The 141,753-nt window shown below is 39.7% G+C and overlaps 8 protein-coding genes across 12 annotated transcripts; 5 read left to right on the forward strand and 3 right to left on the reverse strand.

Moving 5' to 3' along the window:
- The first annotated feature begins 3,055 nt into the window (after positions 1 to 3,055).
- scrn2 (secernin 2) lies at positions 3,056 to 14,548 on the forward strand. Of its 2 annotated transcripts, none has more exons than XM_026169757.2 (9): positions 3,056 to 3,293; positions 4,404 to 4,566; positions 5,733 to 5,914; positions 6,313 to 6,512; positions 8,615 to 8,830; positions 8,923 to 9,088; positions 10,169 to 10,349; positions 12,467 to 12,623; positions 14,158 to 14,548. In XM_026169757.2, the coding sequence occupies exons 2-8, from the start codon at positions 4,405 to 4,407 to the stop codon at positions 12,617 to 12,619; spliced, it is 1,260 nt and encodes a 419-aa protein (XP_026025542.1). In that variant the 5' UTR covers positions 3,056 to 3,293; position 4,404; the 3' UTR covers positions 12,620 to 12,623; positions 14,158 to 14,548. The 2 variants fall into 2 exon arrangements, with proteins under 2 accessions (XP_026025542.1, XP_080158441.1); XM_080302315.1 differs by having other exon boundaries at positions 3,267 to 3,728.
- A 2,872-nt stretch (positions 14,549 to 17,420) lies between these two features.
- LOC113023597 (uncharacterized) lies at positions 17,421 to 22,619 on the forward strand. Of its 3 annotated transcripts, none has more exons than XM_026169761.2 (4): positions 17,421 to 17,567; positions 18,597 to 19,225; positions 19,356 to 19,463; positions 20,523 to 22,619. In XM_026169761.2, the coding sequence occupies exons 1-4, from the start codon at positions 17,540 to 17,542 to the stop codon at positions 21,726 to 21,728; spliced, it is 1,971 nt and encodes a 656-aa protein (XP_026025546.2). In that variant the 5' UTR covers positions 17,421 to 17,539; the 3' UTR covers positions 21,729 to 22,619. The 3 variants fall into 3 exon arrangements, with proteins under 3 accessions (XP_026025546.2, XP_026025547.2, XP_026025548.2); XM_026169762.2 differs by having other exon boundaries at positions 17,566 to 17,734; XM_026169763.2 differs by lacking the exon at positions 17,421 to 17,567 and adding an exon at positions 17,791 to 17,928.
- An 817-nt stretch (positions 22,620 to 23,436) lies between these two features.
- On the forward strand, positions 23,437 to 31,513 carry LOC113023598 (uncharacterized). Its single transcript, XM_026169765.2, has 7 exons — positions 23,437 to 24,092; positions 24,438 to 24,925; positions 25,285 to 25,422; positions 26,488 to 26,640; positions 26,822 to 29,401; positions 30,447 to 30,547; positions 31,178 to 31,513. The coding sequence occupies exons 2-6, from the start codon at positions 24,458 to 24,460 to the stop codon at positions 30,540 to 30,542; spliced, it is 3,435 nt and encodes a 1,144-aa protein (XP_026025550.2). The 5' UTR covers positions 23,437 to 24,092; positions 24,438 to 24,457; the 3' UTR covers positions 30,543 to 30,547; positions 31,178 to 31,513.
- Positions 31,514 to 32,938: 1,425 nt separating this feature from the next.
- On the reverse strand, positions 32,939 to 37,692 carry LOC113023601 (group XIIB secretory phospholipase A2-like protein). The gene is made up of 4 exons (XM_026169777.2): positions 37,267 to 37,692; positions 35,192 to 35,280; positions 33,769 to 33,934; positions 32,939 to 33,634 (listed from the first exon to the last, which is right to left on the reverse strand). Exons 1-4 carry the CDS (start codon positions 37,532 to 37,534, stop codon positions 33,516 to 33,518), a joined length of 642 nt encoding a protein of 213 aa, XP_026025562.2. The 5' UTR covers positions 37,535 to 37,692; the 3' UTR covers positions 32,939 to 33,515.
- LOC113023599 (uncharacterized) lies at positions 37,469 to 45,705 on the forward strand. 2 transcript variants are annotated; one of them, XM_080302316.1, is made up of 11 exons: positions 37,469 to 37,599; positions 39,247 to 39,313; positions 39,944 to 40,234; positions 40,464 to 40,574; positions 40,672 to 40,786; positions 40,889 to 40,998; positions 41,101 to 41,237; positions 41,537 to 43,059; positions 43,139 to 43,231; positions 43,342 to 43,415; positions 44,783 to 45,705. In XM_080302316.1, exons 3-11 carry the CDS (start codon positions 40,022 to 40,024, stop codon positions 45,101 to 45,103), a joined length of 2,697 nt encoding a protein of 898 aa, XP_080158442.1. In that variant the 5' UTR covers positions 37,469 to 37,599; positions 39,247 to 39,313; positions 39,944 to 40,021; the 3' UTR covers positions 45,104 to 45,705. The 2 variants fall into 2 exon arrangements, with proteins under 2 accessions (XP_080158442.1, XP_026025551.2); XM_026169766.2 differs by lacking the exon at positions 37,469 to 37,599 and adding an exon at positions 38,587 to 39,169.
- A 503-nt stretch (positions 45,706 to 46,208) lies between these two features.
- LOC113023600 (integrin alpha-L-like) lies at positions 46,209 to 65,458 on the reverse strand. Its single transcript, XM_026169772.2, has 23 exons — positions 65,264 to 65,458; positions 63,099 to 63,181; positions 62,906 to 63,002; positions 62,438 to 62,562; positions 62,195 to 62,337; positions 61,918 to 62,068; positions 61,502 to 61,637; positions 61,342 to 61,394; positions 60,329 to 60,434; positions 60,124 to 60,254; positions 59,887 to 60,029; positions 59,610 to 59,760; positions 59,194 to 59,329; positions 59,034 to 59,086; positions 56,123 to 56,207; positions 55,831 to 55,970; positions 55,480 to 55,626; positions 55,170 to 55,367; positions 53,607 to 53,731; positions 53,379 to 53,518; positions 53,151 to 53,281; positions 47,266 to 47,382; positions 46,209 to 47,080 (listed from the first exon to the last, which is right to left on the reverse strand). The coding sequence occupies exons 2-23, from the start codon at positions 63,162 to 63,164 to the stop codon at positions 47,069 to 47,071; spliced, it is 2,586 nt and encodes an 861-aa protein (XP_026025557.2). The 5' UTR covers positions 63,165 to 63,181; positions 65,264 to 65,458; the 3' UTR covers positions 46,209 to 47,068.
- A 3,917-nt stretch (positions 65,459 to 69,375) lies between these two features.
- On the reverse strand, positions 69,376 to 102,983 carry dnah6 (dynein, axonemal, heavy chain 6). The gene is made up of 52 exons (XM_026169780.2): positions 102,843 to 102,983; positions 102,333 to 102,470; positions 101,446 to 101,613; positions 101,167 to 101,315; positions 100,322 to 100,429; positions 99,868 to 99,994; positions 99,521 to 99,733; positions 99,208 to 99,429; positions 98,882 to 99,004; positions 98,099 to 98,281; positions 97,638 to 97,781; positions 96,955 to 97,176; positions 96,022 to 96,169; positions 95,421 to 95,578; positions 94,235 to 94,366; positions 93,727 to 93,898; positions 91,811 to 91,957; positions 91,616 to 91,689; positions 91,356 to 91,510; positions 90,171 to 90,402; positions 89,933 to 90,085; positions 88,518 to 88,658; positions 87,824 to 88,066; positions 87,445 to 87,612; positions 87,082 to 87,317; positions 86,482 to 86,626; positions 86,178 to 86,294; positions 85,034 to 85,157; positions 84,701 to 84,897; positions 84,152 to 84,355; positions 83,714 to 83,839; positions 83,287 to 83,451; positions 82,722 to 82,789; positions 81,024 to 81,204; positions 80,705 to 80,884; positions 80,326 to 80,559; positions 79,151 to 79,286; positions 78,774 to 78,940; positions 78,348 to 78,538; positions 77,480 to 77,640; positions 76,700 to 76,788; positions 76,110 to 76,256; positions 75,844 to 75,982; positions 73,914 to 74,033; positions 73,649 to 73,770; positions 73,192 to 73,321; positions 72,915 to 73,042; positions 72,420 to 72,605; positions 71,478 to 71,550; positions 71,091 to 71,242; positions 69,787 to 70,009; positions 69,376 to 69,561 (listed from the first exon to the last, which is right to left on the reverse strand). Exons 1-52 carry the CDS (start codon positions 102,981 to 102,983, stop codon positions 69,458 to 69,460), a joined length of 8,106 nt encoding a protein of 2,701 aa, XP_026025565.2. The 3' UTR covers positions 69,376 to 69,457.
- Positions 102,984 to 103,374: 391 nt separating this feature from the next.
- LOC113009296 (uncharacterized) lies at positions 103,375 to 105,501 on the forward strand. Its single transcript, XM_026147509.2, has 4 exons — positions 103,375 to 103,839; positions 103,986 to 104,237; positions 104,711 to 104,800; positions 104,972 to 105,501. Exons 1-4 carry the CDS (start codon positions 103,710 to 103,712, stop codon positions 105,229 to 105,231), a joined length of 732 nt encoding a protein of 243 aa, XP_026003294.1. The 5' UTR covers positions 103,375 to 103,709; the 3' UTR covers positions 105,232 to 105,501.
- The last annotated feature ends 36,252 nt before the right edge of the window (positions 105,502 to 141,753 follow it).

The following is a 141,753-nucleotide window of genomic DNA, read 5'->3' on the forward strand; positions in this document are numbered from 1 at the left end:
AAAAGAGTGCACTGATTTGTCATTTCTTCTAGATTAGACAGATAGACATATGACATAGTGAGGGCCTTATATTGTGAGAAAAACCAAAGAAAAATAATTAATAAAAATGAGGTTAACTTAAAAAAGACTAAAAAATAATACTGATCTGCATTAATCTCTTGCTCAAACTAAGAAAGTAATACAAATTGCATTCTTATCTTATGCCAGACAGGTGTGTTCACCTGTCACAGAAATATGAGTTATTGTACACTCTCACAGGCAACGGCAGGAATGATTTCCTGAAGCGTTGTTTAGTCTGAGAACTAAAGGAATAAAACAGGTGATATATATATAAGTTCAATGAATGAGGCTTGAAAATGGATTTCACTATTCAGTGATGACATCACGGTGGCTCCTGTATCTTTATATGGTTGGAAGGTTAATTTAATTTATTTTGTACCTATTTTCTGTGCCTAACTTTCTATCTCTGGTACTTGAAGGCAACATTATGAGTTTTCCAGCCTGACATGTGGGCCCAGAAGCAAAAAGCACAATAATGGATGTATTTTAACAGCTTCAAAACAAATATAAGGGAGGTTTAGGACTCACTGGGAAGCTTTGATACAGAACTTGTCTCCTGCCGTCAGTGCAGAGGGTTTTTTTCTGCTGATGAAACAAGAAAACCGACAGAGAGAAATGGGTCATCAATCAATGCTTTGCAAACAGCAGGTGGAAGCTGGTGGGGAGTGAGTTTGTCTCCGACGACTGAGACAGGGAGTGTCAGAGACATAATTCAATGAAACACCAGTGATGGGAGACACCCACTCTATAAACCACTGACACACATGAATTCGCCCAACTTTAATTACACTGATTAGCCAACATGTGAGCCAGAGTGCTGCTAAAAAGCAGTGGCGTACACAGCGTTGGTGTCACAGCGCCAAAGAAGGTGACTTGTTAAACTGCGAAATAAACACAAATGTCTTTACACATCTTATTTTTTCACCCACTGCTCAAATGTAGTAAACAGCAATTCTGATTCCATTTCACTGTTGACCTTATGTTTCCACTGCATTTAGTAGAGAAACACTGTAAAAAGTCCTGTGATGGACTGTCCATGATGCACCCGGTCCTTCTGTACAGAGATATTAAACAAGAGGATTTTCAGGATTATTATTTAAAGTTGTGGTGGCAACTGGAAGCCAATAACCAGTGAGGTGGGGAAATAAATATAAGATTAACACAGGCTGTTGTGCAGCTTGATGTCCTAATATAACTCTAAATATAGACTTATACTCATATAAACTCCAAAGTCTTTGTCAGTTAAATTATCTTATTAGCTTTGTGGCTTGCTGGCTCGTCCATTTTTCTACTTACCTGTGTTTAAGATGAGCCTCAGCTTTTTAGCTATGACTTTGCAGGTTATAAAAAAGTCACCATTTATATTACTTGGAAGTTAATATTAACCTACCTTTCCATGTTAGAAACATGCTAATCTAAAGGACTAATTCTAGTTACTATGATGTCGCCCTTTTGTTTCTAAACTCTACATTCTAAAGCCTCACTATTAGCATTTTTACTGAAGTGGAAGTGGCTGTATTTAAACAATAGGCTGGAATGCAAAAATCATCAGCTAACAGTAATAAGCTTTGTTAGGAAGCTGCATATATGACGTTTACAAGTGCATCACAATGGCACAAACAGATGCTAATTAGTGCTAAGTGCTAAGTGCTAATAAATACTAGAAATCAGCCACCAAAAACTGAAGCATGAAGTTCTTGGATGCACTTTTACGTCACAGCAAGTCAAATTATTTGTCAGATATTTCCATTAAAGGTCTGACAGACAGGTCCAGTTCAGTGACTCTAGTTAGTGGAGGTAAAGGTAGTGCTGTGTGATACTTCAAATATTTGTCTGATACACTCTGGTTGGGATTCAGCCTCAAGTGCTCATTACAGAAACCCAAATTTTTAGTCTTAATTCATTTCGGTCTCATAGGTTGGGGTTACAAACTGTATATAAAAGATGGTGTTCTAAGAAACCGTCCTACTTTGGCAAATCGTCCTACCTGTATTATAATTTGACCGTGACTTCTGACTAATCCAAACCATAACCATAAGAAATATTTACAATGGGTTAAAAAATGAAGTTAATTTGGGTTTTGTGTTGTGCATATGCGCAGCGTATGTGCAGAAATGATTTGTGAGGTAGGATGGATTCCCAGAACAGATGGACGTAACGTAACATCACCCATTAGTTAGCCGAATGTTTTCAGCCATCACCATCTTGGAGTTTTGAAAAGCAAGGGGTGAGTTTGACTGGGAAAACAAAGTCGCCACACTGATTGGCTGACAACCTGTGACCAACAAATCCATGGTTTATAAAGTATCCATCACTGAGACTTTAAAACTAGGAACTGAGATCTCACTGAGGTCACACAGAGAGGGAGCTGGGGGCTGTTTTCCCCATTTATTAACCAGAAGTTGTTTTGCAACCAGAGCAGTCGCCCCCTGCTGGTCAGTCTGTAATTACCACTTTTATGTAGTCTGTAGTTAGTACTTGATGTGTGCTTGGATATGCTGTATATATGACATATTTCGTAAAACAGCCCTCAAAATCAAAACACCACAGGCTGCGATATCCTGGGTTTAAAACAGTAGATCCTACATTTCCCACGATGCCACTGATGTCATCATAGGGCTTATATGTTTTTTGTTTTGTTTTGTTTTTTTTCAGGCTTGTGAAAGTTTCGTGTAAAGCAAACAGTTTTTACTGACCTGTGATTCTTATGAAAACGTTAACTTGTTTACTTTAGTGAGTGCAAGCTAAGAGGTTTGTCCGGCTCATCCTTTAAGTCACACAGACATGAGGTCATAAGTGTAGCTCAGAAGCATTTTGCATTTAATTATACTTGTTTACAGTCTTTGTTTGTATCTGAGCGAATAAATAAAAAACAAACAAACAGACTTGATTTGTTGCTTCCACGGTGGAAACAGCGGATTGTAAAAACTTGCAGTGTTTGCAGGGATTTCCTCGAAGGTGGATGTAATTATGATCGTGTTGACTGCGGGTTTGCAGATAAACAGGCGAAGGGGAGGCAGACTCATGATGAAGAGCTACCTCATCGCTCAGGCCTGCTGTGCAGCTTTGCACAGGTGTGGACTGGACTCTGTGAGACGGTGAGCTGTGCTTGTGGCCAGACGAGACGAGACCTTTAAGTACAGACCTTTGGATTTCTTCGTCACGTGACTGCTCTGTATCTACAACCTGCCTTCTCCCAGCCGGCCGTGCGCGCTCACCATTGAAAAACAAAGGTAAACATTTTCTCCAGCACCACCCGCCGCTGCCTAGCTCTACTTTACGCACTATTATCCCCGAAATTGAGCCCCATTCTCACCCCCCAGATTAAAAGCGAAAGGACACGAAGAGACAGGCGCGTTGCTACTCCGGAGAGAGGGACGGGGAGTTGATAGTGTGGGCCTTATCTCTGAAATAAACACTGATCGCAAAGCGAGCTCCGTCACAGGCTACAGCTGCGATTAGCCGGGGCACTTTGGGTGACATTGTTTCCGGAATGTGAGCGATTCGTGGTCGCAAACGAGAGAAAAGGAGCGACAATAGAGCAACGTGGCGGCCGGATTTGTGAAGATTACAGTCAATAAAGTGCTCTGCACAAGACTGCCTCCTAATCCCTGTGTGAAAGGGATGGGCAGTGCACCGGCTGGATCTGACTTTCTGCAGAAAGCTGGGTGGGGAATGGAGAGAGCTGTTCCTCTCTGATCCACACATGCACATTATGGTTACAGCAGGGTGTAGTGCTGCAGATCCAACACAACGTCAGACTCTTATGATTAGTTTCAAATCAGCTTGTTTACATGAGGCCGTGAAATCAGTGCTGCTTCTTTAGTTCACTCCCCACCAGGGGCGTTTACGGGTTTTTTAGGGGTGTCACGAAGGAACGACAGGAAATCACAATACTTGGATCAGATGAAAGTAGAGCGTATTGAAAATATGGTGGATCCTCGTGCTCTTAATCAGATGGTATTTGGTGAAAAGTGGCTGCACGAGACTTTATACACAATTTTGTGTTCAATAACTGTTCAGAAAAGTGGTGAAACAGTACAGAAATATGCTTAAAATACCAAAAAGGTTAATCACTGGGTTATAATGAATGATTCATTAATGTGTGAATCACTTTAACGTTAAAGTTGGAGGTGATTTTAATAACTGCTTGAGCAGCTTTATCGCTGATTCTGTCATGTCACTTGGCATTGTGAGATTAACAGTACCAAGTCGGGTTTCTGGATACCACTACTCTTAAGTGCGTGTTTGGGTAGGGCAGGGGGGTGGGGGTCAATCACGCCGCTGTTCCCCACAGCCATCCACACTTCCTTTTTTTTTTTGTTTCTGTGTCTTTGTTGCAGGATGGCAGAGCCCCCCATGTCATGTGACTGTTTTGTTTCCTTGCCCCCTGGCTCTCGTGATGACCATGTGATTTTTGGAAAGAACTCAGACCGTCCTCGAGATGAGGTGCAAGAGGTGGTCCACTACCCTGCAGCCTCCCACCCTCCAGGCTCCATGCTGGAGGTAAAGCAGCGCAGGAAAAGCCGCAGCTGCTGCTGTGTTTTAAATACACCGTCTGACTAATACATTTCATATCTGTTGGGTTCAAAACAACCTTTTTCAAGGCTGAAGTCTGAAGCAGGGATGTTGAATATTTACACACGGACTTCATGTGGAAACCTTTCCTGTTAATAATTAAAGAGAAGCAACTGTGATGAAATACTTTATCCTGTTAGCTCAGCTAGGTCAGCGCAGCCAAGCTTCACATTAATGCAGTTTGTTTTTAATAGGAACCAGGGTCGATACTTGTGGTTGCAAAAACATTTACAGTCCTACAGAAGTCAGTAACAACTTTCCTGCTGGGTTTCTGAGCTCAGCCACTAATTTCAGGTCATACAGAGTAAAACAAATAGATTTTAGTTAAGTAGATGTTGTATATTTTGTTAATTTAAGGGGATATCTTGGGTTTATTCGTTGGTCAACAACTTGTGATCGATAACAGCCGATTAGTGTTTGGTTTCACAGGCATTATCGTCCCTCGGTTTTCACATCCCCTTTGAAACCACAGCGAAAAAACGCTCATCACTGGGTTTCAAAACTGGTCTTCAGATACCAGTGGGTAATGGCGCACTGGCTTTATCCGTCTTGTATAGTGTCTGTGCTCTGAATACATTGTTTATAGCTGTTTTCAGCTCATGAAGCAAAGTATGCATCACAGTGATCTGATGGTGCTGTGGGGTCTAATGATGTCCTTATGATAAGTTGTTGAATGCATTACTGGAAAGTAAAACATTATAAAAAAAAGTCCAGGTTTCTGAGAGTGTATTGCAATCCTGGTGACCCTAATGTTAAATTAGCCTTAGGATAATTTAACATGCAGGTAGAATACAAATCTTTTACCTTTTCATTGTATCCTGACAATTGCTGGATATTTAAGAGCCTGACTAAATGAGTGATGATGTAAGTGAACTGTATCTAACACTGGATCGTGTGCTTGTACTGCTTTTTGTCATCGTTGATCTGAATGACCCGAAACATCTGTTTGGGATTTTGGTACTAAGATATCTTTTTCCTTTTCTTCCACTGTTATACATCAATATGTGCACATTTGTAAGAAAATGTTGTTCATGCTCCACTGTTCATACCTGAAGCCACAATCCTTTTTTTTTCTTCTTCTTTGCAATCTGCAGTGCACGTACATCCAGATCCCTCAGGTGGAGCAGACCAACGCGGTGGTCCTCAGCAAACCTGCATGGATGTGGGGAGCTGAAATGGGCGCCAGTGACAAAGGGGTCTGTATTGGGAATGAGGCAGTCTGGACCCGAGAGCCCGTCGCACCGGGAGAGGCTCTGCTGGGCATGGACCTTGTCCGGTGAGCTGCTGAAAACTTTTGATATTTCTCAGAAATTTGTATGGATTAAGAACAGGATATCAATAAAGGGAAAATAATCCAACTGCTGACTGCACCTTATTAAAGTTGGATTGCATGTATTCAGTAGAAGTACTAAGTTAATCCTCTGAGGCTTTGATCAGAAGGGTGTGTAGATTGTCACTAGCATGTTATGGCAGGTGTAGAGATGACTGTTGAAGTTATTCTGTGTAAAAATACTCAAGCAGCAAAGAGAGACTCTTTAACTGATCAGCTGTTCTCCAATGCACACTTCAGAGCAGTTAAAGTGAATTCATGGTGTGTGAAACTGATCAAACACTAGATAAACAAATAGACGAAACCTGGCACACACATAACCTAGCATGGGTTCTGATCATCAGACTGGGGCTGGAGCGTGGTGACAGTGCCCGGGCAGCACTGACGGTGATCACCAGCCTCCTGGAAGAGCATGGCCAGGGCGGGCAGTGCAGGGAGGCTCCCGAACCCTTCAGCTACCACAACACCTTCCTCCTTGTGGACCGCAGTGAGGCTTGGGTGCTGGAGACAGCCGGGAGGCTTTGGGTGGCACAGAAAGTCTCAGGTAAGGACCAAGGGTTGAAAAGACTAAAGAAGTAACAACTGTGAGCCAAAAGTTCAGGCCTCACGTTGCTCTGGCTTAAAGGGGGAGGTGCTAAAAGAGTTTGTTTCTGTGCACTCACTGCAGTATAGTATGGCAGCCAAAAGTTACCTTATATGGATCAAAGGGATCATCCCGCTAATTTATCAGCTAATGCTAGTCAGTGTGATTAGTAAGCTACATTCACAGACTGTATGGGTCCAATGTAAGGAGACACCTATCGGGTAATTAGTGCAGTAACATACTAATAAGAACAAGAATGTTCACCAGAACTGAAGTACAAATGTCTTGGAGGTCTGTACCACACAGTTGTTGCCATACTGTTGGTCAGATAATCCATTCAGGTCTCTATCAGGGCACCTGTTCATCAATCCAACCACGTCCCCAATATAGGTCCAAGTAGATGAGTTAAAAAAAAAATTTCCACCCCACTCAGTGTTGATATGAAGGGGTGATCATCCATAGAGCTCAAAATTACTGAATGTGCTTCATTTATAACCACATCCAGCTTTTTTCTCCGGTTGTTATAATTGAAGCAAAGATTTTGTGTTTGAAAGCAGGTGCGATTCCTTAGTAACAGTCGTAACAAGGACGAGGATGTCTTTAAAAGTTCATGGTGTGCATGCACCAACATCTCCTTAGTGAAATTTTTATAAAGCCTCTTATTGCATGCTTGCTTAAAGGATTTTATTTTAGAGGGGGGAGGGGAACAATCCTGAAACCTGTTCTCGAACAGAGATATTGAACAACAGTTTCATCCTCTGAGGATGATGAATATCTATGCGTACGTCTGTCTCGACTGATTATCAGTCTGTCCTTGCCGTGCTGCTAACATGGCAGAAGCGTCTACAGGAGAGGTTAAACTCTGTGTGGTCTGTAGATTGCTTAGAGACCACACAGAGGAGCAGAGCTTAAACACTTAAACACTTGGAGGGAAAAGGGTCTCATGCTAGACTTCCTGTTTTTTTCCTCTGCTTTTAACTTTTTAACCTTATATTTTAACAGTTTGCTTTTAAAACTTGTGGGCACAGAAATTTAGTTTAAATGGAGTTCTCAGGTTTGCTCCTCTGCTGGTTTCCACAGGGATGTGTGTGCTCTGTTATTTATCCTCTGCACAGATGTGTTACAGAGTATGATGATAACAGGACCATGTTAAAGTACGCAGATGGGATTGTTCTTGTCAGTCAGCTCCAGGACAATGAGACCAGCGTTGGTCTACTACTCTACTTCACTGTGCTCACAAACATGAAGCGTCATCCAGTTTGAGTCAGGAAGAAGAAGATGTATTGACTCAAAGCTAAAACCTTTAGGAATGCCACTGCCTAATTGCTTTCGATTGGCTATTTATTAGTTCACATGAATTTATCTGCATTTGTAAACCGTAACCGGTGGGCAGAAAAGTAAATCCTGATTTTTGATATCCCCTCAATGCACCAGAAAGCAGACTGAGCAGAAATCGGTGTGAAAAACAGGACGTCAGCTTTAGTTTTTTTGGGCAAACTGCTTTTAGAAAGACGAAATCATGAGCTTTTAATAAGTCTGTCTTTGTGGGGTTTTTGTCTCTGATGTTTTTTTCTCTGGTTTCAGTGTCTATCTTTAATGAATAGAAAGAAAGTGTTTAGCTGATAGATGTGCTACACATCTGCAGTGACTCCAGGTGATCCCACCCCAGAGCTTTAGATCCACTTTGTTAATCTAGCTTTCTTCTGATTGGCTGCCCCTCAGCTCTGTATCACATCACACAGAGCCAAGTGTAAAAAAAACTGTTTGTGACTGTGTGTTTGCAGCGGTCTGTGTGTTTAACAAACTCAAATAAAAAAAGTAAACTAGGTCCATTCTTGTGATAAGACTGGCCTCCTGGCTGAAATCAGGTTCTAGCAGCTGAGAATGCATGTATGGGAATGCATGTATGGGAATGCATGTATGGGAATCCTCATGGAGTGATTTTTATCAGCTGCAATCAATCTGCTTTGTGTGAAACATACACACAAACAGAGCTTTTCTGGCTAAATAGGATTTCAGTTGATCTGGTATCTCAAAGACTGACATCTACCTGCTTCTTCCAGAGGGTGTTAAGAACATCTCCAACCAGCTCACCATTGGCAGCGAGATCTCCACAGAGCACCCGGACCTGCGGAGCGTGGCCAAGGCTCAGGGCTGGTGGGACGGTGAGGGAGAATTTAACTTCTCGCATGTGTTTAGTCCCGAGAACCCGCCGGCCAGGATGGAGCTGGCCAAGCAGCGCTACAGGGGAGGCACGGAGCTGCTCCAGCAACACGATGGTAGGTACAGAGCTCGGCGGAGCGTAGAGCTGCCGAACATGACGATAACTTCTCTACAGAGACACTCAGCTCTCTGTCTGTCCTGCTTTCAGGATCAGTGACGGCAGAGGTGATGATGTCCATTCTGAGGGACAAACCCAGCGGCATCTGCATGGACTCTGGAGGTTTCTGCACCACAGGCAGCATGGTTTCCATCCTGCCCAGAGACACCGCTCTGCCCTGCATCCACTTCTTCACTGCCACCCCAGACCCATCCAGGTTTGCCACTCACTAAACTAAGAATTCCTCCACTTAATGCTACTTGAATAACCTGTTTTATCCACTATATGTTCATGGAACGATTATAATATTGTGAGATTAAAGGTCTGGAATTCCTCATAATTGTTTATACAACTTTAGTATTAAGTAAGTTTTAGAAAATTAAATGTAACAACCAGTTAATGTTTAAAAAGCATAAAATATGAATATGTGCTGACCATTAAAAAAGACATCTAAATTCCCCAAACGTCCCTCAAGGTGGTCACTTTGTGCACCTGTGGATTAATTCCAGAAGCCTCTGTGGAAGTCTAATTCTGACCATCTGTGATCTCAAACTTCCAGAGAGCAAACATCAAGTTTACTTAAACGGAGGAGTTTTTACGTAGATTTTATGCTGATTTTCGCTCAACTTTTGGTTGGTCTGCTCCACGAAGCACGCTGTAATAATATTAATTAAATGAAGACGGTCCCTGAGAGTTGCCACAGTGGACGAATCTTCATGTTTGATTTGGTGCAGGTTTTATACAAGATGCCCTTCCTCACGCAACCCTCACGCTTACCCAGACTTACAACCCTCGGAGGCTGGGTTTATGTTTTCTCCTGGTCTTAAAGTAGGCCACTAATAATATTAAGTTCATTAAAGCGCACTTTTTGGATTCTGTATATTTGGACATTTTTACATGGGAGTCTGTTGAGATTGGGGACAGAATCAAGTGGCCATTAGAGGACTGCAGTTTTTGCCGTTTGCATGTTCACTTTTCATTTCTCAGAGCCTGACGTTGCCCCTCACGTGTATCACAGATAGGCAAGTGGTGTGAGTGGGACTTGTAGTGGGCAATAAAATAGCAGAAGAGCTGGAAACAGTTTAGAGGATTATCTTGAAAGGGAGACTGAACAAATTGAAATCTTAAGCGACAGAACTTTATGAGCTCCTCTGATATGAAAGTGTGAAAAGTGTTTTCTTTCCTTTCTAATCTTTAATTTTCTATCCTCTGTATCTTCTTTGGGTTGATGGGAATTTCTGAGTCTCCTCTTTCTCTTTCCTCTTTCTCTCCCTGTCTAATCCTACCACCCTGCTAGGTCTGTATTCAAGCCTTTTATCTTCTCGGACTGTCCCACCCCAGTGCCGAGGGTGGTCTCCCCACAGTTTGGCCCGGACGACCCTGCGAGGAAGCAGCCTCGCTTTCAGAGCCAGGTGGACCGCAGACACGACCTCTACAAGGCCCATCAGGTGGCACTCAACACCATGGAGACCAACCCGGTGGGCACTGATGGATGACCTAGGTCAATGATAGTCCTGCACAGATAATGGCAGTGCATGAAGTTCCGGTTCACTGAGTAAACATTCACAGCAGGATCGCTTTTTATTTATTTTCGTTAAAGAGTCGATCCGGATGAGTTGCTGCTGATAAATTACAGGCGAGTTGCACAACCCAGAGTAGACACTCCCAGTGCAGAGCCAAACACAACAGCACCTCACAGATGGTGCAGACAAGACACATGGCATCAGTGCAGACTAAACATAAACACACTACAAGTGCACATTCAAAGCCAAAGAGCAGGGTTTCAAACTGACACCAGAGAACTTCCAAACAGTTTTTCCATTTAGACATTTTAGCTGATTTCCTGTCTGGCATTATGTGCGTGATTACAAGCTGAACCTGAAGTCAGAGGAAGGTCAGCGCCCTGTTTGGGCTGGAATTTTGGCTCGGCACAAAATGAGCATACAAAATGTTTTTGTAGCTTTGCTAATGTTAGCTATCGAAAGCTGCTCATTACACCAAATAAGTGTTGTTTCCTTTTTTTACTCATGACTTCAACTTTTCTTTTGTAGTTTGAGGAAACAGTTTTTTCTCTTTAAAAAGTGACAAAGCCCGCCTTTAAAATTGGTCTGTTCCAATGCGGAAACGTTAGGACAAAGATCCAGAAGATGAAGAATTAAATGGGAAATTATTCAGCGTGGATCTATTTAGTATTCGCATATATTCTGTTATATTTAATATTAAAAATGGCCAAAGTTTCAAATTATTATCTCAGCATGTGCACAAGTAATCCTATTCTATCTCTCTCTCTTTTTTAAACTCTTGTCTCTGTATGATGTCATAGAGAGTGGATATCCCTTATATCAGCGCTCCCCAACCCCCGGGCCACAGACCGGTACCAGTCTGTGAGCTGTTTGGTACTTAGCCGCAAAAGTTGAGGCTCGGCTGGGCTTAAAATAGTTTTTATTATTAACTCTGTTTCTCTGGGTCTTTTCCTGTGTGAATGAATAAGTTTTCTTTTCTTTTTTTGGTTTTATCTTGTTGTATTTATCCGCAGCACCATAAAGGCCGGTCCGTAAAAATATTGTCGGACATAAACTGGTCCGTGGTGCAAAAAAGGTTGAGCACTTATATGGCCATCGGCTCTGGCTGTGCATTTTAGTTTAGTTTTTATTTATATCTTGCTAAAATTTTCCTAACTTCTGTTATTCTGCAAACTCTGTTGCTACCATAGTTTGGTACTTTCTACATTTTCGTCAAGTGCAGTTTTTATGAAAACTAAACAGTTGTGTCGACGTCTCAGGAAACATGTTTTTTCATACTTGTGTTAGTTTTTTCTTTCCTGTTAGTTAACTAAAGTATATTCAAACTTTTGTTTGGAAGGTAAAGCCAATCAGGAAAGTTTGGTTTAAAGGGAGGTCACCTTAATGGGGGTGGAGCTAAAATATCTTTGTTTAGCTTGTCTAAAGCCTGTTCCAGTATACGGCCCAGTATACTCTACTCTACTAGAGTCCAACAATGAAACGGAGCACAGTTGTAAGGCTCCTTTTAACCAAACAGACTCTCCTTGGAGTTTATTCGCTGACCTCTCACTGGACTCCACACAGTATTCATCAGCAGTGCACCTTCCTCCACTGACTCAGAGACTCAGTTCTCTTATAATTCATTGAATATAACTTTTCTGTCACTCTTTCAATCATTGTTTGATGGTTGATTGGATGTTGGTGTAAATATTTTATCATTTCACATTTGTACAGAGCGCTGATTTATTATTTTGTTATTTTAAAATATAAATACGCCACGAGAGTGAATACAAAGTGCATTTTGTACACCACAGTGGGATTTGGGTAAAGAAAAGCAGGTCTGTAGTTGCGGTTATTCAGACTGCATCTCCCACCATAGACGTGGGGTTGTACTGGATTCAGGACTGTTTTCAGCAGGATCTGACTCCTTTTTAAAATCTGACTGAAGCTTATGATGATGAAAGACGCATCAATTTAGGAGGAGAAAGTAGGGTGTCACATCAAATCAGGTTTCACAGCTTTGTATGATCTAACCTGGGTGTTACTGTTATTCTCATGGCATCTCTGTGGGTTTTCTCTCTGTTCTGTCTCAGGATGAAGGTCTAGCTGTCTACAACATTTTAAGGGACCTGGAGTCTCAGTGTCTGAGCGAGATCGCAGCCATGCTCAGCGGAGAGATACCCGGAGAGGAACTGGGGGACTTATTTTTTGATTGCGTGGACACTGAGATTAAGTTCTACCAGTGAGGAGGTGGGAGGCTGCAGGGATGTATTAGTGTTGTATGATGTGCACGAATGAGCTTTAGGCTGGGATTATTGTCTCTTATGAATGCATACTGTCTTAATATATTCTTTTTAAACCAAATTTAACATGTATATGCAGGATGTTTTTTAAACATGCAAGACCTGCTACAAAAGGTGATTTCTTTCATGTCTGCAGACAGTTAGGTCCATAAGTACTCGGATAATGCCACAACCTTTGGGAATTTATCATGAAATAAGAAGAGAACAGGCTTCACTTACCATCAAATTTGCCTGTTATTCAATTGCCAGTTACTTTTGTACCCCTGAAAATGGCGGGCTAAAAATAGCAATAGTTTTGTTAAACATGTTGAATTAAAGATAAAATTCCACACATCTCGTTTATTTGATTTGAATGAGCATTTTTGCCTTCACATATCATATATTATATTGTAATGCTCTCCTTTCTGAGCTACCAAAGAAAAGTTTTAGAGGTTTACAGATGGTGCAAAATGCAGCTGTTTGCGTTTTGACTAAAACTGGAAAATCTGAGCACATTACCCCTGTACTGAAATCCCTTCATTGGCTACCTTGTCAGGTTTAAGCAGATTTTAAGGTCCTGCTGCTCACCTACAAGGCTTTAAATGGTTTGGCACCTTCATACCTCTCTGATCTTTTGCACCTTTATGTTCGATCCCATGCTCTCCGATCTCAGGACTCTGGCCTTTTAAAAGTTCCTAGAGCCAGAACAAAGACTGTTGGAGAGCGTGCTTTTTCTCTTCATGCCCAATTTTTGTGGAACAACCTCCCTCAAGATATCAGGCAGGCATGCTCTGTGGAGGTTTTTAAAGACCCGCTTGTTCACCCTGTCCTACATGTCTTAATTCTATGCCTTTTAGTTTGTTTTTGTTTTTTCTACATTTTTATCGTTTTTAACTTTTGTTATGTTTTTAACTCGTTATTGCGTTTTTAACTTGTATTGCTATGCATCACTTTTATTTATGTATCTCTTTATAGCTGTACAGCACTTTGTCTGAAAGCGCTTTATAAATAAAGTTATTATTATTATTATGTCCAAAGAAAAACTTGGAATGACCTTCAGATTACAAATAATTATCACTGAAGACTATTTACAAGAAATTCTGGCTCCTTGAAAGTAAAACATAAAGACATGAAGAGTGGCTCAGGACTTTTGCACAGTACCACATATTCAAGTTGAGAATTTTGCAATAGTTTTAATGGTAAAGTGGACACATCTTACCGTAATCATATAGTCTGCAGTGGTTAAAATGTAATTTAAGGTATTGAGATGATCATTTTTAAATCCCTTTTTTGATGAAAGATAAATTCTTTGACAGTGTCGTGAAGGTCAAACACGAACACAAAGCCTTTCATTTAGGAGGAGATATAAACGGTCAGAGAACTCAGAGGTTGTGATTCCTACTTATTGAAATATCCTCCTGTTAAAGTGGGATTTGCTGCTTTGCTCACAGCAAAGCTAATTAAGCTCCTAACTTGCTGTGTTTCATGGTTCTCTGTTACAGCGCCCTCAGGTGGATACTCTTTGTGCTCACAGAGTGGCAGGAGAAGGCCCTGGGACTGTTGCAGACTCCAGCGTTTCTCGTGTTGGCTTCCGCCTCACTTCTGCACCGCACATCTCTGTCCCCATTCCATCCTTAACACAGAATGTCTTAACAGCACATGTGATTGGAGCATATTTATCATCCGTGTCGCCCAGGGAACAATGACTGCACCTCATTAGTGAGAAATATGATGTAGACTACACAGGCGCCTATGTAGAGCTGTGTGACGTTGCACAAATACTGTGAGTACGGCATTCGTTTAACTTTTTGTTTCATGTTGCAAATGAACGGGTTGTCATTCGTTTGGTGGCTCCCTGTAGGGAAGGATATAATAAAGTTAATAAAGTCCTGAGTGTGTTGTGAGCTTTTTGTTCACATTTGCACTAATGGTGGGTCTGCCTGGACGGTCAGCAGGGGCTGAGCTGAAGGAGGGTTTGGTTGCACAATAAAAACTGTGTCAGCAAAGCTGCATTGACTCATAGTGAAGTGAAAACAAAGATTAAAATATAAATTTGTGTAAAAAAAGAAAAAAAAGAAAAGAAAACCCAAACAAATCTGCAATTATAGTATGGTGATCTATCTATAATGTACTTCTCATTAAAACAAAAATGTATCGCTTTGTTCTAGCAAAAATATTGGGATGTTGGATGCTGCATGAAATATTTTAGATATTGCAATTTAATTCAATGTTCTATTGTGAATATGTAAATTCAGTGTGTGTGTGTGTGTGTGTGTGTGTGTGCGCGTGCAACAGTGTTTGCCACCATCTAGTGGTTGATTGGATTTACTGCAATTAAGTTCACTCCACCTTTGACAAAATAAGAGCTTGGTAACCTTGACCACCCAAAAAATATGGTAAATGGCCTGTATTTGTATAGCGCTTTTACTAGTCCCCCCCTAGGGACCCCAAAGCGCTTTACACACCCAGTCATCCACCCATTCACTCTCACATTCACACACTGGTGGAGGCAAGCTACAGTTGTAGCCATAGCTGCCCTGAGGCAGACTGACAGAAGCGAGGCTGCCATATCGCGCCATCGGCCCTTCTGGCCATCACTAGTAGGCGGTAGGTGAAGTGTCTTGCCCAAGGACACAACAACCGAGACTGTCCGAGCCGGGGCTCGAACCAAGAACCTTCAGATTATAAGGCGAACTCCCAACTCTTGAGCCACGATTGCCCCAAATCATAATTAAGTGTTATAATGAGGGTGACGTTATAAAGAGCATTAGTATAAATGAGCCTATCAGCATTATGGGTGTAAATATTTAAAGCGTTTAACCACATCTGACTGCCTTCCAATGGTCTATTTATGCATGACAGTAACCCCATGTTTTGGTACGTTTATGAATTAATAAAACTAAAACAACCACAATGAAATTGAATAATTAAATTAAAAGATATTTTGCTTCTTTTAAAAACTGCTTTTATTACTAACAAAACTGAAAAGCTGATACAGTTTATTTCTAGGAGGACCCTATCACTGTGGAGGGGTTTGTAGGCCTCTGTTCAGCGTTGCAGTTCTGGGAGAAGAGAAGAGAGAAGTTCCCTAATAACAGTGGTATATATGACTTTCTCTGGGATGGAGTTACCGAGGGTCCCACCCTGCAGCAAGGCCTGGATAAGGGACTCTAAAAATAACACCTTTTGGCTGAAGGGCTCAGTTGAGGTAAGTCTGAATGAGCACAGGGGCCAGAGTTCCTGGAGAATGTGTCCTGACTACCTGGCCTTCTTGGACGGGGTGGTGGTAGGTGCCCCATCTGGGAACTCCTAAACGTGCAGTCTACTCAGTCTGTATCCTGCTTTGCTATCGGACTTCTTTGACAGGTTTCCTGTAACGAATACCATGTTCAAGCATAAGGGTATCCCTAAGTGCGCTTGACAACAGGACCCCCAGGTTGTGAGTTGACATATATATTTTGAGGGTGCACCGTCTGTCAGAGACCTCAGTCAGGGAGATCTTCTCCAGAAGAACTCTGACAGCAGGATGGCTGTAGACAATAAGTGAAAATAGTAAAAAATACTAAATGTTCCACACGTCTGCTGAGGCGACTGGAGCAGCAACTGTAGAGTTTGCTTATTCACTTTTGTGTGCCAACTTCCAGTTCAGCCCACTTTTGATGTGGATGCTTTGGTTTTGTCCTTTGGGGCAACTATGGCTCAGGAGCTAGAGTGGGAAGTATACTAATTGGAAGGTCAAGGATTCAGTCTCCTCCAGGCTGCATGTCAAAGTACCCTTGGAATGTTGAGTTAACCCCAGTATTGTAAGTGTGCATGAATTTTAGATAAGACAATATTAGATAAATGCTAGATAGAATAAAGTGTGTGATTGGGTGAACGAGGCTTGAGGCTTTGAGTGCTCAGTTAAAGTAGAAAAGCACTTTATATGGCTTAATGTAGCTGTCCTCTTCCCTGCATATGAAGTTAATCACCATCTCTCCAATCTTATCCACATTCAGAACATTCCAGACTAAAATCATCCTCTGCTCTGTCTTCCTCCTCTTCCTGCGCATTACTAGAATCAGAATCAGAATCAGAATACTTTATTGATCCCTGGGGGAAATTATTTTTTGTTACAGTGCTCCTAACAGTACTAACACATCTGTGTTAGTACAGTACTAACACATCTAACCACTGTAGAACTTTCATCAGAGTATTTCTGATGATGGCATGACGAGAAGTTGTTCTGAAGCTGTGTAAGGTAAAAAGAAATGGAGACAGCACAGTGCCCTGTGGAGTTCCTGTACTGCAGATCAGCGCCCAGTCTCACATGTTGGAAAAGCCTCCTGTCCTTGTGGCTGCAGAGCTGAATCAGGAAATCAGAGGATTGTTTTTGCCTGATGTGTTGGCTGACCAGTCACCTTGATCTCACAACAAAAAGGAATGACTTAAAGGTCCTCTCAGAAACCATACATCATCCTCTTCTACATACTGTGCTTTCACAGTATGCCAGTACGTACCCCACAATTATGTACTTATGTATACAGTGCCTCTCTGTGCCTCTGTTGTCTTGTATTTTCTGTGTAACTGAAGAAAATAAAGAAAAACATTTTTTAAAAAGACAATTAAATGTGAATTTTCTTACTTTTTGACGATAATTTCTTGTGTTTAAATGTTATCAATAAAGTTGCGTTAAAAAGTAGCCGAACCCACTTCTTCATCCCCGGGGGGAGATTAGAAAAACAAACCTCCTGGAATTCAGTCAGTGCCTGTTTTTTAAAATGCTGTCCGACTGTATTTAACATTTTGTGAATGTTTTTAGGAAACGTACTTACTGCTAAACATATTTTGAGCAGTTTTCCCTGGTTTAATTTACCCAAGGGAGTGTGTGTTTCCTGATTTGCAATGAAAGTGGAGTCATCCAGCGGAAATGGTAATTTTACGTTAGCTCGTTAGCCCACCGCGAATGCTGCTAAGTAGGTTAATCAAAAGCAGGGGCAAAGCTTTAATTCCTGCTGATTTAACTGCACTTTAGGACGAGAAAGTTTTCACAGACGCAGCGATTTTAGCTGGAAACACTATCCCGTCGATGATACAGTTGTAAGTTTGATATTTCTCCTTTTGCTAAAGCCAACTGAAGCTATTCCGTGGCCTGCTAACAGGCAGCTGCTGCAGCGAACGCTAACGTTCAACGCTGTTAACGTTAGCTCGGTCACGGCATACCGAAAGCTCCATTAAGCCAACTATCTAAGCTCTGGGATGCCTGAGCGTCCTTTCAGAGAATTCTACAGCAGGTGCTTTTACACGTAGTTTCTATTTAAAGACACACCCGCGCCTATACTGTTGGTTTGTGACTCCTGCTGTTTGTTCATATTTTAAAAAATTTTTATTTTATGTTTTGCTGGATATTTTTGTAGACGCATTGTGACCTACATTTGCTTGTTTCTTTCAATCCTGTTGTGATTATCAAGCATTTATGATCTAGGGGGGAATGTTTGTCAGTGTGATCTCTGAATGTAAACCGTAGTAGCATTGAACAGTGAGCTGGCCTGTTTTACCACCTCATAGGCCAGCTCTGCAGGCAGCATATGAGGCTATCTTCAGTTTAACCCCGACTTAGAAGAATTGCGAGGGTAGTTATTACCAGAACGCTATTAATGGTTTAGCATGAATGTGGCTTTCTTCTAACCTGACTCGATCACCATGGTAACTGATGCTAAACATTTAACCTGAGGAGCATACATGCGTCTGTCACATAACTGGCACAGAGACACACAGTTTAGAATCACAAATTTTTGGAGCCAATTTCTTTGGAGTACCGCCACAGGCACAGAACAACTGTAGAAATCCTGACATATTCCAAGTGGAGAGCACTTTGTTTGCCTTGTTAATACAAGATAAGTGGTTGTGTTTATTTGAAGTCGGACATTATTCAAGTTTATCCTCTTTTTGTATCATTCAGGTCTGAGGATGTACTCAAACAGATCTGAACACAGTTCCAGGCGGCAGTACAGCGAGAGAAGTTCACGGCAACGGGATGAATATGACAACAGATGGGAGAAAAGGCGTGACCCTCCCAGAGACATGCCACGGGAGTCGTATCATAAATATGGTGGGGATGGACGCAGCAGCACAGAGAGGAAAAGAAGTAGGGAGTACAGTGAGTCTCCGAAGAGGCTGTACAGCAAAGATACACTGAACAGGGACCGGAGCAGGAAGAGCCCGGCGAGGAGACGCATGTCTTCACCAGTGCGGGACCCCTCTGACAACAAAAAGCAGAGGTTTGCAGATGACGACGAGCGGGATTACAGGTACAGGCGTGAGGCTCAGGAGAAAACGTACAGGCCTTCACCGGACAGTTTTTCACGGTCGCATCTAACCAGGAATGTTGAAGATGCGTCACCACAAAATGAGGATTTCAAGTACAGGAAAACACCTCAGGACTCCAGGCACAGGCCTCTGCATGAGGAGTTCCCATACAGGCAGCTAAATGAGTTAACATACAGACGACTGTCGGGGTCTTACAAAGATGGAGATGAATATGAGAGGGGCCGGGATCCATCACAAGAGAGGGCACGATCACAGGAGAGGGTAAGTTTACATGATTGCTTAATGAGGGTTGGACAGGTTTCAATTGTGTGTTTGCATCAGTTTGAATAGCGTTTTAATTCCAAGTAATCATTTTGTGGTTTGATTAAAAATATTTATCCATGTCAAACAGAGTTATGTCAATCCCAGAGAGAGGACGGACAGTCCTCTCACTTCTGTATATGATGAGGATTATCGCCAAGCTGGAACAAGATATCCATTGAATGGTTCGAGCCGACAGGTGGGTTTGACGTTACACATGTTGATAAATCTTTATCACTTCAGACATTATGCCTTGTAATTCCACTTGTCTCTGGCCGCCAGATCAGAGCTTTACTGGCCCCTTGTGTGGTTTTACTGATTTGTAATAAAAGAAGCAAATATTCATTACATCATACGCTGCTGGGTAGCCGAATAACAACAACAATAATAATTAATACATGCATAATAAGACAGGTTTTATTACTGCAGTGTGGTAAATGCTGAGTGTATTTACCACACTGCATTCACTCCTGCATGTATCTGAGGGAGGAGGAGGAGGACCGGTGCTCCTCAGCCTGCAGTTTGGCTAATTGCAGAGAGTGTTTATTGTATTCTTGCATTATCCCAAATACTTCTTGAATATTTCTTGAATACTTCTACTGCATGAAACGTTACACTCATGCTGTAGCCACCTTGCTGTAGATTGGCACCTTCTCAGAAGTGTAACTCGAGTTGATAGGCCTATTTATTAGTAATAGCTTGGCACTTCACTTCAGCACACGTGTATTTCTTATTCTTTATGAACTTGTGAAATTTCTGACATGATGCAGAAATAGAAGTCTACCGAGCCAAACGCTTTTAACATTTTAATTTTGTCTGCATTTACAACATCTACAACACATGCAGCACAAAACACACAGTAAAAACACCACCATGAATATCAGTATATCTGGGCTCTGATCCCATAGCCCTGTTCACCTGTAACCTGACATAAATGAAATGACCACTCTAACGGTTTATCAATATGAGTGTGACAACAAAACGGGATGCACATCAAAACTGGCCTCAAAGCAGACAGAATATCGATTAACACAATAAACGGCTACAAGAAGAAAACAAGGTGTAATAGGCTGTAATTGTATTTCACTTGCTCATTATTCTGCAGTAGCTTTACAAATCCGCTCTCAGATGTCACGTACACTGCTGTTTCGTGTTTGATTTGCTTTCAGAAGTGTCTCAGAAAATTGTGTGAAAATGTTTAACTTTCCAGAGATTTGTTTGACTCTTATACCTGTGACGTTTGTGTGCTTCCCATCAGTCTTTTGAGAGTGATGCACCCAGTCGAAGTGCAGCTGTTTCTGAGCAGAAGTCAACCAAAGGCTTCCAGCGTTTCCTCGACGTGCTAAACAAGGGCGTGAATGTCGACGTTCTCACTAAGATTGTGACTCAGACCTCGGATGACGACGATCAACCCGTTTCTCAAACCTTATTACCGAGCCCTGCTGATCATCTGTGGTCTCCAACTCACAATGCTGGGAGGAATCAAGGAAGCCACCAGGATAACAGCTACTGGAGTGAAAGCGAAAGGTCCCGCAGACCAGTTTCCCCGCAGACTCATCGAAGGTCCATCAGCCCAAAACGGTGCCCACTCTCTGATGAAAAGCCCCTTCAGGGGAATGATGGCAGGGAAGCCTACTTCCGCAGCAGATCCAGGTCCCCCTTGGTGGTGGAAAGGGTGCCGCTGCCACCTGAGGATGAACACAAGCGTAGGCAAATGCAGGATGTGCTGCAGGCCATTGGCATGGATTTGGGATTTGAAGAGCTTGGCCAAATGTCTCATAGAATCCAGGAGCGGCTGTATGGGAAGAAGGATGGTGATTTGGCTCGTAAAGTTGTGAGGGAGAAGGGCACGGGGCGACCGATTTCCCCGAGACGTCAAAGTAGAGCATCATCATCATCAAGCAGATCTAGTTTTAGCCCCTTAAATCAGAATTATTACAGTAAAAAAGACTCGTACAGTGCAGAGAGGGATGTAACAGATGTGCATCAAGTATACAAATCTGCTGAGTATGACCAGAAGACGAGCAGCAGCACAGTACAGGACAGTAAGAACTGCGAAGGGAAATCTCAGGAGAGCGCTGCTGCATTACAACCATTTTCTCCTAATTCCTCATACCCTTCATCCAAACCTCCATCTGCTCCGGTGGTGCCGACGTACCCTCCGGTCAACTGCTCACCGATGCCATACCCACCTCCTGTGCCTCCACCAATGCCCCATGTTGGGCCGGGGGTTATTATGCCACCCTTCGTCCCGTACCCCGGCATCCCGCCTATGAACATGTATCCAACCATGCTCCCGCAAGCGAGCCACATGTTCCCGCATCACGTTAATCATCCACAGCCGCCGTATTTCAGCCAATCAAATGTAAGTGCAGTTCAGCCAGTGAACACAACGCAAAAGTCCAAACCACTGACAAGGCCCCGCTGTTTGCAGGTTATTCAAACCAAAAAAAAGCCTAGATAAACGAGGCTGCGCAGGGTGGAAGTGAGACTTTGAAACTGACTGATGGAAACAGCTGGGCCTTCAGGGAGTCTCTTTTTAACCACAAAACACGCATTTGAAGCATCAGAGAACATCACAGTGAACATTTGCAAGCAATCAGTCCAGCAGCAACTAAGAGAACAACACAATGACATTATCAGCTACTGTATCGTGAGTTTGATGACAAACTGTAGGTGGTGCTGCAGCTCTTCTTGATTCTCGGTCTGCTCTCATACCCATCACACATTCACTAGTCTGCCACAACATTAAAACTGCCGACAGTGGAAGTAGCAACAGCTCGGGTCCTTGAATTCACACGGATGCTATTTTGACATTGTTACAGCTTTGATGCAGACCAGGCATTGGGCTGATGGCAGCAGCCTCCTCTTGTATGGCAGTGCAGCCCGTTATACTACAACAAGTTATTAAGCCAGCCTACGAAGCTGGACCACTGTAATTCTCAGAGGTTCACAGGACCCAAAGGATCCACTGCAGCGTCCGCTCGGAGGTCCTGCATGCATGCCTGGACTCCTCAGGCAGTATGAAGCAGGTGGTTTTAATGTTGTTTGGTTGGTGTAGCTTATAATAGCCCGGTCACTCTAGGAAAAAACAAAACAAAAACAAATACTGAAAGTACAAAAATGTGTTATTTTGTTAACGTTTTACTAAAATTTGATGCATTTTATTTTTGTGGACATCATATTTGTCTTTATATAGGAGCCTTTATGTTCATTAATTAGTTCAAAGGCCAACCTACAACTACAAGACATGCTCTACACTTCTGTCTCTTTACATATTTTTCTTATTCTGTAAACATGCAGAAATTTGCTGTATAAATATTGAACTGGATAATATTAAACAAAAAAGCAAATACTTTGACTGTGTGCTGAGTTATTGAACGTGTACAGATTTACTGTGGCGCTGTTCTCGCCACAACTAACCTGAAAGGCTCTGTAATAGAAAATATGAATTTCCAATTTTGTTTTTAAACAATGATTTAATCAATGAATTTGACTGACGTTTTAAACCCAGAGCACATTTCCTTTACAGGAGAAAAAAAGCCTTCGGCCAACGAGAGAGGCAAAACTGGTTTCAGCTGTTAACCTTCAGTTTAGTCCAACCACAAGCAGCAGATAGGAATACAAATGTTTTTTTAAAAGCTTTATAAAATCATGTTAAAATGTCTAAGGTAGGGGAAATTTATTTGAAATAATAATTTAGAATTATTTTGGTTAAAAGGTTTAAATTATAGAGGCTGTATAAGATGCTCTATAGATGCTTTATAAGCAATACTACTCAAAAATGAAATTACCGTTATAGCAGCCAAAACATGAAAGTACTTTGGTCAATAAAAGAAATGAATATAACAAATTAGCTCACAAAGTAACAAATTTTAATAAATAATGGCATTTTCAATATAAAATTAGAGCAGTAATATTGAATAAAGTATTTGGATATATTTCTAAAAATGTGATTTTTAAAATAGAGCCAAGACTCAACATGTAACTTTAAATAATAGTGAGGTGAAGTTAATCATAATAATAATAATGATGATGATAGCCTTATTTATGGAAAAAACAGTGTATACAAAATGCTTTGAAGCAAAATACTAACTTCAAACAGAAAAGATCAAATCAGAGCTTTTAGGCTCCAGACCCTCACGACCCTGAAGGAGGACAGTAGAGGATAAATGACTGAATGAATGAATGTGTGTATATAATGAAGGGAAATATACTGAGTGAAGAAAAAGGCATGTTGCAACTGCAATTTTTTCTCTAAGGTTTAATCTCAGGAATAATGGTTCAATACATCGTCATAGTTAAAAAATAAAAAAAATAAACTGATGTAGAGAGCATTTACAAACAGCTAAAAGGTGCGGAGTAGTTGTTCGTTTAAAACCATCTGAGGCTGGAGTCTGAAGGGCAATCTTTAAACAGCGATAGTGAAATGTTTTTGCTTCTAAATGCATTTATTTTTATAAATAGTTTTATTTGGTAAGTAAATTTATAAAATGATAATTCTTTGCAGCCCAGGAATCTTTTTTTTTTTTTGGAGGGGGGCGCTTACGACCACCTGACCTGTTTTTCTCCTGCAGTGTCAGTACTCTGTCCTGCAGGGGGCGCTGCTGTCACATTTCACTCACCTACACCACCGAAGCAATGTGATCAGTAATGGCCTCTTTCTGTTAACACCAAAAGCTCGTTTAGCTTTAACGGTTCCCATTTTTTCTACCGAAACGTCATTAATGTTGGAGTTTCACTGTTCTTGGTTCGAGTGGCTCTTAGCTTAAAAATGAAAAATCTTTCCACGATGTAAAAGAAGAAGCTCTCGTTTTCCACGGCAATAGTAGGTGACCAGTCTTTTTAGCAACGATGCTAAGTTGTGTAAACACCTTACAGTATGTTAGACCGACTGTCCACACGTTAACGAGTGTGATGTGACGGCTGCCGGGTTTGGTTGTTACTTGGTTACTTTGGTTGGGTCTGTGTTTGCTCATTAGGAGCGTTCATGTAAGCTAACGCTGAGAGTTTTGCTGTGAAACAAGCATAAAGACAACATGAAAGCTCGAAGCTGGTCCAAAATAGTCTTTGTGTTTACATTATGGGAGGATGTAATGGCTTCACAATATACATACACATCTATCTTTACCCATACTTGCTGCATATTTCTTACTTACTGTTTCTGCTTTAGACACTTGGAGAGACTGCAGAATGAATCAACGTGAGTGGAAAGATGCTGTCCACAGACTCCAGAGACTTCTGGAGCCAAGCCGCCACAGCATGGGGAATGCCTCCAGAGGTTACAGAGAGTGGGACACTTACCACGAACACTCGAGATATACTGTTCCTGAACCACATAGGAGTGATGTGAGGTGGAAAGAGCTCAGTTCTTCATCTCATCATGTTCATAGTAAAGTCCCAGAGGTGGAGGACCCGGACGGAGAGCCGCTGCCATACAGTGAAGAGGATGTAGAGCTAGCAAGAAACAAGCAGCTCCTCAGAGAGATGGAGGAGAGAATTATGCACAAGAAAGCTACACTCGCCACGAAAACGCGGTTTGTGGAGACACCACCAGGTGTTTCCGGTGACGAGCCTCCGGCTATGTGTGTAGGTCAAACTCTAAGAGACAGAGTGAAGGAGATTCTGATGCAGCGACAATACCTCAGCTATTTCTCAAAGGTGAGGAGCACTGAATAGACTCTCAGAGTAAAGTGTGTTTCTTTTTTTTTCACGACCCACCTGATCCCCTTAGAATCAGATGTTTTTGTTCTTTTTTTTGTTTTTGTTTATTTGGATAACAAAAAATATGACCTTCATATTATAAATACTTGAGATTTAGATGAAGTAGGGTACATAGGATTTTTGCCTTATTTTTTTTATACAGGGAATATCTACATGAGATTTTCAGTGCTGAAAAACACAGGGCCTAATATAAAATAAAAGAAATGAAACCTCATCACTTGTAGACTCGTACTGACTCACTGTCACAATTTCAAAAATCTCGTTCATGTGTAAAGCTTTCTTTTTCTATTATTCAGGTGCAGTCGGCCAGAGAGAGAAGGAGCTCCTCCTGCCCGAGCAAAGGCGGTGTGCTGCAGGAACAGCATCCTCTGAAGCTCAGAGTGAAGGTTCTAATGAAGAAGAGACACACTGTTGTACCACCTTACAGTGAACAGGTATGTGTCATGAAATCAATATCCTTAGTATCCTTATTTTCCTATTATATTGTTTTATGTACTTTAATAATGAAGTCTTGTAGAGCAAGGCCACTTTTGACTCACAAAGTGCTCAGCCAGACTGAAAAACAGGAAGTTTTAGTGCACAGATATATTAATAGATAAGACACAGAAAAGAGGAACTTTCCATATAAGCAATGTTTGAAATTGTGTGACGTGTAAAGTACCAAAATAAAACCTATATGAGGCACAGTTTATGATTCTAATGTTAGAGATCCTGCAGCTGGCGTTTGAGCTGTGCAGGGGTCTCTCTCTTCCGGAAGATTATTGAATAAAAAGAAATATAGATGTTTTAACACACTGAGTCGGTTTTCTCTGTTCTATCACGGGGACAAAAGAATCGGGGGTTAATATCGTGCCACACAAAGCCCTCACAGCTGAAGTGATTGGAACAAACATTTCGGATGGATGTAAATGTCCTGCATTTGTATAGCGCTTTACTTAGTCCCTAAGGACCCCAAAGCGCTTTACGCTACATTTAGTCATTCACCCATTCACACACTGGTGATGGCAGCTACATTGTAGCCACAGCTGCCCTGGGGTGCACTGACAGAGGCGAGGCTGCCGGACACTGGCGCCACCAGGCCCTCTGACCGCCACCAGGATGTGTGTGAATAACAGTGTTTTCCCCCAAATTACAATGTGTTTGTGGTGTTAGTGTTTGTTTGTGACGAAGGCGTTCAAGGTGCCTCTGTAACAGAGGACTGTACAGTCCTTATGTTGTTGATCCAGCAGTTGACAGTCTTTCTGTTGTGTCATGGCAATGAAGTAGTAAATGCTAATGTTATCTTTTGTCTTAACATTATTAATGTGCTATAAAACACTGAAATATGGCCATTATCTTTTGAGTGGCTGATGATTTGGAAGTGCTGAGAACAATTTCAGACGTGTTTACCTGAGACCTGGATCATGGCAGCATGTAATTATACTTTTTATGACAGCATCTGAGCTTCTCACCACGAATCTGCTGGTTCAACAGTAAAGTGAATTTCTGACCTTTCTCAGGGCCCTGACGTTGCGTGGCCTCTTTCCAGCCCAAGCGTTACATCACCGGCTAAGAGAGAGGACGTCATCAACAAGGGTTTCGAGTGCTTCCTCAGCGTGCTCAACAAAGGAGTCGACATCAACTTGCTCAAACCTGAGGATGACTGTGGCGAGGTTGTACAGTTGATGCTTTTCTGCTTTTTCTTTGTATTTCAACCACACCATACCTCCACTTACATGCAGTATTATATGAATGAATCATAAAATAAGAAGAAGCTTTGATCAACATTAGAATGCTTTACTTTTCTACTCTTCTCTGAGTAATGACACAGTAATCTCTTTTTTTCCTTCTCAGGTCCCTGGTGTGTCACTGCCACCTCTCGGCCGAAGCATTTCTTCACCAGCAAAGGATGAAAATAATGTCAACAAGGGTTTTGAGCGCTTCCTCAGCATCCTCAACAAAGGCGTGGACATCGAAAAGTTTAACAAGATTATGAGCAATGATAGAGAGGATCTTCCTTTAGGTGAGGAGCCCCTGAACATTCAGATCCCTGACATGGAGAGCAAATCAGATCCACCCTTTAGGACTGAGAAGCAACAGCTGAATAGTGGAGCTTCGCTGCTGGGCCTCAGACAGCCCAGTGAAAGTATACTCAGCATGGACAATGACATTGAGCCGAGCCCCACCCAGAGAAAGGAAAGCCAACGGTTGTTTAGTGGTGCCTCACTGCAAGGTCTCAGCCCACCCAGTGAAAACCAGTGCTCAAACAGTAGAGCCATTCTGTTACTCAGCCAGGCCAGTGAGAGCCAGTGGTCGAAGACTGAAGCCTCGTTGAAAGGCTTCAGCCATCCCAGCAAGAGTATTGGCAGCGGTGCCTCACAGCCAGTACTCAGCAAAGCCAGTGACAGTGAGCGGGCAGGCAGTGGAGCCCTGCTGACAGACTTCAACCACGCCAGTGAAAGCCAACAGTTAAATACCGGAGCCTCACTGTCAGGCTTCAGCCTACCTAGCGAGAACCAGCACTCAAAAACTAGACCCATTCTTCTAAGCCACGGATGGGAAAGTGAGAGCCATCGATCGAAGAGTGGATCCTCACTGAAGGATCTCAGTCAGAAAAATGAGAGTCTACTCAGTACAGCCAATGAAGGTGAACCGGGCCTCAACCAGTCAAAGGAAAGCCAACGATTAAATACTGGAGCCTCGCTGAGGGGCCTCAGCCAGTCCAGTGAAGGTACTGGCAGTGGTGCTCCACAGCCTGGACTCAACAAAGCCAAAGACAGTGTGCGGTCAGACAGTGGAGTCCGGCTGACGGGCCTCAGCCAAGCCAATGAAAGCCAACAGTTAAATACTGGAGCCACATCACCCAGTGAGAACCAACTCTCAAACACTAAGCCCATTAGGCTGAACCTCAACTGGGCAAGCAAGAGCCAGTCGTTGAAAAGTGGACCCTTGCTGAAGGGTCTCAACCAGGACAGTAAGAGCCAGCATTTAAAGAGTGGTGCCCTAATTCCCGGGCTCGGTGATGACAGTGACAGCGAGTCAAATGGTAGAAACCTGCTGGCAGGCCTCAACAAGACCAACAGTAGAGAGAAAAAGACTGACTCATCTACTCGAGAGAGGCTCTTCTTACCTGGTGAGGAGGAGGAGAAGAAGAAGAAGAGCAAAAGAGACCACAGTTTGGGCTCTAGTAATCGATTAAAGTCTCCGGTGGCACTGAAGAAGAAGGAGGAGGAAGAAACCTCATCGGTGAGTGAGCAGCATGAACAGCTGCAGAGCATTCTTAAAACTCTGGGATGGAACCTGGACGTGGACGAGCTGAGCAAACTGGCAAACCGCACTCAGGAGAGGCTGTGCGGGAGAAAAAACGAACGTGTGAACAGCAAAGAGGAGCACGAGAGCCGCCAGAAGCACTCTCGTGACCGAGATCGCAGGAAGTCCTCATCAGGCTCTCCTCTGCGGAGCAGCAAAACAGACCAGAGTCAGGAGAGAATGCATGGGAGCAAGAGCGAAGGGAGGGTGAGGAAGAGTGAAGGGAGGGTGAGGAAGAGTGAAGGGAGGAGGAGGACTGAGAGCAGAGGGGAGGACGAGACACAGCAGAGGCGCTCTCTTAGAGATCACAGAAATTCCTCGTCCTCATCTTCCTCCAGGTCAACCTCTAGAAGCTCTAGCCCGAGCCCCTCATGCCGTCGACGCTCTCGCAGCAGAGATTTGAAACGGAGGCGGAAGGCCGAACGAAGCCGCTCGCGAGAAAGAAGCAGAGAGAGACTGAAACACAGAGATCGATGGAACAGCAGAGAAACACTGAGGGACAGAGAGCGAAAAGACTCAAAACATTTTTCTGCTTATCCATATTCACAAAATCCCGTGTTTCCTCATCCTGCTGCTTCTCCATATCCAGACTACATTTTGTCTCAGTACTCGCATTTTGCTCTTAGCCAGAGTGGCCACTACAGCGGTGCTACAAATCCTTACTGGTCATACAATCAGTACAACACTCCTCCCTCTCTTTCTGCCAGCAGCCAACCTTACCCGCACTTTCCTGGCTCTGTAGTGGCACCTAACATGGCTTTCCCTGATCCCAGCCTTCTTACAAACAGTGCCTCATTTCCAAACCCGGACCTGTCTGTGAGCGAAGGCCAAGATGGGTCAGCCTCTGTTTCTCGCTGCCTGAGAGTCATCAATACCGAGCAGGCATCCTCTCAGAGCCTCACAGGTGGACACAACTGGAGACGGGGTCGCAAAAAACTTATGGGAGATTTCAGGAATCCCAAAAGTATTTTAGAGAAACACAATAATGCATTGAAGACACCACTGGCACCACAGGACTCAAAGGTATGCACCAAGACTGTGGGTAATGACCCCTGCACTGAGGAGTTAAAAGAGGAGAAGCCGCAGCTAACAGAGGAGGAAATAAAGGCGAACCTGAGGAAAAAGGTTGGTGTTCAGTCGGTTTGGCCAGCTCTTGAGGCCATGCCATGCTAAGAGGTTAGGTTGTGCCATTATTTGCCTTGCTTGTTGTTGTTGATAATGAAATGTAGTGACTCAGAGGACACTGAGCACAATTACTTCAGTATATTTAATGAAGCCATGCATGCTGTTACCTTCATCCAGTGAACATTTTCAGTTAGAAGGGGTTCAAATTTGTTTTCTTTTTTTAAAATATATTTTTGACCCTCATAACTTCTTAAGTGCAGGAGATATCAGCATGAAATTCTTAATCCCAGTGTGAGAATCAGTATCTTGGATGTGTCAGATTCTCACTGATGTGATATCTGTGGCATAGAGGAACAGAGTATTGGTACCATGGATGCTTTGTCTGCTTTATCAGCCCTAAAAATTTCATGTGTTTTATCTCCTGTACTTATGAATGTATTTTACATAATAAAATGCTCCATATATACTTTAAGATTCTTCTAAATCAGAAACGTTTAGTAGTACGATGGTAAAATTTAGCCCAACTTTATTAAATTTTGTTATGCAAAAAATGAAAAAAGATCTAATTCTGGGGATGGATTATTACTTTATTTTTTTCTTTACTAAAACTAAAACTGTAGGAAGCTCAAAGTATTTCTTTGATGTGTGTTTTTGGTCTGAGGATCAACTTCAGCAGAATTCCCAGTACTCAGTCTGAGACACTTAAGATGTGTCAATATGTATTTTAAGCATAAGCAGACGCTGTCACACGTCACTAAAATCATTTCCATTTTTAGAATTTTAAACATTTGAAGACATGACTGATGCCCTGCATCTGTAACAGTTGTCAATCATGTCATTTAAAACCTTAGATATACTTTTCTGAGTATCATTACTTCATCTGAATCTCAGTTTCATAATCCTGATCTCAGTCTGTCGTTATGTTTTACATTATCGCTGCTATAATCTGGAATTGTTTCCCTGCTTTATGCTCCGAGTTTCCTGTTGTGACAGCCGTCATCATCGTGTCATCATAAATCGTTTTTCTCTTTGGTTATTTTTCTAGCTTGAAGCTTTTAACCAGAAGGTAAAGAACACGAGCCAGATGCCTCAGTCCAAAGTCATGCAGCCGGCAAACTCCCTGATCTCTGAGATAGACTGAACGAAGTAAGTATATTCAAAGGAAAATTAAAGGATAATTCCACTTCAGCCTGGCACGTTTCCTATGATTCATAGTTAAAAGGTTATTCTGGTTCTGCAGGTTACAGTTCTCCATCTTTGTTTTTGAGCACTGGCTGAACAATCACGCACAGCTCGTGCAGCGTGACTGTAATATTAAAGCCTGAACCATGAAATCATTTCAGAAATGTAAATTTGTTGAAATTGGAATGTTTGTTGAACCTTCTGTCTGTAAAAAAAATCAACTTTTGTTACAGCCGGCATATTTTTGCAGGTTATTGCTCTCAGTAGCGTTGCATGTCCCAGTGCGGCTCCAGTTCTTCCTTTGGAGAGAACCAGCTCACTTTTCCAAAGGTTTACGTGCTGATGGTTACGTGCAGTTCTTTGCAGAACTGGGGTTCAATTTTTTTTTAATGAAATCTGTTGGCAGCAAGTGCTGATTTCATGCAGCAGAGCCACTATCAGCAGTGGTTTCAGCATTACCACAGCTTCAGTGAAAAAGAGCTGCATGTCTTTAAGTCCTGAAAAATTCTTGTTGAATTTACATTTTTCTTTAACTGCTTGCTGATGTAAATGTGTTTGATCCTGTCTGCTAACTATTTTTCCCCCTTTTTCCAGGCGTCTGTGTCCGGTGAAGATTTTTATTTTTTCAGCCTTGTTCACATGTAATGTTTAATTCTTCCTCTACATTTGTCCCTGACCTCCAACGCCTTTCTGTCATCTGAAATAGATTTTTGCACAGTTCATTATTGGTCTGCTTTCATGTTTTAGCTCTGTGCTTCTGTGAATGTCACCAGTTTTGTTTAATGTTGATTACAAGAACTATTTTTTGTAGGCCGTACTGGTTAGTTTGTTAATGAGAAATGTATATTTTCATCGTTAAAAATGTTTCAGCCTGTACAGTTTCCAGTTTTACATTCACTCTGTTACACTAATAAAGAAATCTTACAAAAACAGGCGTGCATGTTGATGACCCATAACTAACTGTACATTTACACAATATGGACAAAACCACTGGGCCACATAGTAAGAACATTTCATTTATATAGCACCCTTCAAGACAAGAATCACTTGCCAGCTTCACAAGAAAGCATAAAGAAAAGTGTTAGCTAAATGCAAGTCTAAAAAAACAAAAACGTTTTTATTTGTTTCTTAAAAGAACAAATAAAAACGTCCACTGAGTCCACAGACCTACAGCAGCTGCACAAACACTGAGACATACAGAGGAGGGTTGGACCTCTGCGGTTAGTTGGCAAGGTGTTGGTGACTCTGGCTGTGTCCCAATTCAGGGTCTGCACGCTTGAAGTACGCATTTCAAGTGCGGTTACGTCACCGCCACGCGACGACGGCTGTCCCAATTCGAAGTGTGCTTCAAATGCATACTCCAAATGCGCCGTCGATTTCCCCAAATATCAAGCGTGGTCCGGTCCACGCTTCGTGGTCCCATATATCCCACAATTCACAGCGCGGCGGTGGGTGTGGATAATTTTGCCGCAAACAAAACATTTTTCTCCTTCATTTCTGTCAAACAAAGCTGTATGTAACGTGTCTCGCGGTTAGTATCATGGTTGCTAGGCAACCTGAACAGCGCGACGAAGCGTCCCATTTCACAAGCCTCTCACTTCCGCACTTCTCGTACTTATAGTACGCACCGTACGTAGTACGCGTAGTGCGCGTACTTCAAGCGTGCAGACCCTGAATTGGGACACAGCCTCTGACTCCTCTCTGTAGCTTCACATGGTCTGACAGCTGAGTTCCTAAATAACATAAATTACAGCTGATGGTGGAAGGATCCTCAGGCTTTTTATGTAGCGCCACCTTCTGGTCTGTTTTTCACATTATGTTGAACATGTCTTTCATAAAGGAAGTAACCTGAGTCGTGTTCATGTTCGGGGAAGGTTTGAAACTTGAGTTACTTGGGAACTGGTTAACAAGTGGCCTGAGATGAAGAAAACATCACAAAATTCCAAGTCACCCACATTTTAAATAAAATTTAGAATACCGTTATAATCACAGCATTGTCGTGTTTGACCTGAAGTGTTTCAGCACACAAGACTTTATCAGCAAATTAAACAGATAAGATGAAAACTGAGATAAATGTGCTCTTTGTGTTAAAAGGACAAACTTGACACACTTGACGTCCATTATAGGTAATTAAAGACCCTCCGCACTGTGAGTGATAACGTAATTGCTTGATTACTAGTGTCTGTAATGTGATTGCATTGCTGTAATTTATCACTGCTCATGCAGAATCATATTACTGCCTGACCAAAAAATGTAATGTGATTACAGTGGCAAGTTACACCTAGCACTAATAGATGTGTGGAAACATCTGTCCAGTCCTTCAGTGTGCAAAGCAAATGATGGAACGACAAAAGGTTTAGTGTTTGTTTATCTTTGAAACTGTTTTTAATGCAAAAGAAATTCAGTTCACGTCAGTTCTATTTCTACAGTACCAATTCTCCACAACAGTCGCCTCAAGGCGCTTTATATTGTAGGTAAAGACCCGACAATGTTAGAAAGAAACTCCAACAATCGCATTAAAGCCTGTGAGCAAGCACTTGGTGACAGTGGGAAGGGAAAACTCCCTTTTAACAGGAAGAAACTTCACATACATACAGACAAAATTTCTCCTGTATTTTTATGGTTTTAACTAAGGGCTGACTTTGTCAGTAATGCGCCATCAAATAAAAGAAGGCAGCACACACTCAATGGCAGCTGTGTGCTGTGAACCAGTTACTGTCTCTGAAACTCCGTCATGTATCGTTAAAGACTGTTTTAAACCAACTCTACATGTACACAAATACAGTTTTCATGAGGAATTCAAAAAAGATAAAAGCAAGAACTTCCTAATAAATTACTCCACCTTTGCAACACCACAACTCAGAGCAAAATCACCTGGGAATGCGGTCGCTGCTGACACTGTTTTATAAACACAGAAGATCCAGTTGTTCATCTAAAGTTCGTCCTTCTCCTCTCCCGGGCAGTAGCATGCTCCCCTCTGGCTGTTCATGTACGGTCTGCAGCCTAAAGTCCACACTGTGTTGAAGAAGGTGTCTGCTACAGTCTCACATGCTGAGAAATAAGAAACAGGACAGCACAGGATCAACGGAAGCTGACGTACTCGGATTACAGTCAGAGATCAGTGATTAAAATATCACGAAGAAGAACATGACGGTGCATGAAAGGAAGGTTAAAATATTACTGACTTTCCACTTTGGACACGAAGCCGAGGCTCTTCTTGAGGTCCGAGCAGATGCTGTGGAGGCACCAGCGGAACTTGGAGTCGCAGCGATACTTGTTGGAGCCGCAGGTGTCGTAACACATATCCAGCTGATTGCAGCACTTAGTCATGGCAGGGATGCCCATGTCCATCTGACACACAGCAGGAAAGATCAACGTGTTTGTGTACAAGTGCATTATTAGCATTATTAGCTCCATCAGAAATAGGTTTGTTGTTTGTTCTGAGATCAGGTTTTATTTGGTTTTCATCGGACGAATTTTTACAGCTCTGCTGTCGCCTCTCTGTGTGGACTTTTTGTGTACTTTTTTATTACATAAACAAAGTAATATTTCTTTAGTAAACACCTCAGATGCTTTTAGATTGAGTGCCTTTATTAAAGGTGGAGTTCACCCTCTTTTTCCTCCAGTCTACTTGCATACACTCCTGTTTTTCCCAAGTTCTCCTGGATTTTAAAAGCATCTCCCACAGCCTCCTGCTTTGCTGTTCCTTCATGGAAACTCCACTAATTAATAGTTGTAATATACAGTCGGTGTTGGCATGTATGTAGTGCATATACTACTTTGCAGACAGAGCCTTCCTCCTGTCTTTACTGCTGTCACTTCATCACTTCACTTCTTTACTTAGAAGACACAGTAAAGATGTAGACTTTAGCAGACACCAATAAATAAATAATGCTGAACTGAGTGTCATGTGTTGCTCGTCAGATGCACAGTAGGAGTTGTTTTCTTGAGTAGAGCTGAGCAGACATTTAGCTCCCAGAATCAATAAAGTGTAAAAATCACAAGTCTCCTGTTTCCAGCTGTGCTGAAGTAACATAACAAGCTGGAAGCAATTTTTCATCAAAACGAGATTTCCTCCGAGCTGCACAAATGAACACAGCGTTGTAAAAGAACAGGGATAAGACAAAATATTAACTGTACACAGCTCAGTTATGGAAAGTCACATATTTTTGTTTTATTACCAATAATACCCAGAAACCTGCTCCTGGAGTTTGAAACCTAAACATGTGCTCTTTTTAATTTAAGGTTTGCTCTCTTGCTGTTTGTTCATCTGTTTTGGTGCCTGCCCCACCGCGCGGAGCTCAATCCTAAGATATGTACGAGCAACACACTAACAATGTTTCTAAAATCATGTCCTGGTTACTGAAAACAATAAAATGTGTAGAAACAGAGCAGAGGCTTCTAATGTTCAAGATTCACAGAGAGACACATGAAGTCTAAAGAAGACGAAGCTCCAGCAGCTCTTGAAACTGGCTCATTACTCTCTATGGGGCCTCGATTGTCCTCCACCCAAACTCTATAAGCGCCTTGTGAAGATGGATCCAGCTTTTCATAACAGTATTGATGATTTCCAAATAAATTTGCTCTAAACAGACAGAAGAGACCTACCCCTTCTGGAATAGGAAGACCGAAGAAGTAGGAGCTACATCCATTTGGTTCTGGCATCTGGTAGCCCGAACGAGGAACAGGAGCTTTACCTGAGGGAGAAATAGCAATTAATAAATAAATCAATTAAAATTAATTAAAATGTAGGTCATGTTTTGCAACAGGCCAGCAGGACTGTGCTGGGCTCTGTTTGATACCCCCGTGGATTTAAAATAGATCCATGTTTGCACATAGATGACATGTTGCACATCACTTGATGTTTGACCCAGTCAGCACATAAAACCCTCTCCTATCAGAGTTCACAGTCCATTTCCAGGCTCAGATAACAACCGCGACAAATATCAGCGTGTACAAGACCTTTCTGAATAAATCCTATTAGCGCCGAGAGAAGGAGGTGATCAAGAAGTTATCAGGTGAGATAACTGACAGAGTGAGAGAGGAAGATCTGCAAAAGCTGTGCGTACATACTTACTAACTGGGCACATTTGTAATCAGCTGATTTGTGTTTATTAGAAATATCATAAGATGATTACTGGAATCATGATCGTATTCATAAAGGGTTCAGTTTTAGGGCATTCTTACAATTAAAAGAGCTGGCTGTTCAAAGGTGAAGAGCGGCTTTGTTCAAGCTTTAAATATTAAATGCTTCAAAAAAAGGAGGCAGAGTTCGTTTAAGACCGTTGTCTACTTGCTCGAGACAGAGACTCTCCAACATGCAAGAACGTGTAAGAACGTGGGGCGCCAGTCTGAAACAATCTCAGAGTAATGTACACAACATAAAATCTTGACGACTCAGATTATCATTAAAACATTCAGAGAATAAGGAGGGAAGGGGCAAAGCTGAACATCATCTTAGAATCAGAATCAGAATCACCTCCTATATCCACTTCTGTGAGGACAGCATTGTGCCATCACGCACCAGGGTGAGTTATAACAATGACAAACCCTGGTTTACTCCTAAACTCAAAAAGCTGTGGCTGGAAAAGAGAAAGGCGTTCAGAAGCGGAGACAGGGACTGCTACAGAGAGGCCAAGTACAGGTTCACTAAAGAAGTGGACATTGCCAAACATCAGCACTCTGAGAAGATGCAGCAGCAGATCTCAGAGAATGACTCGGCCTCTGTGTGGAAAGGTTTTAGGAATATCACAAACTACAAGCCTAAAACCCCCCACTCTGCTGTCTTCTTTGGGACAGAGCACGTTTGAAATGGACTGAGGCCAAGATAAAAACTCTTCTGTGGTCAGATTCATCAAAATGTGACATTATTTTTAGAAAACATGGATGCCGTGTCCTCCACACTAGAGAGGACAGGACTGTCTGGTTTGTTCAGCCATCAGTGCTCAGTCCTAAAGCCTGCATCTCTGACGCTCAGGTGCATCAGTGGCTTTGGATCTGGCAGCTTGCACATCTGGAAATGCACCATGAATACTGAAGGGTATCAACAGGTTATAGAGAAACACATGCTTCCCCCATCAGGATGATGCCTTTTTCAGGGAAGGCCAAGCATATTTCAGCAAAACAACACTAAACCACAAGCTGTTCCAGCAGCATGGCTTCGGGTGCTGAACTGCTAACCTTTCTATGATTTGTTCCTGCCACCAAATTAACATGAACGTAACATTTTTCTCAAAATGTTGCATTTTGTCAGTTTAAAAATGTGTAACGTTCAGCGTCAAATGTTCTATTCTGAATATAATAGGAGTTTATGAGATTTACAAATCCTTCCATTCTCTTGTTATGTACACTTTACACAGCTGTTCAAACTTTTTCAGGATCGGGGATTTAATTTGCTGCTCGTCACAGACCGCAGATGAGGGATGACATCATACAGAGCCAGCAGTAGAAAAAAAAGCTGCCTGAAACTGAATGTTTAGAGCAGCCTGAAGCGTTTTATCTTTACTGACCTCGTAATTTGAAACTCTGACCATTTCCAGTGCAGGTATCTAGCTTTGCTGTTTATCAATAATTTTATTTATGTATGCTTTTTATTATAAAGGCCCTACAATAATACAAACACAGATACATACATGGCCTTATACCAGACTATGTAATACCACATGTTCACCTAGCAGACCTACCATATCTGCAGCGGTATTGGCACACTCCGTCACGTCCGCCCATGAACTCCAGCATGGAGTCAAAGTATCCGCCGACGGCCTCAAAGCTGTCGCGGAGGGTCCCTAGTCCCCAGTCCCCATCTTCATCCTCTCCCTGTGTGCTGTCAGCTGCTTGGCCCTGTGCAGGTGGTGCATTTGCTGGGTCTCCGGCCTCCTGACTGAGAGCGCTGTGGATGAACAGGCCCAGCAGGAGCAGCAGGACGGGAGCGAGAAGAGCCCAGCGGGTCATCCTGTGATACAGGCAGCTCAGTGTGAACAGAGAGTTCAGAGAGTGAGGGAGCGACACTCAGTGAGGTAATACTGAAACTGTCTGCGTGACCTGAACTTTAAACCTGACTCAGGGACGGCCTCATATGTGGAGGAACAAAGTCCGGCTTCTATCTCATCTTTTTAGCATATCTGAACTTGTGCTGTTCCTGTTGACGGATGACAAAGTGCGTTTGTTCAGTAGCTCACACAAGGTGATCCAATCACACACAAAGCAGACACATTGCATTGACAATCCAACACAACGGGCAGCACATTGAACACATTTTATAAGTGGTCAGAAACTTGTCAATAACTCATGAAAGAACAAAGTTACGTTGAAACCAAGCACACCATTGTTTTTCTTGTGACATTACCAATAAGTTTGATGTGTCACGTGGCCCTCTTCCTATTGAAAAAACAACAGTTGTATCCAAGATGGCCGACTTCTAAATGGCCACCATGGTCACCACCCATCTTGAGGAGTTTGCCCCCTCACATATACTAATGTGCCACAAACAGGACTTTAACATCACCAACCATTCCCATGTTATTATGGTGTATCCATGTAAATGGCCCACCCTGTACATTGAGCTGGAGTTAATATTTTTGGCCAGGTGCTTTATGTGGCACAAGATCTGAGGTTAGGTGTGTGTACGTATTGGTTCAATGCTGTCTAAAGTACTGCTTTCTTTGATTCACCTGCATGATGATGTAAGCCCGCTTCTGTCTGGCACGCTCACATGCTGACAGTGTTAATTCAACTTTTAAACGTTAGGGCCAGTGTGCCACAACAACCACTTTTAAGCTGTCACCTCTGTCTGGTCTTTATGATGCTCAGCTCTTCTACATCCTTCCTGCTCTCTTGATTTCCCAACCTGCTGGACTCCTTGAACCTCTGAGACCAGGGTTGGACCAGTTAAACTGAATTGTCAACTATCTTACATACTTCATAACATCATGGTTTTAATAATGTATCTTACATTTTAAAAAAAAAGTAACAAAGGTGGATAACTCAGATTGCACTGATTGTTTATTTCAGTATCACTCTGTGAGAGACAGTCTAACACACTTGGCTTGGTATTTTATATTACTGTCCGATCAAATATGGTAAATAACTTCAAAAAATGCGCTGTTATCAAGTGAGAATCCAAAAGGTTTCAGGGCTGTGCCATTACTGCAAGGTTTAACACAAGACGATACAAATCTTCACCGCTAGGCGGCGACAAGCGTCCGTAGCGTTAACCCAATGACCCTGTCGTATGGAAGTGACGTGGAGTGACGTAAATATCGAACACGGAATTAAATGGTTTTGGTTTTTTTTTACACGGAATTAAATGTGAACGGCTGAATAACGTCCCGTCATGTACACAAGCGAAACCCCGATCGCTGGAGCGACCTCTGATAAAGTGATCCGCGTGACGGCGTAAAGTGAAAGACGTTTATTTCCTGTTTGTGTTTGTTTTTCGATATCGGACCTTTATAACTCCGGACCGAGCTCTGTACACACAGAGACGGACATTACTAGGAGTAAGATGGTTTTTGCGAACCTGTTCTCGAGGCTCTCCGCTGTGGATGAAGGAGTGAAGAGTGCGGGTCAGCCTGCCGTCACGCAGCGGTACTTAATGAAAGTTTACCGGGGTTAGATCTGTTTTTATGGCCTCCTCTTCATCACTCACTCTCTCTGTTTGGCAGGAATGAGCCTGGGGGAGGTGGGAGAAAGAGGAAAACTCAGTGCGAGCTGTTTGGATCTCACAAAAAGGTGAGCTAACCTTGGCATTAAGGTTTGACATAACACATTAAAACAATATATTTTAGTTTGTCATAGTTTGAGTTCAACCCATCCTGTCTCTACGACAGCCAATCATAAGAGAGTTGCTTAGAAACAGGAGGGCCAGTGTCAGATAAGCGCTGTTTCTTTTAATGTATCATGATGTAGATGTGTTCGCTTCATCAATCGGTGACCTCCAGCTTCCACTGGTGGGTTTGGCATCAAAGTGTTGGGGGGTTAGTATCAAATGTGTGGTAGCTGGGATGAAAATGAGCTGCTCCTTCATGAGTAAGGGAAAGAGAAGACAGGAGATGAATTGGGGAAGCACTGGCAGTGATGCTGTAGACGCTCTGTTTTGGTGTGGGTAGTGCCTGAAGGAGTGGTGGAAAGGAGCTTCTTGAAGAGTGTCTGGTTTGCATGATCTCTCGCTGTTCAACAACATGCAGGATAAGGGAAGAGCTTGAAGAGTGCTATAATGTGAACATTTGGTGTAAAACTCTACCAACCTACCTGCTGTGGTGAGCCTTTGTGGCCAAGGAGCAGCCGGTAGCTGCTAATAAAATAAAATGTAGAACTTTTATTTTTTTTATATCAAATTTTTATGTGTTTATTTTTCTGCAGAAGCCGTGTGTCCAAGCCCAGGGACCCAGAACTCGAAGTAACGCCAAAGCTGATAACACAAAGGACAAAGTGTGTTTAATGCAGAACAGCGATGGTGAGCAAAGACTGAGCAAAGGCTTCAGTAACAGAGGCCGTCAATCTCAAAGGCAGAAACATCTGAAGAAGAAGGATGGACAGAAAGATCCATATCAGCACAAGGAGGGACGGAGAGGGAGATTTTCCCGTGGACAAGGAAGACCGATGTCTGGAAGAGGTGGGAGAGGCGGAAGAGGACATGAAAATGACATGATGGTAAGCAAGACTCCAGGATGGCTTTAATTACAAACGCCATCCACCATCAGCTGGTTAGAGCTGCAGCAGCTTGAGTTTATGATGGATTGGCTCGCCATTTCATGTCACGCCATCAGTACAAACAGATACTCGGATCCTTCGGCGTTAGTTGGAATATTTATTGAAGCGGACACATTAATTCAAGTAATCCTTCAGTGGAATCAAATTTAACTCGTCTCCTTTCTTTTAGGACTTTCAAGTGAAGCCAAGGTTCATGACTCAGGAGTTCAAGGACCAGAATGCGCTGTTGGTGGACGGGCGGTTACTTTGTCGACATTTTCTTTACGGACGATGCCTAAAGGCAGGTTGCATCACAGCTGGTTATTTAACTTTACCCGAATCTCTTTTTTCAGACTGCAAAAATGAAAAATGTGCTTTCTTTCCTTTCCTGGATACAGGCTGAGAGTTGCCAGCTGGAGCATATTCAGGGTTACAACGATCTCATCAAAGAAGTCTGTAAATTTTACATCCAAGGCTTCTGCACAAAAGGGGAGAGCTGTCCGTACATGCACAATATCCTTTGATATACTGTTGTAAGCTGCCACAAACACATCTCGTTAACCAAATGAAAGCGGAGGTTGTTGGCTGTCTTGTATTTCCTATACCAAGCTGCACAGTCTTTTCCTTGCAAGTTTTTCCATAGAAAAGGAAAATGCTATCAAGGAGAAGACTGCAAGTTTTCTCACGAGCCGCTTACTGACGTCACAGGAAAACTGTTGGATGAGGTGTGCATGGAGAAGTCAGGCATGAAAATGGTCTCAAAATGTTTTGCATGCATTGCTTTGTGCTGAAATCAAATGTAAATGCTTTGCTTCTTTTCACTGCAGTTATTAAAATGGCAACGTGACCTCTCTGAGCTTGCAAAAAAAGCTGAGCATGAGCCTCCGGGACAGCCGGCGAGCAAAGAGGAGGCAGGAATGACAGAAACAAAGGGGACCCCCAATGTTTTCATGGACCCGCTCAGGTATGCACCTCTGAATTTAAACATGTCCTCATCCTCACGTGCAGTAAGTGTAATTGAAGGATTAGTTCATGAATATGAGACCGACGACACAGAAGATGGGCTTTTATGTGCAGGCATAGACTGTACATAAAAGATGGATTACATTTTCTCTGGACTACAGAGCAGCAAACATTAATCTGAACACGACTCGCTGCTGTATTCTAAGAGGAACTTAAGTTGTTACGATGCTTTTAGCCTTTAACAGGAATTTTTCTGATAATCCATGCACGTTACCTTCACTGGACATTTTTATTTTTCAGGCCTAACTTTTACCGCAGCGCAGATGCAGATGCAGCTACAGAAGGGGAACCCTCAGTACACCAGATACAAGAAATGGCCACAGTTACAGATGAAGCTGTTCTTCGGTGTGCAGCAGACACCGCCCGACCTCACAGCCCTTCATCAACCAGCAGTAACTGCCCGGAGCCAGTTTGTTATTCAGTGGAAGCCATGCTTGGACCTCAGCTGTACAGGTCTTTCCCTAGCTTCTATAATACTCCTGAAAGCAAAGAATCTACTACCCCTTCTGCCGCAGAGACCACCACCGAGGCCACTTTAGGCTCCACGACACAAAAGGAAGTTCCCTATTCTGTTGATGCTGTCCTCAGGTCCTTAAAATCAGTGGAAAATTACACCCTTGGTCAAAGACTCACTGCTTCAAGTGTAAAAACTGAGGAAATCCAGGATCCTCTCTTAAGTTCACAACATCAAGTACAAAAAGTCTCACTGAGTATCAAACATGAGCCAAACAAACCCTTCAAGAAAATGTACAAGAGCCTGTCTTCCCTACAAGTGCACGACAGCCTGATTTCTAGCTCTGATCTTATTCTTTCCTCTGGTACTCAGATATGTGGAGCTATACCAGAGTCCCTGAAATCTGCTGAAATGGCTTTTCATGAAGTTAAACTGGAGCGTTTGCATCCTCCTGTTATAGATGAAGATAATCCTGCATCTTCCAAAAGCAAATCGGACATGAATGAAAGCTCACAGCTTCCTACAGATAACACCCGTCCTCCTAAACATCTCTCGGGTATTTCTCCCTCTTCAGGCGTCTCACAGTTTAAAAGCAGAACTTCTGCTCCTGTTGAACCTGCAGATGGCTCCATTAAGACGAGTGACTCTGCAAACATTGCCGTTCACCATTTTGCAGCAAAGCAGCTTGCTGAGATCCCTCGGTACCAAAGAAAGACCAAATCTGTCTTCCAACCCGGTACACAGAAACGCTGTTCTGCTAAAATGTCACCGGAGTGCAGCGGGGAGACTCCAACTCTATCCGATTGTTCAGCTGGACGTAAAAAGACTCAGAAAATCCCCTTCAGTTGCCTTTTTAAAAACCCAATCGCTGAGAGCGTGACACCGACACCTGACCCAGTGAGAGCCTCACAGCCTGCACATTTCACCAGCAAAGAAGGACATTTAAAAACTGAAGTCAAACCTGAGAAAACCTCTGCTGCTTCCTTCCTCAGCCTTTTTGCAAACCCCCTCTCTGAGACTTTGAGTTTGCCTCCCTGCAGTCAGGCGTCAGCTGAAAGTCCTTTTCAAAGCGTTTCTAATGTAGAGTTGGCTCCTTCGTGCCAGGTCCAAACTGATGTTAAACAAAGTCCTGATAGTTGCTCCACAACCTCTGAAGCTGAGCCTGATCCTGTGAAGCAGCCAGCAGATCCAGCTTGCAGCATCGTGCAGGATTCAATCAAGGAGACTTCCTCCAGTCCAGCTCCGGGTGGTCCGAATCCATCTGAAACTCCGGCACAGCAGCAACTGCCTCACGTCTCATCGCCCACAAGTAAGGATGCGCTCAACACGTACAAAAATGTCTAATGTCCATTTGTGTGTCTGAAATGTGCTCTTAACGTCTGCCATAGGGGCGCCTAAGGATTCAGTCCTGAAATCCCTGTTTGTGAGCCTGAGCCCATACCAGGAGGATGGAGAGCAGCGGGGCGGCATTCAGATCAGTGGTGCGCCGTTTATTCACGCCCCCTAAAAACATTAAATACTTTAAATAAAATTTTAGTGGAATGAAACAGAAATCAGTTTTTTTTTTTTTTGTTTTTTTTTAAAATTTCAGAACTAGAAATGAGCAACAAAGGTCGCGTCGGGCACACTTTTGGAAAACAACAGCACGAAGAAAAGAAGCATCGGGTACGTGAATGCATGTTTAACATAAAACAGTTTAGGTTTAGGCCACGCCCCCAAACTGAGCAGAAAGAAGAAGAAGAAGCAGAAAGAATCTGCTGTTTTCAAAGAATCAGGATCAGTTCAAACTGTACTTCTTTATCTGCAAGACTGTTAGTGTGGAAGAGAAGTAAGATAAGATAAGATAAGATAACCTTTATTAGTCCCACACGTGGGAAATTTGTTTTGTCACAGCAGGAAGTGGACAGTGCAAAAGTTATGAGGCAAAAATTAGAATACAATAAGAATAAATACAGTACACAGCTGTACAGAATAGAATAAAATAAAATATTATATACAGTAGAATAAAATAAAATACTATATACAGTAGAATAAAATAAATATACAATAAGATAAAAATAGAATACAAATACTATATACAACTGAGTAAAAATACAACGATGACAGAAAGGATTATTGCACTTAGTATTATTGCATATGTATGGATGTGTGTGCTTGATCAGTTAAAGTCTTTATTATGGAGTCTGACAGCAGTGGGGAGGAAAGACCTGCGAAATCTCTCCGTTCCACACCGTGGGTGCCGCAGTCTCCCACTGAAGGAGCTGCTCAGTGCTGTCACAGTCTGCTGCATGGGGTGGGAGATGTTGTCCATCAGGGATGACAGCTTAGCCACCGTTCTCCTGTCACTCACCACCTCCACTGGGTCCAGAGATGCTCTCTTCAGCCTCATCAGCCTCCACAGGCAGTAATTCTTTACATCGACAAGGTTCCCGAGAGTTCTTCAAAAGTTTTAAAGCCTGAAAAATCAACAAAATTAAGAGCATAAAATGACTTAAATTTCCCATAAATTTGATGAAAGACTATATTTTTGAGACTGGTAGGAAGAAAATACAGCTTTTAACTTAAGTTTTGTTACTGCTCACATTTATTGTCTGTTTATTTTCAGTGGTGATTGTACACATTTATCTGTTTTAAGATTTAGGTACGTATGCATTAAGCTAATCGAATAATTGGAGAGAAAAATACAAAATAAAAATGTGACAAATTGGTCACAATGGGCTGGCATGGCTGCAGGGCCAACTGTTCAAAATCCAAAAAGGTTTCACCTTTCATATTATTGTTCATCGGCAGTCAAATATAATACTGCATTTCAGCATTGTTTGGTTAGTATTTAGTTAGTATTTTTCAAATGGTGAGGGGCCCTGTTTGGAGTTGGTAGTTACTGCTGTAAAAAAGCAGTTTGGCCTCTGAAGTCTGTTTATTTCAGCGGTTTAGTGTTCGTGTGAGAGTTTTTACACAGACACTGATCAGAGATGATTTACACCTGAATATTGTGAGTTTTTCTATTTATTTCTTTGTGCTCTGCTCCTCAGACGTCCAGCAGTCGGCCCACCGTGAAGGCGTCTGCACGCTCAACAGACGACCAGCTTTCTTTTCAAACTCCTCAGAACTCCTCAGAGGTAACAGCAGGGCCGACCCTCAGCAGTCCAGGTGTGACCGAACCTCAGGTTAGAAACTCTGGCACGTACAAGCTGCCACTGGAACCAGCAACACCGGAGATCAACCACCACACCGACCCGAGAGAGATGCACTGCTCTAGGAAAGAAAAGAGGGGGCGTGGGAGGGTGGGGGTGACTCCACTGAGGGACCTTTTTAAGACTCTGGACAGCGCTGTTTTCCACCTGGGACGTTAACGTTGGGTTTCCTCTGTTAGATGCAATCATAGCGAAAATCATACTAGTGATGGGACTGTGAGTGTGCACTAAACCTGCACGTTTGCTTGTTCATCCATGCATCACCAAAGTTTTGACTAAATCACATCGGTGCATCAAACCAGATTACCAGTGTTTGCACAGTCCTGTCAGTCTTTTGGGTTTTTTTTGAAAATGACACTAAAACTGACACTTTTTTCCTGCAGTGTTTTTTTTATTTTTTGCTTTGTGATCAGTCGCGTAACTGTGTTCAGCATCTGACACATTTAAGTAAATCCTGTGTTTTAACAGGCTCATTGTGTGTTATTTTCTTTCAACATTTTTATACATTCCTGTGACTTAAATTTAGCTCACTGTAGAGATTTTTTTATTAAAAACGTGTTTATTTTAATTAAATAACCCCAAACACTCATTTGTGCCTCAAACGTTTTGGTAAAGGTGTAAAATCTTCTACTTTGATACTGTAAGTAAACTTTATGCATATATTCCAAATTGTCTGATGTTTAGCATTTGTTGTTTCCATTTTCAGTGAATATTTGCCAGTTTTTTTAAAAGTTTTTTTCTCAAATAAAATGTTGACAGCATTAGTTCAGGTCATGATTCAGGAAGCGTAAAAAAGAGATGAACATCTATGCAACTAAGTGCATAGTTAAAAAACATACATAAAACACGTGTTCATATGGGTATTCTTGGTGGAAGACATTTTTTTCCCTTCTGGAGGATTCTTCATTCAATCCTAACGATGCAGGTAAAATAAATAAAATGAAGCTCATTAATCTTTAAACCCAGCTTGTCATCCAGTACTGAAGATAGCCAAGTGGAACAGGAACATGACTAACACCAGGGTGGCGGTGGATCAAATCTGGGTGCTGATTATCAAAGGAGACAACCACATGTGCTTCTACAACACAAACATGGGAAACAAGTCTGAATAAAATTATTATAAAAGGTAAAATTTAAAGGAATAAATAAAAGGTACAAACAAATTCCCAAGATGGAAGTAAAAAAAGGTAAATGGGAAATAAGATAGATAAAGATAAGGGTGGAAAAATAAGAACGAACAAAACAAAATGAAAAATCCTCAAGGTAAGTGTAACGTTTTATTTAGTGCACAAACAGTTTTTCCTTTTTTTATATTGAGAGGCAGGAACTGACACGTTTATGCTTTAGAGTTCAGATTTTCAGCGACAGTAGCTGACTGTGGCCACAAGATGGCAGTAATTTTAATGTATAGAAACGGGCCAGGAGCTTAGTGACAGTGCTGTGTGATGTGACAGGCTTTGATATGTTTTATTTTATTGTTTTTGCATTTGACAAGACAAACGTTTAAACACATCAGCAGAGTGTCTCTGTGAAACAACGATAGATTCTGGTTAACTGAAGGCCCAGGCTGCTGATAGCTTCTCATGATGTTTCTTCCTCACTCTCTGTGTGTTTACACACCTCTCAGCTTTTAATTATGAGTCATTATTAATCTCCGGCTCTCTTCCACAGCACGTCTTTTGTCCTTCCCTCCTTCCCTCACCCACAGCTGGTCACAGCAGCTGGCTGCCCCTCCCTGAGCCTGGTTATGCTGGAGGCTTCTTCCTGTTGAAGGAGAGCTTTTCCTTCCAACTGTTGCCATGTGCTTGTTAATGGGGGGTAGTTTTTATTGTTGGGGTTTTCTCTGCATTCATCTCTATTTTGTGCAGAGTCTTTATGGGCTTTAGGTGACTGTTGCTGTGATTATGTGGGGTGTAAATAAAACAAAACTGAATCTAAATTAAATAACTAAAAATTAGGAAAGAACGAATTGAAAAGTTTTACATTTAAAGACAAAGTTATTTCTCATTGTTTTCATCAATAAGTCTTTTAATTACTCCATGATAATAACATGTTTTTTACTTGCTAAAAATCAGAAATACGTTCTTGAACAGTTCAGCCCTCACTTCTTCTTCTGCATTATTTTTAAATGGGAATCTGTAAAAAGTAAAAGAAAAAACAAAACAGGTCAAACTTAAACCGCAGGTCAGAAAAAAGCTTCAAACCTCATATTAAATCCTACTAAATACTCTTGGTAAATATAATAGGACATGACTATAGCTGTATCTTTGGTTGTATACAATAAGCATGTAAATACAGACTGTACGGGCGACTGAACTTACCTCAAGGGCAGCCTCTCTTTCAGAGTCCACGCTCAGGACGGCGCTCGCGCTCTCGCTGTCAGGTTGAAGGAAGTTAAGTCTGATCCTGAGAGGTGTTGATGTGTCATCCACATAGTTCTGTAAGAAACAAAGTCGTTGTCATCATCGTTTCAAAACCGCGGTAAAGTGAGCCGTCATTTGTGAGCCGCGGTCAAGCCAGCCGCCTCCTATCCGCCGCATAAATCTCCTTGCGCTTTTACACCAGTCTTTACGGTAGCGCCTTTTCGCTTTATATCCTGATTGAAAGCCTAGACACACAAATTACAATGGAACAGCCCAATACAGCCATCGTGACAGTCTGGTTGCATATTCAAAAATTCATTAAAAATCATTCTTAAAAGTTGATGCCAAGCTTTCAACACAATCCTCTTCTCGGACACCTACTTTACCTCTGGGCCAGGTTTTACCCAGATTTACTGTAATATTCCTCAGAAATCACAGTAAACTCATATTCAGTGCAATACAGTCAATACACTACAATTATGTTTATTTCAAAAATTCATTAAAAATCATCCTGAATAGTTGAGGTCCAACTTTCAACACATCCCTCCTCTGGGACACCTACTGTACCTGTGTGCCAAGTTCCATCCAGATTTACTGTAAAATTCCTCAGAAATTAAAGGGTACTTGTATTCAATGCAATACAGCCAATACACTACAATTATGGAAATTTTCAAAAATTCATTAAAAATCATCCTGAGTAGTTGAGGTCCAACTTTCAACACATCCCTCCTCTAGGACACCTACTGTACCTGTGTGCCAAGTTCCATCCAGATTCACTGTAATATTCCTCAGAAATTAATGGAAACATTTATTCAATCTAATACAGTCAGTACAATAGAATTATGTCAATATTCAAAAATTCATTAAAAACCATCCTGAGTAGTTGAGGTCCAACTTTCAACAGATTCCTTCTCTGGGACACCTACTGTACCTGTGTGCCAAGTTCCATCCAGATTCACTGTAATATTCCTCAGAAATTAAAGGACATTTATATACAATTCAATACAGCCAATACACTACAATTATGTCAATTTTCAAAAATTCATTAAAAATCATCCTGAGTAGTTGAGGTCCAACTTTCAACACATCCCTCCTCTAGGACACCTACTGTACCTGTGTGCCAAGTTCCATCCAGATTCACTGTAATATTCCTCAGAAATTACAGGAAACTTTTATTCAATCTAATACAGTCAGTACAATAGAATTATGTCAATTTTCAAAAATTCATTAAAAATCATCCATAGTAGTTGAGGTCCAACTTTCAACAGATTCCTTCTCCGGGACACCTACTGTACCTGTGTGCCAAGTTTCAGCCAGATTCACTGTAATATTCCACAGAAATTACAGGAAACTTTTATTCAGTTTCACTGGACCTCAACTACTCAGGATGATTTTTAATGAATTTCTGAAATTTCCATAATTGTATTGACTGTATTGGGCTGTTCCATTGTAATTTGTGTGCGCGCGTGTGGGATATAAAGCGAAAAGGCGCTACCGTAAAGACTGGTGTAAAAGCGCAAGGAAATTTATGCGGCGGATAGGAGGCGGCTGGCTTGACCGCGGCTCACAAATGATGGCTCACTTTACCGCGGTATTTCAAAGCCTAAAAATACTACGATGGTAACAAACTCAAGCACTGTTATTTGATAAGTCTTAGAGTCAGTAGCGGTTTTTGATACGGGCGACATGGGCGGTTGCCCAGGACGGCATCATGGTGGGGGGTGGCATCATGGGCATCGGCAACAACCCCCCCCCAAAAAGAACCTCTTGCACAAGAGGTACAAGTTTTTACTCTTGCAAAGAGTATATCACATATGGACAAATTCGACGGGCCATTAATTTGAAAGGCGAAATCAGACCAACATGAAATTTACATGGTTTTACTGTCGGGTTGGATACTGTTGATCTAAAGTGGAATTATCCTGTTGAAACATGAATGTTTCATTTAAGAGCATTTTGAAATCGTTAAAAGAGTAGGTCGTATATGGGCAATTTGAAAAGGCTTTTATTTTGGAAAGCAAAATCAGAATGACTTGAAATTGACATGGTAACATCGTGAGGTTGTATACTGTTGATTTAAAGTGAAATTATTCTGTGGAAACAGAAAATTTCCTTTTTAGAGCATTCTGAAATCACTGAAAGTTAGGTAAGTTATGGGCATTTTCAACAGGCCATTATTTTGGAAGGCAAAATCAGAATGACTTGAAATTGACATAGTACCATGGTGTGGTTGTACACTTTTGATCTAACATGGATTCATCCTGTGGAAAGAGCAATTTTCATTTTTAGAGCGTTCTGAATTCTTTAAAAGAGTAGGTCATATATCGGCAATTTGAAAAGTCTTTTATTTTGGAAGGCAACATCAGACTGATTTGATATTGATATGGTATCACTGTGGGGTTGGATACTATTGATCTAAAGTGGAATTATGCTGTGGAAACAGCAATTTTCCATCTTAGAGCATTTTGAATTCGCTCCAAGAGTAAGTCATATATGGGCAAATTGCAAAAGCTTTTATTTTGAAAAGCAAAATCGGACTGACTTGAAATTGACATGGTAACATTGTGAGGTTGTATACTGTTGATCTAAAGTGGAATTACCCTGTGGAAACTGAAATCTTCCTTTTTAGAGCATTCTGAAATCACTGAAAGTTAGGTAAATTATGGGCATTTTCAACAGGCCATTATTTTGGAAGGCATCATCAGAATGACTTGATATTAATATGGTATCACTGTGGGGCTGTATACTGTTGATCTGGAGTGGAATTACCCTGTGGAAACAAGAAATTTCCATTTTAGAGCATTTTGAAATCACTGAAAGTTAGGTCAATTATGGACAATTTAAAAAGTCTTTTATTTTGGAAGGCATAATCAGAATGACTTGATATTGATATGGTATCACTGTGGGGCTGTATACTGTTGATCTAAGGTGGAATTACCCTGTGGAAACAGGAATTTTCCATTTTAGAGCATTTTGAAATCACTGAAAGGTAGGTCAATTATGGACAATTTGAAAAGGCTTTTACTTTGGAAGGCAAAATCAGAATGACTTGATATTGATATGGTATCACTGTGGGGCTGTATACTGTTGATCTGGAGTGGAATTAGCCTGTGGAAACAGGAATTTGCCATTTTAGAGCATTTTGAAATTGTTCCAGGAGCAAGTCAGATATGGGCAGTTTGAAAATGCTTTTATTTTTGAAAGCAAAATCAGAATGACTTGATATTGATATGGTAACATCGTGAGGTTGTATACTGTTGACCTAAAGTGAAATTATCCTGTGGAAACCGCAAAATTATGTTTAAGAACATTTTGAAATCGTTAAAAAAGTAGGTCGTATATGCTCAATTTGAAAGGGCATTTATTTTGGAAGGCATAATCAGAATGACTTGATATTGATATGGTATCACTGTGGGTCTGTATACTGTTGATCTAAAGTGGACTTACCCTGTGGAAACAAGAATTTTTCATTTTAGAGCATTTTGAATCGTTAGAAGATTAAGTCAAATATCGGCAATTTCAAAGGGCCATTACTATGAAAGGCAAAATCAGACTGACTTGATATTGATATGGTATCACTGTGAAAAAGACTGTGGTTGGAAAGTGTTGATATAATGTTCAAATAGTATTTGGAAATACGACTTTTGCTTTTAAGAGCATTATTAAGTCATTGAAAGAGTAGTTCAAAAATGAAGATTCACAGGGCTTTTACTTTGAAATCCAAAATAAGATGGCCTTGATAGTGACAGGGCACAATTAGGGTACAAGGCTGTGTCATATAGATCTAACATTAGAGTTTGTAAAAAAACCCCAAAAACAACTAAATTATATGTTATTATGTTCTTAACATATCTGTTAATTCACTCGAAGTTGGCTTTTATTTTGAAATCCGGTTTCCACATCCATTCCCGTAATACTTTGAATACACAGGGAACGTAAAACAAACTGGAGGCTGGCTTGACTGCAAGTCTCGAATTGGAGGCTGGCTTGACACAAGTAGCTTATCCGGGGGAACACCAAGGCGTTCCCAGGCCAGCCAAGAGATATAATCGCTCCAGCGTGTCCTGGGTCTGCCCCGGGGCCTCCTCCCGGTGGGACATGCCTGGAACACCTCACCCAGGAGGCATCCTTGTCAGATGTCCGAACCACCTCAGCTGGCTCCTTTCGATGTGGAGCAGCAGCGGCTCTACTCTGAGCCCCTCCCGGATGGCCGAACTTCTCACCCTATCTCTAAGGGAGAGGCCAGCCACCCTTCGGAGGAAGCTCATTTCCGCCGCTTGTATCCGAGATCTTGTTCTTTCGGTCACTACCCACAGCTCGTGGCCATAGGTGAGGGTAGGGACGTAGATCGACCGGTAAACTGAGAGCTTCGCTTTTACACTCAGCTCTCTTTTCACCACGACGGACCGGTGCAGCGTCCGCATCACTGCAGCCGCAGCACCAATCCGTCTGTCGATCTCCGGCTCCCTTCTCCCATCACTCGCGAACAAGACCCCGAGATACTTGAACTCCTCCACTTGGGGCAGGAACTCATCCCCGACCCGGAGTGGGCACTCCACCCTTTTGTGGCTGAGAACCATGGCCTCAGATTTGGAGGTGCTGATCCTCATTCCCGCTGCTTCACACTCAGCTGCAAACTGTTCCAGCGCAAGCTGGAGGCCCTCACCCGATGAAGCCAACAGAACCACATCATCCGCGAAAAGCAGAGATGAGATTCTGAGGTGAAAGCCCTCCGCCACCTGGCTAGGACTGCCACTGCTTAGAGTAACCCTTAAAAACTAAGCATTAATACTGATGAAAATGAGTTTTTCACTTCCGTTTGCATCATTCAGGTAGATTCATTGGGGTTTTTTTTTATTTCATTTTTTTAATGTAGCTACAAATCGCCTCATCTTATCCACCTAACATTTCACACACACTGCTGCTAAATGAGCAGATTTACCCATTTTAATACCCATTTGTTTGATTTTTTTAAAATTAAATTAAATTAAATTAAAAAGACGACATTATCCTGCTGTTGTCTGTGGTGTTTTGGTCTCTGGATACAGGATCAGGGTCTGCCTGCCCCTAGCTTATAGTTATGGTTGGATCAGGTGACCCTGAATCCTCCCTTAGTTACGCTGCATTAGGACTATGCTGCTGGGATTTTGTTCCGCAAGCACCTCTTCATTCTTCAGCACTCTGCATTTAATCATTAGTTATTATTAATCTCTGTCTGTTTTCCACAGCTTGTCCTGTCTCCCTCCCCTCACCCCCAACCAGTAACAGGAGATCTATGGCTGTCCCTCCACTGGTTGTGCCTGAGGTTTGTTCCTGTTGAAAGGGAAGTGTTGCTTTCCACTGCTGCAGAGTGCCAACTCATAGGAAGCTGCATGATTGCTGGTGTTTTCTGTAGGATCTTTATTGAGGTGATTGTGATTTGGTACAATATAAATAAACCTGATTATTGATATTAAGGGCGATATATAATGCCTTTAATTAAGCATGTCCAAAGCTTGCAGTCAAATGATTTCCTGTGGCAAACCCTAAAGGGCGTGGAAAAAGAAAAGGACTTGTAGGCAAATCCCCGCCCACCTTTTCTCAATGGTTTAAACCCCAAGCTTGCGAGGGGCAGTCAGTCAGGTAAATGTAAAGTGTAAAATAATCATGTAAAATGTCTTTTATATGGCACCAAGCCCTTTGAGGCTCGGCTAAATTCAGAATCTTATGTGACATGTCCATAGTGCGTGCTATGGCTTAAAACAGCTCACAAAACTGGCGCTTTAAGGAAAAGTGGTGATTGAACGATGTGTTAAAGTCATCAGAGAGTGAATAAATAAACAGATGATGTTCAGCATTCTTACTGCTCTGTTGATGGAGTAGCTGACGCAGGTGTTTTCATCTCTCAGCTTCAGGGTCTGACTGAACATACTTTGACTTGCTTGACTCGTCACATTAAGTGTGTATGTGATGTTCAATGCTGAGCTCACTGGCCCTGAAAAAAAGTCACATTAAATAAATACACATTAATCTGGATTTTTAAAAAACAGTTTAAATGTTCCACATTTGTCCGCTCATCACGACAAACTTACCTGCTTTGCTCTTTGTTGCTTCGACCTTTTCAAAGCATGCCGTTATTTTAACCAAAGCTACATTTTTATCTGGACTCAGGGCGTCAAGGTTCTCAGGGTGAAAAGACAGACGAGCCAAGACGTTGAAGACCGGCTTGGATCTGAAAGGAAGCGAATGAACTTAAATAGATTGTCGCTTCTTCTGTCGCTTAGCTTCTTTTATAGGTGCAGTGTTCATATAATATTCACCTGAATACAACAGCTGCACCACGTGATTCAACCACAACACCCGGGAGTCCATCCTCCCCGAGGTCCCCAAAGATGGCCCTTCCAAAGAATTTCAGCCCATGGTCGATATTTTTTCCCATGATTCTCTGAAATAAGAAGATATTAGAGCCGAGTCTAAATACCTCTTTCAGATGACATTACATGTCTGTGTGCTCTCATAAGTGTAAGTCTGATAATATTATCATGCTGCAGATAATTAAACTTCAATGCAAATGCACAGAGGGTTTTGAGAGTGTACGAACACAACTCCATAAGCACAGACAAAAAAGAGAAAAGGCTCTGCACGTCGTTCAGTCGTTATTCTACAATATTTTGACTTGAATACATTTAGGCTGGCAGGTTGTGGAGTCTGACAGAGAAACAGAGATTCTACATGTTCTAAACCCACCATTTGAACTAGTGTTGGACACAAAGTTCTTTGGGCAGGTTGTCATATCTTTGAAGTTATATTACAGCATTACTAAAACAATCAAGAGGCAAGCATGGAGGGGCAACAGTGTTGTGCAGATCCATCATTTGTGCCTCAGTTTTCTGATGGTTTATAAGATTTGAAGGTTATAGAAATAATTTTCCTCCTGAATCTTTGATAATAACTTAAGTAATAAAGGTCTTTTAAAGGCTTTTTTAAAAAAAACATTGGCTGCTTTTTAATTCATTTTCGGTCCAGTTCTTGTACCTGATCATTTTTTTCATTTTTAAAACCACCTAACACTGACCTGTGAATCATTAAAGCATAAACAAAACTCAAAGACTGAAATTATCTAAATTGTTCTTCTAATTCAATTTCTTTTGACACGTGTCGTTTGATTTTTTTTTTTAGAGTTGCAGGAAATTCCACACAATATTTTCAGTGGAATCTTCAAAAATGTCAAAGATAACAGAGTTGGACAGAAAAAAGATAATTTCTTTTGAACTAACACAGTGGAGGCTCTGTTATGGTTCGGGGCTGTCGTTAAATGGCCAGTCGGGTTCACGATTTGTCACAATTTACAGAATTATGAACACGGAAGAGTACAGTCAGATTTTGATCCACCTGGAAAGCGCCTGATTGCCGATGGCTACATTTTTTTTTAGCATCACAATGATCTCAAACACGCTGCCAACACAGTAAAAGTATACCTTTATAGAAAAGCACACAGTGGAACACTAACAGTCATCAACTGGTTTCCCCAGAGCCTGGACCTCAACATTACTGAAGCAGTGTGGGATCATCTTTATAGAGAACAAAAGGCAGCCAACATCCAAAGAGAAGCTTTGAATGTCCTTTAAGGAACTAATCCTGAAGACTACCAATTGCAAGAAAGAAATGACCTGCCTAAGAGAGTTTGGGCTGTGTAAAAGAATAGAGGCAGTCCAAAGCTTGTTATAACTGTACAAACTCTATTTTTGCCTCTTATATTGTATTTCCATGTATTTTGCACATGTTTGCAAGAAATCACTACACCTACTTAGCATTTTAAAAGCAGAATATAAAGACATGACATGTGGCTCAAGACCTTTGCACAGTAGTATTGTCGGTGTCACCTGGCTGAAAGTGCTGACTATCCCTCTCTGCCTGTTGCCATGGTAGATATACACAGCCCCGCTCTTATCATCCTCAAGCGGAGCTCCGACAGCTACGTCTCGGAGTCCATCTCCATTCAGGTCTGGAAGACTGGATATGGTGGTGCCAAATCTACCCATAGATGGTCCCGTCACATCCTGGTTACTTTCCAGTACAGTCTAATAGGAAACGAGGATGTTAATAATGGACTATGAAAACACATGCATGTATTTTATCAGCTTTAAAGCTCACACAGTGTCACACTGGATCTTAGTTTTTATTATAGCTCACCTCATCACTCACAGAGTAGATGTAGACCCGGCCTTCTTTCTTCACCTGAGGCAGATGAAACTGTGGAGCTCCTACCAGCAGGAAGTCAGTGCTCCCATCTGAATCAACATCTAATGAGCACAGCTCAGCACCGAAGTAGGAACCAATCTAAAAATGTTTTGAGTGTAAAGGATGATTTAGAAAGTCAAAACCAAACCCAAAGACACAGCTTCAAAGTAGTACAGTTATTAAGAGCTGTCCTCTTAATATGACACAAAATCCAAACTTTTACAAAAGTTTTGGCACAAATATTTCCATGCTTTAGCTCAAATCTGAATATTTTTAAAAATCATGATATTTCCAGTTACCAACCTGTTCTCCACGAATTTTCTGCACTTCTGTCCAGTGTATGCAGTGGTGTCTGAAAACGATCTGTCCTGTTTGCTCAAACTCTGGTAAACCCACGAAATACAAAGGAACACCGTTTTTCTTTCCGATGGAAATGGAATTTCCTGCAACAGCCAAATAATAGTCTGCTAAATGTTCACTCTGGATCTCATATGTGCTACACTATGGTATCTCAAGTCATAGAAAAGTAATCTTATTAAAGTAGCAGGTATCATATAGATAGTAGGTAATAATAAAAAAAAAGAAATGGGTTTACCCAGGTAACCCTGCATTCGTTCTTGAGGTCTATGGAGAAAACTACGCCAGCTGTTCGATTCCACAGAACCCACGATCAGGCTATCCTGCTCACAGAAACATCTGATTACAGTTCAGGCTGAACAGAGACAGAGAGGAACTGAGATACCAGTAACAGTGATGAGGTAATGTCACAAATCAGTCATGAATTAAAATAAGAACGCTTACAAAAAAGCAAAGCTCAGCTAAAAAGGAGATTTTGAGCTGCCTCGTTCACATTAAGTGATAGGAACTGTAGGAAAATGATGTTTTTCCACTATCACTTAAAGCACACTACTAAGGCTACGCTTGGTTATAATCTGAAGCAGAGAAATTGCATTTATAGTCTCATTCATGGGTTTAATGATCCACTGTAATTATTATTTTAATTAATAATCGACATTCTGTAGTTGTATTGACGGACAGTTTAAAATGTATTATTAGAGTTTCTTCAAACTGTTTTCATATTTTGAGTTTGATATACATTTTGGATTTTTTGGGGAAAGTAAAGCTTTTATGGTTTGTTTTCTTTGCTGTACATAAAATGCATCCGATCACTCCAAAAAAAACAGCAGCATACTGATTTTTCTGTATTTCAATAACTACAGTGGAGATGCAACTCATGTTGCTGATGCTGATGCTGTGGAAAATGTAATTAACAACAGAATTTTGCAGTTATTTGCATTACATTACACATTGTTTTATTCACAAGAGAATATAGGAAAGATATCAAATTTTTGAACAGAATCGGCTGTGAAGTTGGTCCTGTCTTCTAAGGAGCTGTCTTCTTGTAGTCGACTACAAGAAGACAGCTCCTTAGAAGACAGGACCAACTTCACAGCCGATCAGATCTGCACACTGTTAGACCTCTGCCTTACCACCACATATTTCAAATACAATGAAGGCTTCTACAGACAAAAACATGGCTGCGCCAAGGGCTCCCCCGTGTCACCTATTGTAGCCAACCTTTACATGGAGGAAGTGGAAAGGAACCCAGCCACTGGTACAGATATGTAGACGACACCTGAGTCAAAATCAAGACACAAGAAGTGGAATCCTTCACTGCGCACATTAACGCTGTGGATAAAAACATCAAGTTCACCAGGGAAGACACAAAGGACAACTGTTTGCCTTTCCTGGACTGCGCTGTGCACATTGAAGAGAACGGCAAACTCCACATCGAAGTTTACTGGAAGCCCACACACACAGACCAGTACCTCCTCTTTGACTCCCATCACCCTTTGGAACACAAACTTGGAGTAATTAGGACCCTACACCACCGGGCAGAACATGTTCCCTCTAAGCCTGAAGGAAAAAAGAAGGAACACACACATGTAAAGGAAGCACTCAAAACGTGCGGCTATCCTAAATGGGCGTTTTTAAAGTCAGCAAAGAGACACAGAAAAGAAGACCAGACACCAGCGAGGGAGGATAAGAAGGACAGACGCAACAACATTGTCATCCCCTATGTAGCCGGTGTATCAGAGAAACTCAGGAGAGTTTTCGCCAAGCATGACATCCCGGTGCATTTCAGACCCAGCAACACGCTCAGACAAAAAATGGTTCACCCGAAAGACAAAACGCCAAAACACAAACTTAACAATGTGGTGTATGCTGTACAGTGCAGCGAGGAATGCCCAGACCTCTACATCGGAGAGACCAAACAGCCACTTCACAAGCACATGGCACAACACAGAAGAGCCACCTCCACAGGACAAGACTCAGCAGTCCATCTGCATCTTAAGGATAAAGGACACTCTTTCGAGGATGCCAATGTTCACATTTTGGACAGAGAGGACAGATGGTTTGAAAGAGGAGTGAAAGAAGCCATCTATGTCCACTGTGAGCGACCATCTTTGAACAGAGGCGGTGGTTTACGACACCAACTCTCTGCCATCTATAATCCAGTTTTAAGATCCCTTCCCAGACGCCTTAACGCCCACTCACATCCTGGGCCATCTGACCTCAGGAATTCGCATGATAAGGTGGGGCCAGGTTTCACAATGAACACACCCGAAACTCTGGCTGATTGGGACCCACACCCGCTTTCACACCTTGGCTCAGGTGATTAGAGGATCATCAGGGGGTCCTTTTGTCCCTCTGTGGGGGGAAACTCCCACTGGGTTTATATCTGGGACTCTCCACCATTTGACCTTAGAACTGAAGAAGCTTCTCGGATGAGAGGTGAAACGTCTTCAAGTAACTTAAAGAAGTCCAGACGCTTTTCTTTGCAAGCTCCTTTGACTACGATGACCTGGATGACTGAGAACCTTCACAGACATATGTATGAGAGAGCTTTAACCTGCGTTTGTGGATGGAATGGTGAACTCTGTTCACAGACAGTGATTTCTGGAAGTGTTCCTGAGCCCATGCTCATCTGATTTCCATGAAATAATTATTCACCATCTTAATGCATTGCTGCCTGGGGCCCCGAAAATAACAGACATCCAATATTAATTTTTGGCCTCGTCCCTTGTGTACAGATTTCTCTTGATTCACTGAATCTATTGGTGATATGCTGTACTGTAGCTGGTGAGATATTCAAAATCCAATATTAGTGGATTGTCGGGTACAGGTTCAAATTAAAGTTCTTGATTTCTAAAACAACTTGTTTTACAAACAGAAAGACTGAAGAGTACATTTTACAATTCTAGCACATTTCCAGTGTTTCTCTTTGTGTCAAAAAGTCTGTCAGTGCGGATTTTATTTTACAAACAATAAGAATTTAAAATTTTAGAAAGTAAAAGTAAAGTTTAGCAGTAGTCAGTGCTTTATTATCTGCGCTTTAGATGCACCTGTGTATGTCAGGTTAGCCGTGACTGAGAAATTTTAATCTCGTCACAAGTAAATAATTTACACTTTGAATGTGTGCAGTTTTAACCTTTTGAAATCACCTTTTTGAAAACAGCACTGAATCCACTGAATTCTGCCCGAGGAGCTGTGCAGCCTAAATAAATAAAGAGATACATGTGACCACCACTGGTCCACACCAGGAAGATAACAGTGATTTCTGTAAATGTATTTATCAAAACAGGGAACAAAGTTTAACATCACCTTCCACAGTAAATATCTTTTTCTGTAAATTCTCCAGCACTCCTGTGAGTCCATCATAGTTCTCAATTTTGAAGGCATTTCTATGTTTTGGCTCTGAAGCAATGGCCCTGAATTTATGCAGCGTAGCATGTCCGACCTGAAATCAGAATACTGCTTGAAAACATGAAATTCAAAGTCTGACATCAGCATGGGAAATAAAAACTGGACTAAGAACTGAAATCTGCTGAGCTGTTTGTGCTGAGACTGACACCATCATGCATTTCTACTTTAGTATGACTGTGTATCATCTAAATAACAGGGAATAAAACAGTCTAATACTATAAGAGTGTTTATGTGACACAAAATGATCACATTTACTTGTCTAACGGATAAATCTGATTTTTCTGTTGGGACTGGTGTAACACATCACATCCTACCCCAACGACAAGACGAATTATATTTTTATCATCGTATCTTCTAAAGATCCCATTCCTGTCTATATCAGAGGGATCTCCGTCTGTGATTAGAATCAGAACTTTGGTAACATCAGGAGAGGCACCTGCAGCTGGGTTGTCAAAGATTTCATCTCTGAAACAAATGCAAAAGCAAAGCAACACTCAGAATAAACAACATTTAAAAATATGAATAAATGAACAAATACAGTGCTCATTATCTCACAGCTGTATTGATCCTGCTGCTTTTGACACAACTTACAACACAAACTCGAGGGCTCTGTGTGTGCGGGTGAGAGTTTTTAAATGTTTGTCTTTCATAAGTTTATCGAGAGCACGTCCAGCTGCATAGTCGTTGAAGTCAAACACTTTGTGGACTGTTGAGGAGAACTGAACTGCTGCAAACTGGAAACGGAACAAACAACAACAAAAATATACGTTACTACTTATACTCATTACTCATATAATGTATAGTTTATATACATCAATATATAATGACCATTACTGGCGTGTCCCTAAGGCTGCCCATTATCTCCACAATGAAGTCTTTATTTTCGTAGAATTCAGCTTCGGTCAGACTCGCTGATCCATCAAATAAAAAAACGACTTCCACAGACTTATTTGTTCGTTCTGGGGGGAAAATTTTGAACAATTTTAAAGAGAATGTAACCAGGAACATATAAAACTTTAAAAAACAGTTTTACCTTCAACAACAGAAGAAGAGGTTTGTTGAAGATTTGGGATCTGGTGACAGACAATATTCAGGTAGGAGTTGTCGGAACAGTTGCTGACTGCAGTTGTGCTGCAAACCTAAAACAAATTATAACTGAACTTAAATGTCCAACAATGGAAATATTTAGCAGTTACAGTACAGCTAAATGCAGAGCATAGCTCAAATCTACGGGAAATCCATCTGTGCTGCGTAATCATAACAGAAGATACAACTTAAAATGTTGACTTTAGAATATTACATAGATACAAATCAATTGTATTTTATTTATAAAGTGCCAAATTACAACAACAGTTGCCTCAATGTGCTTTATACTGTAAGGTAAAGATCTTACAATAAAACAGAGAAAACCCCAACAATCAGATGACCCCTGTGAGCGAGTGCTTTGACAACAGTGGGAAGGAAAAACTCCCTTTAGATGAATGAGCATAATTAAAGTGATTACTCTGCATCCTGTGGAGAACATGATTTCAAGGCAAATCATTCAGCGCTTATTCAGAATTGTTCAATTTCGTCAGCCTTTCTAAACCCTGATGTCACACTGCTAGAATCAATATTTACACCAATGAGATGATCACATAATGTTTCAATTACACAAAAAGTCTCACGCAGCATGACAGCATACACTCCAGGACCCCACAACCACAAATGGTGCTCACTAGTTCAGAAAATTGATAGAAGGATGTATAGAAATAAAAAGTAAAGCTATTTTTTTTATTTTATCGCTTTAAAAAATTACTGAACTGTCACTCGAAAGAGCAGGTTGCCACAAACCAGTGAAAATTTGATTTTACTTCACAGAAATAAAATCAGTGCTGCTGGATTATAGATCAATAACTTATCTGGACATCAAATGTGTGGAGATTATGTGATTTTCTTTATTATTTTAAAGTCGTTACTTTATAATATTAAGTGACTGTTGTTGTGATTAGCTGCCATATAAATAAAACTGAATTGACCTGAGCTGAGTTGAAGTTAGATATTCACCTTTTTGAAAACAGCACTGAATCCACTGAATTCTGCCCGAGGAGCTGTGCAGCCTAAATAAATAAAGAGATACATGTGACCACCACTGGTCCACACCAGGAAGATAACAGTGATTTCTGTAAATGTATTTATCAAAACAGGGAACAAAGTTTAACATCACCTTCCACAGTAAATATCTTTTTCTGTAAATTCTCCAGCACTCCTGTGAGTCCATCATAGTTCTCAATTTTGAAGGCATTTCTATGTTTTGGCTCTGAAGCGATGGCCCTGAATTTATGCAGCGTAGCATGTCCGACCTGAAATCAGAATACTGCTTGAAAACATGAAATTCAAAGTCTGACATCAGCATGGGAAATAAAAACTGGACTAAGAACTGAAATCTGCTGAGCTGTTTGTGCTGAGACTGACACCATCATGCATTTCTACTTTAGTATGACTGTGTATCATCTAAATAACAGTGAATAAAACAGTCTAATACTATAAGAGTGTTTATGTGACACAAAATGATCACATTTACTTGTCTAACGGATAAATCTGATTTTTCTGTTGGGACTGGTGTAACACATCACATCCTACCCCAATGACAAGACGAATTATATTTTTATCATCGTATCTTCTAATGATCCCATTCCTGTCTATATCAGAGGGATCTCCGTCTGTGATTAGAATCAGAACTTTGGTAACATCAGGAGAGGCGCCTGCAGCTGGGTTGTCAAAGATTTCATCTCTGAAACAAATGCAAAAGCAAAGCAAAACTCAGAATAAACAACATTTAAAAATATGAATAAATGAACAAATACAGTGCTCATTATCTCACAGCTGTATTGATCCTGCTGCTTTTAACACAACTTACAACACAAACTTGAGGGCTCTGTGTGTGTTGGTGAGAGTTTTTAAATGTTTGTCTTTCATAAGTTTATCGAGAGCACGTCCAGCTGCATAGTCGTTGAAGTCAAACACTTTGTGGACTGTTGAGGAGAACTGAACTGCTGCAAACTGGAAACGGAACAAACAACAACAAAAATATACGTTACTACTTATACTCATTACTCATATAATGTATAGTTTATATACATCAATATATAATGACCATTACTGGCGTGTCCCTAAGGCTGCCCATTATCTCCACAATGAAGACTTTATTTTTGTTGAATTCTTCTTCGCTCATACTCGCTGATCCATCAAATAAAAAAACGACTTCCACAGACTTATTTGTTCGTTCTGGGGGAAAAAAGCATGAAAATATTTAGCCTGGAAGATGGAAACAGACATAAATATACCTCAAACAGTCCTACTAGATTTTCTGGTCTGATGAAACAAAGATTCATGTATAAGCATGAACATTATTTAATTAACAAATGCAATAATTATGATCTCACAGTTGTACTCAGCCACTGTTTCTAATGTAACTGAACTAGAATCAATCAGAGTGCTCCGTGTGTGTTGGTGAGACACTTGAAGCTTCATAGTTGTCAAGTTCAAACATTTTGTTGACCACTACGGTCTGCTGGACACAGACAGTGCCTTTACCGCTAGAACCCGCCGTCCCCAATATTTTTTTTACCTTGGGTGGACGGTCCACGGTCGAGTTTCATCTTGTAACACACTTTGTTCAGAGACGAGTTCCCACTGTGTGGATGCACTGCACGTGGGCTGCAAACCTACATCAGGTTTTAAACGAGACAAAGAAGTATGATCTGAGATCATCTTTTTGTTTTGAATATTGTCAGAGGAAATGTTTTTTGAGTGTTTCTTACAGTGATTTGAGAGCGCATGGCGTCCTCAGATATCGACAGTCCAAATTGCCTGATGGGTACTTGCATGTGTTCGGGCCAAATTTCTGTGACAATAACATCAGATTAGTACCTTATATTAAAAATACAAATACACTACATCATTCTGCAATAGAAAAAACCCTGTCTCGCTCTGGGAATTAAAACTCATTTTACATTGTGGGACACATACAGCCCACTTTGATTTTAAATGGACCAGACCAGGTGAACTGTAGTCTTTGCCGTGATCTAGATGATGTTTCTTGCAGTTTGCAGTTTCACATGGCCTTCATAGACATTGTGATGTCTAAATTGTGCCAATAATTAATAGCACTACTGATATGACAGTAAAACAGTAAAAGTATGAGAATTTATTCTGCTATGACTAATAAAAATACCAAGATTAGCTGTTTGGACAGGCTGATCCTATAAATTCGTCCCTTTAAAGGGTACCTATTATAATTCAATTGAATTCAGTTGAATTTATACAGTGCAAAATCACAACAACAGTTACCTCAAGGTGCTTTATATTGTAAGGTAGACCCTACAATAAACCTATTATACTTCTCCTTACTTTCTGCCATATATCCTGTTAGAACTGTAGTTGCTAATATTAAACATGGGCAAAATAAAGTCTTAAGAGTTTGTGCATTCAATCCCTTCAGACTTCTCCACACTGAGTTTCAGCTTGATGTCATCCATGTACAGGAGGTGGCTGACAACTGTTCCATTCCGTAGCCAGTCTTGTTAAAGATCTCACTGAGCGGATTCAGGCCTATACATATATGTGTATATAAAATGTGTATTCCCTTTCCATGGCTGTACATTAAAAGCATGCAGCCGTTTAAATGGCTGTACAGCAAACAAACCTGGTCCTCGTTGGACATGTACCTGAGATTCTGGTTCTTGTCTCAAACGCCAGGCGGCGAAGCAAAAAATCCTTACTCAGCATAGATAGCAGTTTATGTCTGGCTTGCACACCCAACATAATTGTTGAACTGATTAACTGTTAACTGCCTTTCTGCAGACTTTTGGACTTTGGCCATAAAACTCACAAATTCAATGACGGATGAAAGACTGGTGTGTGAGAAGTTATGGTGTAGGGTCGTATGTATCAGAAGTGGCAGATGAAAAGAAAGAATGAAGGATGAAAGGGTACCTGCAGGAGGAGGAGGAGGGTCATTATCCCCCGCTGGTGCTTCTTTCCTGTCTGTCTTTTGTGTGTTGTTTCTGTTTGTGTTTTAAGGCACTATCATTTGTTTTGCTTGCTCTCTATGTTTTATTTTTGCTGTAAATGTACTGTTCTGCTGTTCATCACTGTTTAATAAACTCTGTTCAAAGAATTCCACTCATTTCCAGAGGACCTTTTTGAGTGATTTGATTTTAATTGGATCTGAAACGCTGGACCTCCACAGCGTTAGTGGGATAAGGTTATCATATTGGGTTCCAAATTTGTGACCCGACACACTTTGCTCTCAGACTGCGGGTTTACTTGTTGTTCCTAGAGTATTTAAATGTAGAATGGGAGGCAGAGCCTTCAGTTTTCAGGCCCCTCTTCTGTGGAACCAGCTTCCAGTTTGGATTTGGAGGCACTAGCTCTACTTTTAAGATTAGGCTTAAAACTTTCCTTTTTAAAAAAAAAGCATATAGTTAGGACTGGATCAGGTGACCCTGAATCCTCTTTTAGTTAATCCCCCCAGGTCTAGGCTGCTGGGGGGATTCCCACGATGCACTGAGTGTTTCTTTTTCACTCACTGATATGTGTTTATACACCTATTTGCATTAAATCATTAGTTAGGTCAAAGGGGTCATATGACTGTTGGAGTTTCTCTGTTTTCTGTGTAGTATTGTAGAGTCTTTACCTTACAATATAAAGTGCAGTAAGACAACTGTTATTGTGATTTGGTGCAATATGAAAGAAAAACAAAAAACAAAGCTGAATTTAAAATAAAATCTTGAATGTGACTCTGGAAACTGCAGCAGCTGCAGAGTAGGTGCTCATTCGGTTTGAGTGAGCTAACTCTTACAAATCCAGTTTAGTAATGGTTTCAAAACAGCTTTGTTTCATATACAACCTCCATACTGTGGCAATAATTTTTAATGTCCTGATTAAACATGTCATTTGCATTTCAAAAACCGCATTAATGTACCTGGAACAATGATGCAGCTGTGGGTCAGGTTCAGATCAGATGTGCATGTCTCTTCATGTCCTAGCTGTTCTGGTGCAGTGACAAGTGTCCTGTGGACACAACAACACTCGTGATAATCACTAAAAAGAGAGTTTTTCTGACCTGTGCTCTCAGAATTTCTACAGTGGCTTGCAAAAGTATTCGGCCCCCTTGACCTTTCCCACATTTTGTCACATTACAGCCACAAACATGAATCAATGTTATTGGAATTCCACGTGAAAGACCAATACAAAGTGATGTACACGTGAGAAGTGGAACGAAAATCAGACATGATTCCAAACATTTTTTACAAATAAATAACTGCAAAGTGGGGTCTGTGTAATTATTCAGCCCCCTGAGTCAATACTTTGTTGAACCACCTCGCAGCTGCAATTACAGCTGCCAGTCTTTTAGGGTCTGTCTCTACCAGCTTTGCACATCTACAGACTGAAATCTTTGCCCATTCTTCTTTGCAAAACAGCTCCAGCTCAGTCAGATTAGATGGGCAGTGTTTGTGAACAGCAGTTTTCAGATCTTGCCACAGATTCTCGATTGGATTAGATCTGGACTTTGACTGGGCCATTCTAACACATGGATATGTTTGGTTTTAAACCACTCCATTGTTGCGCTGGCTTTATGTTTAGGGTCGTTGTCCTGCTGGAAGGGGAACCTCCGCCCCAGTCTCAAGTCTTTTGCAGACTCCAAGAGGTTTTCTTCCAAGATTGCCCTGTATTTGACTCCAGCCATCTTCCCATCAACTCTGACCAGCTTCCCTGTCCTTGCTGAAGAGAAGCACCCCCAGAGCATGATGCTGCCACCACCATATCTGACAGTGGGGATGGTGTGTTCAGAGTGATGTGCAGTGTTAGTTTCCACACATAGCGTTTTGCATTTTGGCCAAAAAGTTCCATTTTGGTCTCATGTGACCAGAGCACCTTCTTCCACATGTTTGCTGTGTCCCCCACATGGCTTGTGGCAAACTGCAAACAGGACTTCTTATGGTTTTCTGTTAACAATGGCTTTCTTCTTGCCACTCTTCCATAAAGGCCAACTTTGTGCAGTGCACGACTAATAGTTGTCCTATGGACAGATTCCCCCACCTGAGCTGTAGATCTCTGCAGCTCGTCCAGAGCCACCATGGGCCTCTTGGGCATTTCTGATTAGCGCTCTCCTTGTTCGGCCTGTGAGTTTAGGTGGACGGCCTTGTCTTTGTAGGTTTACAGTTGTGCCATACTCCTTCCATTTCTGAATGATGGCTTGAACAGTGCTCTGTGGGATGTTCAAGGCTTGGGAAATCTTTTTGTAGCCTAAGCCTGCTTTAGATTTCTCGATAACTTTATCCCTGACCTGTCTGGTGTGTTCTTTGGACTTCATGGTGTTGTTGCTCCCAATATTCTCTTAGACAACCTCTGAGGCCGTCACAGAGCAGCTGTATTTGTACTGACATTAGATTACACACAGGTGCACTCTATTTAGTCATTAGCACTCATCAGGCAATGTCTATGGGCAACTGACTGCACTCAGACCAAAGGGGGCTGAATAATTACGCACACCCCACATTTCAGTTATTTATTTGTAAAAAATGTTTGGAATCATGTATGATTTTCGTTCCACTTCTCACGTGTGCACCACTTTGTGTTGGTCTTTCACGTGGAATTCCAATAAAATTGATTCATGTTTGTGGCTGTAATATGACAAAATGTGGGAAAGTTCAAAGGGGTCGAATACTTTTGCAAGCCACTGTATGTCACTTTAACCTTTCAGTTGAATTTGAATTCAATTACTTGGGCAGTAGCAACAATACAGGCACCGTCTCTGAAAACGCCCCTGGACCACATTGACAACAACCACGAATACTCTCGGGGTCAATGAAAGTAAATGTGCTGTGTGGGCGTTATTTATTTTTCCCTCGATCAGGACAAAGGTAATCTTTACTTTTACCCAAGTTTAAGACAGCAACTAGAGTTACATGACCTTTCATTTTATCTTTGCACTTTTGGGACATCAAACGTGCTCTGATCATCAAATCCCAGCTAAATTTTTCCCCTACTTTCTTTCCAGTCCATTTCCTGTCCCCATCCTCTATGAGAAACGTTAAATAAAAAGTTCTATTGTGCCTTAGTGAGATCTGATCAGACAGAAATAAGACAACAACAAAAAACATGCACTGATTTGCACAGAAAAGCTGTACACCACGTTAATGATGCAGATATGATTTAATATTTTGATACTTTGCATCTTTAGATTAGCTTTGATACTCACCCATTGTTCTTGTCAGACAGTAACTGAAGCACCTTGTTTTGGAAGAAATCTTTTTGTTCTGTAGTAAAGATGCGGGTGGCTGTCGTATCAATGTTGAAAGCCAGACATACGGAGGTGGCTGCAATACGTCATAAAAAAAAAAAATCATGATTTCATCTTGTGTAAAACGTTTGGTTGGCAATGGTAACACACTGAATTTGAGATCATCGGTTTTAGAAAGTTACAGAAACGGTTCGACTGAGGCCGTAAATCAAAATTGGGACGATGTGGTGAGAGGGGGGTCCTGATACACAATACACATCTGATTAAGTGTATTGGCTTCTTACAAACCTTTGTCTACATACAAAGAAGCTCGTGACAAAAACATACTACAAATACTGTGTTCTAATTTGAGCATCCAGAGGATCGGAGGATAAAGTGTGACACATTTTCCACAACATGATATAAGATGGTTAAAAAAATAAAGGCCATAGTATTCCTAACATTTCTCTCTGTTGTTGATTTTAGCATGTATCACCCACACAAAAGCTTTGTTTGTGCACAGGTCTGAACTTTAAACTGACACAGTTACAGTCGGCCGTTTTCTCTTTTGCATTAAATCAGGCCAGATGCACACTGACTGGATCTTTCTACTTTAAAAACAGACATGAGATTCCTCTCAATCTTTTAATCCAACTCTTAAAAAGAAAATCAGTAAAGACATTTCTCCAAATGCTGAATTACGCCTTCAAACAGTCAAATTGAAAAGACAACTCTTTCCCCACACTCAGCTTCTTTTTTTGATATGATTTTGTAGAAATGTATTTGTTTAAATCTTACCAGCAGCCACTGCGCAGATGAGCCAGACTAACTTCATCTTTTCTACTGGTCGTTTCCACAGAATGGTAGAAAATGATAAAGGCTAAGGAGGAGTCAGAAAACGAGGAGGGCCCACGCAGTTTGAATTAATTTTTGAGAGGAATCTTTCTACACATCACGTGCATGGCTTCAGTTTTGACTGAATTATGTATTGACAGAAATATACAGTTTAAATGTTATGAACTTGTTAACTTTGTGCACCACTTTGTGACTCCTGACTCAGAAAAGTTGAAATATAGGTATAAATAATTGTATATTGTTTGCTAAAATTCAGATTCTCACAGTTTTTAGGTCTTTTTGTTAATATTTTATGAATAATCATAAAGCATCCAACCACCGCAGAGTCATCAGAAAACTTCTGAAGATGGCAGGTCTCTGTGCAGTGGCTGAAGTCTGTGGTGTTAAGGGTGAAGAGGGAGAGGACAGTCCCTTGTGGTGCCCCTGTGTTGATGATTACCTTGTCAGACACACACTGTGGTCACACATATTGTGGTCTTCCTGTCAGGTAATCAACAATCCAGGACACCAGAGAATTGTTGATTATATTTGACTAATCTCTGAGAAGTCCAGTTTCCTGCTTCAAATTTGGGTATATTAGTCTTATTTGTCTAATAAATGCCTAAATAAAATAAAAAAAAATAAAAAAATAGAATTCTTAGTTTTTCTAAAACATTTCTTTTCTTGTTTTCACGAAGTCATCAACTTAAAAAAAAAATTCCTTTCACTTTTACAGTTATCCTTCTGTCACTCGTCTCCACCCACTCCACCTTGCCTCTCTTGTTCACCGTGTGCTGCCTTGGATGGTGATGGCTACCTCTGCTTCTTGTGACTTGTTAACTTGCAGATGAAATGAAGCAGTGTAAGGCAGTGTAGTGCTTCCACTGTGAAACTGGGACGTCTCCTTTCTAAAGAGTTTGTTATATAAATAAATGTAGTCAAACACATGTATGAGATGAAGGACGCAGAAACATCAGTTTGGGGTGAAATTTTAATTACGGTCTGTGTTGCTATTACACAAGTTTAATTTAATTCAATGCTTTGTCCTCGAATAAATATTTAATCATTCAACTGGCACAGGAGTGCGGAGGCTTTGGATATCCAGTAGTCGCTGGGTCGCTTGGAGGGAAGCATTACTGTCACCACAAAATTAGTTGAGTGACCTGAAGGGAGAGAGACATGAAGGGTGAGGAAACAATCTGAGCAAACATCCTTTTCTTTCTTTTTTTGACATTGTATGTTGGTAACAGGGGCGTGCGCTGTATCCCACCAAAACTCCCAGCGATGCCCAAAAACTAGCTCTTGGCCTTATGATAGTATAAAATGTGTCATGACTTTAAATGTAAAAAGGTTTCCAGTGAGTGACTTTGGATACATCAGGTGTGTACCTGTGGTGGACAGAGTGCCAGCTCTGGCTGAGGTCTTGTACAGAGGAGCGTGGTAGAGGTCAGGCTCTGGGACGTAGTTCTGCTGTGGCTCAAAGTGCACCACCGGCAGCATGGCGTTCATAACCCGAGGCAGCGCATCATCCATCACCATGCCGACATCATCCCAGCGACAGGCATCCATGAACATACCGTGAACAAGTACACCATCCTGCGGCTCTGGTAACTGTTTTAACAAGTAACCATATTAAAGGAATTACCTTTTTATTTTACTTTAACTTTTTACTGACAAACTCTTGAAACAAAGTAAACACAAGACTTGCAAAGCCAGAAAATAAAACAAAGAACATGTGGCTTTGCTTTTATCAGATGTATCGAGAGCTTTTTATTCTTTAAGGATTTCATTTTCATGAACAGAGATTTAAAGAAGAGTTGACACGATGTTTGCTGCGGTTGATATTCACTATTTATGACGCTTAAGAGGGCATCAATCTGATATGTCATCAGGAAATAAACTCAGTATTTTAAAAAAGAAAACAATACTGGAGGCTGTACTGCCCTCCAGATTCACACCGGAGTCAAGTATAACACAACCTTACTAAAGAAACCAGTATGTAGTCCAATCAAAAATAATGGATAATAATGGATTTAATTTGATCATTTAGGATATATTTGCTCTGTGGTGCTAACTTTGAGATCACCAGATCAGATTTAGAGATTCAGGATAAAGTAATTTCACAAAAACATTAATCAATTAATACAAGAATTAAATACATATATCAAATGGGTCATGATTTGACCTATTTGATATATGTATTTATATCTAATTCACATTTTACATTGACCATTTCAAATGCTTGCCCAAAAACAAAACAAGCTAGTGGTCATATTAATGATTAAAGGATTTATCTTCAGCCTGCTAGGTTTGTTTTGCTTCCAAGGACTCTAACTGAAATCATGCAAACACAAACACAATTGATAACATAACTGATTTTGTGTAAAAATGTAAGAAGAATTTTGAATAAAATATTGCACATAAAAACATTAACTGCAGTTAAGTAAGTTAAGTTGAACAAATATAAGGAGCAACAAACTTTAACTGTAGAGAAACCAAACTGATGTAATATTTTAGATTGCATCTTGAGATTGTTGATCTGCTCTTCCACATTAGCTCTCCTGCTATTAGCCAGAAAAATAGCATCTTAAAGTACTGCTAATATTTGAAGGGCTGGAGAAAAGAATATTTGTGCCCTTTTTTTAAAGCACTACTGAAAGCATAACTAAGAGTACTGCTCCTCTTACAGTACCTCCTCATCCATGTTCAGTTTTGCACCAATGGGAAGAGTGCGTAGAGCCTCACAGACTGCTTCCTCATCCCTGTACGCCGGCACCACGCTGAAGCGGAAATTAAGCTCGTCAATAGGCAAACTGTAACACCGGGCATGATTCTGCAACACTCCTACAGGCCATCAAAGACACAAGAGCATTGAAATAAGTCACTGTGCTGTTTAGCAAAATCTACCAATAAACACAAATTTAATTAATAGCTCTCTTTTAAACTTCATTCATTTATTTTTACACTGTATACTTGAAAGAGTAGTCAGAGTGATCATTGTAATCCTCAAGCTCAGCTCTAAAACTGTGCTTTACTGTTGGCATTATTAAAAAACATAGAGCATGTTTCAGTGTGTTACCAGTAAGAAAGCCTTGAGGGAAGAAGAACCCTGAGATCCAAAGTGATTTGGGCTGACCACGTGTGATCCAAGTCTTGCAAGAGAGGAAAAGAGAAGAAGAGACGCAATTAAAATATAAGTATCTTTAAATAACGATATCTTTGTTTATGCAGTATCTCCTTCTTTTATTCAATATAGTGCATTAAAGGCATCCTGTAAGTCAGGGGTGTCGAACTCCAGGCCTCGAGGGCCGGTGTCCTGCAGGTTTTAGATCGCACCCTGGGTCAACACACCTGAATCAAATAGTTAGTTCATTAGCAGGCATCTGGAGAACTTCAAGACATGTTGAGGAGGTAATTTAGCCATTTGAATCAGCTGTGTTGGATCAAGGACACATCTAAAACCTGCAGGACACCGGCCCTCCAGGCCTGGAGTTCAACACCTGTGCTGTAAGTGACCCAGTGAATCAGTTTACATTGGATTTTGTTTCCTAAGATAATCAGCATGTGGAGTGTGACTCAGTGTTTATCCACTGCTGTATAAACTAACAGGACTTTACCCTGTTTGTGCTTGTTTAAGTGAATTATAGTGACTGTACGATACATGTTCAGACCAGACTTAAGAGCAGCTTAAATCAGAGAAAATGGACCAAACACTAAACCAGGATGTGCAGAGAGGCAGAAAGATGAACTCAGAATGTACATGTGTTATTACAGTTTTCCAAACTAATGAGATAACACACAAATCAAATGTATGCAAACGTACATATGCATGCACACAGACACACACACACACACCCGAACCAATAAAACACAGCGAATATCCCAGACCTGAGCTAGAAAAGACTTCTATTCTAATCCAATGTATGTTAGCTTTATAAAGACACATTTCACACAAACTTCTATAATTCCTCTGGACTGAACTTGAAAACGTGTGTGTTTTTGTTAATATCTGTATGCAAACCTGGATAAAGGACGTTCTGAGAGTCAAGTCTCTGACCCAAGAAGACAGCGGTTTGAGGGAAGGGTAGGCAGAGTTTGCCCAGTGGGTGGGGACCTGGTTGTTCAGAAAGCTTGTGTAGATTCGGTCCATTTCCTCTGACATCACAACAAGACCTGCTATTGCCTTTTGCAGAGTGATAAGAGACATCTACGAAAAAGAAAGTGAGAATAACACATCACAGTAATGACAGATTCCGAAAAATGTTATTTCTGAAACTAAACAGAACGCATATTTTCGATTGTTCAGGTTTTTTTCTATTTGAATGTTTCTCTAAGATCAAGTAAGTAGTGCTTTTTGGAAGTCGAATTTCCCAGAGGAACCCACCCGAGGGATTAATAAAGTTCTATCTTATCTTATCTTATCTTATCTTAAATAAACAACAATCCAAAGAAAACAACTCCTGAAGTGGTCATGAGATGATCTCCACCAATTAAATGTGTGTGGTTTTTACGTCACCCTGAGAACTTTAAGCAAGTTGTTGAATCGGTCTGCTTCTTGGGCCAAAACAGTTGTGAGGGAGTTCAGGTGCCCATTGGTGTCTTTGATAAACAGTGTGCCAATTGCTTCACCCATGTCCAGTCGCTCTGCACTCCAAAAGAAAGACAAGTTCACAAAGAGACAAAAGACAACACAAACCAATGAAAACATGGGGAAAAAGAGTGAGTGTAATAATGCAAAGTCTCAGCAGTAACTGAGATCGATGTGCAGGTGAATCTATGTGGGGTCAGCGTACCGGGCAGTTTGGCTAGAATCAGCTCGGCGAGCTCGCAGACTATGTCATCGTTACTCTTAGCTCCATGTTGCGCTGAAGAACGAGGATTAACATCCAGTATGGTATTGATCAGAGTTATAGTTTCTTGACGCTGCAGAGGCAAACACACACACACACACACACACACACACACACACACACACACACACACACACACACACACACACACACACACACTCATGTATTGATATTTTATCATAGCACTCCCAAAGCTCATAAACTGCATGAGAAACATAAGTTTAAATCACTAAAAGGACCACAAGCCATTTCTTATAATTGCTGTGAAGTGAAAAACTACATATAAATAAGAAATTGCACAGTCATTTATATTTAAGAGAACAACTGGCAGTCTGGTATAAAATAGAGACAGAGACATTTGCTTGTAATGTACTGGTATTGTTACAGTATTGTTCTTCACCTGAAAAGCCAAGTTGGCATTCTCATGCATACCAAAGACCTCAGGATCATCAATGATTGGAAGATTCTCAATATACTTCTTATATTGTTCGAGTTCATCTGACTCTGGAGCGTAGTAAACACCTTACAGGGAGAAAACCATTAATTGAGATATATGCATAGCGTTCACTGTGCATACACGCCCGTACATACACATGTACACATACACACACATACATGTACACACACACACATATACATACAAAAGAGGGCAGAAAGAACAATACCTGAGGGGGAGTAGGTGTAGCCAGGCTGCAGAGTTTCTGGAGAAAAAAAGCCTTTGAGGATTGTCCTTAGGCACCGTTGGTCCCAGGCATCCGTCACTCTCCCTCCATACGTGATCTCACCTGAAGAGAAAAAAAACACAGTAGGATTTGAGATATTTCATGGCTTTCTTTGTTTATGAATGCAGGAGATATTGCTTTTAAAGACCAGACCCTCTTCTAGTTTCAGTTGATCAAAATCTCACTCAGAATCAGAAAAATAAAAAAGTTATGGAAAAAACAGCAACAACTTTAAACTAAAAAATATGCATATAGTATATTTACATAGATATGTGTAATTCCCGTTCTTATACAGATAATTTTGAAAGAAGTTGGATCCAGGTCATTCAATTTAAAGATGAAACACTAAAAAGAGAAATCTATTACAGAACAGAAAACTTAGGGGAAACTGCTCCGGAGCCGGAGCCTTACATTGCGGCTCTGCATGGTTTGGAAAGATAAATTATAAGTATTTAACTGAAGTGTATTTTATTTGAGTTAGTTCTTTTTTAAAACTTGTAGTTCTAAATTGGAAGATTATTGTGATCTTGAATAATAAAAATAAAGTTAGATTTTATTAGCGTCACACTTGCGGAAGCCGGTATACCCGCCGAAACAACATGCATTTACCGAGACTTTCAGCCCCAGGTAGGCCAAGTATGGAGAAATGTAAGAAAAGAAAAATATCTGAAGAAAATACAACATTTAATGATGGCTGGGCAGATTCATTTGTATTTACTTCTGACGAGAGTGACCTACCGGATCCACATACGTATGTGAGCAGCTGTTCTCCACCATGAACTATGTTAAAAACAAACACCGCTCACGCCTCACAGACGACAGCTTACAGTCCTGCGTAAAGATGAAGTGACTTCGTACAGCCCCGATTGTACAGCAGACGCTGTGCGCAGAGGTTCAGGAGCAGAAGTCCGATTATAAACACATCACGGCAGACCCGACGATGTTTACATGAACATGCTCTTCAGCATCTCTTTATTGACCACTTTTCACACACAGCCGGCTGTAGCTTTCCAGCTCACAGCCCGACACAAACAACAACACAACAGCAGAGAGAGTAAGCCGGTGAGGCGTGATTGCGGATGCCACTCAGGTACGTCTGCCTCTCCTGCAGCGTCACTGCGGGCCACGCCCCGCGAAGCACATTAACCAGGTACAATAAATATTATGCAGATATTTTGAAAATATTTATTTTAAATTTTTTAGGAGCATGGTGCTTTTTTTCCAATTATTTTTTTAATTCTGGTCAAGGCTCCGCTACACTCCGAAAGCCCAGAAGGCGATACAAGGATGACGGCTCATTGTTTTTGTTTGCTACATGGATAATTTAAGTTCAGCTTTTGAATTCATTTTAAAGACACCTTCAACTGGTTGACTTTCTTTTTAGTTATTACTTTTTAAGGGTTGACATTGTGTTCATTACATAAATAAAATGTAATTTTCTCCATAGCACTTCATGGATTTCATAAGCAACACACTATAGTTGTTTATACAAAGCATTAAGGTAAAAAAACAACAATATACACGGTGTTATCTTCATTTTAGATGTCAAAAAGTATTTGCGGCTCCCAGTGTTTCCTTTTCCATAGAAACCAGGTCCAAATGGTTGTTTGGGTGTTTAAGGTTGCTGACCGCTGGTTTAAAGTGTCCTATTATTCTTCCCACACTTTTATTTTTATGAAACGGCTGCATGTTTAGGTTCAAGGACATGCAATCATGTTTGTTTTGTGAAAAGGCATTCTATTAATATAAAATGTCAAAATACAAATAAGACATGCATTACATATGGGAAATAAGATGCTACACAAACAGTCCCTAACTTATTACCTTGTTGAATTTAGATACAAGAACATTTCTGTTGATATTTGCTTCCTACCAGTGATGTAGACCAGAGCATCCCAAGGGATGGTGCCATCTTTGCAGTACAGGTTGAGGTTGAGCAGAGCACATTCTCTGTCACTGTCATTGAATTCGTAGCGGATGTTCCAGCCCAGGGGACCAAACTTCTTCCGCTCCTAAACACGAGACACACAGGCAGAGAAGTACTGTACGACCACACACAAAGTAAAACACATCCAAGAAAACAAAGTAATAATGATGAGGCACTTTACATGTAAAATACTGAGAAAGAGTGTATGTAACCTGGATGATTGCATGGAAAAAGCAGATTCCAAAGACAATCTTCCTCCACTGGCGTCCCAAAATGTGGCGTTCAAAGAAACTGCTGGTGATCTCTGTGAAGGCTCGTCGCATGTTGGCTCGCAGGCCTTTAGGAGGCTCGTTAGTCACCTGGCAATGACATCACAGAGACCTACTGAGAAGACTACCAGCAATCCTGACAACCTTTTGGTTTAGCATCTCCTCCTTGTTGTTCAGGCTGTCTTTAAGTGCACATACAATCCCAACGACTCTTCAAGGTAACCAGTGTACCGTGTGACTCACTCTTCAAATGATCAGGTCATGGTCATGATGACGATAAATCAAGTGCTGGTAGTTAATGTACGTTTAATTGACATCAAAGATTTCGACCCATATTTATGAAGGCAGTGCTTAACTAACGTTTATGCCACAGATACCCTAAATAAACAGTACTGGTAATTACCAAAGTCATTTTTATGTTTCACTCATGTTCAATCCACCAGTATAGACAAGTTCTTTTTTAAAAACAGTATTTTTAATCATCCATAGCTTTATTATATAGTATTACAGTGTTTGGGTCTCTGTGTGACTACCTTAACGGAGTTCTGGAGCACTGTAACAGGAAATACTTTGGTCGGCATGGAACTGAGAAACAAACGGAAGTTCTCATGGACTGATGTGTCTGCAGAGAAACAGATGAGAAAATTATTTGCATATTCATAAAAAAGAAAAGGCCTTAAAAAGGTCCTGCAGTATTTTTTATCAATAATACAAACACTTTGAAAAACCAAAGCATACAATATCACAGTTTACTCATTTCTGTTTCTCAGAGATTAGAAATGCACGTGTAAATTACAAATGATGTCTAATGACATTAGAAATATGAAGGAACTTGTTTAGATGTGTCCCTGAGCATTGCTGCTAACAATGTTCATCCCTTTATGACCACAGCGTACCCATTATCTAGTGGCTATAATGCGATCAACAAATCTGCAACAACTGTGTGACACTATCATGTTAATGTGGACCAAAACCTCTGAGGAATGCTTTAAGCATTGTTGAGTCTGCACAATGAAGAACTAAAGTAAGTTTTTTTGAAGGTCAAATGGGTTCCAACTGAGTACAAACAAAGTGTAACTAAACTGAAACTAAACTGCAGCCCAGCATCTCTTTCTTGGGTATCCCCATCCATAAACACTAAAATTACCACCGCTGGGATTTCCCAGTTTGAAGCAAATGTTGTAATTATTCTAATTTAATACTATTTTTTCATACAACCCTCATAAGCCTTAACTAATAAAAAATATGTCACAAATGTTAGGACAGAAGGCTGAAATAAACAGAAACTTTTGAGCTCAATTTAAAAATAGTACCAGACTCAGTGAAGGTCTTAATGAGCTCCTCCATGGCTAACATCCAAGACACTGCCAGATGGCAGTTCTGCAAGAAGACCCAGTTGCCACTCGTCAGCGCTGAATGGATCATCTTCTCCGCTATAGGTCCCTGGCCTTGCCCCAGTGAGATAGCCTCGACCCTGAAAAACACAGAAAAATCACCATTTTGATGCCTTTATAAACTTTATTCATTCATTTGCAACAACCTGTCTAGTCCAGGATCACAGGGACAACAGTTTAGACAGAGGTGCCCAGACCTCCCTCTTCCCAGCCACTACCCCAATACAATACCCCAAGCAGATATCGAAGTGAAATACTGGTTTGGGAACATGTCTTCTGGATATGACCCAGCATGACCTTTGGACATGCCCTTCGTGTAAGAGGTGTCCAGAAGGCCTCCTGGATGTGGATGAGTAGTGGCTCTACTCTGAGCCCCTCCCAAACTCCTCATCCTATGTCTGAGACTGAGCTTAGACACCCTTTATAAGACAGCTCATTTCCACTGCTTGTATCTGTAGTCTTAAACTTGAACTTGTTCATTTGAGGAAGCAACTCATTCTCAAACTGAAGAGGACAATCCACCCTTTTCTGGCAGAGAACCACATGGCTGAACTGTCCCAGTGCAAGTTGCAGATTATTGCTTGGTGCAGTCAAATTGATGGCATCATCCTAAAAACCTCCCACTACTTGGCTTACAGAAGACAGAAGCTACTGACTATTAAAAATAAAAATAAAAACCCAACCAGCTATATATGTCTATATCTCAGATGTCACAGCCTGGTGAACAAAACAAAGACATTTTTGCGAGCCATGTTGGAGGGACCTCTAACCATTTTTTCTCCCTTACCTGTCAAGACACCCTCTCTCATTTGCAAAGCGCTGGAAGGCACCCATTGGGTCAGAACCTGTGCTGAGGATGAAGATCAATGGGGTGGTAGGGGACATGTCATTATAGAGATTAGCCAGGTCAACTGGAGGGTTTTCCACAAACTCCTTCCCCAGGTTGACAATCACAAACTCAGTTGCTGCAAAAACCACCTGGATGGAAAAAGAGGATATAAGTCACAGAAAAGCTGGGAAAAATTGACCAAGCTTTGGTGGTGATGGGAAAGCTCCGCGGAGAGCTATAAACCCATGTCATTTATTTCTTTTACTGAGATCCTTTCTTTAATACTGACAAAAGTTACACTTTTTTAAAATGATCCTCTTCACCTGGAAAACAATAAAAAAAAACCTCAGTAAATATCTTTCCCTGGACTTCATCCAGGCTCACCTTCTCTTCCATGAAGCTCTTGATAAGAACTAGTTTCTGGAAAGATCCCAATCGCTCATTCCAGTAGCCTTTCATCTCCCGTTTCTCCTTTATGGACTCCTCGAGAGAAGGAAACTCTGACACATAGCCTTTCCATTTTTCTGGATTTAAAGATGCTTCAAAATGCCCTATAAGAGAAAAGGAATTCTATGGAATCAGACATAGGATTTGTACATAGTTTGGTAAGTAAATGATAAGAATGATTAGAACATCTCTTTATAAAAATGAAAAATGACAGTGTATGTAGGTCAAACATTCTAGTTTTATATTTAAAAGTAACATGCTGACATATACAGATCCTTATCAGCTCAACAACAATAACAATGGGGATAGGGTACCTAGCTTAATATGGATATGGGTTCTAGTGATTTCTCTGGAGATGCCCTTGAAGCAAGGCAGTGTGTCCTCCAGCTCACAACATGTCTGCCAGTAAAAATCACTTAGCCATGGCACATCTGGTTGCTCTGGATACTCCTGGAAGATGCAGAAAAAGAAAAGTTTATGCCCACAAATTTAGTAGACATATTGTTATCGACTGGTGTAAGTAAAGAGAAAGTTAACTAGAATTATAAAAGAGTGAGGGGATGATGACAAATGGTTTCTATGACAAGCAGCTTTAAAAAGTAAAAATGACACTTTAATCTGAAATACTTGGGATCACTAAAAAGTTCTTGTTTGAATCACCAACTACGATTACACCTGCAGGCACTCCACTAGTCAGATGCATTCAGTGTTTACTCGGATTAACAGCTTTCAGATATTTGGGTGATGAGTCTGAAAATTCGCTTCTATACACCTGTGTAAATATTTCATTAAAATCCCTTATACTTAATGATTTGATTAATCATTACTCCTTTTTAGCGTATTCAGTCAAACTACTATTATTTTATTTTGGTTTTTAAAAAGCTTGCTTTTTGTCAGAAACATACATTTCCCTGTTACTCCAAACCTTTGAGCAGTAAATGCTAAGAGGCAATAAACGGGAGACCTAAAACAGAGGTGTAGGAGAAAGAAGAACAGAACTAGCATGAGGACTGTGACTGCTAACAATCAGTGCCTCCAGTCTAGTGGCATGGTTAACACCATCACTATATACTTCTTTAACCTCCTAAGACCCGAACTCTTCCACAGCATGCATTTTTTATTTCTCTTTGATATTTGGGCTGATTGGGACCCGATAAATGTCAAAACAAAGAATTGCCAGATTTTTTTTTCACCTAATTTTTGTTTCTAAGAAAAATGAGAGCCACGTATGAGGATATTCATATAAAATTTCGATAGAACAGTAGCAGTATAATGTCCTCGTAAGTGGATATCAGGCCCTTGTAGAGCAAAATTGAGTATTTTGGTCTAAATAACCCAAAATGTGATGTCCACATATTTGGACGCCAGGTCCTAGGAGGTTATAAAAAAACATGAGCACAATCATAGGAAATCTTTTTCTTTAGTTAATTATTTTATTCATTATTGCTTTTATCAAGCTGAACTTCTATGGCTGGATTTCCCACCTCACCTTTTTCAGTGAAGAAGCTCCTTTTAGGAAGCGCCACCATTCCCCATCAGAGATCTCGCCACGCTGCCTCATGATTTCTACGCACAACATAAAGCTGTAGATAAGCTTGTGTTGCTCGAAGAGTCCACGTGACACATTAATGTAAGAGTTTAGCAAGATTTGATTCAGGAGAATCTGAAGGCGCTCTTCTAGCACAGTACTCTGCTCTGATGTCTCGATGGTGGAATTAAAGAGCTGAAGATGAAGGAAGAAATAAACAAAAAACAGAGAAAAAAAGAAAATAATTTCTTTAAATGGGTACTTACACATTTTCATTAAACATTCCTGTACAAGTAGCTTTGTAAATTTGAGAGTAAAGCGCAGCTCTTTTTTCCCTCACGTGTTTAAAGTACTTGAGTGAGAACTGGTACATAGGATCGATCTCCGACAGACTGGCAACGACAAAGTACAAAACAGATCCTCGAGTGGCCACAGGCCTGTAGCGCTCCCTCGCAGAGTTTATCATCAGCTCAGTTGCTTCTGCCTCTTCCAGACGGTGCTTTATGGCCTCTGAAGTCACCTGGAGACAAGAGGATGCAAAAAATCATGGAAATAAACAGGATGAGCATCAGAAAAACAGGAAAGTTTAAAAAAAGGTCATTGCAGGGAATGTTAAATTCAACAACCACAACTCCATATCCATATAGCCTAATCCCTACCTTTGACTCCTGGAGAGTCTGAACTAGCTCCTCGTTGTCAAGTATATTCCCCTTAGAGGTAAAGAGAAGCTTAAGAATGCGGTCTTCAATATCTTTCAGCTGGCTGCGGTCAGCGTTGATGCGCACAATCAGCTCGTTCCTCTGTTCCTCAAGATGCGGACTCTCAAGACGCACCACATCACTTAAAACAGATTGAAAAAAGATTGAATCAAGAGATTCCAGAGGTCATTATCAGAAAGGGGGGAAAGGATACATACAATTAGGATACATAAAATTATGTGCAGTATTTCTATCCATTTTTTAAAATGTAGATGGCTTTGTAAATGCTTGTTACTAGAGATAAACGAGACCACTTTTTTATGTCCGATACCGATTCCGATATCATAAATTTGGATATCTGCCGATACCAATATGAATCCAATATAGCGTTTTTTTTAATCAACAAAACTGTTTTTTAAATAAATATCTTGCTGCATTTTATATAAGTTCATACTCAAGTTTTAAAAAACAAGACACTAAAACTATTCTGTTATACTTGTATGCAAAAAATACACTGCACCCAAAATATTTTATAGTTCAGCAACACTGATCAATCTAATAAATTTAAACCTGCACCATCCTTCCTATTCTGGTATTTTAAAGAGTCCTTAGCAGAAATATTAAACAACCTAACTAATAGGGTTGCCAACTCCTAACATAAATCTCCCAGAACCACCCCCCGCCCTCCACCTTGATGCTTAATCGACGTAATCAACTTTAATTTAATGCACCTGTAAAACAAATGCATAAGTTCATAACTTCCCTTCAACTCATTCATGTCACCTAAAAGGTAAACCTGTTTCTCCATCACCTGCTCAGCTCTGATCATTCAGTAAGGACATCTCCTGGTTTCATCTACAAGTTTCCCTCTCACCACATATCCAAACCGACATCATGACCAGCAGCTTTTACAGCTGTGGCTCCAGCAAACATCAACTGATACTAGAAAGTAATATTAAATAAATTCTAACAACAGCTAATTAAGCTTAAACGTGCTGCTGTTGTTTATCCACTGGTCTCCTCTCTCTGGCACAAAGTGGGCGATAAACAAACAAGAAAGGCAGGATTTGCGACAGAAAAGCCGACCAGCTGATCATTGACCAGTTTCATGTTTGAAGTAGAAACAGGAAGGGGAATGAGAGAAGAAGAATCAGCTTTGCAGCAAGAACAGAATAACTCTAGCTTTGTGTCTTTTTTCCATTCTAGCTTAAGTACGAGACAAATCGCTTTCGATGGCCAGTCCAGCTGTGGCTCCATATATCAGTTGTTAAGCTTAACGTGGAAATACTATGCAAACATTCAGGGATGAACTTACGCACTTGCTTTACTTCTCTGGGATAGTTTTCGCCGAGATAACATGCCGCGGTTTGGAAGCATGTAGCGAGGCTCCACATGCTCCACCAGACCGCCGACAGTTCCTGCAGACAACAGCTGCTCTATCACGTAACACATACTGCTCCGATGCGCCGAGCTGGGTTACGCCAAGTAGCGCGTTTGTGAGATGATTTTGTGATACTTCGGATCGGATTACATTTTTTATTTCTCTCCGATATCCGATCCAGTAATTTAGGTCAGTATCGGACCATCGGTATCGGTCCATCTCTACTTGTTACATAGTTGAAATGCAATAGCTTTTTTCATGTGTGTGCATGTATTTACCTGAGAAGTTGGTCTTCTAAGCCAGATTTAGTGACAGTGAAGTTGATAATTGTAACTTTGATGCAAACCTTAAAAGGTGGAAACAGAAACTCATTAAATCACAATGAAACCTTGAACTACTTTGCTGGTCTCAATGATCGTCTTTGTGGTTTTAATTCAGGATTCTTTGGAGTCCATGTCTCTCTTTTATAATGTCTGTGATGTATGCATGCACTGTTGGCTTGAACTAATGAGACAGTACATGACTGCATTTAGTGTGAGCCCATTCTCACACTAAATGCCCTGGGGCAGACTGTAGCCACATTCTGCCCCAGGGCAGCTGTGGCTACAACTGCAGCTGCCTCCACCAGTGTGTGAATGTGAGAGTGAATGAATAGTGGAATTGTAAAGCGCTTTGGGTGCCTAGGAAAGTGCTATATAAATGCAATCCATTATTATTATTATTCTCCTAGACTGTTCAGCTATAGGGTTTTGCTGGTTGACATATGACTGCGTCTCTTTACAGTATCTTCTTTTGTACACATATAGTATAAGTAGGTTTGAGTAGGTGTGCTGCTGTCCTTACCTCTGGCAGGTAATGTGGGTTGGCCATCTTTGTGGTCATATAGAACCTAAAATTTTTGTCATAGTCAATATCTGAGTCTCCCAGTCGGATCATTGTTCGGCCGCCAGCCACAAACGTCTGCTTCAACAAGACGGGCTCCAGTGCTGGATCCAGGGTCTCCTTTAACTATACACCCACAAAATACCCAAACAGAGCCATTCACAGTACACATGCTTTTCTTAACTCTTTTATAATGATATCCTGGGACAACGCAAAATTAAAAACACTATTTAATAACAATCTGTCCAATAAAGGTCTTCAACTTATTTAATGTCGCCCAGTGTTAGCCCACCTTAAAAAATACACAATTACAATACAACATTTGACCACAAATTGTCTTTTTTATGATTAAGTCTGTTTTACTGTCACATGAGTGGTGCAATCCTACCTCCTCTAGCAGTACAGGGACACCCATGCTTATGGCATTCTCTAGGGTACGAAGGAAGCCTGAGTCCGTTAGCTTGATCACCTTTAGACCATGTTTAGCCTCCTTGAAGCGGATCCATCGGTTGGCCTGAGAATGAAAGAAATATCCTTAATCCCTAATGTGATGAAGATGACTTCTTTAAAAAAATTTGTAAGAACGAATTTAAACTTATTTATCCTTGTTATGCAGCTGTATACCACTATTTTCAAAATCAAAATTAGTTTTAAAATTAAGGTTCTCGTGTAATAAATGTGTGAAATGAATATTAATGACTTGGGATTATACAGATAATTGAGAAGTTAAAGTGTTAAAAAAAATAACCCATTTCATTCATAAAGTAATCAGTGTTGGAATTATCGGCACTACATGGATGCTGCTGGAAACTTGTTTCTAGTTCACCTGATCCTGTGGGTCGATCATAAGAGGCCACCGGTGGCCCTCAGTCACCAGGATGCCATTCTCTGTAGAAACAGTGTCACGAGGCAAACCTTCTGCATTCCACTGGCGGATGACATATTGATCACCAAGAATGTTAATCAGGCTAAAAGTGGAACTGATTGGGATGTTCAGGTTCTGGCACTGCGTTATCCACTGGTCAATTAGCTGGTGAGAGGGAAACAGAGCGCACACAAGCACAACAACTCAGGTTGTATCCTCCAGAGTTTCTACTGTTTTCCTCATTTCATCCCTTATTATTACATGTTATTTCCTGTCTTATAATAAAAACAAACAAGGTGTAAGGCCATTACGATAGTGGGGATTGCGTGTGACTGAGCACAATAGCAGTAATGAGAAAACTGGGCCCAGCTTTTGTTTGTCTTATGTAGTGTCCTATTTTCTACTGATTTTCAAAAATTAGACTAAACTCATACTAAAGGCACAAGCTGCTAATTCTTTGTTAGAGCAGCCTGTAAAACCTTAAAAAGCACAGAATAAACCTGTACCTACCAGCTGTCTATAGTGGGAAGTAAATGCACCATAATATGCCACACAAGCAGCTGCAACGAAGACATTTCCCACAACATTGATGATCTCTTGCTCAAACAGGGCTACACTTTCTTCCCAGCGTACTTGTTCGTCACCAAGAGCGAACGTTAGCTTCCCTGCCCTGATCAGACGGGCCTGTGTCAGAGCCATCGTATTAACTTTGATGAAAAAGAAAGAGAAAGAATTTTAGCAAGCCAAAGACAGCAAGGTACATCAAACATTTAATAAAAGACAGATGGTAGAACTTATTTCACAGAGTATATTTTATGTTGTACTTTTTGGCACAACTCTCACCCAAATCTTCTTTCTCATTCATGCTGCTATCAAACTGCTCCTGCAGGACTTTGATCTGGTTCTCCACCTCCTGAAGCTTCTTCTGCTTCTCTTTTAGGGTTGCCATGGTCACATCCAGCTCTTCCTGCACAAATGAGTAAGCACAGATGAAGAGGGAAATGGTAGGGTAATATCATACAGGAATCATTAAAGCAATATTTGGAAGTACTGTACGTGTTGGTCTGGTTTTTATTTCTCATCATTAAGTTTAGTGCACATATGCCAAACCCACATCAGACTTAGTGCTGTAACGTACTCTGGCCAAAATCTTGACTGCTCCTTAAAGCAATAAGCTGCATAGCTCTAGCTACAGTACTACAAGCCCATAGAAATCCAGCAATGCGTTTGTCTTGAAAATAAGAGTCTCCTGCCTTAAATTTTCTAAAATTCCCCAATAATCTGAAACAGCGAGTGGAATAAAACACTAATGAGAGAGCTGAAGACCACCACCAACACTTGGCTTTGCAGTGACCCATCTTAGACTGGGTAGCTTACAAACTTCCATTATGTAAACTGTGATTCATGATCCACTAGTGAACAGCGTCAAACTGATCATCTCCTTCTTTAGACCTCATCATTCTATCACGATCTGGTGCATTGGTAATATGTCTGCTAAAGACACTAAGTTGCTTTGTGCTTATATATAGCAGGTAACACAGATGACACTAACTCTTTCTTATGTTTATGAAGAAGAAATAATGTTTAGATCAACATTTTACTTAAATGTCAGCAGTCATAGTCCCACAAATGCAGATATTTTTTGTCCTGGTTTAGTGTAACACTATTAACAAACCAAAAAACCCCAAAATATTACAAACTATTTCATATCTAAATTATATTTTCCCCCTTAACCTGTATGATGTGGCTAAAATTAACACAACTCTGATAGATAATGTTAAAACCCTAAATCAGGGCTCCCACAGGACAAATCTGTTATTTTTTTTTACAGGTTGAATCCTTATAATTACTTTGAAACACTTAATAATTTACATTTGAATAAGCCTGTAAGAACATACTTTTCCTTAGTGAGGTAAACCTAGAGCATGAATTTATTTCAGCTTCAGCTAACAATGACGGCACACCAACAATGCACTCTGTAACTGACCTGTGCCTTGGCCAGTTTTTCTCTCTTGGGGCCAACCTCTTTGAAGACTCTCGAGTACAGATCCATAGCTCTGACCCACATGCACATGGACCTGCACGCCCTTGATACCTTTTCCACCTAACAAGAGCGACACAATAAGAAATTAGGCCAAGCAAAAACATACTGAAACATTTCAGAATTTCTGATAGGTTATACTATCTGAAAACCACATGTTTAGTCATAATAATACAGTAAGAAGTTGTTATTTTCACTGGCTCTGTTTGTACAATGACATTTTTTAATCTGCCAAAATATCCAAACTGACCTTTTCAGGCATGAAATTAGGGTCATTGATGTATTTTTGTAGTTTCAGCAGGATCCTAGGTTTGATATTGTCCTTGTCATATTCTGTCAGACGCCTGAGAAAGTTGGGATCGCCCAGTAATTGCTTGGCACTTAGCCAGTCTGGTCTGTTAGGAGAGAAGAAAGTTAGTGAGACACTGTTAACAAATAAGGACTAAAGAAATGTCACGGTTGCTCGATACATTAGACCGTGACATTAGTTGATCTTTTCAAAGTACTGAAAATTCTTTGGGCAGAACAGCAAGTTTCAAAATCCTAAAGAGGATATGATATTGTGAAGATTTAATTCAGATCAACAATGCAGTAGATTAGTGAATGGTGAAATCTTCAAGTTATCTCTGTTTAATGTTAAATGCAAAATACATAAGATTGAAAAAATAGTCCCGGTGAAGTGAAGGAGTGATAAAGTTATTACATTATTGTGTTTCTATTATTGTCATTATAAAGAATTGCACTTTTAGAAACCATCACCAGTGCAGGATGGATACCTAATAAAAGTATATCATGTTAAGAAGCTATTTATTTATCTATTATTTTTTTAAAGAAAATAGTGCACACTCACTTGCAATCAAGCAAGATGCAGACAGACTCCATGACAGTCATCACTAGGGCTGGGGGTTTAGTGAACACCTTGATCTCAGAGATGTCAGCCTTGTCAAGAGATCTGAGGGCCTGGTTGGCACTCTCTAAAGCTGGCAGAGCCTGATCTAAGTCCCTCTGTGCGTCATCTGCAATGGCCTGGGTTTCTTCAGCCTTAACTCGGGCCAGTGCCTCATCTTCTTTTACTACTTTACGTACCTGTGACAAGGAGAATTATTTTAGTTATGCTCATGAAGTAATGACAAAGAGTTACCATGATTTATAATTGAAATATAGGCAACATCAGACAGGTTTTTGAAAGTTTTGTGATAAAACACAGACAGACCTCATCAGCCTTCTCTTGATCTACAGCCAATTTCTCCATGAGGGCATCAACATCAGTAGATTTTTGTTTGAGGACTGGCTCCAGAGCAGAAAGGTCCACCTTCATTTTGTCTACAAGCTCATTGGTCTCCAGCAGCTTAGTGACACCATTCTTTACACGATCCCTGGCCTATACAGTAACACACGCATAAATAATTATCATGTTTGATATAATCAACATAACAACTCATGATGCATTACCGTCACAGTAAAAATAAAACTGACTATTAGCACTCACCACCAGCTAATGTATCTAGCTGCTATTTTTCCTACACAATATCAGGTAACAATTCATCATCAACAACATATGTGAAAAATTGCCCATTATTGTGTTGACATACCAGAACTAACTGCTGTCTCTTGTTGCCAAGCATGCTGAGGTAGAGGTTGATAAGCTCTAGATAGGAGGTAGGTGTGGTGTAGTACCGGCGTCTCAGCTCTAAGTAGAAGCGCTCAGCCATTTCAGTGACACTAACGTGTATCTCGACACACATCGCAGAGATGTTCTGTTTTAGCTTCTCATTGCCAAAGTCCACATTCTGGAAAAAGGCCTCAGAGACAGAGAGCAGCGCCTCCCGGGGCCACTGAGCACCAGAACGAACAGCGAAAGAGAGGAAAGTGACATAAAGTTAGCAGCGAGGACAACAATTTGAAGCTTTGACCTTTAGCTCCTGTCAACTGAACAGTTATTCAGCAGAGCGCCAGCAGATGGACATAAAACATTTATTTAAAAACAGAAATTGTAAAAAGTTTTTTTTAAACTAATAAGTTCAAAAGAAGTTTTAAAAAATATAGAAACTACAACTTCCATGACGATGATGAAACAATTTTTTTTCTATAAAAAGGGACATGAATAGGATTACCTTAAAGCTATAGATTATGAAAAAGAATTCAATCTAAAGGGACGGTGGTGTTATAAAAAAGGGTTATATTAGAAATATTTTACATGAACAAGAGTGATTCCATAGACAAGGGTAGTGACGTATATACTGAGTGATTCATATATATCAGAGAAACAGAGTTATATCAGCATACCTGCACAAACCAGTCAATAGTGCAGCAGTTAACCAGTGAAGGAAACATGCGACATCGGGACCTGAAAGCATCGCCCACAGGGCTCATACACAGCACAATGTGTAGTTTTTCTTGTACACGGGAGATGAAAAACTGGAACACCTGAATGCACCATCACAGACACGTAAAAAAGACACACACACATAGAAGATCACAACAGGCAAATAGCATCAGCTCTCATGTGTTCTTTCCTTTTGCCTGGGACACTGATTTTAACTGTCTGCTTTTATACAGTCTGTGGAAATTTTAGCCCATAGTGGGAATCTCAGATGCTTTGCTAGGTGTTTATTATCTTCTTTAAACAACTCACAAAGGTCAGGCTTCATCATACTTCTCTTATATCAGAAATTAATGTTTAATTTCATTTTGTTTATCTTGTTGCAGATCTATGTACTGTTGCTGAAAACACTAAGTGTGTTAGGTGTCGGCTGTGTGCGGCACCCAAGGTGCAGACTCCGGAGACAGAACTTAACCAAAACAGCTTTAATGCTGAACGCAAACATAACATAACTGGAAAAACTCAAAAATAAACTAACACCAGCGGATTGACAAAACACACAGCAAAGTAACCGGTAGATCACGACACGGACACAGAGAAACACAGGGCTTAAATACACAGAGGGAGCAATCAGGGAATGAATAACAGGAGGGAAACACAGCTGGGGCAAATCAGGCCTAACGAGACAAGGGGAAGCAACACCAGACACATTAACATCAGACATGGACTTTCAAAGTAAAACAGGAAACACATAACACAGACTGAACAAAGACACAGACTCGCACGCACTGCAACAGAGGGAACAGAGACGTGGGACCAGGGCAGACACAAACACTGACTGGACACGGGGATATAGCCACTAAGGACACACAGAGATGCGAACTAGACAAGGGGATACAGCTGACAGGGGAGACAGAGCAGCTAGAGAAGACAGAGACATAAACTATAAGACAGAACTCAAAGAAACCAAAGACTAGAAAGTATAAATAATATCATAAACTCAAAACCCCTGGGTCAACGACCCAGGCATCCTAACAAAGTGATTATATCTGGTAGTTAAAGAATGATTTCCTACATTTAAGAAAAGCCACTCGATTAGAAAACAACACTTTTCAGGATATGAACATTCATGACTCCACGTTCTTCCCACTTTCTAATTTGTTAAAATTTTGGGTAGTATCCGAAAACAAAGTTCTGTGTCGAGATTGTATTTGTTAATTTTTGTTGACTGTAACTTTATCCTAACTTTCACAGAAAATTTTAATTCATTTATTTTCTCACAAATAAAGTAGATATACTTGACACTGTATTTAATCTTTACTGCTTAAATGACACATGTTTTCTACACTTTATGTATTTACATAAGTACCGTACATACCTCATCCCTGTTCTCTTCACTGATTCCAGCCTCTCTGGCTTTAGGGCGGGTAGCAGCAAGTACTTGTTCTAGCTCGTCTTTTTCAAAAAGGTTAGGCACCTCACCAGAGTTTAGCATGTTGTTTATATCCTCCAAAAATTCTTCTACTACAATCTACAACAGATTTAATAGTTAAACACAGTAAGTACACAGAAACTTAAATACTGTAAGTACTTTTGTTGCAATCTTTTTGCAATACCTGAGTATCTGTAAAGAGGAACACCATATCTTTGCCCTCCACACCAGCCATCTTGTAGAGCCTCCTCAAGTCTTCATGGAAGCTGTCATAGTTGTACCCTCTGCTCAATTCAATCTCAAAGCAGCGGTACCCACACATGTGGGCTGCCAAGCGAGTGAGTGACTGCTTGCCTGTACCTCCCACCCCGACTAACAAGGCATTGCCTCGCTCCTGGCGAATCATACGAGCAATCCTAAAAAATAATAAGATTATTTCATTCCATATGGCACATGCATCGTGTCATTTAGAAAATGTACTGCAAGCTATAATCAGATCAAATCACTTGATATGACACTACCTTTAAAAAAAATCAGAAGATGTGCAGTTAAATTTTATTACTGATGTTAAAATAAGAGTGCCTGCATTTTACTTATGTGGAAGGTATGTCTACTAATTAGACATGCAAGTAATTATTATTATGGATAAATGATCCTTACAGTCCATATCACAGTCATTGCATGTTCTATTTTAAAAACCAATAAAACACAATCACTCGTATTGCTACTGTCATGATCCTGGGTCCTTTTGACCCAGCGTTTTGTGTTTTCTCTTCGCGATTTTGGTTCTGTTCTTCCTCTGGTTAGTGTTTACTCTGTTCTGCCCGTGTGTTCCTGTATCTAGTCCGCGTTTCTTAGTTTGTGTCCTTTCATGTGTAAGTTCCTGTTTTATTGTGAAGGTCTGTGTCTTATGTGAGTGTTTTCAGTTTGCCTCCCTAGTCTCGTCATGTTAATTACTCCCAGCTGTGTTCCCACCTGTATGTAATCCCCCTGTGTTCTCTGAGTGTATTTAAGTTGTGTCTTCTGTCATAGTAGTTGCTGGTTCATCTGTGTTGTTTCCCCTCGCTCTCCCTGTATGTATTTCTCCGGACCTCCCTGCATCCTCATTCTGGTTTGTCTTATTAGTTTACCCAGTTTAGGTTTCCGGTTTCATGTTTTGTCGCCATCGCTGTTTGTACTCACACCCCTGTAAATAAACACTCATCTGCACCAGAGCTGCCGCATTTTGGGTCCTATTTCATATTCCACACGGCTTGCCCCGGCAAACCGTGACAGCTACTGCCTTTGGGTGACTCAGTTTGTCCCAACTACAGCTAAAATAAATCAACTACCTGTTAAGAAACTATAACTATAAGTTAAATTCACTCACCTGGAGACATGTTCAATGGCATCCTGGAAGAAAACCAGCTTGATCTCCTTGGAGAAGGTCATGTTGTAATCATCAAGATAGTCCTGAAGTACAGTCTGGATCTTATTCATGTCTGTCAGGTCTTCATACAGGCGATCTTCTTTTTCTGCATGCATCTATGTGGATGATTAGGTGGACACAGAACAAAACTGCAAATCAGTAAATAATGTACAGTATTTTTGTGTCGACCTGTAAATAAGTTGCTTGGAGGAAAACCTGACCTTGATGAAGTCCCCAAATATTATGGGATGAGACACAAAATGTGAAGACTCTAAGTGGATGTCAAAATATCGCCCTGGCAAAAAAGAGAGAGGTCTATCTTAAACCCATAAAGCCAAAATATAGATTTTGAGCTGATAACAATTAACTGAGCATTCAGAAAATAAAGTCAGAGGCTGGACTGTGAGAGTTCTTACTGGCCATCTCACAGATGATGGTGTTGAAGTAGGTCTTATCTTGGGTGTTGATGAGTCGGTCATGAAATACACGCTGGCATTCATGGCAGAAAAGGCGAAAGATCTGGGTCTTGTCTCTTACTTGACTTGGCTCACACTGCAGTATGCCTGGTAATCAACAGAGAGAATCTATATACTCACAACAAGCTTGAAAATCAATATTTGGTAAGACTATCTTTATTCTTCAACACAGTCTGAACCCTTAGGTAAGCTTTCTTGCAGTTTTTGAAAGTAGTCTTCAGGAATAGTTCTTCAGGCTTGTTGAAGACATTCAAAGCTCTTATTTATAGCTTGACTTCCTCTTGTTCTATTCCCTGTATAGATGATCCCACACTACTTCAATAATGTCAAGGTACAAACTCTGAGGAATCCAGTTCTTGTGTAATTTAGCAAACCTTAACTATTTCTCCCTCTCTTAAAACGGAATTTTTTTGAGACCCACCCTTCCAACGAGACCACTTCTGATAAAAACTGTGTGGGTGTTGCTCTGAAATGCATCTCTCAGGTCCTGTGTCAGGACTTTCCTGCATATTTTTTCTATTTCTTAAGGACATTTAGATACTATATAGGCACACGCATTCTCCACTGCAACCACTGAACATCCAAGGTATGGACATTGAGGCTGTGGACAGCTACAGGTACCTTGGTGTTCATCTGAACAATAGACTGGACTGGACTCATAACTCAGACGCCCTCTACAGGAAAGGGCAGAGCAGGCTGTACCTGCTGCGGAGACTCAGGTCGTTTGGAGTGGAGGGCCCACTCCTGAAGACCTTCTATGACTCTGTTGTGGCTTCTGCTATCTTTTATGGCGTGGTCTGCTGGGGCGGCAGCATCTCTGCTGGGGACAGGAAGAGACTGAACAGGGTGATCCGAAGGGCCAGCTCTGTTCTAGGATGCCCTCTGGACCCAGTGGAGGTGGTGAGTGACAGGAGAACGGCGGCTAAGCTGTCATCCCTGATGGACAACATCTCCCACCCCATGCAGCAGACTGTGACAGCACTGAGCAGCTCCTTCAGTGGGAGACTGCGGCACCCACGGTGTGGGACGGAGAGATTTCGCAGGTCTTTCCTCCCCACTGCTGTCAGACTCCATAATAAAGACTTTAACTGATCAAGCACACACATCCACACATATGCAATAATACTAAGTGCAATAATCCTTTCTGTCATCGTTGTATTTTTACTCAGTTGTATATAGTATTTGTATTTGTATTCTATTTTTATCTTATTGTATATTTATTTTATTTTATTCTACTGTATATAGTATATTATTTTATTCTATTCTGTACAGTTGTGTACTGTATTTATTCTTATTGTATTCTAATTTTTGCCTCATAACTTTTGCACTGTCCACTTCCTGCTGTTACAAAACAAATTTCCCACGTGTGGGACTAATAAAGGTTATCTTATCTTATCTTATCTTATATCTGAAGTAGGTTGTTCTTTTGTGCTCTACTTGTCCTGTTTCCCCAGATTATTTAAGGGCACACCATCCTGAGATAGGTCAAATTCGGTTAATAATCTGCGACTCACCTTGTCATTGTAAAAGTAAAATTTTATGATGGTCAAGTTGTGTTATTTTTGGCATTTCTCATAGATTCAAGAGATGGCAACAAATTATGAGTTTTTGCAACAGGCTGCTAGTAACAAAGTGCCCGAAGATACAATCTGAAATTGGTTCTTTGTGAAGTTTGTTATGTGTAGACTTATGCTGGTTCAGCTCTTCAGTTAGGGGCGTTTTTCCTGCTTGAATGGTTCACAGGTCAGTGTTAAGCCACTTAACAAACCAAGAAAATAATTCTCTGAAAATAGTCAGATACAAGGACTGGATTGCCAATGAATGAAAAAGCAGCCAAAGACCAAAGGAATACTCACCTTGGACACACTTGGAGAGGTCCCGGAGATTAAAAACATAGTGGGACTTGGCCGGGGTGGGCAGCAGATCCACACTTAAACAGTTATAAATCTCCACAGCTGCATCCACAATCTGTCCGGCACAGTCCTTCACTGCCTGGGAAAACTCACTGAGGAAACCGTTCAGTATAGCCTGGAAGGAGGTTGGGTATGAAAAGTGGTTGTAACACAAATGAGAGGGCATGAAGAGGGGTATACTGAAAATTACATATACTGGCGGAGCAGGAAATGGAAAAATTAAAACATTTAAAGTAAGCGCAACATCTCATAGAGAGAAGTTCATGGACATAACACATACAGACTACTCAATAAAGATTCTTAATCTGTCAAGATTAACTTGAAATAATAATAAATAAGCACGGACATGATATATCTTGAACTGTAAACACTACTCCCTAAAATGTAATTCTTTACGTGTGTGTGTGTGTGTGTGTGTGTGTGTGTGTCAGTATTTTGGAGGACTCCTGACTTTGAAGATCTGTTTGAGGCTGGTGTCCGAGGGTGTTGGCAGGCACAACATGCTGAAGTGGCGAATAAATCTGGGGGACACAGGATTTCGCCCCCCTCCTGGAGGAGCACATGCTGCTGTAATGGTCATTTCCTGAGAAGAAAAAGACAGAATAAAGGGACTACTAAACAGCTGATAAAACGCTAGTATGTTACTTTTTCCTGACATGTCACCATTGACAATAAAATGTTCCATTTAAGAAGAGGGGTTCCTTGTGTGGGGCATTTAAGGACAGTACAGAAATGTTCTAAAATCAGTTGTGCCTGTGTGTATATGTGTGTTTGTATAGCACAAGTTAAGGTAGTAAACATTCTATGGATGATGCACTGATCACAGACCACTTTTAATTTCGTTGTACCTGCGACGATGACAATAAATACTCACTCAAATGAGCAATCCTATTTATCCATATTGTATATTCTGTATCTATACATGTGTATATGTGTATATATGGTGTATTTATGCTTATATCCTTACTCTCATTCCCCTTAATGTATCTGTAACATGCAACTTCTTTCGGTGCTTTGCTACTGGAAACGGAATTTCCCGGAGGAACCCACCCGAGGGATTAATAAAGTTTCATCTAATCTAATCTAATCTAATCTAAAGACATTCTGATTCTGATTCTCATTCTATAAATGGCGAATAAAAAAGCTAACAAATAGCCCACAAGATGACTGGGTTTCCTACATAAAAGGATTTAGTATTCATTAAAAACACCAAACAGAACAAATGAGGTTTTTAACTGTGCTCAAAAACTGAACACGGGGAAAACATCCACAGTAGTTCAGACTAGAATGATTTTGTCTTTACTTGTAGGCAATATTTATGGGAACGTAGAATGTACAGACACTAAAAACAAAAGGTTAAGACTTATGAGCAATTAACTTATAGCTAGTCTAGAACAGCTGTGCTAGTGGAACTGTCCTACCCTTGTTTTAGATACGTGCTTGTACTTATAGGAAACATGCCCCATAATCTTTCTAAAATCTGAAAATTTGAAAATGCTCCTTCTTGTGGTTTTGTTTTTAAACTGCTTGGAAAAGTCTAAAATAGATAACCTCAACTGCAACCATAGTCTCACATATGCACACGCACATTTATATTTTAATGTCTCATTACAGTGTAGCTCATCTTATTTGCATACCTGGATCTCCTTCCAGAAGAACTTGTTTCTGTCATAAAACCCAGAAAAGTCCTGGAACTGACGCAGGAGTTCTATAGGAGGCTGAGATCCATAACTGTCCAGCTTAGGCATATTCAAGTCATCCACAAAGACCACCAACTTCTTGTTTCCTGGAGGACCTACATGGAGAGAAAAATAATAAATATTCAAGAAGAAAAAAGTAAATGTGTAAGCACTATTGGATGAATGGCCAGGCAGTAGATGTGTAGATGAATAGTGGAAGCAACTGTTAAACTAATGGAAAGGAAGCGACTCTATGGTTGTGTTAAGCAGCTCCAGAACAATTTGTGAATGTGCTGAAGAAAGGCCTCTTAATGTGTTATCTGTAAGTTAGACCCTGAAGACATGTCATTGACAAGCATGGACCTATAATTCAAACAATAAGATGGTAGCTTTTGTCTGAAAAACTTTATCAGTTGGAGTTTCTCAAAGGATTTCCTTTCAGCTACATTGCTGTCCAGATGGTGCAAACAATTGTAACAAATGCATATGACAGTCTGACACAACATGTATGGTTCTTGGGTTTGCTTTTATGTTGTCATTGCCAAACTTGCTCTTTTACCTAAAATGTTCTTTCTCTTTTTCTCCAGTTTGGACTCAATGATCTCCTGTGTACGGGCAGAGGAGGTCTGAGCAGAGAAGTTGATGAAGACAGGAAGATATCCTGCACTTTCCTGGATCCTGTTAAGAAGGCCCCGGGCCACCACAGTCTGCAAGAACATGTTCATCAATTACTTTTCACATATAAATTTTGATATCTGCATTCCTTTCTAAATTGCAACACCAAAATATTACCTTTGCTTTAGCACCATGGATATTTTGGATATGAAACTATAACTAAGCATTGCTGCAGACTCGTGCTATTTCCCCTCTAAAACTCCTCAGCATTTTATTAATACGTCACCATCATAATAAGTAATTTAGTGGAAACTGCCAGATCCATCAGTACACACAGTCATTCAGGTGAATGAAATAAACAGTGGCACTAATATATACAATTAACCTTCTACATATGTCATGCCAAAAGCATGGGAATGTTTGTTCCACAAATCACACAGAACCAAATCTCAACAAAATATGACATGTATGTGCAGCGTTCTGTCCAAAGCTAAGTGTGGCTGTAGCAAGGCATCTGCAACACATGCAGTGGGTCTTTGTTTATGAAGTGCAAAAAGGAGTCTGAAGTATCCTAGACATATGTGCTTTTTTTCAGCTGTTCTTTTTGCATCATCAAGTATGCCCTGGGGCGCCTCTGTCAGTGCGCCCCAGGGCGGCTGTGGCTACACTGTAGCTTGCCATCACCAGTGTGTGAATGTGTGTGTGAATGGGTGGATGATTGTGTATAGTGTAAAGCGCTTTGGGGTCCTTAGGACCAAGTAAAAGCGCTATACAAATACAGACCATTTACCATTTTACCATTTAATATCAGAAAAGCTTTGGATTTATAAAATGTACCCTTTGTCATCCATTTATTATCTGTTCTAAGATTCTTTACCTTTCCCACTCCCGTGTCACCAGTGAAGAGTACAGAACGGCGCACGGATAGCAGTTTCTCCATCAGATATCCATAGCGAACAGTGTCTGTAGTGGGAACCAGCATCTCAAAAAAAGGTTGTTCCCTATTATATTTAAATGAAGGGATTATAGCTGTCCATAACTGCAGATCCCTGTGATTAAAATTCATGTAGACACTCCACAAGGTACCACACGTCGGGAGCTACAAAACACACAAATGTAAAAAACTTACTACAAAATTATTAGGTGTCTTATTAAGTATCAGCCCAAATGCCATTAGCTAGAAAAAACATTAAATCATTAATGTTCAGTTTCACTCACATTGTTTAATAGCTTTGGTAACAGCAGTTTTGGTGAAGTGTTGCTTTGTACAATTCTTTGTGTGGATGTGAGTGCCTATGTGTGTTAAGTTCAAATTACGGTTTCACATCTGGAATTCTTAATACACTTTTCCTTCCAGTCAATGCTCCATTAACATAGCTTGATACGGCACTCTGTGAACAGCTTAAATTATTCCACTTTATATACATTGAATACAAGTGTATGAATTTTGACCGATTTGAATAAACTGCCCAGTTTTGTTCTATAATAAATAAATAATTTAGATTGCATTATCCTCACAGCTCATCCATTTCTGTAGGTGTGGTGGTCACAGCTCCATACCTTTGCATTTTTGTTGCCTTCAAATTGCTCTCTGATGAAGGTATCAAAAGCATCCCAGTAAGAACTAGTCAGATTGCCACCTACGGCCCATAGATAACAAAATATGAAGGTCTGACATAGTACACCATCAAGGTGCTTGGGATTCTGCCACCACAAAAAGAAGACATATCAATAAGTAAGAACATGGGTGAGTAAGTCAATAATTCTACAAGAAGCATGTATATAACTTATGGCTTTGTCTTGTCGAACAGAAGTAGCACACTCTCATCTTTAACGCATTGCTGGTTTAACCAAAGTTGCTCCCTGTACATTTTTTGCTTTTCCTTTGTGGAAAAAAATTAACTTTTTTTATTTCATTGTCAAGTTTGCAAAATTGTTGTTTGAACTAAATGACTGATTCTTTTGATGCATCCTACAAAAAAAGGACTAAACATGACAGCTACATTTTGTGTTAAATGTACCATCTTGAGGTCTGGTCCTCCGTTACCCAGCAGAAGAGCCTCCAGCAAGGAGCACAGAGTGCTGACTTTACTGATGTCCACTTGGCGAATTGCTTGGACACAATGCTTGGACGCAAATTGTAGACCTTTCTCCACGTACTGCTTGAACATCTCCATCAGGTATGCACCCACTGGGTCTGGAAGCTGGAGAGACAGGAGAAAGTTAAATGAGGTTTACAGAGAAGCTTGTAGCAGGATATTAAGTGTATGCAGAGTCATGCATTTACATTATCTACACAATTTATAAAGTAACCTTGCTAGTTTGGCTTAGACTCCCTAGTAATAGTCTTCTTAATGCCCAGAGGTAGGACTGACATCAAGAGGGAAGAACTATGCACTGCAAAAAAACAACAATTTGACTACAATGTAAAAATTAACCTATAGGGATAAAAAATAAAAATACATTTAAATTTAAATGCATTTCTCCACAGGGAATTAGTTTTAGGTGATCTAACTTTATATACAATATGTTGCATCTGTTACTAGTTATAATGGCTATATGACTGCAGTAGTCAGCAATCAAGAGATATCTTCATATCAGTATAAGTCCAGAGGGTTTACAACAAGGTGCAACACCTGGTTACACTGAAGGACAGGAAGAACAGGATGGATTTTGTCTAAAAATCCCATAAAGGAGGCTGCGCAGTTCCATGGAGAAGCAAAGGAGCAGCTGTCAAAATACTTAAGATCCTATCTGTATAATATAAGAGAAATCTAGAATTTGGAGATATAACATGCACATACCCTGTCCCCTAGCCCAGTAATCCATGTCTGCACGTAGGGCATCCACTTGAGCTCATCAGGATCAACATAAACCATTCCACAGCGACTTACTGTGGCTGGAGATGCCACAGCCAAGTCCTGAACCTGCAAATACACATTATGAAGACGACTTAAGATTTACAAGCTCCTATTATAAGAGAGTCCATTATAATCCAGCTTCATATTCTTAGTAAAGCATTAAATGTTTATTCTTGAGCTCATGTTTAAGACCCTGCAAATTAATTTATAATCCAATTTACTGTCAACAAAAGTGATCCAGTTCCACTTTCACTCTGTTTGGCTCTAACCTCAAACACCATGTGTATGGATGGAGTAAGTTTGATTCGCTCGCTGTTGGCCAAACAGAGCATCTTGTTGTCATCCAATACAGTGTTCATGTTCTCGATCCAAAGGGCATCAACTGGTCCATCACAGATAACCCACTTGTGGTCATCACTAGTGTCACTGACTGCGTCACGGACACTCAGTGCCATCAGTCCATCACGCCATTCCAATGTCAAAGTATTAATCTGAGAGGTTGACACAAAAGTTAAATAAATAATTGCAGTGAGAGAAAAGGAAATACTGCTGATGTCAGATTTAGTCTCCTGTGTGCTGTACCTCTCCATAGAGCTCTCCCATTGAGACAGATTTTGGATTGAGCACATAGGTCTTGACAGGCTGATAGAAGGGGTTGACAGCCTGGTGTCCTTTGAGATGGAGGGTCTCCAGAGTGTCTGCCAGGATGGTGTAGACAGTGGTCTTACCTCCACCACTTGGTCCAACCAACATAACTCCATGGCGAACTGACATGGTCTCATAAAGCTGGATCACCTAATAGGAAGATAAGAGGAACAGGCTTTTTAAATACTCAAAATATTTCTGATCTTTTAAAAAGATTTACGTCTGCAGCTGGAATTAACTGAGCTGAAGTGTCTGTCTTGGAATATTTTCCACTTGTACTCTACCTTCTTAGTCATGCTATCCAACGGTTGAAGGTTTCGCTTAACCAGAGACTCCACAATGGTTGAGTGTAGCACACCATAGTCATGTTCAGGGATACAAACACCAGGAAACAGGTCTGACAGGATACCACTGGAAAGGAATGGAAGATTGCCATGAACATAAACATACAGATATATAAAAAAAAGAAAGAAGAGGTACCATACAAACTCTTACTTTTAGAACTTAATGTTCTTACTGTTATTGTGCAGTTTAACAAGAAATAACAAAGCTACTTCAGTTATTGCTCCCTTATTCACCACGGTGGGTAGCTCCACATGTTTAATTTGGCAGAGGACACAACCCCAAAAGGATTTGTGTCTGCGCCCAGGGTTGTAATAAGGATCTTTCGCAGCCAAATGTATAAATCCCTATGCTGCAGAGCAAGAAACAGTCCCTTACAATGTCAGATAGACTTACCCAAACAGCACGGCATCATCAGTGAGGAACTTTGGCAGGTTGGAGTCTCTCAGTGCTCTAATTAGAACCACATCCTCACTAAGGTGAGGATTCTCTCTCTTCAGTGACCTACGAGCAAACATTAAAAATTATATGGATTTCTTTGTGACCTAAACATTTTTTTATATTTAATATTGCAGAGTCACTCCAGGTTCGCAAATAATTGCTATACAATGAAAATAGTCCTGTGTTAGTAATGGGCATCCTAAAATCTGTCTTTTGTCTTCATATTGGTCATATTCACAAAAAATTGATAAAATATAAAAGGAAACCCGCATGGTTAAAGAACCAGTATGAGCATCTCTTCTAAAGTAGTTCATTTAAATAGTTGTAATTACAAAATGTGTCATTTCTTCATCTCTTCATGTGTTTCAAACACTTTGTTATGACAAGCATCAAATAAATAAAATAAATGTAAATTATTTTTTTCAGAGAGGAACTAGAGTTTAAATGAGGAAGTGCTGGGAGCTCTTAATTGCCCCTTGGGGATAAATAAAGTCTGATTCTGATCCTAAGCTCTTAGCCTCTAATCTGAGTAATCACCAGTATCACCAGTTTCACTGGTCTTATTGTGGACAGCAGCACTTTGTCTTGAAAAACAAATTATCTACTTAAAATGTGAAACATGTCACAGTAAACATAATGTACATGTAGCTTCAGAATACACAAAATGGTAAATGCTAAACATATCCATGTATATGTGTGTGAGACTATTTAAAATCACAGCAGTCACAGAAAGACATTTCAGAGAAGATGGTTGTCTGCCCTGATTATTCAATGCATATGTGTCCGTGTAATGCTCTGACCCTGCCATGACCAGGACAGATTTGACAGCTCTCATCCCAAAGTCATAGTGGTCCTGCTGGGACAGTTGCTCTGAGCACAGCTTGTACATCTGGGTCATCTTCCTTGCGAGGGTTTTACTAGACTCAAATCCTTCTGAGTACAAAATCACCTGGAGGGAGAACAGAGAAACAAATGCAGCTGAGCTTAAGTCAATAAAAGAGGGAAAATGATAGCTTATTCTGTGGAGAAATATCAGAGAATTTAGAATAAGACACATAAACACACAAACTGGAAGTTACCTCTGCAATAAGAGCATAGTTTGGAACCATCATTGCTATTGGTCTAAAGAGAGCTTTAAGGTTGTCGGGTAATTCTGTTCTTCCAGCATAGCCTGGGTTCATAGTGATGAATGCAGCACATGTCATCACCAGCTTGATCTCCCGGCCCTCAAATAGAAACCTTGACAGCTACATAACAAAGATAAAAGAGACACTCTTGTTAGTAAAAGGTCAACTTTATTATCCTAAACTATATACTCACTATGGATAAAGTGAAATATCCATCCATCCATTTTTCTTAAGCGCAATCAAATAAGGCTTTACAATACAGAAATGTATTTCTGTATTTCTTTAAGATGTCCACTTCCTGGTTAAATAAGGGTTAAAAAAAGTGTGAGTGCAGTCTTTTGTATCTTCCTCTTGACAACACCCCATCTACTGTAATACCCATGGCTATTCAAGGAGAGTTATAATATGGCCAGCAATCCATCTGCTAGTAAGTTTGGCACTGCAATTAATAATGGCAGGTAATTATTTCTACTGGAAAAGGAAATTGGCACCTCCATACAGCTTGTCAGCAGTTGGTGAAATACTCTAAAATCTGACTTTGGCCTTTATAAAACACAGTGGACCAACTATCACCAACACCCGAAATCAGTGGAGGAAATGGTGGTAAAAATGGACGTGATCATACACTCGGTGTCTTCAACCTGGTGGCAATTCAAATTTGAGTAACTTATAACAAACTTGAAATTAAATTAAACTTTTACTAATTTGTATTTTGTAAATCAAAAGCCAGAAATATCAAAACAACAAATTAGACTTGAAATATTTAACTTTATGTGAGGTGACTCTAGGACATGACAGCCGATTTTTTCTTGCAAAACTGTGTGCATGTGTTTGTATACCTTAGCAGCTTTGGCATTTCTTATGGTTATGAGCTGCTGAGCGATGACAGACAACACTTCAATGTCGATTCTGTTAAATTCGTCAAAACAACACCAGGCTCCTGACTGTGCCAGCCCACTGAAGAACCGACCCATCATCTGTATAAGAATATTGTGATTCATTAAAAACAGATATTATGTGTGGAATACCAAGACTTGAAAAGTAGTTACTACTCTTATCTTCCAAATAGTGGCAAATACTCAATTCCACTGTTAAGTGTAATTATTCAAAGAGGATTTTGTACATCTTTTGTGTTTGTAAATAGGACATCAGTAATTTTACTTTAATGGATGACATAAAGCATTGTTCAAAGTTATTTGCAGTTCATAAACAGGCTTATAAAATACCAGAAACGGCCCTTTATGCTGGTCACAGTGATTCCAAGCACCTGTCCAGCTGTAATCTATTTCAGGTGTAGTCTAGCAATGACAAAAAAGCGATCTAGGTTCATAAAATTCCTTGTAGCTGACCTTATAGTCCAGTCCATCTGAACAATTAAAGACCACACACTGGATGGCCAGCGCCTTTGCCAAGTCCTTTGTGGTCTCTGTTTTGCCCGTCCCTGCCGGCCCTGCAGGAGCACCTCCCAAGTCCAGTTGGAGAGCTCCCATAAGACAAAGGTAGCAACGGTCCTGCGTCCCAAGGCAGACAGAGAAACACAAAAATGAAGAAAAGGATCCATGTTTCTATAGAATTTAAAAAGATGACAGATAAAACAACTAACACTTAAAGAAGTCTAAATGAAATAAAACAGTGTTTACAAAAATATGCCAAGTGTAAGTTTTTCTAACTAATTTTTACATTTATCTAAACAGTTTTGGATATATAATCTGTATTTTGATTCTAATGATAAGTTATTGCCAGTAGCATATGGTGGTTTTGCTAGTATTTTGCTTTGTGGCCCGTTTGACTGTATGTATTCCGTTGTGTTTTTACAGCACTCCTGCATTTAATCATTACGGTGCGTTCACACCGAACGCGATAGAGGCAGGCGGAGCGTCAGGTTTACATGTAAAGTCAATGGAAAGGCGCGCTGACCCGCGATTGCGGCCCCCGCGAAAATTCGGAAGCGTTTTGGCGTTGCGAAAACGCAAAAACGCCAGAAACGCGCGTGAGTGTAGGGCGTTTCAGGCGTTTGACTCGCGAAAAAATCCACGCGCGTGAGTTTATGTGTTGCATTTTGTGCATACGCGCGTTTCGCCTCCCCCGCTCGAGTTGGAAAAATCTGAACTCCAGCGTAAAATCGCGCCGCGACAACCAATCAGGAGCCTGGTGACGTGGCTGTTACCTAGTTCAAAGGGGCAGATCCAGCCAAAGCCATTCATTCTGCATTCAAAATGGAGGAGAAACTAATCAGTGCTGTGGCAAATCATCCAGAATTATACGATGCTACCTATTATTTCTACCGAGACAGGAATAAAAAGGACCTAGCTTGGAGACAAATCAGTGAGGAGATCGGGCAACCTGGTAAGTTCATTCCTACTTTTTAATTTTCAGACTGACCCGATGAAGCCGCGCAAAAGCTAGCAAGCTAGCAAGCCCGCCTACTGTCCCGCGATTTTCCCACTGTTGTACAAATAGCTTTCCGCTAACCAGATAATGCGTTTATTCAGAGGACATCTGCAGGAGAAAGTGGAAGGGCCTCAGGGACACCTATAATAAGGAGAAGAGGGCAGAGAAGGAGAAGAGGAGTGGGTCGGCAGCAGGATCGGGGAGGAGATGGAAGTTCTTCACGGTCATGGGGTTTCTGGACCCCTTCCTCACTCCGCGGGAGACCAGCGGAAATATGGTGCGGACCGTGGAGAACTTCTCCCCCGAGGACCAGGGACAGCCCGAAGAGGCAGCAGGGGAGTGTCAGTCAGAAGGTATATTTACAATGAATTAATGTAGGCAGTTAATTAATGCGTGTTGTCATACAGGAATATATTTTGTTTAGTAATAAACAGTATACAGTAGTCCCGCCGTTCATCCGTCACGGCCTCGCCTGTCGCTGATTTCTTTCTTTTTATTGCACCGTACAGCTTTCAACAATGCGCATTGCATTCTGCATTTTGCTCCCGGTGCAGGTGCCTATTTCCCATTCGGAAATAGGCACCTGCACTGGGAGCAAAAAAGGCGCACAAAATTGGCGCCGCAGACAGAGAAAAAGCGCAGCATACTTTAACGTTTTAAAATTGACTTGGTTTGCACTTTCAGAATCAACTTGTGAGAACTGTGACTACTGGTCATGTGCTGCAATAAATGAGAGACCACTGTATATAATAATAAGTATATAATAACATAATATTCTCTATGACTATTGTCTTCAACCTGTTAACATTTAATATTGTCTTGATAGAGTCAAGTAATCATGCAGCAGAGTCCTCTCCTGTTGCTTCTCCTGGCTCCCCAGTCCCTGGTCCATCCACTCCTGCTGCTGCACCCACAGGTATGAACATCAAGCACTGATCGCTTTTTACTTGCTTGAATCCCCTTGTGATCACCTTTACTAAATATCTACAACCAATCTGTTCAAATCCTGGTTTTATTCAATTTTAAAAATAAAAATCTAGTAGCAGCATTCTCATTTCTTTGTGGTGTTTTGTTCTGTGTTTTACAGGCCCACAGAGGAGGACAGCTCGAAGGCGGGCGAGGGAAGGGTCCCAGGACGGTCCATCGGCGGTGGAGCTGGCTATCCTGGAGTCCCTAAAGAGGCCACGCCCGTCTGCAACAGAGCATTTCCTCCTCAGCCTTGTTCCTGCTCTGGAGAGCATGCCGCCTCAGACACGAGAATTCGTGAAATTCCAAATTTATAAATCAGTTTTTGAAAACAGCACAGCTGTGCTAAATTTGGAAACATTGGACCCTAATGATCAGTAGTTTACTGATGAGGCAGCAGCTCTCCAGGGCAGAAACAATGTTCTTATGTTTCTCCTCCTTCTCCCTGAGGCTCTTCCACTCCAAGCTGGGTCCTTTTTATCCCTGTCTCTCTGTAAATAGTTAGATCTCATATATTTATGTTATTTATGTCCTTTTGTTACTGAATTTGTATATTTTATTCCTGTCTGTCTGTAAATAGTTGATGTCATATATTTATCCTTTTGTTACTGAATTTATATATTTTATCAAATAAACATTTATACTGACAAATGTCTTTGTTCTACTACACAGCAAATATTGGCACCGGACTTAACAAAAGTAGAATTTATTTCATATTACACCAATAACAAAACATACTAATACAGTGGGATGCATAAGTTTGGGCAACATTGTGAAAAGTAATTATTTTCCTGTACAAATCGTTGGTTGTCACAATAAAAATTGTCAGTTAAATACATCATATAGGAGACACACAGTGATATTTGAGAAGTGAAATGCAGTTCACTGGATTTACAGAAAGTGCAATAACTTTAAACTAAATGAAGCAGGTGCATAAATTGGCAACACAAAAAAAGAGGAATAACATAAATATGTAGTGTATATCAATGTGTGTGTCTCCTATATGATATATGTAAGTAACATTTTTTACTGTAACAGCGATTCATACAGGAAAATAATGACTGTGAACCTTCACAGACACTAATAATAAGGTTGCCCAAACTTTTGCACCACACTGTATATAGGAACATAGTGAAGACAAGTTGCAGAGTAAAAAGAGGTTAGTTTATTTTGGAGTAGAGCTCCATTCATTAAGAAAATGTTAAAAAGACAGGAACACTCTTTAGAGGTTTGTGGGTGGCTCTTAAAAGAGCCGTTGTGGGGAAGTCGTTCAGACTTCAAACAGGCTACTCCTTTGGTTGCCAAGACACAGCTCCCTCTGCCGAGAAGTGAGCCATGAACTTCTCCCTCACCAGGACAGCCTCTCTGGAGGAGTTGTTTGCTGCCACACGACCCAGGCCTTGCAACGGCTCCACCACAGCAGGCGCCACACCTCCCACAGCAGGTGCCCCTCCATCCAGGCGCAGCTCCTGTAGCAAATGGTGAAACTCACCAAACTGATCACGCGTCTCGAGGACCTGATGGACCCAGGTACGGCGAGGACGTCTCTTACGCCGCTGCTCTGCTCTCCACAGTAAATAAAGAAGGGAGACTCTCTCTTCAAGCGCTAGCTCGACAGCTGCCATCTTTCAAAGATACCGGTCTAGCACAACTTCCTCCCACATCCCTCCCACATTTCCGGTTCACGCGCGTGAAAATATGATATTTTGGGGCGCGAGCGATTTTTCTTGGACACGCGTAGAGGTCGCGAATGTGCAGGCGTCAAGTTAGGGGCGTTTTGGCGTTTTTTCACGCGCCCATCGCGTTCGGTGTGAACACACGGTTAAACTCTGCCTCCTTCTCCCGCAGTGTCTTCTGTCCTGTCCCTCTCCGCTGCTTTCTCCTTCTCCTCACCCCCCACTAATCATGGCAGATGGCTGCCCCTCGCTGGACCTGGATCTACATGAGTTTTCTTCCTTCTAAAAGGGAGCTTTTTCCTCCCACTGTCACCACACGCTTGCTAACAGGGGTCATCTGATTGTTTCCTTTCTAAAATCATAGGGTCTTACTTTTACCTTACAACACATTGAGGTGACTGTTGTTGTGAATTGGCACTAAATAAAATTAAAATTGAATTCTTAGACATTTTTTATTTAAGTATCACACAAAATTGAAGAACAGTCTAAATATACTTACAACTGGAACTCTACATTTGTGTGAATGTAGTTTTATATTCTCCATTACCGTGAGTGGTGTGATGACCAGCCTAGGACAAGCTCCCAGATATTCATAGCCATAAATGTAAGTGGACAGTGCCATTGTGGCTACACAGTTATTAAGGTCCATGTCCCAGTAGTAGCGCAGCTGTCTCTGCCATTCAAAGCTGGACCTGTTGTCAACCTGAAGAAAACCTTAAGTCAGTTGAAGGTGGTGACTTGTTACTAACTTGTTTTTGTTTTTATAACACTGATCACAGGAAAAATCAGGTAACTATAGTCAGTGTCCCGCTAACACTACACTGTTGTACCTTTTGTCGAACTAGATCAGTGACTATGTCTCTAGCGTGAACATCAATGGTGATGAGGGCTGTGATGATATTACGATGTAAAGCAGGGAGCTGTCCTCGTACCAATGCTGCTAGGGCATTCAGTCTCTGGAGTGCACAGAAACATAATCAAGCAAGCATCCTTGGGTTATAACGTTGAAATTAAAGAGCAAAAAAAGTCCAGGTTTGTTTGATGAGGTTAAAATGTAACCACAGAATTAAAGAAGCAGTAAAAGAATCTGTACTGTGATTTACTTCAAAGTTGGTGCCTTCAAATTTCTGCAAGGCAGCAAAATGGTCATGGTCTCCCTCCAGGCACGCATCCATGTCCCTGCACCACATCAGCTGTGATATGGTCAGCACCACCTGGTGGGCATAAAGACAAAGTGAAGTTAAATCTTTTATAAACAAAACTGAGCAAAAAGTATCAAAAAAGTATATAAATAAATTGAGAAACCTATGAAAGCTTTAGATATGACAGCAAGAGTCTGGTTGACTCATAAACAGTTATGCAGTGCTAATTGTTAATATACCTATAAAATGGAATTTAGTAGTAATGATTTCCTGATCTGTTCCAGTGCCAATCTAATAAATGACTATACACAGGATAGCATGCACCTGTGCTCCTTCGAAAGTCTAAAAGGCTCTAGCACCCAACTTTCCTTTAACACACGTGTGTGTGTGTGTGTGTGTGTTCGTGTATTTGTGTACCTGTGACGGGTGTCCTGCCACCACCCATTCCTCTCTAGACTTCTTCTGGTAGTCTACAATGGCAGCCTTGCTGAGCTGTCGCAGTGAGGAGAACATAGCCTCCTCCACTTTGCAAAGCCAGTCTTCCACATTTCCCTGTGCTTTCAGACCTTTAGCCAAACCCACCTTCAAGCACAGAACCACAGAATCAGTTAGGGTTGAGGATTTGATTACACCTCTTGTGCTTATTATACTATTTTGTAATTGACACCTGAGCAAAGACTGGAGTTTTTCATGTGAATAAGAAAACCCAGAGCAGCAAACAGATGTCAACAAAAGAATTCTTGTAAAACAAATGTCCATGATAACATCACCATTCATGTCTTATTATGTTTCTAGTTTTGGGTGCAAACTAAGACTTGGGATGTCCCTTTTATGCCTTAATTGGTACTTGCTAAGTCCTTGCACTTGAGATACAGTAGTTCTTACTATACTAAGATGGTTGCCAAGTGAGAGAGAAGTAGTATTTATTAAAGAGAGCTCAAACTATAAAATCCACACTTGCATTAAAAATTACATATACTTTGTGATTAGGATATAATATTATTCTTTAAGACTGTTCTCTTAGATTTTGTGCATGTGAGCTTCTTGCTTTCAAATGACTGGCTACCTAAGAATCATATCTTACTTGTATCTCAATGACTGGTTCAATTTAGGAATTCTAACCTGCCAAAGTTTTTTTACTTTATAACAAAGACCTAAAGAGAGAATAACATGCAGAATTAAACACAGACAATAATGACCAGATGACTGAAGGTTCCTCAAGCCTGACCTTTTCTCCCTCAGGGGACACCATATTCAGGATGTCTGTGCTATATATGGTCTTCTGCTCTCCATCATCCAACATTTCTGGAGCACCAGAAGGTTCTTCAGGCAATAAAGCAAACTCCAGTCGAGTGATGGCATCAAAACACTTCCTGAGGTGAGGCTGCACTGCCTGAGGGTTACGTGTCTGAGCAAGAATCTTTAGCAGTTCATCATTGGATAAGAAGTAAAACCTGTAAGTCACAGACAAAAGGTACATAGTACAGCATGCAAACAATCTAACAATAATGTTTGTCATTTTCTAAAAACAAAAAATGTAAAATATGAATAATTAGACATTAAGAGATCAGATTGTCTATGAAACATATCTAAAGGAAGGAAAAGAATATTACATTGCCATGATCTTCAATCAGATGTCGATAGACTAAACATGAAAATTGTTGCTTTCAAAATGTACTTTTGGTGAACCCAGATTACCGCGGCATCCACAAATAATCTTTCAAACTCCGCATCTTTAATTGCATTTAAAAATTAAACATGCTGCCGATTGATTTTTATGAATCAATCGGCAGCATGAGATTTTTATGAAGATCAAGCAAAGTGAAGTTTAAAACAGTCCATTCAAAATGTGTGTAAATTCAAAATTTACACTGTTGTTGTAGAAGTCTCAAAAACTCAAAGAATGCACAAAACTTGCATATCAAATATGATATACTTGGTGTGGTGGAATAAGGGATTTTAAAATCACATACAACCATATTTTATTCACACAACAGAAAACATCAAATGTCACAACAAATTTAAAAAAAATGAGGACAGGGCCGTGTTTATGACTGTGTAGCATCCCATCTTATTTTAACTGGGATGTCTGGGAACTGAAGATACTAGTTGCTGGTGTCTGGTGTTGACAGCATTGTTTTTCTACTCTTATCTGAGGCTTCTAGCTGCAATACAGTGTACAGGCCTGCTTTTCTATCATGTAACAAACAAACAAATCATGTGTGCATAGTACCTTGGGAAGATGGCTCTCTTGGACTCCAGGTAAGCTTCCAGACACTTCTGTATCTCATCCAAAAGAGCATTGTTCTGCTGCAAAGTCTCCAACAGACCTTTTGGAATAAAACAACAGGCTTGTATGCAGTGTGTCAGCATAGTCGCCTTCATGAATGCATGTATTTGCATGTACAGTAATTCTGCCTTCGTCTTTCAGCATTAACATCCCTACAATGCTGTTTTAATGCATCGTGTTTGGTCACTGTGGCGCTGCAGGGGCACCGCAGACCACACAGACGACACCTGAGCGACATCTGCAATCATGCCTCGCCGGCTTAAAGTCTGAACTGGGTCCTGTCTGTCTTTTGTTGTTGTTGTGGGTGATGTGTTCAGCTGTGAGCTGCAAAGCTACAGCCGTGTGTGTAAAACAGCAACCATGAAAATAAAGAATGCTGAAAACCGCTGAAACACAGTCGCGTCTGTCATGAATCATTTACAGTCACATACCAGTCTGTGTGGCTGCATCAAAAGCATTGGGCATCCAGTTAACTTTAGCCATGAACTCTTCCCAGGACTTGTCAACTTTAAGAAACATTTCTGATTCAGCAGGCAGCTGTCTCTTTATGTCTGGAGCCAAAAAGATACTTTCTAGGTATAACCAGTTCCTTTGACATGTAAGCCACTCCTCCTAGAAAGGAAAAAAAGAAACACAGTGAGCAGACAGAGTATTTAAAATGCATAGGAATGAATGAAAAAACTCAACAATGTTCCCTTAAACCATCTACTGAACTCAGTAAACTTTGAAAAATCATATATTTTGCAAGTATTTTGTTTTCTTTTCTACAGCCACTGAGGAAAGCCAATGTGAATGAAACTGGATCTGCATTTAAGAAAGCAAACCTTTATTACAGCTGAACCAGTTTCACTTAGAAATAAACTTAGTTTTTTAAAAGACTTTACCAATGTTTGGTTAAAAAGGATCAGCTGTGTCAGCAATTTCTTGACCCTCCCCTTGATGGGAGCTACATAGCGTGAGGATGCCACTGTGCCCACACTGATAATGCTGTCATCCAGGAGTACCTTCACACATAAATAAACACAGAGGGATGAAACATAAACATTTAGAGATACTGAAACACTGGTGATGTTTTACAATAGACTGCATGAAAGTGCAACTCATCACAACCTGGATATCATCCGTGCCTCCCAAGATAAAGACATCCTTAGTGTCACCATGGGACAGCACAGTAAACTCTGTGTTCTTCCACAAATCCTCCACCTGCAAGACCCATTAGGAGTGCTTCATCAACACGCAGTAACACATGGAATTTCTTAAATATCGTTTTGCATGCATGTTTATTCTCCCATAAACGTGAATTTCCAAAAGGAGCGTAGATATTGTGTTGAGTAGTGTGCTAAATCTGTCACTGCAGCCAAAACAGTTAACCTGTCTATGGTGGAAACATCTGCTGCATTAGACCTCTTATGCTATTATAGTTATAGCCATGTAACGTGTCGTATCTTGTCTTGTTAATTGGTTATGCAAACGTAGCTAACTGTTTCTTCCCTTTTACACTAATAGATTAGCATTTTTTCTCTGAAATCAAGTAACATTTGAGTGGCTTTTACTCATATTTGGGTATAAAATGTGGGGATAGTATATTAAATAGAGAGATATGTAAATGTAACTTCTAATTTAGTACTTTTAATGAGATGTAATATCTGTATAAATAGTTATATTTAACCCACATACCTTTGTGATAATGGTCTCCATTGATGCCTCACCTGAAGCTTGTCCTGAAACCTAAAAGTTAATATTTGTGTCAGTTCCTAAAGAGTTTGCCATAACTATAGTTGCAATTTAATGATGAGCTGATAAATTTGGGATCTCTAATCAATCTGTAACTTTTATTAGGTATTAGGATGTGTTGTGTACTCAGTAGTACCCAGAGTCTCCTAAGCAGAACAAGCAAATCTCATATTATATACATTTTACCTCCTGAATCTCCTTGCCATATGAGAAAACACTGAGCTCCTCTAAACCAGCTATGGTAAGTTCATCCACATTGAGGGAAGTCCCCACCAAAGACTCCAAAGTCTTCCAATGTTCCGGTTTCAGACATGGGTTACGAAGATCAGTGATCACAGGCAGCTAAAAAAAAGAACACATAAATACCACTTGGGCAGTCACAAAAACAGTCTATTACTTTCAGCCCATATTTTAATGTGGTATGATTTTATAAAGAGGCTGCTGGCAACATTATCTATGAAACAAAAAATATGAGATATTTCATAACACTTTTTTCTACCCACTCTGTGCATCATCACGTCCACCTTGTTCTTCAGACAGGGAACTATATTGTTACGTGGCAGACCCTTTTCAAGCTGGTTGACGTACTTGTTGTATTTGTTGACTTGTGAGCTAAACTGCTCCATGTCCAGTTGTTGAAGCGTGCTCTAGTGATGGATAAAATGAAAGAACACAGTAGAGCTAATGGCATTCATTTATAAACTGTACTTTATAGTTATGCATGGACAGACTTGCTATACAGTGGAGGAAATAATCATTTAATCCCCTGCTAAATTTGTAACTTGGCTCACTTACAAAGAAATGAACAGTGTCTTGTTTTCATGGTGAGAGACGGAATATCATCTAAATATCCATATAAACTAGAAAGTGCATTTTCTGAAGAAACTGCAGTGTGAATGCTTGAATCTGAATGTATGCATTGAAATGAAATAATTACTGAATTTAAGTTAAAAATTTTGAATGAGATTTAAAAAAAAAAACCCGAATTTAACCTGAAAACAAAAGTGCTGAACTGCTAAAAGCTGAAGGTTACACAGAAGAAGAAGTTGGAAAAAAGCTGAAAATGTTTTAATTGCAAATTAGAAAAACCTAAGAAATGAGAAAAGAACATTTAGAGTCAGAAAACATCTGAAAGAATATTAAAAGGTCATATTCTTTGAATCACTGAATGACTAAAATGTGATCCCTCCACTTGGATCCACACAGTTTAAAAAGTTTAAATGTCTGAGCTTTGAAAGACAAGATGTTGGAAAGAGAACAACGATGGCGACGTTTTGAGGGTAAAATGATGGCTTTAACACTGTGGACACAGCAGCAGTTGAAAGAGAAGTGTTTAAGATGAATCTTGGCAGAGTGGCAGAGAGAGCTCGTTAAGCAGGCAGGTGTGAGCCTGGTTGCTATAGTGACCGCACCCAATGGCTCCATACACACGTACACAGACATGCGCCTCACTTTTGCTGCTTAAAATGAACAGAAAAGTCAGGCCGAAACAAATCGTTCCCAAATGAAAAGTAAAAGTCGTATTGACAAAATTCTTTCACCGTGAGCGACAGCCATGTCTAGTCTACCTAATTCTCAGTTTTCATGCCTGTGGAGTTTATTATATGGACGTGGTGACAGTGTAAAGACACCATGCTCTTCTAATTTTCAAACGAACCTTCTGAGCCATTTTAACATTAGAGTCTATGGAAGAGTTGGAGGGAGGAGGCTGTGCATTGGTGACATTTATGAAAGAACCATAACACCTAGTACAATAGTAAACACATTGGATGAAAGAGGACAGCCATGGCTACGTTTTGAGGGTAAAATCATACCTGTAGAGCAAACGCTGTGGACACAGCAGCAGTTTTAAAAAAGATTTTAAGATTAATTTTTTTGCTCCTCTCACTCTAGCAGTTGAGCTGTCTCACTCTAGCCCCAACATTCCGTCCCATACACACCCATTATAAACTCTGAAACGGGTGAAAAAACATCATGAAACTTAAACTGGAACTGAAGAAAAAGTATAATAGATATTGAAAAGATAAATACAAGTTGAATAGTTGAATGTCTTGTCTTCGTTTTAAAGTTTGAATGGTGGCTCTATGTCAATGTATGTGGAAGTAGTAAGAGTTTAAAAATGAGTAAGTTGAATGAGGATTTGAAGGGTCTCCCCATTGAAATACATTATAAATTTTTGTTGAATAAAGTTGAATAAAATTAAAAATATAAATGTTAAAAATATGAAAAATAGAAGCAGTGTTGTCCAAAAGAATAGGAATCTAACGGTGTTTGAATGGTTTTTCTAAGTTGAACGGTTTTGAAGGAGTAGGCTTTCAAAAAACGTACGGAATAGATAATAATAATAAAATATAACTAGAAAGTGCATTTTCTGAAGAAACTGCAGTGTGAATGCTTGAATCTGAATGTATGGACTGAAATGAATTAATTGCTGAATTTTGAGTTAAAAATTTTGAATGAGATAAAAAACAAAACAAAAAAAAAACCCGAATTTAACCTGAAAACAAAGGTGCTGAACTGCTAAAAGCTGAAGGTTACACAGAAGAAGAAGTTGGAAAAAAACTGAAAATGTTTTAAATGTAAATTAGAAAACCCTAAGAAATGAGAAAAGAACATTTAGAGTCAGAAAACATCTGAATGAATATTAAAAGGTCATATTCTTTGAATCACTGAATGACTAAAATGTGATCCCTCCACTTTGATCCACACAGTTTAAAAAGTTTAAATGCCTGAGCTTTCAAAGATACGGTGTTGGAAAGAGAACAATAATGGCGACAATTTGAGGGTAAAATGATGGCTGTAACACTGTGGACACAGCAGCAGTTGAAAGAGAAGTGCTTAAGATGAATCTTGGTACAGTGGCAGGCAGAGCTCGTTAAGCAGGCAGGTGTGAGCCTGGTTGCTATAGTGACCGCACCCAATGGCTCCATACACACGTACACAGACATGCGCCTCACTTTTGCTGCTTAAAATGAACAGAAAAGTCAGGCCGAAACAAATCGCTCCCAAATGAAAAGTAAAAGTCGTATTGACAAAATTCTTTCACCGTGAGCGACAGCAATGTCTAGTCTACCTAATTCTCAGTTTTCATGCCTGTGGAGCTTATTATATGGACGTGGTGACAGTGTAAAGACACCATGCTCTTCTGATTTTCAAACGAACCTTCTGAGCCATTTTAACATTAGAGTCTATGGAAGAGTTGGAGGGAGGAGGCTGTGCATTGGTGACATTTATGAAAGAACCATAACACCTAGGACAATAGTAAACACATTGGATGAAAGAGGACAGCCATGGCTACGTTTTGAGGGTAAAATCATACCTGTAGAGCAAACGCTGCGGACACAGCAGCAGTTTTAAAAAAGATTTTAAGATTAATTTTTTTGCTCCTCTCACTCTAGCAGTTGAGCTGCCTCACTCTAGCCCCAACATTCCGTCCCATACACACCCATTATAAACTCTGAAACGGGTGAAAAAACATCATGAAACTTAAACTGGAACTGAAGAAAAAGTATAATAGATATTGAAAAGATAAATACAAGTTGAATAGTTGAATGTCTTGTCTTCGTTTTAAAGTTTGAATGGTGGCTCTATGTCAATGTATGTGGAAGTAGTAAGAGTTTAAAAATGAGTAAGTTGAATGAGGATTTGAAGGGTCTCCCCATTGAAATACATTATAAATTTTTGTTGAATAAAGTTGAATAAAATTAAAAATATAAATGTTAAAAATATGAAAAATAGAAGCAGTGTTGTCCAAAAGAATAGGAATCTAACGGTGTTTGAATGGTTTTTCTAAGTTGAACGGTTTTGAAGGAGTAGGCTTTGAAAAAACGTACGGAAAAATAAAATATAATAATAATAATAATAATAATAAAGATTCGAATAACAATACTGTGAATGCTTTTCAAGCATTCACACTAACTAGAAAGTGCATTTTCTGAAGAAACTGCAGTGTGAATGCTTGAATCTGAATGTATGCATTGAAATGAAATAATTACTGAATTTAAGTTAAAAATTTTAAATGAGATTAAAAAAAAAAACCCGAATTTAACCTGAAAACAAAAGTGCTGAACTGCTAAAAGCTGAAGGTTACACAGAAGAAGAAGTTGGAAAAAAGCTGAAAATGTTTTAATTGTAAATTAGAAAAACCTAAGAAATGAGAAAAGAACATTTAGAGTCAGAAAACATCTGAAAGAATATTAAAAGGTCATATTCTTTGAATCACTGAATGACTAAAATGTGATCCCTCCACTTTGATCCACACAGTTTAAAAAGTTTAAATGCCTGAGCTTTGAAAGATACGGTGTTGGAAAGAGAACAATAATGGCGACAATTTGAGGGTAAAATGATAGCTGTAACACTGTGGACACAGCAGCAGTTGAAAGAGAAGTGTTTAAGATGAATCTTGGTACAGTGGCAGGCAGAGCTCGTTAAGCAGGCAGGTGTGAGCCTGGTTGCTATAGTGACCGCACCCAATGGCTCCATACACACGTACACAGACATGCGCCTCACTTTTGCTGCTTAAAATGAACAGAAAAGTCAGGCCGAAACAAATCGTTCCCAAATGAAAAGTAAAAGTCGTACTGACAAAATTCTTTCACCGTGAGCGACAGCCATGTCTAGTCTACCAAATTCTCAGTTTTCATGCCTGTGGAGTTTATTATATGGACGTGGTGACAGTGGAAAGACACCATGCTCTTCTGATTTTCAAACGAACCTTCTGAGCCATTTTAACATTAGAGTCTATGGAAGAGTTGGAGGGAGGAGGCTGTGCATTGGTGACATTTATGAAAGAACCGTAACACCTAGGACAATAGTAAACACATTGGATGAAAGAGGACAGCGATGGCTACGTTTTGAGGGTAAAATCATACCTGTAGAGCAAACGCTGCGGACACAGCAGCAGTTTTAAAAAAGATTTTAAGATTAATTTTTTTGCTCCTCTCACTCTAGCAGTTGAGCTGCCTCACTCTAGCCCCAACATTCCGTCCCATACACACCCATTATAAACTCTGAAACGGGTGAAAAAACATCATGAAACTTAAACTGGAACTGAAGAAAAAGTATAATAGATATTGAAAAGATAAATACAAGTTGAATAGTTGAATGTCTTGTCTTCGTTTTAAAGTTTGAATGGTGGCTCTATGTCAATGTATGTGGAAGTAGTAAGAGTTTAAAAATGAGTAAGTTGAATGAGGATTTGAAGGGTCTCCCCATTGAAATACATTATAAATTTTTGTTGAATAAAGTTGAATAAAATTAAAAATATAAATGTTAAAAATATGAAAAATAGAAGCAGTGTTGTCCAAAAGAATAGGAATCTAACGGTGTTTGAATGGTTTTTCTAAGTTGAACGGTTTTGAAGTTATAGGATTACAAAAAACGTACGGAATACAGAATAAATAAAATATAATAATAACTAGAAAGTGCATTTTCTGAAGAAACTGCAGTGTGAATGCTTGAATCTGAATGTATGCACTGAAATGAATTAATTGCTGAATTTTGAGTTAAAAATATTGAATGAGATAAAAAAAAAACAAAAAAAAAAACCCCGAATTTAACCTGAAAACAAAGGTGCTGAACTGCTAAAAGCTGAAGGTTACACAGAAGAAGAAGTTGGAAAAAAACTGAAAATGTTTTAAATGTAAATTAGAAAACCCTAAGAAATGAGAAAAGAACATTTAGAGTCAGAAAACATCTGAATGAATATTAAAAGGTCATATTCTTTGAATCACTGAATGACTCAAATGTGATCCCTCCACTTTGATCCACACAGTTTAAAAAGTTTAAATGCCTGAGCTTTGAAAGATACAGTGTTGGAAAGAGAACAATAATGGCGACAATTTGAGGGTAAAATGATGGCTGTAACACTGTGGACACAGCAGCAGTTGAAAGAGAAGTGCTTAAGATGAATCTTGGTACAGTGGCAGGCAGAGCTCGTTAAGCAGGCAGGTGTGAGCCTGGTTGCTATAGTGACCGCACCCAATGGCTCCATACACACGCACACAGACATGCACCTCACTTTTGCTGCTTAAAATGAACAGAAAAGTCAGGCCGAAACAAATCGCTCCCAAATGAAAAGTAAAAGTCGTATTGACAAAATTCTTTCACCGTGAGCGACAGCAATGTCTAGTCTACTGAATTCTCAGTTTTCATGCCTGTGGAGCTTATTATATGGACGTGGTGACAGTGGAAAGACACCATGCTCTTCTGATTTTCAAACGAACCTTCTGAGCCATTTTAACATTAGAGTCTATGGAAGAGTTGGAGGGAGGAGGCTGTGCATTGGTGACATTTATGAAAGAACCATAACACCTAGTACAATAGTAAACACATTGGATGAAAGAGGACAGCGATGGCTACGTTTTGAGGGTAAAATCATACCTGTAGAGCAAACGCTGCGGACACAGCAGCAGTTTTAAAAAAGATTTTAAGATTAATTTTTTTGCTCCTCTCACTCTAGCAGTTGAGCTGCCTCACTCTAGCCCCAACATTCCGTCCCATACACACCCATTATAAACTCTGAAACGGGTGAAAAAACATCATGAAACTTAAACTGGAACTGAAGAAAAAGTATAATAGATATTGAAAAGATAAATACAAGTTGAATAGTTGAATGTCTTGTCTTCGTTTTAAAGTTTGAATGGTGGCTCTATGTCAATGTATGTGGAAGTAGTAAGAGTTTAAAAATGAGTAAGTTGAATGAGGATTTGAAGGGTCTCCCCATTGAAATACATTATAAATTTTTGTTGAATAAAGTTGAATAAAATTAAAAATATAAATGTTAAAAATATGAAAAATAGAAGCAGTGTTGTCCAAAAGAATAGGAATCTAACGATGTTTGAATGGTTTTTCTAAGTTGAACGGTTTTGAAGGAGTAGGCTTTCAAAAAACGTACGGAAAAATAATAAAATATAATAATAATAAAGATTCGAATAACAATACTGTGAATGCTTTTCAAGCATTCACACTAATAACTAGAAAGTGCATTTTCTGAAGAAACTGCAGTGTGAATGCTTGAATCTGAATGTATGCACTGAAATGAATTAATTGCTGAATTTTGAGTTAAAAATATTGAATGAGATTAAAAAAAAACAAAAAAAACCCCGAATTTAACCTGAAAACAAAGGTGCTGAACTGCTAAAAGCTGAAGGTTACACAGAAGAAGGAGTTGGAAAAAAACTGAAAATGTTTTAAATGTAAATTAGAAAACCCTAAGAAATGAGAAAAGAACATTTAGAGTCAGAAAACATCTGAATGAATATTAAAAGGTCATATTCTTTGAATCACTGAATGACTAAAATGTGATCCCTCCACTTTGATCCACACAGTTTAAAAAGTTTAAATGCCTGAGCTTTGAAAGACACGGTGTTGGAAAGAGAACAATAATGGCGACAATTTGAGGGTAAAATGATGGCTGTAACACTGTGGACACAGCAGCAGTTGAAAGAGAAGTGCTTAAGATGAATCTTGGTACAGTGGCAGGCAGAGCTCGTTAAGCAGGCAGGTGTGAGCCTGGTTGCTATAGTGACTGCACCCAATGACTCCATACACACGTACACAGACATGCACCTCACTTTTGCTGCTTAAAATGAACAGAAAAGTCAGGCCGAAACAAATCGCTCCCAAATGAAAAGTAAAAGTCGTATTGACAAAATTCTTTCACCGTGAGCGACAGCAATGTCTAGTCTACCTAATTCTCAGTTTTCATGCCTGTGGAGCTTATTATATGGACGTGGTGACAGTGGAAAGACACCATGCTCTTCTGATTTTCAAACGAACCTTCTGAGCCATTTTAACATTAGAGTCTATGGAAGAGTTGGAGGGAGGAGGCTGTGCATTGGTGACATTTATGAAAGAACCATAACACCTAGTACAATAGTAAACACATTGGATGAAAGAGGACAGCCATGGCTACGTTTTGAGGGTAAAATCATACCTGTAGAGCAAACGCTGCGGACACAGCAGCAGTTTTAAAAAAGATTTTAAGATTAATTTTTTTGCTCCTCTCACTCTAGCAGTTGAGCTGCCTCACTCTAGCCCCAACATTCCGTCCCATACACACCCATTATAAACTCTGAAACGGGTGAAAAAACATCATGAAACTTAAACTGGAACTGAAGAAAAAGTATAATAGATATTGAAAAGATAAATACAAGTTGAATAGTTGAATGTCTTGTCTTCGTTTTAAAGTTTGAATGGTGGCTCTATGTCAACGTATGTGGAAGTAGTAAGGGTTTAAAAATGAGTGAATTGAATGAGAATTTGAAGGGTCTCTCCATTGAAATACATTATAATTTTTTGTTGAATAAAGTTGAATAAAATTAAAAATATAAATGTTAAAAATGAGAAAAGTAGAAGCATTCATGTCCAAAAGAATAGGAATCTAACGGTGTTTGAATGGTTTTTCTAAGTTGAGCGGTTTTGAAGGAGTGAGATGCCAAAAAACGTACGGAATATATAATAATAATAATAACTAGAAAGTGCATTTTCTGAAGAAACTGCAGTGTGAATGCTTGAATCTGAATGTATGCACTGAAATGAATTAATTGCTGAATTTTGAGTTAAAAATATTGAATGAGATAAAAAAAAACAAAAAAAAAAACGAATTTAACCTGAAAACAAAGGTGCTGAACTGCTAAAAGCTGAAGGTTACACAGAAGGAGGAGTTGGAAAAAAACTGAAAATGTTTTAAATGTAAATTAGAAAACCCTAAGAAATGAGAAAAGAACATTTAGAGTCAGAAAACATCTGAATGAATATTAAAAGGTCATATTCTTTGAATCACTGAATGACTCAAATGTGATCCCTCCACTTTGATCCACACAGTTTAAAAAGTTTAAATGCCTGAGCTTTGAAAGATACGGTGTTGGAAAGAGAACAATAATGGCGACAATTTGAGGGTAAAATGATGGCTGTAACACTGTGGACACAGCAGCAGTTGAAAGAGAAGTGCTTAAGATGAATCTTGGTACAGTGGCAGGCAGAGCTCGTTAAGCAGGCAGGTGTGAGCCTGGTTGCTATAGTGACCGCACCCAATGGCTCCATACACACGTACACAGACATGCGCCTCACTTTTGCTGCTTAAAATGAACAGAAAAGTCAGGCCGAAACAAATCGCTCCCAAATGAAAAGTAAAAGTCGTATTGACAAAATTCTTTCACCGTGAGCGACAGCAATGTCTAGTCTACCTAATTCTCAGTTTTCATGCCTGTGGAGCTTATTATATGGACGTGGTGACAGTGGAAAGACACCATGCTCTTCTGATTTTCAAACGAACCTTCTGAGCCATTTTAACATTAGAGTCTATGGAAGAGTTGGAGGGAGGAGGCTGTGCATTGGTGACATTTATGAAAGAACCATAACACCTAGTACAATAGTAAACACATTGGATGAAAGAGGACAGCCATGGCTACGTTTTGAGGGTAAAATCATACCTGTAGAGCAAACGCTGCGGACACAGCAGCAGTTTTAAAAAAGATTTTAAGATTAATTTTTTTGCTCCTCTCACTCTAGCAGTTGAGCTGCCTCACTCTAGCCCCAACATTCCGTCCCATACACACCCATTATAAACTCTGAAACGGGTGAAAAAACATCATGAAACTTAAACTGGAACTGAAGAAAAAGTATAAAAGATATTGAAAAGATAAATACAAGTTGAATAGTTGAATGTCTTGTCTTCGTTTTAAAGTTTGAATGGTGGCTCTATGTCAATGTATGTGGAAGTAGTAAGAGTTTAAAAATGAGTAAGTTGAATGAGGATTTGAAGGGTCTCCCCATTGAAATACATTATAAATTTTTGTTGAATAAAGTTGAATAAAATTAAAAATATAAATGTTAAAAATATGAAAAATAGAAGCAGTGTTGTCCAAAAGAATAGGAATCTAACGGTGTTTGAATGGTTTTTCTAAGTTGAACGGTTTTGAAGGAGTAGGCTTACAAAAAACGTACGGAATAGATAATAATAATAACTAGAAAGTGCATTTTCTGAAGAAACTGCAGTGTGAATGCTTGAATCTGAATGTATGCATTGAAATGAAATAATTACTGAATTTAAGTTAAAAATTTTGAATGAGATTTAAAAAAAAACCCGAATTTAACCTGAAAACAAAAGTGCTGAACTGCCAAAAGCTGAAGGTTACACAGAAGAAGAAGTTGGAAAAAAGCTGAAAATGTTTTAATTGTAAATTAGAAAAACCTAAGAAATGAGAAAAGAACATTTAGAGTCAGAAAACATCTGAAAGAATATTAAAAGGTCATATTCTTTGAATCACTGAATGACTAAAATGTGATCCCTCCACTTGGATCCACACAGTTTAAAAAGTTTAAATGTCTGAGCTTTGAAAGACAAGATGTTGGAAAGAGAACAACGATGGTGACGTTTTGAGGGTAAAATGATGGCTGTAACACTGTGGACACAGCAGCAGTTGAAAGAGAAGTGCTTAAGATGAATCTTGGTACAGTGGCAGGCAGAGCTCGTTAAGCAGGCAGGTGTGAGCCTGGTTGCTATAGTGACCGCACCCAATGGCTCCATACACACGTACACAGACATGCGCCTCACTTTTGCTGCTTAAAATGAACAGAAAAGTCAGGCCCAAACAAATCATTCCCAAATGAAAAGTATAGGTCGTATTGACAAAATTCTTTCACCGTGAGTGACAGCAATGTCTAGTCTACTGAATTCTCAGTTTTCATGCCTGTGGAGTTTATTATATGGACGTGGTGACAGTGGAAAGACACCATGCTCTTCTGATTTTCAAACGAACCTTCTGAGCCATTTTAACATTAGAGTCTATGGAAGAGTTGGAGGGAGGAGGCTGTGCATTGGTGACATTTACGAAAGAACCATAACACCTAGGACAATAGTAAACACATTGGATGAAAGAGGACAGCGATGGCTACGTTTTGAGGGTAAAATCATACCTGTAGAGCAAACGCTGCGGACACAGCAGCAGTTTTAAAAAAGATTTTAAGATTAATTTTTTTGCTCCTCTCACTCTAGCAGTTGAGCTGCCTCACTCTAGCCCCAACATTCCGTCCCATACACACCCATTATAAACTCTGAAACGGGTGAAAAAACATCATGAAACTTAAACTGGAACTGAAGAAAAAGTATAATAGATATTGAAAAGATAAATACAAGTTGAATAGTTGAATGTCTTGTCTTCGTTTTAAAGTTTGAATGGTGGCTCTATGTCAATGTATGTGGAAGTAGTAAGAGTTTAAAAATGAGTAAGTTGAATGAGAATTTGAAGGGTCTCCCCATTGAAATACATGGGAAATTTTTGTTGAATAAAGTTGAATAAAATTAAAAATATAAATGTTAAAAATGAGAAAAGTAGAAGCAGTCATGTCCAAAAGAATAGGAATCTAATGGTGTTTGAATGGTTTTTCTAAGTTGAACGGTTTTGAAGGAGTAGGAGTACAAAAAACGTACGGAATAGATAAAATATAATAATAATAATAAAGATTCGAATAACAATACTGTGAATGCTTTTCAAGCATTCACACTAATAAAATATAATAATAAAGATTCGAATAACAATACTGTGAATGCTTTTCAAGCATTCACACTAACTAGAAAGTGCATTTTCTGAAGAAACTGCAGTGTGAATGCTTGAATCTGAATGTATGCACTGAAATGAATTAATTGCTGAATTTTGAGTTAAAAATTTTGAATGAGATAAAAAAACAACCTGAATTTAACCTGAAAACAAAAGTGCTGAACTGCTAAAAGCTGAAGGTTACACAGAAGAAGAAGTTGGAAAAAAGCTGAAAATGTTTTAATTGTAAATTAGAAAAACCTAAGAAATGAGAAAAGAACATTTAGAGTCAGAAAACATCTGAAAGAATATTAAAAGGTCATATTCTTTGAATCACTGAATGACTAAAATGTGATCCCTCCACTTGGACCCACACAGTTTAAAAAGTTTACATCTCTGAGCTTTGAAAGACAAGATGTTGGAAAAAGAACAACGATGGCGACGTTTTGAGGGTAAAATGATGGCTGTGACACTGTGGACACAGCAGCAGTTGAAAGAGAAGTGTTTAAGATGAATCTTGGCAGAGAGAGAGAGAGAGAGAGAGAGAGCTCGTTAAGCAGGCAGGTGTGAGCCTGGTTGCTATAGTGACCGCACCCAATGGCTCCATACACACGTACACAGACATGCGCCTCACTTTTGCTGCTTAAAATGAACAGAAAAGTCAGGCCCAAACAAATCGCTCCCAAATGAAAAGTACATGTCGTATTGACAAAATTCTTTCACTGTGAGCGACAGCCATGTCTAGTCTACCTAATTCTCAGTTTTCATGCCTGTGGAGTTTATTATATGGACGTGGTGACAGTGGAAAGACACCATGCTCTTCTGATTTTCAAACGAACCTTCTGAGCCATTTTAACATTAGAGTCTATGGAAGAGTTGGAGGGAGGAGGCTGTGCATTGGTGACATTTATGAAAGAACCATAACACCTAGTACAATAGTAAACACATTGGATGAAAGAGGACAGCCATGGCTACGTTTTGAGGGTAAAATCATACCTGTAGAGCAAACGCTGCGGACACAGCAGCAGTTTTAAAAAAGATTTTAAGATTAATTTTTTTGCTCCTCTCACTCTAGCAGTTGAGCTGCCTCACTCTAGCCCCAACATTCCGTCCCATACACACCCATTATAAACTCTGAAACGGGTGAAAAAACATCATGAAACTTAAACTGGAACTGAAGAAAAAGTATAATAGATATTGAAAAGATAAATACAAGTTGAATAGTTGAATGTCTTGTCTTCGTTTTAAAGTTTGAATGGTGGCTCTATGTCAACGTATGTGGAAGTAGATACAGTTTAAAAATGAGTAAGTTGAATGAGAATTTGAAGGGTCTCCCCATTGAAATACATGGGAAATTTTTGTTGAAAAAAGTTGAATAAAATTAAAAATATAAATGTTATAAATGAGAAAAATAGAAGCAGTCATGTCCAAAAGAATAGGAATCTAATGGTGTTTGAATGGTTTTTCTAAGTTGAACGGTTTTGAAGGAGATAGAGTACAAAAAACGTACGGAATCCATAATAATAAAATACTAGAAAGTGCATTTTCTGAAGAAACTGCAGTGTGAATGCTTGAATCTGAATGTATGCACTGAAATGAATTAATTGCTGAATTTTGAGTTAAAAATATTGAATGAGATAAAAAAAAACAAAAAACAAAAAAAACGAATTTAACCTGAAAACAAAGGTGCTGAACTGCTAAAAGCTGAAGGTTACACAGAAGAAGGAGTTGGAAAAAAACTGAAAATGTTTTAAATGTAAATTAGAAAACCCTAAGAAATGAGAAAAGAACATTTAGAGTCAGAAAACATCTGAATGAATATTAAAAGGTCATATTCTTTGAATCACTGAATGACTCAAATGTGATCCCTCCACTTTGATCCACACAGTTTAAAAAGTTTAAATGTTTGAGCTTTGAAAGACACGGTGTTGGAAAGAGAACAATAATGGCGACAATTTGAGGGTAAAATGATGGCTGTAACACTGTGGACACAGCAGCAGTTGAAAGAGAAGTGCTTAAGATGAATCTTGGCACAGTGGCAGGCAGAGCTCGTTAAGCAGGCAGGTGTGAGCCTGGTTGCTATAGTGACTGCACCCAATGGCTCCATACACACGTACACAGACATGCGCCTCACTTTTGCTGCTTAAAATGAACAGAAAAGTCAGGCCGAAACAAATCGCTCCCAAATGAAAAGTATAGGTCGTATTGACAAAATTCTTTCACCGTGAGTGGCAGCAATGTCCACTCTACCTAATTCTCAGTTTTCATGCCTGTGGAGTTTATTATATGGACGTGGTGACAGTGTAAAAACACCATGCTCTTCTGATTTTCAAACCAACCTTCTGAGCCGTTTTAACATTAGAGTCTATGGAAGAGTTGGAGGGAGGAGGCTGTGCATTGGTGACATTTATGAAAGAACCGTAACACCTAGGACAATAGTAAACACATTGGATGAAAGAGGACAGCGATGGCTACGTTTTGAGGGTAAAATCATACCTGTAGAGCAAACGCTGCGGACACAGCAGCAGTTTTAAAAAAGATTTTAAGATTAATTTTTTTGCTCCTCTCACTCTAGCAGTTGAGCTGTCTCACTCTAGCCCCAACATTCCGTCCCATACACACCCATTATAAACTCTGAAACGGGTGAAAAAACATCATGAAACTTAAACTGGAACTGAAGAAAAAGTATAATAGATATTGAAAAGATAAATACAAGTTGAATAGTTGAATGTCTTGTCTTCGTTTTAAAGTTTGAATGGTGGCTCTATGTCAATGTATGTGGAAGTAGATACAGTTTAAAGAGGAGGAAGTTGAATGAGAATTTGAAGGGTCTCCCCATTGAAATACATGGGAAATTTTTGTTGAAAAAAGTTGAATAAAATTAAAAATATAAATGTTAAAAATGAGAAAAATAGAAGCAGTCATGTCCAAAAGAATAGGAATCTAATGGTGTTTGAATGGTTTTTCTAAGTTGAACGGTTTTGAAGGAGATAGAGTACAAAAAACGTACGGAATCCATAATAATAAAATACTAGAAAGTGCATTTTCTGAAGAAACTGCAGTGTGAATGCTTGAATCTGAATGTATGCACTGAAATGAATTAATTGCTGAATTTTGAGTTAAAAATATTGAATGAGATAAAAAACAAAACAAAAAAAAAAACCGAATTTAACCTGAAAACAAAGGTGCTGAACTGCTAAAAGCTGAAGGTTACACAGAAGAAGGAGTTGGAAAAAAACTGAAAATGTTTTAAATGTAAATTAGAAAACCCTAAGAAATGAGAAAAGAACATTTAGAGTCAGAAAACATCTGAATGAATATTAAAAGGTCATATTCTTTGAATCACTGAATGACTAAAATGTGATCCCTCCACTTTGATCCACACAGTTTAAAAAGTTTAAATGCCTGAGCTTTCAAAGATACGGTGTTGGAAAGAGAACAATAATGGCGACAATTTGAGGGTAAAATGATGGCTGTAACACTGTGGACACAGCAGCAGTTGAAAGAGAAGTGCTTAAGATGAATCTTGGTACAGTGGCAGGCAGAGCTCGTTAAGCAGGCAGGTGTGAGCCTGGTTGCTATAGTGACCGCACCCAATGGCTCCATACACACGTACACAGACATGCGCCTCACTTTTGCTGCTTAAAATGAACAGAAAAGTCAGGCCGAAACAAATCGCTCCCAAATGAAAAGTAAAAGTCGTATTGACAAAATTCTTTCACCGTGAGCGACAGCAATGTCTAGTCTACCTAATTCTCAGTTTTCATGCCTGTGGAGCTTATTATATGGACGTGGTGACAGTGGAAAGACACCATGCTCTTCTGATTTTCAAACGAACCTTCTGAGCCATTTTAACATTAGAGTCTATGGAAGAGTTGGAGGGAGGAGGCTGTGCATTGGTGACATTTATGAAAGAACCATAACACCTAGTACAATAGTAAACACATTGGATGAAAGAGGACAGCCATGGCTACGTTTTGAGGGTAAAATCATACCTGTAGAGCAAACGCTGCGGACACAGCAGCAGTTTTAAAAAATATTTTAAGATTAATTTTTTTGCTCCTCTCACTCTAGCAGTTGAGCTGCCTCACTCTAGCCCCAACATTCCGTCCCATACACACCCATTATAAACTCTGAAACGGGTGAAAAAACATCATGAAACTTAAACTGGAACTGAAGAAAAAGTATAATAGATATTGAAAAGATAAATACAAGTTGAATAGTTGAATGTCTTGTCTTCGTTTTAAAGTTTGAATGGTGGCTCTATGTCAATGTATGTGGAAGTAGTAAGAGTTTAAAAATGAGTAAGTTGAATGAGGATTTGAAGGGTCTCCCCATTGAAATACATTATAAATTTTTCTTGAATAAAGTTGAATAAAATTAAAAATATAAATGTTAAAAATATGAAAAATAGAAGCAGTGTTGTCCAAAAGAATAGGAATCTAACGGTGTTTGAATGGTTTTTCTAAGTTGAACGGTTTTGAAGGAGTAGGATTACAAAAAACGTACGGAAGAATAATAAAATATAATAATAATAATAAAGATTCGAATAACAATACTGTGAATGCTTTTCAAGCATTCACACTAATAACTAGAAAGTGCATTTTCTGAAGAAACTGCAGTGTGAATGCTTGAATCTGAATGTATGCACTGAAATGAATTAATTGCTGAATTTTGAGTTAAAAATATTGAATGAGATAAAAAAAAAACAAAAAAAAAAAACGAATTTAACCTGAAAACAAAGGTGCTGAACTGCTAAAAGCTGAAGGTTACACAGAAGAAGGAGTTGGAAAAAAACTGAAAATGTTTTAAATGTAAATTAGAAAACCCTAAGAAATGAGAAAAGAACATTTAGAGTCAGAAAACATCTGAATGAATATTAAAAGGTCATATTCTTTGAATCACTGAATGACTCAAATGTGATCCCTCCACTTTGATCCACACAGTTTAAAAAGTTTAAATGCCTGAGCTTTGAAAGATACGGTGTTGGAAAGAGAACAATAATGGCGACAATTTGAGGGTAAAATGATGGCTGTAACACTGTGGACACAGCAGCAGTTGAAAGAGAAGTGCTTAAGATGAATCTTGGTACAGTGGCAGGCAGAGCTCGTTAAGCAGGCAGGTGTGAGCCTGGTTGCTATAGTGACCGCACCCAATGGCTCCATACACACGTACACAGACATGCGCCTCACTTTTGCTGCTTAAAATGAACAGAAAAGTCAGGCCGAAACAAATCGCTCCCAAATGAAAAGTAAAAGTCGTATTGACAAAATTCTTTCACCGTGAGCGACAGCAATGTCTAGTCTACCTAATTCTCAGTTTTCATGCCTGTGGAGCTTATTATATGGACGTGGTGACAGTGGAAAGACACCATGCTCTTCTGATTTTCAAACGAACCTTCTGAGCCATTTTAACATTAGAGTCTATGGAAGAGTTGGAGGGAGGAGGCTGTGCATTGGTGACATTTATGAAAGAACCATAACACCTAGGACAATAGTAAACACATTGGATGAAAGAGGACAGCCATGGCTACGTTTTCAGGGTAAAATCATACCTGTAGAGCAAACGCTGCGGACACAGCAGCAGTTTTAAAAAAGATTTTAAGATTAATTTTTTTGCTCCTCTCACTCTAGCAGTTGAGCTGCCTCACTCTAGCCCCAACATTCCGTCCCATACACACCCATTATAAACTCTGAAACGGGTGAAAAAACATCATGAAACTTAAACTGGAACTGAAGAAAAAGTATAATAGATATTGAAAAGATAAATACAAGTTCAATAGTTGAATGTCTTGTCTTCGTTTTAAAGTTTGAATGGTGGCTCTATGTCAATGTATGTGGAAGTAGTAAGAGTTTAAAAATGAGTAAGTTGAATGAGAATTTGAAGGGTCTCCCCATTGAAATACATGGGAAATTTTTTTTGAATAAAGTTGAATAAAATTAAAAATATAAATGCTAAAAATATGAAAAATAGAAGCAGTCATGTCCAAAAGAAGAGGAATCTAATGGTGTTTGAATGGTTTTTCTAAGTTGAACGGTTTTGAAGGAGTAGGAGTACAAAAAACGTACGGAATACAGAATAAAATATAATAACTAGAAAGTGCATTTTCTGAAGAAACTGCAGTGTGAATGCTTGAATCTGAATGTATGCATTGAAATGAAATAATTACTGAATTTAAGTTAAAAATTTTGAATGAGATAAAAAAAAAAAAACCGAATTTAACCTGAAAACAAAAGTGTTGAACTGCTAAAAGCTGAAGGTTACACAGAAGAAGAAGAAGTTGGAAAAAAGCTGAAAATGTTTTAATTGTAAATTAGAAAAACCTAAGAAATGAGAAAAGAACATTTAGAGTCAGAAAACATCTGAAAGAATATTAAAAGGTCATATTCTTTGAATCACTGAATGACTAAAATGTGATCCCTCCACTTGGACCCACACAGTTTAAAAAGTTTACATCTCTGAGCTTTGAAAGACAAGATGTTGGAAAAAGAACAACGATGGCGACGTTTTGAGGGTAAAATGATGGCTTTAACACTGTGGACACAGCAGCAGTTGAAAGAGAAGTGTTTAAGATAAATCTTGGCAGAGAGAGAGAGAGAGAGCTCGTTAAGCAGGCAGGTGTGAGCCTGGTTGCTATAGTGACTGCACCCAATGGCTCCATACACACGACACAGACATGCACCTCACTTTTGCTGCTTAAAATGAACAGAAAAGTCAGGCCGAAACAAATCGTTCCCAAATGAAAAGTAAAAGTCGTATTGACGAAATTCTTTCACCGTGAGCGACAGCAGCTTCTAGTCTACCGAATTCTCAGTTTTCATGTCTGTGGAGTTTATTATATGGACGTGGTGACAGTGGAAAGACACCATGCTCTTCTGATTTTCAAACGAACCTTCTGAGCCATTTTAACATTAGAGTCTATGGAAGAGTTGGAGGGAGGAGGCTGTGCATTGGTGACATTTATGAAAGAACCATAACACCTAGTACAATAGTAAACACATTGGATGAAAGAGGACAGCCATGGCTACGTTTTGAGGGTAAAATCATACCTGTAGAGCAAACGCTGTGGACACAGCAGCAGTTTTAAAAAAGATTTTAAGATTAATTTTTTTGCTCCTCTCACTCTAGCAGTTGAGCTGCCTCACTCTAGCCCCAACATTCCGTCCCATACACACCCATTATAAACTCTGAAACGGGTGAAAAAACATCATGAAACTTAAACTGGAACTGAAGAAAAAGTATAATAGATATTGAAAAGATAAATACAAGTTGAATAGTTGAATGTCTTGTCTTCATTTTAAAGTTTGAATGGTGGCTCTATGTCAATGTATGTGGAAGTAGTAAGAGTTTAAAAATGAGTAAGTTGAATGAGAATTTGAAGGGTCTCCCCATTGAAATACATGGGAAATTTTTGTTGAATAAAGTTGAATAAAATTAAAAATATAAATGTTAAAAATGAGAAAATTAGAAGCAGTCATGTCCAAAATAATAGGAATCTAACGATGTTTGAATGGTTTTTCTAAGTTGAACGGTTTTGAAGGAGTAGGCTTTCAAAAAACGTACGGAAAAATAATAAAATATAATAATAATAAAGATTAGAAGAACAATACTGTGAATGCTTTTCAAGCATTCACACTAATAACTAGAAAGTGCATTTTCTGAAGAAACTGCAGTGTGAATGCTTGAATCTGAATGTATGCATTGAAATGAAATAATTACTGAATTTAAGTTAAAAATATTGAATGAGATAAAAAAAAAACCCGAATTTAACCTGAAAACAAAAGTGCTGAACTGCTAAAAGCTGAAGGTTACACAGAAGAAGAAGTTGGAAAAAAGCTGAAAATGTTTTAATTGTAAATTAGAAAAACCTAAGAAATGAGAAAAGAACATTTAGAGTCAGAAAACATCTGAAAGAATATTAAAAGGTCATATTCTTTGAATCACTGAATGACTCAAATGTGATCCCTCCACTTTGATCCACACAGTTTAAAAAGTTTAAATGCCTGAGCTTTGAAAGACAAGATGTTGGAAAGAGAACAATAATGGCGACAATTTGAGGGTAAAATGATGGCTGTAACACTGTGGACACAGCAGCAGTTGAAAGAGAAGTGCTTAAGATGAATCTTGGGACAGTGGCAGGCAGAGCTCGTTAAGCAGGCAGGTGTGAGCCTGGTTGCTATAGTGACTGCACCCAATGGCTCCATACACACGTACACAGACATGCGCCTCACTTTTGCTGCTTAAAATGAACAGAAAAGTCAGGCCGAAACAAATCGCTCCCAAATGAAAAGTATAGGTCGTATTGACGAAATTCTTTCACCGTGAGCGGCAGCAATGTCCACTCTACCTAATTCTCAGTTTTCATGCCTGTGGAGTTTATTATATGGACGTGGTGACAGTGTAAAAACACCATGCTCTTCTGATTTTCAAACCAACCTTCTGAGCCGTTTTAACATTAGAGTCTATGGAAGAGTTGGAGGGAGGAGGCTGTGCATTGGTGACATTTATGAAAGAACCGTAACACCTAGGACAATAGTAAACACATTGGATGAAAGAGGACAGCCATGGCTACGTTTTGAGGGTAAAATCATACCTGTAGAGCAAACGCTGTGGACACAGCAGCAGTTTTAAAAAAGATTTTAAGATTAATTTTTTTGCTCCTCTCACTCTAGCAGTTGAGCTGCCTCACTCTAGCCCCAACATTCCGTCCCATACACACCCATTATAAACTCTGAAACGGGTGAAAAAACATCATGAAACTTAAACTGGAACTGAAGAAAAAGTATAATAGATATTGAAAAGATAAATACAAGTTGAATAGTTGAATGTCTTGTCTTCGTTTTAAAGTTTGAATGGTGGCTCTATGTCAATGTATGTGGAAGTAGATACAGTTTAAAGAGGAGGAAGTTGAATGAGAATTTGAAGGGTCTCCCCATTGAAATACATTATAAATTTTTGTTGAAAAAAGTTGAATAAAATTAAAAATATAAATGTTAAAAATGAGAAAAAATAGAAGCAATGTTGTCCAAAAGAATAGGAATCTAATGGTGTTTGAATGGTTTTTCTAAGTTGAACGGTTTTGAAGGAGTAGGCTTTCAAAAAACGTACGGAATAGATAATAATAACTAGAAAGTGCATTTTCTGAAGAAACTGCAGTGTGAATGCTTGAATCTGAATGTATGCACTGAAATGAATTAATTGCTGAATTCTAAGTTAAAAATGTTGAATGAGATTGAAAAAAAACAAAAAAAAAAACAAAACGAATTTAACCTGAAAACAACAGTGCTGAACTGCTAAAAGCTGAAGGTTACACAGAAGAAGAAGTTGGAAAAAAGCTGAAAATGTTTTAATTGTAAATTTGAAAAAACCTAAGAAATGAGAAAAGAACATTTAGAGTCAGAAAACATCTGAATGAATATTAAAAGGTCATATTCTTTGAATCACTGAATGACTAAAATGTGATCCCTCCACTTGGACCCACACAGTTTAAAAAGTTTACATCTCTGAGCTTTGAAAGACAAGATGTTGGAAAAAGAACAACGATGGCGACGTTTTGAGGGTAAAATGATGGCTTTAACACTGTGGACACAGCAGCAGTTGAAAGAGAAGTGCTTAAGATGAATCTTGGTACAGTGGCAGGCAGAGCTCGTTAAGCAGGCAGGTGTGAGCCTGGTTGCTATAGTGACCGCACCCAATGGCTCCATACACACGTACACAGACATGCGCTTCACTTTTGCTGCTTAAAATGAACAGAAAAGTCAGGCCGAAACAAATCGCTCCCAAATGAAAAGTAAAAGTCGTATTGACAAAATTCTTTCACCGTGAGCGACAGCAATGTCTAGTCTACCAAATTCTCAGTTTTCATGCCTGTGGAGCTTATTATATGGACGTGGTGACAGTGGAAAGACACCATGCTCTTCTGATTTTCAAACGAACCTTCTGAGCCATTTTAACATTAGAGTCTATGGAAGAGTTGGAGGGAGGAGGCTGTGCATTGGTGACATTTACGAAAGAACCATAACACCTAGGACAATAGTAAACACATTGGATGAAAGAGGACAGCCATGGCTACGTTTTGAGGGTAAAATCATACCTGTAGAGCAAACGCTGCGGACACAGCAGCAGTTTTAAAAAAGATTTTAAGATTAATTTTTTTGCTCCTCTCACTCTAGCAGTTGAACTGCCTCACTCTAGCCCCAACATTCCGTCCCATACACACCCATTATAAACTCTGAAACGGGTGAAAAAACATCATGAAACTTAAACTGGAACTGAAGAAAAAGTATAATAGATATTGAAAAGATAAATACAAGTTGAATAGTTGAATGTCTTGTCTTCGTTTTAAAGTTTGAATGGTGGCTCTATGTCAATGTATGTGGAAGTAGTAAGAGTTTAAAAATGAGTAAGTTGAATGAGAATTTGAAGGGTCTCCCCATTGAAATACATTATAAATTTTTGTTGAATAAAGTTGAATAAAATTAAAAATATAAATGTTAAAAATGAGAAAAATAGAAGCAGTCATGTCCAAAAGAATAGGAATCTAACGGTGTTTGAATGGTTTTTCTAAGTTGAACGGTTTTGAAGTAGTAGGATTACAAAAAACGTACGGAATAGATAATAATAATAAAATATAATAATAAAGATTAGAAGAACAATACTGTGAATGCTTTTCAAGCATTCACACTAATAATAAAGATTCGAATAACAATACTGTGAATGCTTTTCAAGCATTCACACTAATAAAATAGAATAAAGATTAGAAGAACAATACTGTGAATGCTTTTCAAGCATTCACACTAATAATAACTAGAAAGTGCATTTTCTGAAGAAACTGCAGTGTGAATGCTTGAATCTGAATGTATGCACTGAAATGAATTAATTGCTGAATTTTGAGTTAAAAATATTGAATGAGATAAAAAAAAACAAAAAAAAAACGAATTTAACCTGAAAACAAAGGTGCTGAACTGCTAAAAGCTGAAGGTTACACAGAAGAAGGAGTTGGAAAAAAACTGAAAATGTTTTAAATGTAAATTAGAAAACCCTAAGAAATGAGAAAAGAACATTTAGAGTCAGAAAACATCTGAATGAATATTAAAAGGTCATATTCTTTGAATCACTGAATGACTCAAATGTGATCCCTCCACTTTGATCCACACAGTTTAAAAAGTTTAAATGCCTGAGCTTTGAAAGATACGGTGTTGGAAAGAGAACAATAATGGCGACGTTTTGAGGGTAAAATGATGGCTGTAACACTGTGGACACAGCAGCAGTTGAAAGAGAAGTGCTTAAGATGAATCTTGGTACAGTGGCAGGCAGAGCTCGTTAAGCAGGCAGGTGTGAGCCTGGTTGCTATAGTGACCGCACCCAATGGCTCCATACACACGTACACAGACATGCGCCTCACTTTTGCTGCTTAAAATGAACAGAAAAGTCAGGCCGAAACAAATCGTTCCCAAATGAAAAGTAAAAGTCGTATTGACAAAATTCTTTCACCGTGAGCGACAGCAGCTTCTAGTCTACCTAATTCTCAGTTTTCATGTCTGTGGAGTTTATTATATGGACGTGGTGACAGTGGAAAGACACCATGCTCTTCTGATTTTCAAACGAACCTTCTGAGCCATTTTAACATTAGAGTCTATGGAAGAGTTGGAGGGAGGAGGCTGTGCATTGGTGACATTTACGGAAGAACCATAACACCTAGGACAATAGTAAACACATTGGATGAAAGAGGACAGCGATGGCTACGTTTTGAGGGTAAAATCATACCTGTAGAGCAAACGCTGCGGACACAGCAGCAGTTTTAAAAAAGATTTTAAGATTAATTTTTTTGCTCCTCTCACTCTAGCAGTTGAGCTGCCTCACTCTAGCCCCAACATTCCGTCCCATACACACCCATTATAAACTCTGAAACGGGTGAAAAAACATCATGAAACTTAAACTGGAACTGAAGAAAAAGTATAATAGATATTGAAAAGATAAATACAAGTTGAATAGTTGAATGTCGTGTCTTCGTTTTAAAGTTTGAATGGTGGCTCTATGTGAACGTATGTTGAAGTAGTAAGAGTTTAAAAATGAGTAAGTTAAATGAGAATTTGAAGGGTCTCCCCATTGAAATACATGGGAAATTTTTTTTGAATAAAGTTGAATAAAATTAAAAATATAAATGTTAAAAATGAGAAAAATAGAAGCAATGTTGTCCAAAATAATAGGAATCTAACGATGTTTGAATGGTTTTTCTAAGTTGAACGGTTTTGAAGGAGTAGGCTTTCAAAAAACGTACGGAAAAATAATAAAATATAACTAGAAAGTGCATTTTCTGAAGAAACTGCAGTGTGAATGCTTGAATCTGAATGTATGCACTGAAATGAATTAATTACTGAATTTAAGTTAAAAATCTTGAATGAGATAAAAAAAAAAAACCCGAATTTAACCTGAAAACAAAAGTGCTGAACTGCTAAAAGCTGAAGGTTACACAGAAGAAGAAGTTGGAAAAAAGCTGAAAATGTTTTAATTGTAAATTAGAAAAACCTAAGAAATGAGAAAAGAACATTTAGAGTCAGAAAACATCTGAAAGAATATTAAAAGGTCATATTCTTTGAATCACTGAATGACTAAAATGTGATCCCTCCACTTGGACCCACACAGTTTAAAAAGTTTACATCTCTGAGCTTTGAAAGACAAGATGTTGGAAAGAGAACAACGATGGCGACGTTTTGAGGGTAAAATGATGGCTGTAACACTGTGGACACAGCAGCAGTTGAAAGAGAAGTGCTTAAGATGAATCTTGGTACAGTGGCAGGCAGAGCTCGTTAAGCAGGCAGGTGTGAGCCTGGTTGCTATAGTGACCGCACCCAATGGCTCCATACACACGCACACAGACATGCACCTCACTTTTGCTGCTTAAAATGAACAGAAAAGTCAGGCCGAAACAAATCGCTCCCAAATGAAAAGTAAAAGTCGTATTGACAAAATTCTTTCACCGTGAGCGACAGCAATGTCTAGTCTACCTAATTCTCAGTTTTCATGCCTGTGGAGCTTATTATATGGACGTGGTGACAGTGGAAAGACACCATGCTCTTCTGATTTTCAAACGAACCTTCTGAGCCATTTTAACATTAGAGTCTATGGAAGAGTTGGAAGGAGGAGGCTGTGCATTGGTGACATTTATGAAAGAACCATAACACCTAGTACAATAGTAAACACATTGGATGAAAGAGGACAGCCATGGCTACGTTTTGAGGGTAAAATCATACCTGTAGAGCAAACGCTGCGGACACAGCAGCAGTTTTAAAAAAGATTTTAAGATTAATTTTTTTGCTCCTCTCACTCTAGCAGTTGAGCTGCCTCACTCTAGCCCCAACATTCCGTCCCATACACACCCATTATAAACTCTGAAACGGGTGAAAAAACATCATGAAACTTAAACTGGAACTGAAGAAAAAGTATAATAGATATTGAAAAGATAAATACAAGTTGAATAGTTGAATGTCTTGTCTTCGTTTTAAAGTTTGAATGGTGGCTCTATGTGAACGTATGTTGAAGTAGTAAGAGTTTAAAAATGAGTAAGTTGAATGAGAATTTGAAGGGTCTCCCCATTGAAATACATGGGAAATTTTTGTTGAATAAAGTTGAATAAAATTAAAAATATAAATGTTAAAAATGAGAAAAGTAGAAGCACACCATTCCAAAAGAAGAGGAATCTAATGGTGTTTGAATGGTTTTTCTAAGTTGAACGGTTTTGAAGGAGATAGTCGGCGAAAAACGTACGGAATAGAAAATAATAATAAAGATTAGAAGAACAATACTGTGAATGCTTTTCAAGCATTCACACTAATAATAACTAGAAAGTGCATTTTCTGAAGAAACTGCAGTGTGAATGCTTGAATCTGAATGTATGCACTGAAATGAATTAATTACTGAATTTAAGTTAAAAATCTTGAATGAGATAAAAAAAAAAACCCGAATTTAACCTGAAAACAAAAGTGCTGAACTGCTAAAAGCTGAAGGTTACACAGAAGAAGAAGTTGGAAAAAAGCTGAAAATGTTTTAATTGTAAATTAGAAAAACCTAAGAAATGAGAAAAGAACATTTAGAGTCAGAAAACATCTGAATGAATATTAAAAGTTCATATTCTTTGAATCACTGAATGACTAAAATGTGATCCCTCCACTTGGACCCACACAGTTTAAAAAGTTTACATCTCTGAGCTTTGAAAGACAAGATGTTGGAAAAAGAACAACGATGGCGACGTTTTGAGGGTAAAATGATGGCTGTAACACTGTGGACACAGCAGCAGTTGAAAGAGAAGTGCTTAAGATGAATCTTGGTACAGTGGCAGGCAGAGCTCGTTAAGCAGGCAGGTGTGAGCCTGGTTGCTATAGTGACCGCACCCAATGGCTCCATACACACGCACACAGACATGCACCTCACTTTTGCTGCTTAAAATGAACAGAAAAGTCAGGCCGAAACAAATCGTTCCCAAATGAAAAGTAAAAGTCGTATTGACAAAATTCTTTCACCGTGAGCGACAGCAATGTCTAGTCTACCAAATTCTCAGTTTTCATGTCTGTGGAGTTTATTATATGGACGTGGTGACAGTGGAAAGACACCATGCTCTTCTGATTTTCAAACGAACCTTCTGAGCCATTTTAACATTAGAGTCTATGGAAGAGTTGGAGGGAGGAGGCTGTGCATTGGTGACATTTACGAAAGAACCATAACACCTAGGACAATAGTAAACACATTGGATGAAAGAGGACAGCGATGGCTACGTTTTGAGGGTAAAATCATACCTGTAGAGCAAACGCTGCGGACACAGCAGCAGTTTTAAAAAAGATTTTAAGATTAATTTTTTTGCTCCTCTCACTCTAGCAGTTGAGCTGCCTCACTCTAGCCCCAACATTCCGTCCCATACACACCCATTATAAACTCTGAAACGGGTGAAAAAACATCATGAAACTTAAACTGGAACTGAAGAAAAAGTATAATAGATATTGAAAAGATAAATACAAGTTGAATAGTTGAATGTCTTGTCTTCGTTTTAAAGTTTGAATGGTGGCTCTATGTCAATGTATGTGGAAGTAGTAAGAGTTTAAAAATGAGTAAGTTGAATGAGGATTTGAAGGGTCTCCCCATTGAAATACATTATAAATTTTTGTTGAATAAAGTTGAATAAAATTAAAAATATAAATGTTAAAAATATGAAAAATAGAAGCAGTGTTGTCCAAAAGAATAGGAATCTAACGGTGTTTGAATGGTTTTTCTAAGTTGAACGGTTTTGAAGGAGTAGGCTTACAAAAAACGTACGGAATACAGAATAAAATATAATAACTAGAAAGTGCATTTTCTGAAGAAACTGCAGTGTGAATGCTTGAATCTGAATGTATGCACTGAAATGAATTAATTGCTGAATTTTGAGTTAAAAATATTGAATGAGATTAAAAAAACCCAAAAAAAAAACCGAATTTAACCTGAAAACAAAGGTGCTGAACTGCTAAAAGCTGAACGTTACACAGAAGAAGAAGTTGGAAAAAAACTGAAAATGTTTTAAATGTAAATTAGAAAACCCTAAGAAATGAGAAAAGAACATTTAGAGTCAGAAAACATCTGAATGAATATTAAAAGGTCATATTCTTTGAATCACTGAATGACTCAAATGTGATCCCTCCACTTTGATCCACACAGTTTAAAAAGTTTAAATGCCTGAGCTTTGAAAGATACGGTGTTGGAAAGAGAACAATAATGGCGACAATTTGAGGGTAAAATGATGGCTGTAACACTGTGGACACAGCAGCAGTTGAAAGAGAAGTGTTTAAGATGAATCTTGGCACAGTGGCAGGCAGAGCTCGTTAAGCAGGCAGGTGTGAGCCTGGTTGCTATAGTGACCGCACCCAATGGCTCCATACACACGTACACAGACATGCGCCTCACTTTTGCTGCTTAAAATGAACAGAAAAGTCAGGCCGAAACAAATCGTTCCCAAATGAAAAGTAAAAGTCGTATTGACGAAATTCTTTCACCGTGAGCGACAGCAATGTCTAGTCTACCTAATTCTCAGTTTTCATGCCTGTGGAGCTTATTATATGGACGTGGTGACAGTGGAAAGACACCATGCTCTTCTGATTTTCAAACGAACCTTCTGAGCCATTTTAACATTAGAGTCTATGGAAGAGTTGGAGGGAGGAGGCTGTGCATTGGTGACATTTATGAAAGAACCATAACACCTAGGACAATAGTAAACACATTGGATGAAAGAGGACAGCGATGGCTACGTTTTGAGGGTAAAATCATACCTGTAGAGCAAACGCTGCAGACACAGCAGCAGTTTTAAAAAATATTTTAAGATTAATTTTTTTGCTCCTCTCACTCTAGCAGTTGAGCTGCCTCACTCTAGCCCCAACATTCCGTCCCATACACACCCATTATAAACTCTGAAACGGGTGAAAAAACATCATGAAACTTAAACTGGAACTGAAGAAAAAGTATAATAGATATTGAAAAGATAAATACAAGTTGAATAGTTGAATGTCTTGTCTTCGTTTTAAAGTTTGAATGGTGGCTCTATGTCAATGTATGTGGAAGTAGTAAGAGTTTAAAAATGCGTAAGTTGAATGAGGATTTGAAGGGTCTCTCCATTGAAATACATTATAAATTTTTGTTAAATAAAGTTGAATAAAATTAAAAATATAAATGTTAAAAATGAGAAAAATAGAAGCATTCATGTCCAAAAGAATAGGAATCTAACGGTGTTTGAATGGTTTTTCTAAGTTGAGCGGTTTTGAAGGAGTGAGATGCCAAAAAACGTACGGAATATATAATAATAATAATAATAATAATAATAAAGATTCGAATAACAATACTGTGAATGCTTTTCAAGCATTCACACTAATAACTAGAAAGTGCATTTTCTGAAGAAACTGCAGTGTGAATGCTTGAATCTGAATGTATGCACTGAAATGAATTAATTGCTGAATTTTGAGTTAAAAATATTGAATGAGATAAAAAAAAACAAAAAAAAAAACGAATTTAACCTGAAAACAAAGGTGCTGAACTGCTAAAAGCTGAAGGTTACACAGAAGGAGGAGTTGGAAAAAAACTGAAAATGTTTTAAATGTAAATTAGAAAACCCTAAGAAATGAGAAAAGAACATTTAGAGTCAGAAAACATCTGAATGAATATTAAAAGGTCATATTCTTTGAATCACTGAATGACTCAAATGTGATCCCTCCACTTTGATCCACACAGTTTAAAAAGTTTAAATGCCTGAGCTTTGAAAGATACGGTGTTGGAAAGAGAACAATAATGGCGACAATTTGAGGGTAAAATGATGGCTGTAACACTGTGGACACAGCAGCAGTTGAAAGAGAAGTGCTTAAGATGAATCTTGGTACAGTGGCAGGCAGAGCTCGTTAAGCAGGCAGGTGTGAGCCTGGTTGCTATAGTGACCGCACCCAATGGCTCCATACACACGTACACAGACATGCGCCTCACTTTTGCTGCTTAAAATGAACAGAAAAGTCAGGCCGAAACAAATCGCTCCCAAATGAAAAGTAAAAGTCGTATTGACAAAATTCTTTCACCGTGAGCGACAGCAATGTCTAGTCTACCTAATTCTCAGTTTTCATGCCTGTGGAGCTTATTATATGGACGTGGTGACAGTGGAAAGACACCATGCTCTTCTGATTTTCAAACGAACCTTCTGAGCCATTTTAACATTAGAGTCTATGGAAGAGTTGGAGGGAGGAGGCTGTGCATTGGTGACATTTATGAAAGAACCATAACACCTAGTACAATAGTAAACACATTGGATGAAAGAGGACAGCCATGGCTACGTTTTGAGGGTAAAATCATACCTGTAGAGCAAACGCTGCGGACACAGCAGCAGTTTTAAAAAAGATTTTAAGATTAATTTTTTTGCTCCTCTCACTCTAGCAGTTGAGCTGCCTCACTCTAGCCCCAACATTCCGTCCCATACACACCCATTATAAACTCTGAAACGGGTGAAAAAACATCATGAAACTTAAACTGGAACTGAAGAAAAAGTATAAAAGATATTGAAAAGATAAATACAAGTTGAATAGTTGAATGTCTTGTCTTCGTTTTAAAGTTTGAATGGTGGCTCTATGTCAATGTATGTGGAAGTAGTAAGAGTTTAAAAATGAGTAAGTTGAATGAGGATTTGAAGGGTCTCCCCATTGAAATACATTATAAATTTTTGTTGAATAAAGTTGAATAAAATTAAAAATATAAATGTTAAAAATATGAAAAATAGAAGCAGTGTTGTCCAAAAGAATAGGAATCTAACGGTGTTTGAATGGTTTTTCTAAGTTGAACGGCTTTGAAGGAGTAGGCTTACAAAAAACGTACGGAATAGATAATAATAATAACTAGAAAGTGCATTTTCTGAAGAAACTGCAGTGTGAATGCTTGAATCTGAATGTATGGACTGAAATGAATTAATTGCTGAATTTTGAGTTAAAAATTTTGAATGAGATAAAAAAAAAAACAACCTGAATTTAACC

This window comes from Astatotilapia calliptera, chromosome 6 (genome assembly GCF_964374335.1).
Source record: "Astatotilapia calliptera chromosome 6, fAstCal68.1, whole genome shotgun sequence".
NCBI classification, from domain to species: domain Eukaryota; kingdom Metazoa; phylum Chordata; class Actinopteri; order Cichliformes; family Cichlidae; genus Astatotilapia; species Astatotilapia calliptera.

What these genes read in the sequence shown, in the direction of transcription:
- scrn2 (XM_080302315.1), top strand. Translation starts at nt 3,685, where the DNA reads ATGGGCAGTGCACCGGCTGGATCTGACTTTCTGCAGAAAGCTGG. An exon ending in CTGGGCATGGACCTTGTCCG is followed by an intron (nt 5,915 to 6,312) that starts GTGAGCTGCTGA and finishes TCTGATCATCAG; the next exon opens with ACTGGGGCTGGAGCGTGGTG. An exon ending in ACACCATGGAGACCAACCCG is followed by an intron (nt 10,350 to 12,466) that starts GTGGGCACTGAT and finishes GTTCTGTCTCAG; the next exon opens with GATGAAGGTCTAGCTGTCTA.
- LOC113023597 (XM_026169761.2), top strand. Translation starts at nt 17,540, where the DNA reads ATGAAAGTGGAGTCATCCAGCGGAAATG. An exon ending in GGAGTCATCCAGCGGAAATG is followed by an intron (nt 17,568 to 18,596) that starts GTAATTTTACGT and finishes TGTATCATTCAG; the next exon opens with GTCTGAGGATGTACTCAAAC. An exon ending in TGAATGGTTCGAGCCGACAG is followed by an intron (nt 19,464 to 20,522) that starts GTGGGTTTGACG and finishes GCTTCCCATCAG; the next exon opens with TCTTTTGAGAGTGATGCACC.
- LOC113023598 (XM_026169765.2), top strand. Translation starts at nt 24,458, where the DNA reads ATGAATCAACGTGAGTGGAAAGATGCTGTCCACAGACTCCAGAGACTT. An exon ending in ACCTCAGCTATTTCTCAAAG is followed by an intron (nt 24,926 to 25,284) that starts GTGAGGAGCACT and finishes TCTATTATTCAG; the next exon opens with GTGCAGTCGGCCAGAGAGAG. An exon ending in TACCACCTTACAGTGAACAG is followed by an intron (nt 25,423 to 26,487) that starts GTATGTGTCATG and finishes GACCTTTCTCAG; the next exon opens with GGCCCTGACGTTGCGTGGCC.
- LOC113023601 (XM_026169777.2), bottom strand. Translation starts at nt 37,534, where the DNA reads ATGACCCGCTGGGCTCTTCTCGCTCCCGTCCTGCTGCTCCTGCTGGGC. An exon ending in GTCTTCCTATTCCAGAAGGG is followed by an intron (nt 33,935 to 35,191) that starts GTAGGTCTCTTC and finishes GCTGTGTGTCAG; the next exon opens with ATGGACATGGGCATCCCTGC. An exon ending in CTTCGTGTCCAAAGTGGAAA is followed by an intron (nt 33,635 to 33,768) that starts GTCAGTAATATT and finishes CTTATTTCTCAG; the next exon opens with CATGTGAGACTGTAGCAGAC.
- LOC113023599 (XM_026169766.2), top strand. Translation starts at nt 39,087, where the DNA reads ATGGTTTTTGCGAACCTGTTCTCGAGGCTCTCCGCTGTGGATGAAGGA. An exon ending in GTTTTCATGGACCCGCTCAG is followed by an intron (nt 41,238 to 41,536) that starts GTATGCACCTCT and finishes TTTATTTTTCAG; the next exon opens with GCCTAACTTTTACCGCAGCG. An exon ending in ACGAAGAAAAGAAGCATCGG is followed by an intron (nt 43,416 to 44,782) that starts GTACGTGAATGC and finishes TCTGCTCCTCAG; the next exon opens with ACGTCCAGCAGTCGGCCCAC.
- LOC113023600 (XM_026169772.2), bottom strand. Translation starts at nt 63,164, where the DNA reads ATGCAAGTACCCATCAGGCAATTTGGACTGTCGATATCTGAGGACGCC. An exon ending in TTAGGGACACGCCAGTAATG is followed by an intron (nt 60,030 to 60,123) that starts GTCATTATATAT and finishes TTCCGTTTCCAG; the next exon opens with TTTGCAGCAGTTCAGTTCTC. An exon ending in AGAGCCCTCGAGTTTGTGTT is followed by an intron (nt 59,761 to 59,886) that starts GTAAGTTGTGTC and finishes CATTTGTTTCAG; the next exon opens with AGATGAAATCTTTGACAACC.
- dnah6 (XM_026169780.2), bottom strand. Translation starts at nt 102,983, where the DNA reads ATGGGAGCTCTCCAACTGGACTTGGGAGGTGCTCCTGCAGGGCCGGCA. An exon ending in TGGATAGCATGACTAAGAAG is followed by an intron (nt 99,734 to 99,867) that starts GTAGAGTACAAG and finishes TCTTCCTATTAG; the next exon opens with GTGATCCAGCTTTATGAGAC. An exon ending in TGCTCTGGTCTACATCACTG is followed by an intron (nt 74,034 to 75,843) that starts GTAGGAAGCAAA and finishes TTTTCTCTTCAG; the next exon opens with GTGAGATCACGTATGGAGGG.
- LOC113009296 (XM_026147509.2), top strand. Translation starts at nt 103,710, where the DNA reads ATGGAGGAGAAACTAATCAGTGCTGTGGCAAATCATCCAGAATTATAC. An exon ending in TGAGGAGATCGGGCAACCTG is followed by an intron (nt 103,840 to 103,985) that starts GTAAGTTCATTC and finishes GCGTTTATTCAG; the next exon opens with AGGACATCTGCAGGAGAAAG. An exon ending in TCCTGCTGCTGCACCCACAG is followed by an intron (nt 104,801 to 104,971) that starts GTATGAACATCA and finishes TGTGTTTTACAG; the next exon opens with GCCCACAGAGGAGGACAGCT.